General features: G+C 38.7%; 1 protein-coding gene and 1 pseudogene across 6 annotated transcripts; both read right to left on the bottom strand.

The window, feature by feature from the left end:
* Positions 1-9,804: 9,804 nt before the first annotated feature.
* LOC103115467 (flavin-containing monooxygenase 3-like) lies at positions 9,805-39,929 on the bottom strand (annotated as a pseudogene).
* Positions 39,930-44,139: 4,210 nt separating this feature from the next.
* MROH9 (maestro heat like repeat family member 9) lies at positions 44,140-101,963 on the bottom strand. 6 transcript variants are annotated; one of them, XM_060196970.1, is made up of 21 exons: positions 101,886-101,963; positions 97,779-97,825; positions 94,725-94,804; positions 88,909-89,044; positions 87,677-87,763; positions 80,091-80,195; positions 75,926-76,061; positions 72,821-72,945; positions 65,912-66,061; positions 64,000-64,154; positions 61,069-61,234; positions 59,958-60,100; positions 58,072-58,209; positions 54,716-54,836; positions 53,301-53,438; positions 50,891-51,067; positions 49,259-49,411; positions 49,069-49,185; positions 48,365-48,467; positions 46,496-46,558; positions 44,140-44,509 (listed from the first exon to the last, which is right to left on the bottom strand). In XM_060196970.1, exons 1-21 carry the CDS (start codon positions 101,938-101,940, stop codon positions 44,238-44,240), a joined length of 2,667 nt encoding a protein of 888 aa, XP_060052953.1. In that variant the 5' UTR covers positions 101,941-101,963; the 3' UTR covers positions 44,140-44,237. The 6 variants fall into 6 exon arrangements, with proteins under 6 accessions (XP_060052953.1, XP_060052954.1, XP_060052955.1 ...); XM_060196971.1 differs by having other exon boundaries at positions 72,821-72,942; XM_060196975.1 differs by having other exon boundaries at positions 44,418-44,542.
* Positions 101,964-126,765: the final 24,802 nt, after the last annotated feature.

Below are 126,765 nucleotides of genomic sequence, written 5' to 3'. Positions count from 1 at the left end.
CATTTCCCAATGTATCCTCATTTTTTTGAGTCATCTTCATGAGGGACATGTATATGAAGTCACCACCTACATCTCAGAGAATGGATGAGACAGAAAATAGAAGTCCATGTACCCCTAAATGTATCTGATTTCTAAATTTCTTAGGTCTCTTTCTGTGACATAGGGAGAAGTATTGGGCAGCTACACCTGACTGTATCATGGGGATTCTCAGTTCTTCTCTGTACACGGTCTGGTCTTAAATATAACAAGACCCAGTACTATCACATGTGAAGTAGATACTTAATAAATAGCTGTTGAATGGGCAATAGCTCACAGCTGCCACTTTAATGACCCTAGGACCATTTCAGACTAAATTAGTAAGTACCAAGTATTCACAAATTCTTGTTTGTCCATGGAAATCTGAGATCTCCCTTTACCATGTATGATCTTTCTCTCTTTTATCATAGATGCTCTTATCATTTAAGTTTTCCCCATTTTCTCATCAGTATTATTCACCATGTTTTCCACAGATTGCAAAGTGCAAATTCCTAAAGGTAAATACATGATCATAGTTAAAGAAGGCTGATTGGTATAGGGCCAGCCTGAAATGTTTATCTTTTAATAGTAAACTATGAGTCACATAAACATGTCCATCTTTTTTTTGTTACTTTTAAGCAAAATAAATCTTGAGCAAATGAATTAGTGATCATTTTGAGACAGAAAATTCATTCCCAGTCTTCTTAGAAATTATACTTGTCATAACAATTAAAAACACTACCAAAATAGTTTTGTAACTTTATATCTTTACTCTTAAATAAGTTACCATATGTTTCAAATCAGTTTCTATGATTATACTATAATCTTCCATCTGTATGTGTGTGTGTGTGTGTGTGTGTGTGTGAGAGAGAGAGAGAGAGAGAGAAAGAGAGAGAATGACCAAAACCCGAGTGACTCTTCATATACTACTTGTTTCTGTCTTTCTCACAAGAGATCAAGCCCAGACCTTATGTAGATAAGGCATGAACTTATGTACATAAGGAATGCTGAACCGCATTCCTACCATCCAGATGTTGAATAAATTATTGTAAAAAAATAAAATGGCATCACTTTCTCAAGATTTAAGAAAGATAACTTCATAGAAAATTTTCCTTTTAAGAAGAGAGAGAAATTTCATATAAGACATAAAATTTAGTGGAGTCCCAAGTTTCTCTCTGAAGGTCTTGAATGAGACTGAGGATTTAGACTGTTAAGAAGACATAAAGGATAAGGGGAGACCAGATCTAAATTGGTGGTGTTCCAGGACTTTGAACTCACTGAATTTATAGTCTTCTGAATTTATAGTCTTCTGAAGCCTAGATTCAAATGTGCTTTTGTGCTCAGAAATACTTCAAGTTCAAGGTGGCCTTTTAGACTTGGGGATTACCTTGAACCAGACTACAGCTCCCAGCACAGATCTGACTAAGACTGACTCATCTAACTCCTTGTTCCTGCGACCCTTCTGGGGAGGGTCACTTGGGCAGTTTCTAAAGATGTGGCCTTCATCCAAACCTTGCCTGTTTTTGGACATCAGAAGATGTGGAGAAGAGGGGAATTGTGGTATGTTTAGGCTCTAGGGAGCTTTGCAGCTGGTAGAGTGCAGTGCTTGTAAGCATAAAGTTTGATCTCCAGCATTGCATATGCCAGAGTAGTGCTATAGTTCTCTTGAAAACAAACAAACAAATCACACAAAAACAAATCTTAAGAGAAAGGTGCAGTGTTCACAGCCAGAGATGCAGTTCAGTGGTAGAGCACAATCTTCTTATATATGAGGCCCCAAGTTCAATTTTGGTCTCACTCTTGCCTCCCCCCAAAATGAAGAGCTGTTTTCCTTGAAATATGGCAAGTCAACTGAAAAACAACTGAGTGTAAACATAATAGACATAAAGGATGTAAAATATCTCATGGATAATTTAAAAACATATCTTATTTATTTTAATGAGTGAGACATGGAGGGTAGAGGGATGGAGGGAGGGAGAGAGACAGAGACACCAGAGCACTGCTGCTCTGCTCTGGCTTATGGTGGTGCTGAGGACTGTACCTGGGATCTTGGAGCTTCAGGCATGAAAGTCTTTTTGTATAACCATTATGCTGTTTTCCCAGCTCTCTCATGGATAATTCTTAAGTTCTTAATTATATGTTAAAAGAATATTTGAAATATATTACATATATAATTTTTTTTTTTTTGAAAAAAGGGCTATGTTTTGCGACCCGCTAACTTCTATCTATGGGTTGTCTGATACTGGCCCCTAGGTCCTAGGAGTCTGGATCCTCAAATTGGGTTGTTTGTCTCTTCACTGATTTCTTCCCAATACAGCCTTTCCCTGGCAAAGCAGCTTTCTGTTGGCTGAGACTCTGCCTGGTCCCCTTCCTCCAGAGCTCAGTTTATGTTGAGAGAGAGAGAGAGAGAGAGAGAGAGAGAGAGAGATGGCGAGAATGGCGAGAATGGCGAGAATGGCGAGAATGGCGAGAGTAGAGCTTTGCTCTGGCATATGGTGGTGTCAGGGATTGTACCTGGGACATTTCTCTTAATTCTGTATGCCCTCTTGGGTTTTATGAGCACTAAATCTAGGATGTGACCGATTCTAGGAACTGCTGTCAGAGCCTGCCTCCTGCCTTCCTGGCTGATTCTGTGGAGCTTGTTGTTTCCTTTTCCTTTTTTTCCAAAATACAGGAACTATGTGTTCCTAAAGCTCAGCTGTGTCTAGTACTCTCACTGATAACGATCCACTCTTTATCCTTATTTGTCATGTGATAGGAAAAAGGCGGAAAAGTCTTTGTCGTTCCAGAATCATTTCTTTCTCGTGATAGTAGCTATTTGGAAACATCTCTCATAATGAATCCTTTAAAAAATTTTTTATTAAAAATTTTATTTTTTTATTTTCATAAGATAGATGAGAGACAGAGAGAGAGAGAGAGAGAGAGAGAGAGAGAGAGAAAGGGAGAAATCAGCTCAGCTCTGGCATAAGGTGGAGCTGTGATTGAACCTGGGACCTGTGGGGCGTCAGGCATGCAAGTCTGATGTGCTACCACTGTGTATCTCCCTTGCTATCTCTTACTAATCTTTTATGTATCATTTGATTGGGGTTTGAATCACCATAAACTCATTACAAATTTGTCATGCACTTAACATCAGGTGCTCTGATGTTCTCCAGTTTAATGAAAGATCTTGGGGAATTAACAGCCCTAAGGAGTTATAAATTACATGAAGATTCTCAACTAGTATCTGGCACTAAGAATATTATAATTCAAAGTGATATATTTTAAGAATTAATTTTTTATTATTTATTGGATAGAGACAGCCAGAAATTGAGAGAAGTAGGAAGTTAGAGAGGGAAAGAGACAGAGAGACATCTACTGCAACCCTACTTCACCACTTGTGAAGCCTTCCCTTTGCAGGTGGGGACCAGGAGCTTGAACCCAGGTCCTTGCGAATTGTAACATGTGCACTCAACCAGGTGTGCCACCACCCGGCCCTCTGATATATTTTATATGCTTAATTTAAAAAATTCACTGGATTAAAATATTGTAAAATTTCAAGAGCGCAGTTTTATACCATTATATGTGTATAAGAGTCACAGAACTACTCACTGTGATATTTTAAATTGCATATAAAATACAGGGGCCAGGGAGATATCTCACCTGGTAGGTAGAGTGCATGCTTTGTTGAGCATGAGGCCCTGCATCTGAACCCACATTAGACCTTGTTAAGGTTCTGGCAATTCATCATCTCAGAGGACTTTATTATTGAAGTTTCATGTAGTTAACAACTTTACCAAAACTTGACAACATTGTTCTAAACAAACTCAGACCTACTAGAGCCTCTTATTCTTTTTTTTTATTATTATTTATTTAGGAAAGGAGACATTAATAAAACCATAGAATAAGAGGGGTACAATTACGCACAATTCCCATAACCCAATCTCCACATCCCACCCCCTCCCCTGATAGCCTTCCCATTCTCTATCTCTCTGGGAGTATGGATCCAGGGTCGTTGTGGGTTGCAGAGGGTGGAAGGTCTGGCTTCTGTAATTGCTTCCCCGCTGAACATGGGGGTTGACTGGTCGATCCATACTCCCAGTCTGCCTCTCTCTTTCCCTAGTTAGAGCCTCTTATTCTTAACCACCTTGCTTTCGTGCCTCTCACTCACAGGAAAGCCAAGTCCAGCAGAAGAGTTCTCCCTGCTCTGCTCTGCTCTCATCACCCACACCTACTGAGGAGGGCCACAATGTGGGCATTGAAACATCAGTTTCTTTTCCTTCTCTTTCTCTGGTAATAACCCCCAAGTCATTCACCTGATAAGAAATTATTTGGGGGCTGGAAAAATAACTCACTTGGGTAGAGTGCTGCTTTGTCATTTGTGCAATTCAGGGTTAAACCAGGAAGCTTCAGTGCTGTAATCTCTTTCACTTTCTCTCTCTCTCTCTCCCTCTCTACCTGAAAATAAATCACTTTGACAATGGTGTGAAATATCCAAGAAATATACTGTTCATAATTCACAAATAATTCATAATTCACTAGTGTTTACTAATGTGAGGTCTTGTTTTAAGTCTTCATCTTCATGGAACTTAAACTCTAGTGCTCAGAAACAGACAGTAAACCCATGACTTAGGGCCAAGAAAATAGTTCACTTGGATTGTGTGGTGCCTTGCTATGTGTGTAAACCACGTTCAAGTCTAGCCCTCCTCCACTAAAGGAAGCTTTGATGCTGTGATTTCTTTCTTTCTCTCTGTCTCTATTGGGAAAAAAAGTTTTAAGTTAAAGAAGTAGCACATCGTGTGGTGATATGTACTATGGAGAAAGAGCAACCAGAACTCTTTAAAACATTTCCCAGAGGGCATCTCACTGGAAATAAGACTGTTAAGCAAATCTCTAACAGAGAGGAAAAAATGAGCTATGACGATTGCTGAGGAAGAATATTCTAGAGAGGAAGGTACTAGGGCATCATCTCTTCAGGGCAATGACTAATGTGTTCAATAATCAACTTCTCTTCCTGCAGAAAAAAAGTGGGAGGTATGTGGGTAACAACAGAAGGTAAAAGTGGAGACATCAAAATGACCAGATGATGTTGAATCTCCTAGACCGTCGCAAGGACTCAGGCTTTAACCTCAGATGCACTGGAAAGTCATGGTGGACATTTAAGCATATTGGGGGCAAAAAATAAGCTAACCCACTTCATCTCTGATATTAGCATTAGTGTGGAGAGGGTGTCAAGGAAGAAAAGGGTTCATTAAAAGACCATTGTAAAAAACCCAAATGAGAGGACATAATTGTGGCTTTGACTTGGATGGTGAGCAGTGAGTGTTCAGAAATGTCAGATTTGGGACACTTATTAAAGCTAGTGTCAAATAAGTTTTCTGTCAGATTGAATAAAGGATGCAGGAGCAAGAAAGGGGTCAAGGAGGTCTTCTAGATTATTGATCTGAGCAATCATCAAGAATAGGGCTGGCACACACTAAGAAGAGGAGCTAAAGCTCTCAGCCTTAGATATATTCAGGTTGAAATGTTTGTTGCTTTTCTTTTCTTTCCACTTTATTTTATTTGATAGGACAGAGAGAAATTGAGGAATTGGGAAGGGGAAGATAAAGAAAGACACACACACACACACACACACACACATACACACACACACACACACACACAGATAGAGAGAGAGAAACCTTTATATCTGCTTCATCACTTGTCAAACTTCTCATCTGTAGGTGAGGAATGGAGGCTTGAATCCTGCTTATTACTTTTTTAAAGGTTTACTTCTTTTTGGTGGTTATAGAACTCTGTCCTGTAGTCATATAATCTTATAAGCCACTATTAATTGCAAGTAAGATAATGGCTGAAAAAATTTGAAATATTTACTTATTTATAAGAGAGACAGGAGAAGAGGAGGTTAGCCCAGAGCATCACTTTGGCATATGCAGTGCTGAGGATCAAAATTAGGACCTCATGCTTTAAAATCCGATGCTCTAGCCACTGCAACACCTCTCAGGTCACTGAAATGCGTATTAGATGTTTGAATAAAATACTGTGAGTGGAAGTGGGAGACGCAGGTTAAGAGAAAGATTTTAACTATTAGTTTAAGATATGGACTCATAATAATATAGCTAGTACTTAAAGAAATGAAATGAAGGTATCTCTAAAAGAATAAACTTATCAATAGATAGGGTATACAGGAAGGTTGAGGAGTGGGGCATTGTTTAGAGGTCAGGAAGAGAATAAGACTTTCAGGAGACAACGAGAAAGGATAGGAGGCAGATAGGAAAGGAGTCTAGAGTGTTATGCCTAGAAGCAAAATGAAAACATTGTTTTTAGAAAAAGGAAATCATCAGTTGTGTCAAATGCAGCTTGTTGTATAAAATGAATACAGAGATATACACAATGGACTACTAGTCATCTATTAAAAAAAATGGTGATTTTATCTTTTTCACCCCACCTTAGATAGAGCTTGAAGGAATCATGTTAAGTGAGATAAGTCAGAAACATGAAGATGAATATGGGGTGATCTCACTCATAGGCAGAAGTTGAAAAACAAGATCAGAAGGGAAAACGCTAAGCAAAGCTTAGACTGGAGTTCATGTATTGCACCAAAGGAAATGATTCTGGGGTGAGTGGGTGATGTTAGGTCCTGGAACATGATGACAGAGCACCTAATAGGGGTTGTATTGTTATGTAGAAAACTGGGAAATATTATGTATGTACAAACTATTTTATTTTACTGTTGACTATAAGCTATTAATACCCCCAATAAAGAAATTTTTAAAAAATGAAGCTAGAGCATAGAACATTACACCTAGCAGCTTGAAAGTCCTGTTGATCTTGACTGAACAGTTCTACTTTGGCACTGAGATGAAAGTCTGATGGCAGTAGAATGAAGACAAATGACATAGATTCAGATGGTTGAGTACATTCTCTTTCCAGCTAATCTCCTGGTCTGGGTCCACATCTTCCCCAGAGGAAACTTCCTATGGCTCTCTCTCACAGTTTCTACAATCACCCAACAGCAAAGCTCTTCTTTCACCATTATTCACTAGACATATCCCTGAATTGAAAAATAATCAAAAGTTCTCTCTTGGGTCAAGGAGATAGTGAAATATGCTACAGCATAAGAATTGCATGCTTTAGGCCCTGTAGGTCCCAGGTTCAAGTCTCAGCATCACCATAATGCAGAGCTAAGTAGCCTTTGTCTCCCTCCCTACCCCCACTTCTTTTCTCTGTCTCTACTCTTTCCCTCCGTTCCCCCACGTCTTTACTCTGTCTCCACTCACCCTCATAAAAATAAATCTTTTTAAAAAGTTGTCTCAAATAAAACTTTCAACTGGCTTCTTCTTCATCCAGGCACCACCCATCTCATCTGACTTGTGTCTTTATCTGCTTGGGATTCACATTTCACCTCTCTAAGAAAAAACTCTATTTATTCTCCTATATTGACTTTCTTCTTCCTACTTGATCTTGCATACATCTCAGTGACTACCTTGGGGTCTACTTTATGGAGAACCATGAAACCACTTCTGAGTACTATTTGTGTGTTACAAACAATTTTTTTCTCCTGTCTAGATGTCCCAGAGTGTGACTGTTGTTGCCAGTCCAGATAAGGAAGACGAGGTCCTGGGGAAGTACAAAACCTTAACCTGGCCAAGTTTTACAATTAATAACAAACAAAAAAAATCATATACTTAAGTAGTCTGATGTTAGTATTCTTCTTGCTCTAGCCATTAGTAAAGAACTGCCATGATTGCTTACCCAGAGATCCGGAGAGAGCTCTGTAGGAAAAAAGCATCACAAGAAATAGAAGAGGGACCACAAAGGATACCTTCTATTTCACAGCATTCTATTTTGCTTCTATTTTGTTCTTCAAAACCATTGGTGGTATTCAGTGGTGCAAATATGGGCCAGTAAGATAAAGAGGGACTATTACAGTTGTTTTTTAGTTTCTCCACAGAACACAGCAGAAAGAGCCTGTGTTCACTGATAAGCTCCCTTCCTGCATTCTGTGTGGTGTCTTGTCCATCAAGCCTAGCGAGAAGATTTTCACAGAGATTTCAGCCATTTTTGAGAATGGCACCGTGTTTGAGGCCACTGACCATGTCATTTTTGCAACAGGTTATGGTTATGCCTATCCCTTCTTGGATGACACCACCATCAAAAGCAGAGACAACAAGGTCACCTTGTTTGAAGGCATCTTCCTTCCTCTCCTGGAGAAGCCCACCATGGTGGTAATTGACCTGTTCTAGTCCCTGGAGATGATTATCCCCACAGCAGACATGCAAGCTTGCTGGGTAGCATGTGTTGTAAAGGGTAAGTAAACACAGAGATCAGAGCTGGAGAAAATGGGCACTATAGAAAATGCCTGTTGAGTGGTGTGGTTGTGCAGTGGATAAAGCAATGGACTCCCAAGAATGAGATACTGAGTTCAATCCCCGGCGCACATGTGCCAGAGTGATGTCTGGTTCTTTCTCCTATTACCTTTCTCATTAATAAGTAAATAAAATTTTTAATTTTTAAATTTATTTATTTTCCCTTTTGTTGCCCTTGTTGGTTTTTTACCGTTCTTGTAGTTATTATTGTTATTGATGTTGTTGTTGTTAGATAGAACAGAGAGAAATGGAGAGAGGAGGGGATGACAGAGAGGGAGAGAGAAAGATAGACACCTGCAGATGCTTCACTGCCTGTGAAGTGACTCCCCTGCAGGTGGGGAGCCAGGGATGCGAACCAGGATCCTTACACCTGTCTTTGTGCTTCGCACCACCTGTGCTTAACCTGCTGCACTACCACCTGACTCCCTGTAAATAAAATATTTTTAATTTAATTTAAAAATTTTTATATTTATTTATTTATTCCCTTTTGTTGCCCTTGTTGTTTTATTGTTGTAGTTATTATTGTTGTTATTGATGTCGTCGTTGTTGGATAGGATAGAGAAAAATGGAGAGAGGAGGGGAAGACAGAGAGGGGGAGAGAAAGATAAGACACCTGCAGACCTGCTTCACCGCTTGTGAAGCGACTCGCCTGCAGGTGGAGAGCTGGGGGCTTGAACCGGGATCTTTATGCCGGTCCTTGTGTTTTGCGCCAAGTGCGCTTAACCCGCTGCGCTACCACCCAACTCCCCATAAAATATTTTTTAAAAGAGAGGAAGAGAGAATGACTGCTGGTCTTGGTGAAAACAGTAATCTGAAATGTATGGGGCAAATCCTACATTCCACCCAGTTTTGAAAATCTATAATTCTACATTTTTGTTACAGCTTTTTTTTTTTTTTTAATTTCTACTTTTGTATATAGTGCCAACCAGGGGAAAAAATGATGGCCTCACAGTTATATAATACCACTGAGCAGCCTCCCTCAACAAATTTTTTTTTTTTGAGTGTATGTGTGAAGGCTTATTGCTATCATTTTACAAATAGATTCCTGAGAAATCAGATAACTTTCCAGCCGTGAAATCTGGTAAGGATTGCAAAATGTGAAACCACTCTTAATTTATGAAACTGTTTATCCTCAGAAATATGAGCTGTGATTATTCCATGAATGTTGTTTTGACTTCTTTAGGGATGGGGTGAGAACACACATTAAGTTTGTGGAGATTCAGGTCAAGGTTAGCAAGCATATTATTTTGAACTTTTTCAGTTACTCCTTTTTTTTTTTATTTAAGAAAGGAGACATTAACAAAACCATAGAATAAGAGGGGTACAGTTCCGCACAATTCCCACAACCTGATCTCCATATCCCATCCCCTCCCCTGATAGCCTTCCCATTCTCTATCTCTTTGGGAGTATGGATCCAGGGTCATTGTGGGTTGCAGAGCAGTTACTCCTTTAAAGGCATGAAGCCATAGTTCTCATGCTTGAATCTTGAATTCTTTTGCTTCAGGTATCACCAGTCTGAGATGGCTGCCTGTAAATTACTCTTGAGTATTTCAAACTCAAGTGATGAACAACATGTCCCATGGGTAGACCTGACTCATAATCCAGGAGCCACTTCTGGAGCTGATAGTGACCTTAAAAAACACCAGTGTAATCAAGAAAACATGGTAGAATTTGTGATCAGGCCCCAGTTTCTATCAAGAAGGGACTTATACCATCTGCTGGGGGTATTATTAGAAGGCATCCTTTAGCTTTCTGGATTAGTTTTTCTAGTTGCTTTGGTTGAAGACAGAGGCACTACCCAAGTCTTAGACATTTTCTGTATTCTTTGTATCTAGTGCCTAGTTGAAGTAGGGCTATAAAGGATCAGCCTCCCACCCTAACTTGGAACCATCCCAACTTCCAAGTAAGATGAATTGAATCTTCCTTTCTTTCCCATAAAGGTGTTTGCCCAAAGAACACTCCCAGGTCAACTTCTTCTCTGCTAATTTACATTTTAGGGCCAAGCACCCTATACTATTGATCCATGCAACATTTCCAATGTATTTATTAAAAAAAGAAGAGACACCACAACATTGAAGCTTCTTTCAATGCTGAGAGTGCACCTGCATGGTGTGCTGTGAATTTTTAACCTGGGTTGCAAACATGGAAAAGCAAATATCTTCCCTGGTGAGCTATTTCAGTGACCCCAAATTTTCCTTTAGTAACCAGATTTTCCTTTATGCAGGGTGCCAACCACAAAATCTAATCACATTTCCTCTGGGGCTTTTTTGATGATCTTTGTATAAAAATAAGCAATTATAGATTTGGTTGATTTTATTATGCTTCTTTAAATTTTTTAATTTTTATTGAGGGATTAGTGGTTTCCAGTTGAGAGTAAAATACAATAGTTTGTACATGCATAACATTTCCCAGTTTTCCATGTAACAATTCAACCACCACTAGGTCCTCCCTCCTCTGCCATCATGTTCTAGGACCTGAACCCTCCGCCTAAACCCAGAGTCTTTTACTTTGATGCAATACAACAACTCCAGTCCAAGTTAAATTTAGTTTAGATTTTAATCAACACAATAAATATCTGGTTATGAAATATCCATGCCCTGAGCTGTTGTAGGGAGGGGTAAAGTGAAGTGATATCTCATCATAGATGGTATTATTATTATTATGTAAACAAGAACCATGTTGAGCCCAGTATGACATCCATAGGTACAATATTTGGAGATCAGATATTTTAAAAAGTATTTATAAAAAGGAAGCATTGACAAAACCACAGGATAAGAGGGGTACAACTCCACACAATTCCCACCACCAGATCTCTGTATCCCATCCCTTCCCCTGATAGCTTTCCTATTCTTTAACCCTCTGGGAGTATGGGATGCAGAAGGTGGAAGGTCTGGCTGTAATTGCTTCCCAGGTGAACATGGGCTTTGATAGGTTGACCCATGTTCCCAGCCTGCCTTTCTCTTTCCCTAGTAGGGAGGTTCTTCAAGCAGTCAGTCCTTAAAGAATCCAGCAGCCAGGGAGATAACTCAGCTAGTAAAGCATAGGACTTACATGCTTAAAGCTCTCAGTTCCATCCCTGGCACCAGATTTACTGGACCTGAGCAGTATTCTGCACTCTCTGTTTCTCACTCTCTTTGACATGAGATTCTCTCATATGGTTTAAATAATAAAACTAAAAATTTATACAAACAGGATAAATAAAAAAATTATTCAAAGTTGACAAGCAGTATTTGTCTAATTCCCTTAACATGTCTTAGGAGACCTTGTATCACCTCTACTCCATATTGTGTTGTCAGGCATTAAGCCAGCCCCCCCTGCCATTGATCTATCTTCTTTCTATCTCTAGACCCACCCTGCCTGCAAGGTAACATTAATCCCACCGGCTTAAACCAGGGCAACAGTTGCTAAGGAAGTTCTACCTTCCCAGCTTTTCCTTTTCCCACCCATTTTCCTAGCCATTTCCATTTCTGACTTCCCACTTCCGGTTTTATCCTATAAAAGCCACTTCTGTTTCTGGTTTCTCTCTTTTCTGCTTCACGACCCAGAGGAGGTGAGGGGTGCAGACTGGGAGGCAGACACGGCCATTGCGGTTTTTGGCTCCACGTGGCTTAACCCGCTGCACTCGCCTGACTCTGGGGTTCTAGAATGAATAAAGGTTTGTATTGCTACCACCACAAACTTGGTCTCCCACCCTCAAAGCTAGCCCGGCATTGTGTCACAATTTTCCTCATGGAATTCTTTCCCAAACTCACTGAGTTGCAAAGAGAGTGTCCCCTCTCTCTGCTGTGTGACTTTAAGCTTCTGTCTCAGGACTGTCTTCCTGGGGTTCTCTTCTGAAAGTGTGCCTTTTTTCAACTTTTGGCTTTCAGTTTAGATATCCTGCCCTAATCCAGTATTGAAGATGTGGTATCTGTTTGGCTAAGTTCCCTGGCAATATCACAGCCTGAATTCCCCAGGCAGACCACCAGCACATGCTTCCCCTTGAGTATTCTAGGTTCCTTATATTCCCAGCTATGAAAAACTTTGCCTTTAAAAATAGCTCTAGTCCTGAGTGAAATGTGGGAAACAAATAATTTTTAAAAAATTTATCAAAAGGAGACTTTGGGGAGTCAGGCCGTAGAGCATCAGGTTAAGCATACGTGGCAGAAAGAGCAAGGACCCGGAATAAGAATCCCAGTTTTAACCCCAGCTCCCCACCTGCAGGGGAGTCGCTTCACAGGTGGTGAAGCAGGTCTGCGAGTGTCTATCTTTCTCTCTCCCTGTCTTCCCCTCCTTTATTTTTCTCTGTCCTATCCAACAATGATGACATCAATAACAACAACAATAATAACTACAACCATAAAACAACAAGAGCAACAAAAGGGAATAAGTAAATATTAAAAAAAGGGAGACATTGACAAAACCATAGGATAAGAGGGTTACAACTCCACACAATTCCCACCACCAGCTCTCCATATTCCATTCCCTCCCTTGATAGCTTTCCTATTCTTTATCCCTCTCGGAGTATGGACCCAAGGTCATTGTGGGATACAGAAGGTGAAAGGTCTGGCTTCTATAATTGCTTCCTTGCTGAACATGGGCATTGACAGATAGATCCATACTCCCAGTCTGCCTCTCTCTTTCCCTAGTAGGGTGGGGCTCTGGGGAAGCGGAGCTTCAGGACACATTGATGGGGTCATCTGCCCAGGGAAGTCTAGTTGGCATCATGCTAGCATCTGGAACCTGGTGGCTGAAAAGAGAGTTAGCATACAAAGTCAAACAAATTGTTGACCAATCATGAACCTAAAGGCTGGAATAGTGCAGATGAAGAGTTGGGGGGTGGGATCCTCCATTTTGTAGATAGCTAGTAGGCATATTTTAGTTATATTCCAAAGGGCCTGTGGCTATATTAGTTTTTTTTTTCCCTGAGCCTGAAATATGATATGCAGGTGGATCCAAGTTATTGTCTGGGGAGATGATGTCATGGCTGGAAAAGGGATTTAGAAAGGCGTCATGACCTTCCACCTCTGCACCCCATAATGACCCTGGGTCCATACTCCCAGGAGGTTAAAGGATAGGAAAGCTATCAAGGGAGGAGATGGGGATATGGAGCTCTGATGGTGGGAATTGTACCCCTCTTATCCTATGGTCTTGTCAGTGTTTCCATTTTATAAACAAATACATTAAAAAAAAAGGTGTCATGACAGATTTTGTGAGTGAATAAAGCCAAAGTAATGCAGAATGTTTACCATTCTAGGTATATTGACTATAGCCAAAGGTTATTTTAATTTATATATATAAAAAAGACATTATTGTTGTGTATATCATGCCTAGTGAGTAGATGCCAGTTAAGATTTTATACTTACCTGGAAAAGACTACTTTGGCAGGTTGGAGTCTACATGATGGCTAGAATAAATCACAGCAACAAAAGTAGTCAAATATATATATCATCAGAGGTAATATCCCACTGGCCACTGGTGGCAAAATCAGGATGCTTCTTTACACTGGATACAAGTATCTCAATGAAATACAGGTAAGATAGTTTTATTTTTATGGTAATACATAGGTTGGACATCAGCCTGACTAAATAATATGAAAAAAATTAATAGCTTAGGGAAATACTTAGTTCAAAATTTCTCTAAACTAAAACATGAACTGGCATATATATATATATATATATTAATATATATTTATATGTTTACTGTTTGTATATAATACTAACATGATTTTTGTGAATTATTAGTAATCTCTGCAGTAAATGGATGTCCTTAAGAAGGACAGTAGTGAATGCAGAGCTGACAGGAAATATGAACTACATATATTGAATAATTTGGTATATGTACACAATTTACTGTGGATACTTTAATAAGTTACTCCTAATGTATCTCCTTAGTTGTCTTACTTTTCAACATTTATCTTTCTTAAAGCTGTACTCTATATTCAGTATACAAGTTTTTCTCCAGTTTTAGTGTGTAGAAGAATTATCTGCAAAACTTGTTACAGATTCTATGGCTACATTGCCAGATGTTCTGGGTCGGTAGCTCTAGGTTAGGGGATGGGAACTTGAATTCCTTTTAAAATTATTAATGGGACCCCACCAATGTGTCCTGGAGCTCCGCTTCCCCAGAGACCCACCCTACTAGGGAAAGAGAGAGGCAGACTGGGAGTATGGACCGACCAGTCAACGCCCATGTTCAGCTGGGAAGCAATTACAGAAGCCAGACCTTCCACCTTCTACAACCCACAATGACCCTGGGTCCATGCTCCCAGAGGGATAGAGAATGGGAAAGCTATCAGGGGAGGGGGTGGGATATGGAGATTGGGTGGTGGGAATTGTGTGGAGTTGTACCCCTCCTACCCTATGTTTTGTTAATTAATCCTTTCTTAAATAAAAGAAAAAAAAATTATTAATGGGAGAAAGAAAGACAAACAGACATATAGCAGGGTAACACTTTGGCATATGCTATGCTGGGAATCAAACCCAGGACTTTACAAATGCTAGTTTTGTCTTTTACCACTGAACCACCTTCCTCCTATAAGAAAGATACTAGAAGGAACAATTGTGAATATAGTAGTAAACACAGAATTTCTCTAGCTATACCAAAAACTAATTTGTTAATATGTTTCTACCTTAAACTGTATGTATTTTAAGAGACTGTTTTCTTTGGCAAATGCAGTGGTATATTCCTGGAGTTTATTGTGCATGAAATTGAGGAAGTCATCAGGATAGGGGAGTTCTGGAAAGCACATCATCTTGGAAGAGTTGGTAAATGCTTGCCCTGCCTTCCTCTGCGTGGTCCTGTTAATGCACAATTTAAAAGGGAAGAGAGTTTGCAAATAAGTATACTTATGATGGTCCAAGTAATTATCACTCACTTTGAGTTGGCTTTTACCTGTGAGTCAATTTGGGAAGAATGTTTAAATTTATAGATGTTAAACAAGGGAACTTAGAGTAGGGGTGAATAAATCTTAAGATTTTTCAAAAAGAAAAAAATTATTTCATTATATGCTTTAAGAAAAATGTAACTAGAATTATTCTGTTCCTTTGAGTCACTAAAGATGTGATATTGTCTAAACTTCAACTTTGATATTTTTTTTCTTTAATTTCTTTATTGGGGAATTAATAGTTTTTTAAAAAATTGTTTAAATGGGGAATTAATATTTTACATTTGACAGTAAATACAATAGTTTGTACATGCATAACATTTCCCAGTTTTTCATATAACAATACAACCCTCACTAGGTCCTCTGTCATCCTTTTTGGACCTGTATTCTCCCCTCCACCCACCCCAGAGTCTTTTACTTTGGTGCAATATACCAATTCCAGTTCAGGTTCTACTTGTGTTTTCTCTCTGATCTTGTTTTTCAACTTCTGCCTGAGAGTGAGATCATCCCATATTCATCCTTCTGTTTCTGACTTATTTCACTTAACATGAATTTTTCAAGGTCCATCCAAGATGGGCTGAAAATGGTGTAGTCACCATTTTTAATAGCTGAGTAGTATTCCATTGTGTATATATACCACACTTGCTCAGCCACTCATCTGTTGTTAGACACCTGGTTGCTTCCAGGTTTGGGCTATGACAAATTGTGCTGCCAAGAACATATGTGTACACAGATCTTTTTCGATGGGTGTGTTGGGTTCCTTAGGATATATCCCCAGGAGAGGAATTGTAGGATCATAGGGTAAGTCCATTTCTAGATTTGTGAGAATTCTCCAGACTGTTCTTCACAGAGGTTGGACCAATTGACATTCTCACCAGCAGTGCAGGAGGGTTCCTTTGACCCCACACCCTCTCCAGCATTTGCTGCTGTTACCTTTTCTGATAATATTACATTATCACAGGAATTAAGTGGTATCTCATTGTTGTCTTGATGTGCATTTCTCTGACAATCAAAAACTTAGAGCATTTTTTCATGTGTTTCTTGGCCTCTTGGATCTCTTCTGTGGTGAATATTATGTCCATGTCCTCTCCCCATTTTTGGATGGGGCCATTTGTTTTCCTGTTGTTGAGTTTGGCAAACTCTTTTTTTTATTTTTATTTTTTATTTTTTTAAATAATTTATTTCTTTATTGGGGAATTAATGCTTTACATTCAAAAGTAAATACAATAGTTTGTACATGCATAACATTCCCCAGATTCCCATTTAACAATACAACCCCCACTATTTCATTTATCATCCTTCATGGACCTGTATTCTCCCCACCCACCCACCCACCCCAGAGTCTTTTACTTTGGTGTAATACTCCAATTCCATTTCAGTTTCGACTTGTGTTTTCTTTTCTAATCTTGTTTTTCAAATTCGGCCTGAGAGTGAGATCATCCCATATTCATCCTTCTGTTTCTGACTTATTTCACTCAACATGATTTTTTCAAGGTCCATCCAAGATCGGCTGAAAACGGTGAAGTCACCATTTTTTACAGCTGAGTAGTATTCCATTGTGTATATATACCACAACTTGCTCAGCCACTCATCTGTTGTTGGACACCTGGGTTGCTTCCAGGTTTTGGCTATTACAAATTGTGCTGCCAAGAACATATGTGTACACAGATTTTTTTGGATGGATGTGTTGGGTTCCTTAGGATATATCCCCAGGAGGGGAATTGCAGGGTCATAGGGTAGGTCCATTTCTAGCCTTCTGAGAGTTCTCCAGACTGTTCTCCACAGAGGTTGGACCAATTGACATTCCCACCAGCAGTGCATGAGGGTTCCTTTGACCCCACACCCTCTCCAGCATTTGCTGCTGTTACCTTTTCTGATGTATGACATTCTCATAGGAGTGAAGTGATATCTCATTGTTGTCTTGATTTGCATTTCTCTGACAATCAGAGACTTGGAGCATTTTTTCATGTGTTTCTCGGCCTTTTGGATCTCTTCTGTGGTGAATATTCTGTCCAAGTCCTCCCCCCATTTTTGGATGGGGTTATTTGTTGTCTTGTTGTTGAGTCTGGCAAGCTCTTTATATATATTGGTTATTAAACTCTTATCTGATGTATGGCATGTAAAGATCTTCTCCCATTCTGTGAGGGGTCTCTTGGTTTGGGTAGTGGTTTCTTTTGCTGTGAAGAAGCTTTTTAATTTGATGTAGTCCCATAGGTTTATACTTGCCTTAGTCTTCCTTGTAATTGGATTCGTTTCACTGAAGATGTCTTTAAAATTTATGCGGAAAAAAGTTCTGCCAATATTTTCCTCTAAGTATCTGATAGTTTGTGGTCTAACATCCAAGTCCTTGATCCACTTGGAATTTACTTTTGTATTTGGTGAAATACAGTGATTCAGTTTCATTCTTCTGCATGTTTCAACCCATTATTTCCAACACCATTTGTTGAAGAGACTCTGCTTTCCCCATGTAATAGTCTGGGCCCCTTTGTCAAAGATTTGATGTCCATACATGTGGGGGCTCATTTCTGGACTCTCAATTCTATTCCACTGGTCAGTGTGTCTGTTCATGTTCCAGTACCAAGCAGTTTTGGTGACAATGGCCCTATAATACAGTTTGAGATCTGGGAGTGTGATGCCTCCAGTTCTGTTCTTTTTTCTCAAGATTGTTTTGGCAATTCTAGGTCTTTTCTGGTTCCAGATAAACATTTGTAGCATTTGTTCTATTCTCCTAAAAAATGTGCTTGGGATCTTGATGGGGATAGCATTAAATCTGTAGATGGCTCTGGGTAATATATTCATTTTGATGATGTTAATTCTTCCAACCCATGAACATGGAATATCTTTCCACTTCTTTGTGTCTTTTTCAGTTTCTTTGAGTAGTGACTCATAATTTTCAGTATACAAGCCTTTCACTTCTTTGGTTAGGTTTACTCCTAGATATTTTATTTTTTTTGTTGCTATAGAAAAAGGAACTGATTTTTGGATTTCAATTTCTTCTAACTTAGTGTTTGCATAGAGGAATGCCACTGACTTTTGAATGTTAATTTTATAGCCTGACACATTACTGTATTGCCTGAAGATTTCCAAAAGCTTCTTGCTGGATTCCTTAGGTTTTTCCGTGTATACTATCATGTCATCTGCAAATAAGGAGAGTTTGACTTCTTCTCTTCCAATCTGTATGCCTTTAATTCCTTGCTCCTGCCTGATTGCTATGGCAAGAACTTCCAATACTATGTTGAATAGTAATGGTGATAGTGGGCAGCCCTGTCTAGTACCTGATCTGAGGGGAAATGCTTCCAGTTTTTCACCATTGAGTATGATGTTGGCTGTAGGTTTGCTATATATAGACTCCACTATCTTCAGGAATTTTCCATCTATTCCCATTTTTGTAGTGTTTTGATCATAAAGGGATGTTGTATTTTGTCAAAGGCTTTCTCTGCATCTATTGATATGACCATGTGGTTTTTGGTCTTGCTTTTGTTGATGTGGTGGATCACATTGATTGATTTACGTATATTAAGCCAACTTTGCATGCCTGGGATAAACCCCACTTGGTCATGATGAACAATCTTTTTGATATACTGCTGTATTCGGTTGGTTAGAATTTTGTTCAATATTTTCGCATCTATGTTCATCAGAGATATTGGTCTGTAGTTTTCTTTTTTGGTTGTGTCCCTATCTGCTTTTGGTATCAGGGAGCTGTTTGCTTCATAGAAGCTGGCAGGGAGTATTCCAGTGTCTTCAATCTTCTGGAAGACTTTTAAAAGTAGAGGTATTAGTTCTTCTTTGAAAGTTTTGTAGAATTCATTTGTAAAACCATCTGGTCCAGGACTTTTATTTTTGGGAAGATTTTTGATAACTGTTTCAATTTCATTAGCTGTGATGGGCCTGTTCATGTTATCCACTTCCTCTTTACTTAGTTTTGGAAGTTGGTAGGTATCTAGGAAATCATTCATTTCTTCTAGGTTCTCTAGCTTGGTGGCATATAGTTGTTCATAGAAGCCTTGCATGATATGTTGAATTTCTGCAGTGTCTGTTGTGATATCTCCTCTTTCATTTACTATCTGATTTATTTGGGTCTTCTCCCTTTTTTGTTTTGTGAGTCTGGCTAAAGGTTTGTCGATTTTGTTTACTCTTTCGAAGAACCAACATTTACTTTCATTGATCTTTTGTATGGTTTTCCTGTTCTCAATGTTATTCATTTCTGCACTAACTTTAGTGATTTCTGTCCTTCTGGTTGCTTTAGGATTCCTTTGTTGTTCTTCTTCTAGGTCTTTAAGATGTGCAATCAGGCTGTTTATTTGTGCCTTTTCTTGTTTCCTAATGTGTGCTTGTATGGCTATGAACTTCCCTCTTAGGACTGCTTTAGCTGTGTCCCAAATATTTTGATAGCTTGTGTCTTCATTTTCATTGAACTCTCGAAACATTTTGATTTCTTCCTTGATTTCCTCTTTGACCCAGAAGTTGTTAAGAAGTGTACTGTTGAGCTTCTACATTTTGGCACTGTTACTAATCTTTTGTTGATTGTTAAGTGTTAGTTTAATTCCACTGTGGCCTGAGAAGATGCTTGGGATGATTTCAGTGCTCTTGAATTGGCTGATGCTGTCTTTGTGGCCTAACATATGGTCTATCCTTGAGAATGATCCATGTGGATTTGAGTAAAATGTGTATTCCAGTTTCTTGGGATGAATGACTCTGAAAATGTCCAATAGTTCTAGTTTATCTATCTCTTCATTTAGCTCCCTTATGTCTTTACTGATTTTCTTCCTGGATGATCTGTCAAGTTGAGATAGTGGGGTGTTGAAGTCCCCTACTATGATTGTGTTACTGTTAATATATTGCTGTAGCTCTTTCAGTAGATGTTTGATGTATTTAGATGGCTTCTCATTGGGTGCATAGATATTAATAATTGTTAACTGGTCCTCTGAGCATTAAGTAGTGTCCATTCCTATCTTTTTTAATCTTATCTATTTTAAAGTCTATCATGTCAGATATGAGAATAGCTGTTCCTGCCCTTTTTTGTGGGCTATTGGCTTGTATGATAGTTTTCCATCCTTTCACTTTAAGTCTGTGTTTGTCTTGTTGAGTTAGGTGAGTTTCCTGTAGACAACATATTGTTGGGTTGTGTTTTCTGATCCATCTTCCTACTCTGTGTCTTTTAATAGGTGAATTCAGGCCATTGACATTTATTGATGTCAAAGATTGAAGATATTTTAACGCCATTCTTGAAGAGTTTTAGAGTGTTCTGATATATGTCCTATTTGTGGTGGTCTGGTTGTTTATAGGAGACCTTTCAGAAATTCTTTCAGGGCAGGCTTGGTGATGGTTGCTTCCTTCAACTGTTGCTTGTCTGAGAAGGTTTTGATGCTTCCATCTAGTCTGAATGACAGTCTGGCAGGATATAGTATTCTTGGCTGAAAGCCTTTCTCATTGAGCACTCGATAGATATCTTGCCATTCTCTTCTGGCCTGTAGTGTTTGGAGAAGTTTGCTGCTAATCTTATGGGTTTTCCTTTGTAGGTGACTCTTTGTTTTTCTCTTGCAGCCTTGAGGATCCTTTCTTTATCCTTATCCTTTCCAATCTAAGTATGACATGTCTTGGTGTCTTTAGGTCTGGGTTAATTCTGTTTGGGACCCTCTGGGCTTCTTGAATCTTTATGTCTTTGGTGTTGTCTAGACTAGAGAAATTTTCAGCTATTATGGCCTGGAGAATGCTTTCTTCCTCCCCTTCTCTTTCTTCCTCTGGTAAGCCAATAATGCATATCTTGTTTCTTTTGAAGTCATCCCATAGGACTCTGTTGTTGTTTTCAGCATCTCTTAATCTCTTTTTGAGATCTCTTACTTCTTTTTTAGTTGTCTCTAATTCATCCTCAATCTTGCTAATTCTGTTTTCAGCCTTATAGATTCTATTCTCTCTTCCCTCTACTGCTTTCTGGAGTTCATCTATTTTGTTGCCCTGCTCTGATACTGTTTTAGCTTGTTCAGCTAGTTGCCTTCTTAGCTCAGCAATTTCAGCTTTCAGCTCTCTAATAACCATGAGATAATTAGAATTTTCTTCCATTTTCTCATTTGTTGTTCCTGCATTTCTGATTACAATTTTTTCAAATTCTTTACTCACTCCTATTATTATTTCCTTAGCTAATGTTTGGATGTTGAACTCATTGTTTTGTGCTTCACCCTCTGGAGGAGTTTTAGCTGGACTCTTGTCCTGGTTTGAGTCTCCAATATTTTTTATTGTTGTTTTAACCATTTTATATATGTTAACAGTTTTTTCAATCCCTGAGTTGGAGCTCAGTGGTGTAAAAGCCTCTTTTTTTTTCTTCCCTGTAGGCTATGGGAGCCTGAGGGCTTTTAAACTTTCAATAGGCTTCTTAGCTTAATCACTGACTCCTGACCAAGAGATAAGGCAGGGTGTGGCAGAGATAATCTAGTGGTTATGCAAAGAGACTTTCACAGCCCCTCAGCTATGCCACAGAGTTATAGGTCTTCTCCTGAGTTTCCCGGTTAGATCTCTGTCCCCTGGTGTCCCTCCCTGTTGCTGCTCCAGATTCTGAGGGTAGTAGCAATGGAGACTCAGAGTTGCACTTGGTGAGTCTCTGGGGAGTCCTTTTCTCCCTTCAGCTGTCCCCTTGTTGTGGAGCAGACTGGAGGTGGTGTCTCCACTGATAAACTGTTGAACAGTTAGCAGCCACTTAATCTCTCCTTAGGTCCCTCTCTCCTCTCTGTCACCAGCCACGCGTGTTTGTACTCACGGGTGATTTACTGGGTTCCTGTGGTCATTCTAGTCCTGTCTTGTTTTGGTCCGGGTGGTCCCCTTTGGTATTCCTAGTTGATCCGGGAGAGGAGAGGAGAGGAGAAGAGAGGAGAGGAGAGGAGAGGAGAGAAAGCAATCTGCTGCTCGTAGCTCCGCCTCCGGAAGTCGAATCCCAAATCAATTGTTTTGTGATATAGACACTTTAAAGTCTTCTGAAGTTTGATTTTGCTTTAGTCAGCCATGAGTGTCCTTTTGATTCTTTAGTGTATAAAGTCTTTCAAGTTTTCTTAGCTGTGTCCTGTGAAGATCTGCTCAGGTGCAGCCTGAGCTGGGACTCCTCCTTCCTGCAAAGCAGCCTGAAGTCTGGATCTAGGAAAGAAGCTTCAATGCCTCTCAGGGTCTCTGTGACTTCCCTCTGGCAAACTCTTTATATATTCTGGTTATTGGCCTCTTGTCTGATGTATGGCATGTAAAGATCTTCTCCCATTCTATGAGAGGTCTCTTTGTTTGGGTATAGGTTTCTTTTGCTGTGAAGAAGTTTTTTAATTTGATGTAGTCCCATAGGTTTATACTTGCATTGGTCTTCTTTGTAATTGGATTTGTTTCATTGAAGATGTCTTTAAAGTTTATGTGGAAAAGAGTTCTGCCAATATTTTCCTCTAAGTATCTGATAGTTTGTGGTCTAACATCCAAGTCCTTGATCCACTTGGAATTTACTTTTGTATTTTGTGAATGTAATGGTTCAATTTCATTGTTATGCATGTTTCAACCCATTTTTTCCAACACCACTTGTTGAAGAGACTCTGCTTTCCCCATTTAATAGTCTGGGCCTAATACCATCTCAGCATGGCTCACCTCAGACTGTATACAGAGACGTTAGGCTTGGAATGCCAACCTTTCACCCTCATCACTCGGCTGAGACTTTTCCTTTCATGGTATTCTCTAATTTCATTCCAGAAGGTTCACTTCCTAACAAAGTCCCAAAACCTAGATATAAGCCAGGTCCAGTAAGATAGAGCATATGTTCACATGTATCCATAAATTAGGACAAAATATATACCTGAAAGCAAAAATGCACATTAGTCTTTAGTGAGTCAGTATCAAGTTCATAATGAAATAGCTTCTGGTTAGACTTAGATACCCTCCTCACCTATCTCCTGTTACAATTCTTTCACTCACTCCAAATCTAACCTTATCAAAGCAAAGACTGCAAAAGCTGAATAAGGGCAAGAGACTGGCATACTTTAACAATGACTCTTTAGTCACTGTCAGGCCATTCCACCAGCTTGGGCTGTAATCGGGGAATACTGAGGTTCCCAAACAGACTTGATGGGCCTAGGACTTGAATAAATCCCTCTCTCCATTGATACCAGTCATTTCTATCAGGAACAACAAAACAGACCTCTTTGTGGGCACCCATAGCACCTTGCCCTCAACTTGGATCAATAATGTTAGAGAATGTTCCATCCTCTGAAGGGAGGATGGACAATATACTCTATGCTACAGCTGAGGAAGATGGCTCCTGAAATTGGGGCAGTTTGGAACATTACTACTCATGACCACAGGATGTGAGCTCAGATCTACAGGGATGCAGAGGTCACACAGGCTCCTAAGCTAATTATGGGACCCAGATCACATCAAATCAACGGGGTTTACAGTCAACAATATTTATACCCCTTTCCCATATTAGGGAGCTACTCTCTTCCCCTGATCCAGCTTTCTTGTCCTTTTCCCAGCTATTACATCATCTCCCCAGACAGTAACTTGGATCCACCTATGTATTAGATTTCAGGCTCAGGCAAAAAACAAACAAACAAACAACAACAACAACAAAACAGTAGTATACCCACAGGCCCTTTTAAATATAACTAAAACATGCCTACTAGCAATTGACAAAATGGAGGACCCCCAACACTTCATCTGCACTATTCCAGCCTTTAGGTCCATGATTGTTCAACAATTTGTTTGGCTTTGTAAGTTAACTCTTTTTTCAGCCACCAGGTTCCTAGCATGATATCAACTAGACTTCCCTGGACAGACAACCCCACCAATGTGCCTTGGAGCTCCGCTTTCCCAGAGCCCTTTCCCACTAGGGAAAGAGAGAGACTGTTTGGGAGTATGGATCGACCTGTCAACGCCCATGTTCAGCAGGGAAGCAATTACAGAAGCCAGACCTTCCATCTTCTGCATCCCACAATGACCTTGCGTCCATACTCCCAGAGGGGTAAAGAATAGGAAAGCTATCAGGGGACGTGATGAGATACAGAGGTCTGGTGGTGAGAATTATGCAAAGTTCTAACCCTCTCATCCTATGGTTTTGCCAATGTTCCTTTTTTAGAAAAAAAAAAATCAAATAAAAATAAAAAAATAGTCTAGACACCTTTGTCAAAAATTAGATGTCCATAGGTGTGGAGGTTTACTTCTGGGCTCTCAATCTATTCCACTGGTCAATGTATCTATTCATGTTCCAGTAATAAGAAGTTTTGATGACAAAGGCCCTATAATACAGTTTGAGATCTGGGAGTGTGATGCCTCCAGCTCTGTTCTTTCTTCTCAAGACTGTTTTGGCAATTCTAGGTCTTTTCTCTTTCCAGATAAACATTTGTAGCATTTGTTCTATTCTCCTAAAAAATGTGTGTGGGATCTTAATGGGGACAGCATTAAATTTGTAGATGGCTCTGGGCAGTATATTCATTTTGATGATGTTAATTCTTCCAACCCATGAACATGAAATATCTTTCAACTTCTTTTTGTCTTTTTCAATTTCCTTGAGTAGTGACCAATAATTTTCAGTATACAAGTCTTTAAATTCTTTAGTTAGCTTTATTCCTAGATATTTTATTGTTTTTGTTGCTATAGTAAGAGGAAGTGATTTCTGGATTTCAACTTCTTCTAACTTAGTGTTTGCCTAGAGGAATGCCACTGACTTTTCAATGTTAATTTTGTAGCCTGACACTTTATTATATTGCCTGATGATTTCCAAACCCTTCTTTCTGGATTCCTTAGGTTTTTGTATGTATACTATCACGTCATCTGCAAATAGGGAGAGTTTGACTTCTCTTCCAATCTGTATGCCTTGAATTCCTTGCTCCTGCTTGATTGTTATGGCAAGAACTTCCAACACTATGTTGAATAGTAATGGTGATTGTGGTCATCCCTCTCTAGTACCTGATTTGAGGAGAAATGCTTCCAGTTTTTCACCATTGAGTATGATGTTGGCTGTAGGCTTGCTATATATACACTCCACTCTCTTGAGGAATTTTCCACTTATTCCCATTTTTTGTAGTGTTTTGATAATAAAGGGGTGTTGTATTTGGTTAAAGGCTTTCTCTGCATCTATTAATATGACTATGTGGTTTTAGGTCTTGCTTTTATTGATGTGGTGGATCACATTAACTGATTTGCTTATATTAAACCAACCTTGCATCCCTGCGATAAATCCCACTTGGCATGATGAACAATCTTCTTAATATACTGCTGTATCCAGTTGGATGGAATTTTGTTCAGTATTTTAGCATCTATGTTCATCAGAGATATAGGTCTGTAGTTTTCTTTTTTGGTTGTGTCCCTGTATTCTTTTGATATCAAAGTTATGTTGGCTTCATAAAAGCTGGAAGGGAGTATTCCAGTATCTTCAATGTTCTGGAAGACTTTTAAAAGTAGAGGTATTAACTCTTCCTTGAAGGTTTTGTAGAATTCATTTGTAAAACCATCTGGTCCAGAACTTGTATTTGTGGGAAGATTTTTGATAACTGTTTCAATTTCATTAGCTGTGATGGGCCTTTTCATGTTATCTAGTAACTATTTACTTAATTTAGGAAGTTTGTAGGTATCTAGGAAATCTACCATTTGTTCCAGGTTCTCTAGCTTGGTGGTATAGAATTGTTCATAGAAGTCTTGGATGATATGCTGAATTTCTGTGGTGTCTGTTGTGGTATCTCCTCTTTCATATATGATCTGATTTATTTGTGTTTTCTCCTCTTTTTTGTTTTGTGAGTCTGGCTAAAGGTTTGTTGATTTTGTTCACTCTTTTGAAGAACCAACATTTACTTTTGTTGATCTTTTGTATGGTTTTCTTTTCTTTTTTTTTTCTTTCCTTCTTTAATTTCATTATTGGGAAATTAATGATTTATAGGTTTTCTTATTTTCAATGTTACTTATTTCTGCCCTAACTTTAGTGATTTCTGTCCTTCTGGTTGCTTTAGGGTTCCTTTGTTCTTCTTCTAGGTCTTTAAGATGTGCATTTAGGCTGTTTATTTGTGCTTTTTATTGTTTCCTAGTATGTGCTTGTATGGCTATGAATTTCCCTCTTGGTATTCCTTAGCTGTGTCCCAAATATTTTGATAGCTTGTGTCTTCATTTTCATTGAACTCTCGAAACATTTTGATTTCTTCCTTTATTTCCTCTTTGACCCAGTAGTTTTTAAGTAATGTACTGTTGAGCTTCCACATTTGGAACTATTACTAGTATTTTGTTGATTGTTCAATGTTAGTTTAACTCCATGGTAGTCTGAAAAGATGCTTAGGAAGATTTCAATGCTCTTGAATTTGCCGTTGCTGTCTTTGTGGCATAACTTATGGTCTATCCTTGAGAATGACCCATGTGGACTTGAGTAAAATGTATATTCCATTTTCTTGTGGTGAATGACTCTGAAAATGTCCAATAGTTCTAGTTTACTATCTATTCATTTAGCTCCTTCATATCTTTATTGATTTTCTGCCTGGATGATCTGTCAAGTTGAGAGAGTAGGGTGTTGGAGTCCCCTACTATGACTGTATTGCTGTTAATATTTTGCTGTAGCTCTTTCAGTAGATGTTTGATGTATTTAGATGGCTTCTCATTGGATGCATAGATGTTAATAATTCTTAAATCCTCTTGATTGACCGATTCTCTGAGCTTTAAATTGTGTCCATCCCTATCTTTTAAAATTTTATTATTTTAAAGTTTATCCTGTCAGATATGAGAATAGTTTTCCATCCTTTCACTTTGAGTCTGTGTTTGTCTTGTCGAGTTAGGTGGGTTTCCTATAGACAGCATGTTGTTGGGTTGTGTTTTCTTATCCATCTTCCTACTCTGTGCCTTTTAATAGGTGAATTCAGGCCATTGACACTTATTGATATATCAAAGATTGAAGATATCTTAATGCCATTCTTGTAGAGTTTTAGAGTGCTCTGATATATGGCCTATTTATGGTGGTCTGACTGTTTATAGGAGACCTTTCAGAAATTCTTTCTGGGCAGGCTGGATGATAGTTGATTCTTTCAACTGTTGCTTGTCTGAGAAGGTTTTGATGCCTCCATCTAGTCTGAATAACAGTCTAGCAGGATACAATAGTCTTGGTTGAAAGCCTTTCTCATTGAGCACTCGATAAATATCTTCTGGCCTTTAGTGTTTATGTGGAGAAGTCTGCTGTTAATCTTATGGGTTTTCCTCTGTAGGTGACTTTTTGTTTTTCTCTTGTAGCCTTCAGGATCCTTTATTTATCTTTATTCCTTTCCATTCTCAATAGGATGTGTCTTGGTGTCTTTAAGTCTGAGTTAATTCTGTTTAGGACCCTCTGGGCTTCTTGAATTTTTATGTCTTTGATGTTGTCTAGACTAGAGAAGCTTTCAGCTATTATGTCCTGAAGAATGCCTTCTTCCCCTCCTTCTCTTTCTTCCTCTGGTAAGCCAATAATGCATATTTTATTTCTTTGGAAGTGATCCTATATGTCTCTGTTGTTGTTTTCAGTATCTCTTAATCTCTTTTTGAGATTTATTACTTCTTTCTTAGTTTTCTCTAATTCATTCTCGATCTTGCTAATTCTATCTCCACCTCATTTATTCTATTCTTTCTCCCCTCTACTGTTTTCAGGAGGTCATCTATTTTTTTACCCTGTTCTGATAATGTTTTAGCTTGTTCATCTAGCTGTGTTCTTAGCTCAGCTATTTAACCTTTCAGCTCTATAATAAACTTGAGATAATTAGTGTTTTCTTCCAGAGTCTCATTGGTTGTTTCTGCATTTCTTATGACAATTCTTTCAAACTTTTTACTCACTCCTGTGATTATTTCCTTAACTAGTGTTTGGAAGTTGACCTCATTTTGTGCTTCAACCTTTGGGGGGCTTTTAATTGGACTTTTGTCCTAGTTCATTTCTACAATATTTCTTCTTGTTGGTTTAACTATTTTATATTATGTTATAAGGTCCCTCTATCAGTACTTTTCAAGTTACTGATCACTATTGCCTGGATTGACTTGTGTCTTTGTAAGGTAATTAAAGAGTTCACAGTTGTAGGAACTGAGTTGTTTCAATATTATTTTAATCCCTGAGTTGGAACTTAGTGGCTTTAAAAGCCTCTTTTGTTCTTTTTCTTCCCTGTAGGCTATGGGAGTTTGAGGGCTTTAAACTATAAGTAGGCTTCTTAGCTTAATCACTGACTCCTGACCAAGAGATAAAGCAAGGTGGGGTAGAGATAATCCAGTGGTTATGCAAAGAGACTCTCACAGCCCCACCACTAGGCCACAGTGGTATAGATCTTCTCCTCCTGAGTTTCCTGGGTAGTTCTCTGTCCCCTGGTGTCAGCACAGGGCCTCCACCCCACCCCGCTGCTACAGTTTTTGAGGTCAGTAGCAATGGAGACTCACAATTGCATTTGGTGAGTCTTAGGGGAGTCCTTTCCTCCTTTAATCAGTCTTTTTGTTGGTGAAACAGACTTTAGGTGGTGTCTTAACTGTTAAACCGCTGGACTGCTACCAGCCACTCAGTCTCTCCCTAGGCTCCTCTCTGTCTATAAGCCACACGTGTTTGCACTTACCAGTGTTTTGGTGGGTTCCTGAAGTCGTTCTAATTCTGTCTTGTTGTGGTCCCAGATGGTCTCCTTTGGTATTCCTAGTTGAGTTGGGAAAGGAAAGGAGAGAAACACAGCTGTTGCTGCTCGGTAGCCCTGCCTCTGGAAGTCTCCCAGCTTTGATGTTTGTATGATAATCAAAAGCATGGATAAACAAAATGTGCTCTAAGGAGACAGTAGACTACTCTTCAATCTTAAACTCTGGCAAATGTTTTTAAATGGACTAATTTGAGTACATTATAGTAAGTGAAACGATTCAGTCACAAAAGGTCAAATACTGTAGGTTTCTACTTACTGTAAGATTCCTAGAGCAATCAAATTGATAGCAACAGAGATTATGGTGTGTGTTTTTTTTTTTTAATCAGAGCACTGCTCAGCTTGGCTTATGGTGGTGCTAGTGATCTAGTCTGGGGCCTCAGGGTCTCAATCATGAATGTCTTCTGCATTTTCATCGCCCAAGAACCTGCACTTGAAAATGACTGATCAGTTCATCTTTCTTGTGGTAATTCTTCTTAATATCATGAGGTAGATCTTGCAGGGGAGGTCATAATTTTTTTTCCTGTGCTTAGAGAATGGTGATTTTTCTACATCTTAGAACTTCTATTATTCACTACTCACAAATGTCATTTGCACTTATGTGTTTCATAACCCCTCTATTCCTTATCTCCAGGGTGGGGGGCACATATGATTGTGTGCAAATGACACTTGTGACTAGTGCACAGCAGGCCACCTTTAGAATAGTATTTTTCAAACTTTTCTTTTCATCACAGCTTATAGTTAGTCCTTAGTTTTGCGTTGCAACCCAGTGCACATGAACGAACACACATGCAAGCACATACGGCCACACTGCAAGGCATTTATATTCAATCATTGGAGTCTGACTCCTTATTTCCCTAACTCCGTACCGCATGACCTGTGACCTTAGCCAAGTCATTGAGCTTTGTTTCACTTTCTTTGTCTTTTGAAATAGACATGACACTAATTTCAACCTGCTGTACACATGTTTTTTTTTTTTTTAAATATTTATTTTATTTATTTATTCCCTTTTGTTGCCCTTGTTTTTTATTGTTGTAGTTATTATTGTTGTTGTCGTTGTTGGATAGGACAGAGAGAAATGGAGAGAGGAGGGGAAGACAGAGAGGAGGAGAGAAAGATAGATACCTGCAGACCTGCTTCACCGCCTGTGAAGCGACTCCCCTACAGTTGGGGAGCCGGGGTTCGAACCGGTATCCTTATGCCAGTCCTTGTGCTTTGCGCCACCTGCGCTTAACCCGCTGCGCTACAGCCCGACTCCCAGTACACATGTTTTTCTGTGAGTAGAAATTAAGTAGCTATGACACACCCACATGAGGTCGACATTGGATATTTATCTGGAACAGTTGGTCATACAGTTTACTGAGCACTACTATGTGTTCAATGCTGTTCTACTACCAATCCTACCTACTCATTATAATCCTTGGGCTAAGCCAGATCCAGGTGTAATAACTTATCCAAGTCTAGAGCTGATAAGTAGAGCCAGAGCTGATATGTAGAGCCCAAGTGAATGCCAGGTCACATCCTCAGTAATTATTACCACTCTGCTGTGAAGCAATTTCCACACAAAGGATCAGAGAAATTTTTTTGTTGTTGTTGTTGCCACTGTGGTTATTATTGGGGCTTAGTGCCAGCATTGTGAATCCACCGCTCCCAGAGGGCATTTCCCCCTCACTCCTTTTTTATTATACTTGGTAGTACAGAGAGAAATTGAGAGGGGATGGGAGGGGAGGTAGAGGTAGACAGATAGATAAGTAGATGGACAGATAGATAGAATCACCTGCAGACATGCTTCACTACTCTTTGTAGGGGGGGAACATGGGGTTTGAACTACCCCCTCCCCAAAGTTATCAACAGTGGCTACTTGAGGTCAGCTCCTGTTCAACCTGAAGTCAGACCCCAGAAATCCTAGGTCCAGTATCAACAAAAACTTTTTAAAATTTAATTTTATTATCTTTATTTATTGGCTAGAGACAGCCAGAAATTGAGAGGGAAGGGGGTGATAGAGAGGGAGAGAGACAGACACACATCTGCAGCCCTACTTCACCACTTGTAAAGCTTTCCCCATGCAGGTGGGGACCAGGGACTCAAACCTGGGTCCTTGTGCATTGAAACATGTGTGCTCAACCAGGTGCACCAACACCCCGCCCCTGAACAAAAACCTTACGAGTTTACCTTCATCAAATTTAACTCAGAACTGGTTCTTCTGGACAAACTTGACACCATGCCCACTTTTCAAGTAAGATCAACATTCTTCATGCATATTCCCATTTTGACAGGTTGAGCCACCTCAGAGGAAATTGCTTAGGTCAATGGAAAGTTCCAGGACCACCAGTTTTCTTTTGGGAGGGGCTCCAGTCACAGAACTGTCTTAGAAAGAATTATGAGTGACTCAGTTATCAGGTGTGCAAGGTATAAACTTTTTTTATTGCAAAGATGTGAGGTAGAAATCATGAAAAAGTAATTTTAACATGTAAAGAAAACATGTGGGGATAGAGTCCATGAAAACTATGGAGAGAAATGGCCTGGCCATGAGTTTTTCCATTTTTTAAAATCCCCGGTCCTTATCACACCTGGGATAGCTTCTTTCTTTCTTATTGGGTTACAGTGTCTCAGATATAGTTACCTTTCTAAAGTTCTTTCCCAAGTGAAAAGGATGTTTCCTGTGTGCTCTCCAAAAACTGTCCTACCACTTTCCCAGTGCTACCTTTAAGTTCTTCCACACTAGTATGGGAAAATATGTGATAACATAAAGTGACCATGCTCAAGCTACTTGAGGCTCCAGGCCTCCTTTCCCTCAGAACTACCTCTAACAATATAATTATATTAGAAAAAGCTTTGAGAACTTCATCTCTTAGAGCCTCGTTTATTAAAAATTCACCAGGGATTTTTTTTTTTACCCTAAAAGTCAAGTAAAGGCCCCTTGCCCAATGCAGCATAAAATCAAACTCTGTCACAATAACATTTTTTAAAAAATTTTTCTATTCTTTATTTGATAGGACAGGGAAAATTTGAGAGGGAAGAGGGAGACAGAGAAGGAGAGAGATGGAGAGACACCTGTGGTAATAACTTCACAGCTCATGAAACTTCCTTCCTGCAGGTGGGATGCGGGGAGGGGGTCTTGAACCCAGGTCCTTGCATATGGTAATGTGTGTGCTCAACTGTGTGTGCTACCTCCCAGTCCCCCACAATATATTTTTCATAGTGTGAAATTTCCTTTATTGCTGCAATCAGAGACTAGAAAAAAAAAATAACTCAGATCAATTTCTCTCTCACAAAGCACTTTTTGCCCTTTTATACAGGTGCAAGAGAGGGAGGGCAGCAAAATCAAGAGTTGGATTTGGTGGGGGGGAGTCAGAGAGTTATAGAAGGCCCCTGAATTTTCCTACTTCTGGGACCATGACTCCTCAAACCTCCACCTAGAATAAAAATAAAATTCTGTTTTAACTTTTCTTTATTAATTCAGGTGGCCATGACCAGCAGAATTTGAGTTCCTGGGGCTATCCCTTTGTTTCCAGATTCAGCTTTATTATTTTAGGTGTTAGAGTTAAATTTAACCCAATTGATCAATCTCAAATTACCTACTCCCTTCCAATTTAATTCCAGTTTTTTAGGGGTCCATTTTCACACAGAGTCTTTTAAAACTTTCCCACTGTCTGACTTCCAAAGAAAGAAAGAGACTTGCTTTTCAATCTTTTGTACATTCTAAACTTTAGAGGAAGTTTAACTGCCATGTAGCAAGTTTGGAAGTCTGTGCTCACACCATGAGTTCTCTCATGCAGAGATGCCATACTCACTGAGAATTTCCACAGACTCTCTTACTCCAGCTCCTGAAAAAGGCTAAGCTGCTGTTGCTGGCACCTAAGATGACCACTCTCTTCCCCGTGGCCCCTTGTGCAAAAGTGTGAATGTCCAGAAAATATTTTATTTATCAGTACTGCCCATTTTTTTGTAGTATTCTTTGGCTGAATATGACCTAAAAAATAGTTTAGAAGTACTTTTAATCACATAACTACAGTTTACACTTCTTTCTGATTTTTTTTTTTCATTACTAGATAGAGACAGAAATTGAGGAGGGAAGGGGAAATAGAGAGGGAGAGAGACAGAGAGACACTTGCAGCCCTCTTTCACTTGTTAATCTTTCCCCTTGCAGGTGGGGACCAGGGATTTGAACATGGGTCCTTGCACACTATAATATGAGCGCTTATCCCGGTGTTCCACCATCTGGCCTCCTTATACTGATTTCTATCATTTTTTTTTTTTTTTAGTAACTGTGTGTATATACGTCACATGTATGAGTGAAGAAAAAGTATGTGTGTGTGTGTGCATTTGTACACACATTTCTTTTTTTTTTTTTTTTGACAGAAGACTTGATAAAGAACAAGGTCTAGGTATGCCTACATTTCAGTATACCAAATAGTTCCACTTTCCACTCTTAATAATGTTTGTCAAGTCTCTCTTTCTTTAGTTCTTTCTTTAATTCTTTCATTCATTCATTCATTCTTTCTTTCTTTCATTCTTTTCTTTCTTTCTTTCTTTCTTTCTTTCTCTCTCTTTCATTCTTTCTTTCTTTTTATTGCCACCCAGGTTATCACCTGGGCTCAGTACCATTCCTACGAATCTACTGCTCCCCCGCGACTTTTTGAAAAAAAAATTAACTAATTAACTTATTGGGTAGAGACAGAGAGAAATTGAGAGGGGAGGAGAAGATAGAGAGGGAAGGGGGGGTAGATAGCATAATGGTTATGCAGAGACTCTCATGCCTCAGGCTCTGAAGTTCCCCACATCACCACAAACCAAAGCTTACCAGTGTTCTGGTAAAACAACAACAAAACCCACAAAACTTCTGAGAGAGATAGAGAGATTTGCAGCTTTACTTCAACTCTCATGGAGCTTTCTCACTGCAGGTAGGGACCAGGAGCTTGAACCGGGGTCCCTGTACACTGTAGTGTGTGCCTTTAACCAGGTGAGTCACCATCTGCCACCCCCTTTTTTCTTTTTCTTTTTCTCCCCTTTCTATTTTGTTTGATAAGACAGAGAGAAATTGAGGAGGGCCAGTTGAGAGGGAGAGATAAAGATAGACATCTGTAGACCTGCTTCATCACAAGCCTCTCTCCCTGCAAGTGGGGAGTGGGTCCTTGCTCAACTGGATGCGCTACTGCCCAGCCAGCCTCCTCATCTTCATGTGTCATCTAGAAACTTCCTAAGCTGTTCCCCCCAAACTCCATTGTCTTCTAGGACAACTTCAGTTCCATTTTCTAATCTGGTCCTGTTCCTGACACATCTTTAAACTCTATTTTTAGATTTTCTCCTTTTATATAAGTATATGCAGACTATAGACCTGGATGAGAAGGATCATGATCCCTAATTCACAGATTTTTTTAATACCTGAATTATTCATTATTCTTACTCCAGTTGTATTTGTAAAAACAAACAACAACAAAACACCAAAAAAACAATAGTAAAGTTATTTGCATTTACCAGTCCCACTCTTCATCCTTTATATCATTTCCCACCCTTTTTCTACCTTGTACCTTTCCCTCCTCTCAGTGAGAGAGGAGTTGTCTAGGAGGAAGTTTTTCCAGATCTTCGGAACAATACCCTGAGCTGGGTGTGACCCTGGGCCACAGTCCAGGGCCATCTGTTCCCTTTAAGGACTGCAAACATGATTAACTAGTTACACTCTTACACATTTGACCTGGGAGCAAGGCAGCTATTCCCAAATGACTCTGCAGTTTTCAGCTCCATTACATTCTGGAATTTGTCAAACTTTATCCAGAGACTTCAAGCCTGAGATGCCAACCTTCCAACTTCAATATTCTGGTGAGACCTTTCCTAACACATGAGACTGACTACCTAGTTCCATTTCAGATGGTGCATTCTCTAAGCAAGTTACAGACCCTAGATATAGACCAGGGCCTAAGGGACAAGGTACATGTGCACATGTATCCATAAGTTAGGGAAAAATATATACCTCAGAGTAAAAGTGCTCAGTAATCTGCTGTGACTACAATTAGACTTAATAAGCTCAGCAAACAAGTAGAAGGACCTAAAGAAGAGACCATGAAGTGTCTAATCAAATATTTACTGCTTGCCTTACTTTTTATTCCATTATTGTGTAAGCATTCCATAGTAGTACTGGATACTATTTTTTTTATTTTGTCATTTTAATTTTACAAAATTATATGTCAACAGGGGTTTAAATCTACACCATTCCAATCACCAGAGTTCTGAATCTTCACTCTCCCCACTGCAATACACACAGTTGCAAAGGTTGCAGACATGGGCCAAGCATTATCTCTACAACTATCTGTCCGCATTTATACATAATTGCCCCCCCTTCTGATTCAATCCTCTCTTCCCCTCTAAACCACTCACGACAACATAACTACCTCCATATGTCCCTCTCCTTTTCCTTTTCTCTCTCTGGGTGCTGATGGAGCTGGAGTGCAGAGTCCTCTTATCTTCATCCTATCACTTCTCCCCCACTGGGAGCATGGATCAAGGTTGTTGTGGGGGTGCAGAAGGTAGGAGTTCTGGCTTCTGTAATTACTTCTCTGCTGAACATGGGCACTGACAAACTGATTCATACCCCCCAGCCTGTTTCTATTTTTCCCTAGTGGGCCAGAGCTCTGGAGGTGTGAGGTCCAGGACACATTGGTGACATTGTCTGACCAGAGAAGTCGGGATGGAGTCATGGTAGCATTTGGAACTTGGTGTCTGGAAGGTGGCATGACCTAAATTGAGATAAAATGGTTAATGAACAGGAACCAAAAGGTAGGACTAGAGCAGATGATATTAGGGACTTTAGGGTAGAAGAAAGCTAGAAAAATCCATTTTAGGCATGTTTCTGGGGGCACACAACTATGATAGTTTTGCTTGAGTCTGATAGATAGCATGAAATTGGATAGGAACATTGTCTGAGAGAATGGTGTCAAAGTAGACATGAACTTGGATAGGAATATTGTCTGAGAGAATGGTGTCAGAATAGAAAATGGTTAGAAAGTTGGATTAGGGCAGGGAGTAGCTCCCATTCTTGAAAAAAAAATTCTGTGGTGGTGGTCTGGGAGGTGGTGCAGTGGATAAAGAATTACACTCTCAAATATGAGGTCCTGAGTTTGATCCACGGCAGCACATGTACCAGAGTGATGTCTGGTTCTTTTCCTCACTCTCCTCCTAGCTTTCTCGTAAATAAATAATATCTTTTTAAAAATTCTGTGGCTAAAATTAACTATTTACCTTCATTTACCTAACCCAGGGCCCACATATATTTTATATTTATGTTTATTTATATTTAGTGCCAGAGTCTGTGTAACCTCTAAGACCTTATTGGTCTGAGCTCCCAGCTCATGGTCACAGCTGGGAACATTGCACTTATTTCAGGTCCAGTCTTTCTCAAGTGGCAGGGCAGGATAACCCAGCTAAGTCTCTTACTATAAAAGATAAAAATAATACAACGTCCATGATATGATAGGTGATGATTTTGAACTCTTCTGTGAAGAGTGTCTGACCAGTTATATACTTTTGCTAATGTGGGAATAATAATTATAGTGGATGATTTAAAATATACCCATGGCAATCTGTGTCTACTAAATGATTGGTGAGCTCACACACTAAATCCTGGAAAGTCAATAGATAATATGACTCATATGACCTCTATATACTCTAGAGACATTTTTATCCCCATTTCTGGATGATATGTAGTAACTTGAAATAAAAATCTGGGTGAAATAAAAAAATTCATTCTTTCCTCACCTGCAGCAGGGAAGCTTCATGAGCAGTGAAGCAGTGCTATAATGTCTTTTTTCCCCGCTCTCTCCCTCCTACCTTCCCTTTCAATTTCTTTCTCTCTTTTAAAAAATATTTTATTTTATTTATTATTGGGTAGAGATATAGATAAATTGATAATGGAGGGGGAGATAAAGAAGGACAGAGACAGAGAGATACCAGTAGCTCTACTTTACCACTAGTGAAGCTTGCCACCTGCAATGGGGACCAGGGGCCTGAACCTGGGTCCTTCCACACTGTAATGTGAGCACTTAACCAAGTACATCACCACCTGGCCCCCATTTCTTTCTGTCACTATCAAAAAGAAAAAAATTAAGGGAAAAATAGCCTGTGGGAGAGGTGGATTCATTGTGCACCCATGGATCCTCAGTGATAACCCCAGTGACAACAACCACAACCACAACAAAAAAGAGCATAAAAAACACAGTCTTCCAGGTGTCTAAAGAACTGAATAGATGTTGGTATAGTTGGGTCACCTCCTCCTTTGGATAAGAAAAAGTGGTGGGGCCCTATTCAGGGAGTCCTGAGATTCTCAAACAGATATGATGGGCCTAGACCTCGAATAAATCCCTCTCTCCATTGTTACCAGTCATCTCTATCAGGAACAACACGATAGACCCCTTTGTGGGCTCCTATAGGACCTTGCCCTCATCTTGGATCAACAATGGTAGAGAATGTTCCATCCTCCGAAGGGAGGCTGGACAACATACTCTATGCTATACCTGAGGAAGATGGGTCCTGAAATTGGGGCAGCTTGGAACATTCCTACTGATGACCACAGAATGTGAGCTCAGATCTACAGGGATGCAGAGGTCACATAATCTCCTAAGCTGAATATGGGCCCCAGATCACATTAAATCAATGAGGTTTACAGTCAACAATATTTATACCCCTTCCCCATATTAGGGAGCTACTCTCTTCCCTGATCCAGCTTTCTGGTCTTTTTATTTTTTAAATTTTTTTTTTATGCAGCCATGACATCATCTCCCCAGATAATAACTTAGATCCACCTACATATCAGATTTCAGGCTCAGGGAAAAAAAAACTAGTATAGTCACAGGCCCTTTGGAAATTAACTAAAATATGTCTACTAGCTATCTGAACAGCGGAGACTCCCCAACTATTCATCTGATCTGCACTATTCCAGCCTTTAGGCTCATGATTAATCAACAATTTGTTTGGCTTTGTAAATTAACTCTCTTTTCAGCCACAGGTTCCAGATGTTAGCATGATGCCGACCAGACTTCCCTGGACAGACGACCCCACCAATGTGTCCTGAAGCTCCAATTCCCCAGAACCCTGCCCCATTAGGGAAAGAGAGAGGCAGGCTCATGTTCATCAGGGAAGCAATTACAGAAGCCAGACCTTCCACCTTCTGCATCCTACAATGACCTTGGGTCCATACTCCCAGAGGGTTAAAGAATACGAAAGCTATCAAGGGAGGGGATGGGATACGGAATTCTGGTGGTGGGAATTGTGTGGAGTTGTACCCCTCTTATCCTATGGTTTTGTCAGTGTTTCCTTTTTATAAATCTGTGAACAATAAAGGAATATTAGATTTCACTTCTGGGAGTGAAAGTAATAGTAGTTTGTAATTAAAATGGAGTAAACACATAATACTGTTTGCTATTGAGATATGACTAGTAGTTTAATATTGATAACTGTAGGAATAAAATTAATTGTACCTAAAATCAATGAGACACCTGCCAGATATTATGGAAAGGTAGTCACATCTACAGAAGCTCCTATATGGGCTAAGTTACCAGTTTTGGGTCAATATACCATTCATCCTATTTCAACACCTTCTTAAATTATTGATGGTGGAAGAAGTCAAAAGCTCATATTATTTATCTGAGGAAATTCTATATGAAGAGTTCTAATCACTACTGGCCAAAGTCCTTAGTTATGATCAATAGTGCAATAAGAAAGGTTATTATACATATGTGCATAGTAACATCTATGTTATAGATTTGATCATTTAATAAAGCTCAAAGTTGACTTAATTTAGTGCAGATAAGAAGGCTTATTATGGAGGGCTCTAGGAAATGGTGTACCTAGCTGATAAAAATATTACAAGGACCCAGATTCAAATCCTGAGTTCCACCTGGAGGGGGGAAACTTCACTGTCAATGAAGCAGTGCTGCAAGTGTTTCTCTCTCCCCTATCTTCCCATTCCTTCTCAAGTTCTCCGTCTCCACATAATGTAATGTAATACAATGTAATATATACACACACATGCACATACACTTAGGAAGGTTCATCATCTCCTGTTTAATCACTAAAGAATGGGATGTTACGTGTCTGTATTTTTAATGACCGTAAACCATGTGTTGGTAACACAGGGATTATGAAAATAAGTAAAACAGATGGGGGAAGCACTAGACTGCAACTTTAAAGACCACACCTGAGTCTTCTTTTTACCAAGCTCTGTGGTGGGCAACATAATAAGCTGCCTATTTGAAGAAGTAGTTCCAATTCACTGGGCTTTTCTCACCTTTCTCAAGTAAAGGGCTGGAGAAAAGTGAAACCATTTGTCTGGAGTGTTTTGCTGTTAACTAAAATTTCATGAAGAAAGCTCAACATTTAAGGAGTATTAATAAAAGTGTGTGACTTACATTAGACTAATGCAAGATTAATTAAAGATTTAGTCTTAGAAATCTTACATCAGGAACTTGGGTATTAGTATTTAATATTTCAAGTTTTGAGGGAGCTTCATCTATGTTAACCTAAATGCTTAGTCCACTGCTGATAATATTGGTATTAGGAGGGGTTGTGCCGATATAATAATGAGTGAAGATGAAAATATTGCTTGATATTTTCAAGTTATTTTACTTTGATGCTTTGTACTGATGGAAATAATGCTAGTGGTGTATAATAAGTTAAGTATATGTAGAAGTACAGAATAAATAATGTTAAGAGCAATAGTGTCAGTGTCTCAAAGTCTCACTGGAGGCATGGCTATGGAGTAGTAGCAGCTGTGTTTTGCTCTCCCTAATCAATTTGGAAAATCAATGAAAATCACTCCAAAATTCAACAAATTATGATCAAGACCTTTTCAAAAACTCACCAAGCCACAGGTCATTACAAAAGTGTGCAGCTTGTGGACAGAAAAGGGGGTGAGGGAGAGATTACTAGGACTAAAAGACCAAACTCAGTAATGGCTAGTGCTAGTCCAGGAGTTTGTCATTTGAAACACACCACTTTTGGGTTTGAGTTTTAGTAACCAAAAGACTGTTAGAAAGGGGGGGAAAATCACCTAAAAACTTACCAGTTCACTTCTATGGGTTTTCTGGTCTCCATTGCTGTTGCCTCTCAGAGGCTGGAATAACAGCAGGTAACTCCTTTATTGACATCAAAGACACAGAACAAACCTGGTGACTCAGGACAAAATCTACCTTCCTAGTGTTACGGAGGTGTGGCTATGGAGTAGGAACCTTTTCATATTGTCTTCCTGATAAACTAGGAGAAATAAACAAACAAAAATCACCTGACAACTCAACAAAATACAACTAAGATTTCTTCAGAAACTCACTAAGCCTTAGGTGAGTACAGACTGTAGTCAGTGGATGGAAAAGGGGTGAGATGAATAGATTCTTGGAACTCAAGAATGTTTAGCAGAATCTAGATTTAATGACTGTGTAATGGAGAGTTTTGGGGGGGCAACGCCAATCTGTGTAACCAAAATAAATCCCGTCTCTTTTTTAAATTAATTAATTTATTTAAAAAAGGAGACATTAACAAAACTGTAGGATAGGAGGGGTACAACTCCACACAATTCCCACTACCAGATCTCTGTATCCCATCCCCTCCCCTGATAGCTTTCCTATTCTTTATCCCTCTGGGAGTATGGACCCAAGGTCATTGTGGGTTGCAAAAGGTGGAAGGTCTGGCTTCTGTAATTGCTTCCCCGCTGAACATGGGCGTTGACTATAAATCCCCTTTCTTAGCCTATGTTTTATAATTTTTTTATGTTATCACTCTAATCTCTTTTCTTATCTCTGTTATCTCTCTCTCTCTTTCTGGAACACTGCTCAACTCTGGCTGGAAGTGCAGAGGGGGATTCGTCCTGGGACTTTGGAGCTTCCTTTTTTTGGTATGAACATTGTTATTTTCTGTCTTTTGAAATTTGTGTCTTGGGTGTTGCTGTTTATATATGGTGTGAAGTAGTTACTGGTCTGTTGATTCCTGGATCCCTGAAGCTGGTTGTCTTTGGTGTGTTTCAGGAATGGGTGGAGCCAATGGTGTGTTTCAAGAATGGCTAGGAGTCTTTGCATAACCATTGTGCTATATATATATATATATATATATATATATATATATATATATCCACTGTCCTGCTTTAAAATAAAAATCTTCTCAGATAAGCAACAGTTGAAGGAATCAACTATCATAAAGCCTGTCCTGCAAGAAGTTCTAAAGGGTCTCCTATAAACAATAACATCACTAAAAACTTGCTGTATATCAGAAGTTTCTGTACAACTAAAGAAACCATCACCCAAACAAAGAGACCCCTTATAGACTGGGAGAAAATCTTTACATGCTACATCAGACAAGAGGCTAATAACTAAAATATATAAAGAGCTCACTAAACTCAGCAACAACAAAAAATGACCTCACCCAAAAATGGGGAGGGGATATTCACCAAACAACTCTTGACAGGAAAATACAGTAGTTTGTACATGTGTAACATTTCTCAGTTTTCCACATAACAATCTAAATACCACCTCCCACATGCACCCAGATCCTCCTCTGCCATCATGTTCCAGGAACTGACCCCTCCCCACTACCCCAGAGTCTTTTACTTTGGTGCAATACACCAACTCCAGTCCGAGTTCTGCTTGGACTGTGTTTTCCTTTCTGTTCTTATTTTTCACCTTCTGTCTATAAATGAGATAATCCTTTTCTTTCTGGCTTATCTCACTTAATATGATCCCTTCAACCTCCATCCAAGATGATGTGAAGAAGGTGAATTCACCTCTTTTAATTTTATTCTTTCTTTATTGATTTTATAATGATCTACAAGTCCATAGGATAAGAAGGGTGTAATTCCACACAATTCTCACCACCAGAGTTCTGCATCTCATCCCATCCATTGGTATCTTTTATTTTCTTTGTCTCTCTGGGAGTATGAACCCAGAATCATTATGGGGTGCAGAAGGCAATTGCTTCTCCACTGGACATGGGCATTGGCAGGTGGATCCATACTCCCAGCTTGTTTCTATGTTTCCCTAGTGGGGCAGGAGTCTGGAGAGGTGGGGGTTCCAGGACACATTGGTTAAATAAATTACTGAGAAAATAACCTGAAAATATTGATTTGTGGCCTTTAAATAATTTTTAAAAAATATTTTATTTATTAATGAGAGGGATAGGAAGAGAGAGAAAGAACCAGACATCACTCCAGTACATGTGCTGCCAGGGATTAAACTCAGGACCTCAGCTTGAGAGTCCTATGTTTTATTCACTGTGCCACCTCCTGGACCACAATGGCCTTTAAATACTAAGAAGTCTCTATCTGTATTGATTTCACTTGCCATTAATAAAGATACGTTAATCACTACATTGACATTATATAGATAATATAAATTGGTTTCAAGATAATTACAATTGCTCTTCCAATACAATAAAAAATTTAGCCAATCAGATGACTTCCCCAATGAGTCCTAGAACCCCACCTCTCCAGACTTTCATTTCACTACAACCTTAACCCCCAGATGCCATCACGAACCCTGAGTGCCATCATTTATTGATCCCTGAGGAACAGAGATGACTCTGAGAAGTTAAAAATACTTAAAAAAAAGTTTTGAAGTTAGTTTAAAAAGCCTAGAGCTTTTACATAAAATGTTATGATTGATGTTTATTTTATCTATAAATCAAGTTGTTTTGAAGATCAGAATGTATTTGTTTCTGTGAGATCTAGCATGCTTGTGAACCACTTTCACTGGCTTGACTTCTGAAGGTACTGGAACAGATTCAAATGTTCTTTCATCTTTTTTACCAAAAAGCAACAAAACCAACCCTCATTAAAGCACATAACAGTGTTTTCTGGTGTGATAAAAATTAAATTTATTATATAACCTGTTTTATCATAAAATTAGGCTTTTCTTTCATTCAAAGGAATTACTTAGGTTCAAAGAAGTACACACTAATTTTCGCATCTACTTCAGCCCACTACCTACAATCAAAAGAAAATTCCAGGCTGGCAAATTAGCTCACTTGGGTAGTGCAGTGCTTTGTCATGTTCATGACCCAGGTTTGAGCCTAGGTCCCATTGCATTGAAAGAAGCCTTGCTGATGTGGGTTATAAATATCTTTTCCCTTTCTGTCTTACTCATTCTATCTGAAAAAGTGAAAAGAAAGAAAAGGAAGGAATGAGGGAAGGAAAGAAGGAACGGAGGACATTTAGATACGGGAACAAACTGTTCTTGAACAGAGAGTCATTCCTTAAAATGGGATGAAACCTGGACACGACTGACATAGGATGATGCAAAAATGAAAAAAGTTGTTTACCTTCTGCAATGATGATGATGATGATGGTAGTGATGATGATGATAATGGTGGTGGCAATGGTGACAGTGATAATGATATTTCTAATTATCATTACAATAGGTGTACCAGATGGCAGGATATTGTTGAAAGTCTTAAGTTTCATTTGTGGTTTAAAGAGGCAACTTCAGACAATAATAATAATAATAATAATAATGTAAGTTTCTCTAACATTTATGTAATAAACTAGATTGTTTTGCCTTACTGGTTTTAATGTTCAAGGTATCTTTAAGCCTTATGTCCATCTATCTTTTTTTTTTCATTTTTCATTTGAGGTTAATGATGAATTACAAGACTGCAAGATTACAGGGTGTAATTTCACACCACACCCACCACCAAAGTCCCGTGCCCCCACCCTCCCACCATCTGAAGATAACCACTATAGTCCTCAAAAAGTCTCAGAAACACTGTTTGCTTCTTTTTTAATTCTTTTTTTCTGCAACTTCATATATATTAGTTCTCTAGATTTTACATGACTGAAACCATCAAGTAGTTGCCTTTCATCTCTACCTATTTTGTAAGTGTCATCACCTCAATGCTACCTAGAAACCCTTTTCCTGCTCCTTTCCTCTTCTTTTGCAAGTATGATTTTCCCCTTTGGGAGCTCTGTCCTAAGATTATATATGTGTGTGTGTGTGTGTGTGTGTGTGTGTGTGTGTGTGTGTGTGTGTTTCAAGCAGGATGGAAATAACTGCACTGTGTGTTACTAGACTTCTCTAGGATGGGAACACGTTTTTGTCATCTAAATGTTTGTACTGCCCAGCATAGGGTCTGATACCAAGAAACCATTCAATAGATACTAATTGACTGAGTCAAGTTCTAAAAATATCTTCACCACTTTGTATATATGATTGTTTCATTTTATTAGTGGATTGATGAAGTTAAGATTTCTGTTTACTATCAAACAAATAGAAGAAACAGATTTCTTAGTAGATGAGAGAATAAAGAAGGGACAAGACTTCCAGTATCTTTCAGAAACACATCTATGACTAAACTCAAGTAGTTGAAAAGAAGATGATATTCTTTCCTCTTGGGAGTAGTGCTCCAACATGCTGAGAGTATACCTCACTCTGAAATATCTTCATTTTCCACCTCTTCATCCGCCTTCTTACTGTTGAATTCACTATCCTTCATAGAACTAATATTTAGATCACAGGTCAAGTTGTAATAATAAAGAGGCTTCAACCTTTTGATGTAGAAGGTGTTAAATATTCTTTGGAAGCATTGCTTTATATTTGAAGAGGTCATTCTATTCGTTATGTCTTGTAAGATAGCTTGAGTTTTTTTTGCCAACCCAACAATCACAGGATCTTCATCTTGAAGCTCTCTGTCAATAGCTGTGATGGCAGAAGGTCCTCAGTTCAAGATCTCTTGAAGGGTCCAAAAGCTCAGTTAGTAGCCCCAGTGCCCTTCATGGTGACCAAGGTCCTGCCCCCTGTAATTCTCTGACTAAGCAACCAGGAAGTTTCATTCAAGCATCATTAAAAGAAAACAGTGATATTCACTAAACAGCTATTAAGTTTATCACTATATGCCAAACATTCTGCCAGCATAATATTGATTCATGAAGAGGTTAAAATTGCTTATGATAGTGAAAAAAATACTGGAGTTGATCTAAATCTCCAGCAATAGGGGAACATTTAAAATGCCATATGGTAACGATGCATATCTCTTGGCATATAAAGATGTTTTTGATATATAAGTGAAAAGTTATAAAATAGTTATGATAATTGAATGAATACATTGAAACTTGTGTTCTTCAAAAATATCTGGAATTGTGAACTCTTAGCCCTCCCAATAAAATTATAAAGGGAAAAACCTGGGATACTATACATAATCAAAATGTTAATATCATTATACCAAGATAGTGAACTTTTAATAATTTATTTCTTTCTAGTAAAAAGAAATAGGGAGAGCTATATATAAAAACAGATTTAGATGGTGGAAACAAGGAGCAGAAGGAAGAAGAGAAGGAGAGGCTTGAGATACATCAAGGGAGAATAACAGTGCTTAGCACTGAGCAGGCAAACATTAAGTATGTGTTAAATAGACAGGTGAGTGATGGCAGGAAGGAAGATAGAAATGATTGTAACAAATACAGCTTTCTATTGGGCGTTGTTGACAATGGGAGAGGCTCTGCTGGTGGGGACCATGAGGCAGGTGGTATTTTTTACACTTTCCACTCAATTTTGTTGTAAATGTAAAGCTGTTCTTTAAAAAAGAAAGCATGTACTTAAAGAGGAATGGAGTCTATCATCCATTTTTCTACCTCCCTTATTTGTGAGGGGAAAGAGGGAGAGAGAGTGACTGGGGTGACAACATAACGGTTATGCAAAAAAGCCTTTCATACCTGAGGAACCAAAAGTTCCAGATTCAAACCCCAGCACCACCATAAGCCAGAGCTAAGCAGTACTCTGGTAAACAAACAAACAAACAAACAAATGAATAAATAAATAAGCAAGCAAACAAATAAATAAAGGCTTAAGATCCAAACATTTTGATAATATAAACATTTCCCTTCGTAATAAATCCTTCTCGGGAGTCGGGGGGTAGCTCAGCGGGTTAAGCGCAGGTGGCGCTAAGCACAAGGACCAACTAAGGATCCTGGTTCAATCCCCCAGGTCCCCGCCTGCAAGGGAGTCGCTTCATAGGCAGTGAAGCAGGTCTGCAGGTGTCTATCTTTCTCTCCCCCTCTTTATCTTCCCCTCCTCTCTCCATTTCTGTCTGTCCTATCCAACAGTGATGACATCAATTACAACAATAATAAAAACAACCAGGGCAACAAAAGGGAAAATAAATAAATATATAGAAATAAATGAATAAATCCTTCTCATGCAAATGTACTCTGCTGTGCCCTCAGTGGAGATTCACTAAGTGAAGGAACTTGGATTTGTTTACTGCTGTGCCCCCAGCAGCTAGTATAGTGTGGTCACTTAGCTGACGCCAGAAAAAAAAATTGTGAATGAATTATTTGTAGCTCCTAAGGATACTAAGATGATAATTAGGTCTCTAATAATGAGGGAAGGAGAGGTAGACAGACATTCACACACACAGACAGACATGAATAAAAAGGGGAGTAGGAGGGAATAAACAAGAGGCAGAAGAAGGAAAAGGAATCCTTTAACCTGGTTCTTCTGCAGATTCCTTTCTAACTCTCCACCCATAAATACCAGCCTTGATGCCATTAGATATAAATACCAACCATGATGCCACTAGATTTAAATAGAATATAAAAATTTAAGTATAAAATACAAATAAATAGAATCACAAATACTAAATTTTAGATCTATGTATAAATATTTCATTATAATCATAACACTCACCCTCAGATATTACTTCTATTTCATCTTTGAGCAGTAAATGGCCACTCAGTTTTGTGAAGTACCCTATATATGAAATAAAATTAAAATGATCTCAATAATACATTGTGAAAATACATTTTATAAAATTTTCTGGTTACTCTGTTTTTTTTCCAAGAAAGGCCTTCTGGGTTATCCTCAAGTCATCTTTTAATAATTTTCAATTAATTATCATTTACAAAAGCTCTTTTGCTAATTTTCAAAATTTTTTTGGTAAACTTTATTTATTGAATACAGACAGCCAGAAATCAAGAGGGAGAAAGAGTAATAGAGACGGAGAGAGACAGAGAGATACCTGTAGCACTGCTTCACCACTCGCAAAGCTTTCCCCTGCAGGAAAGCTTATTTTACCTATCCAAAAAAATAAAGATAAAAAAAAAAAGAGATTGCTAAACTTTGCTCTATTCTTTCTTATGAATGTAGCATTTCTATTTCATTCTACTGATGATGGACAGTGTGAGATTTCAGTTTGGGGCTATTATGAATAATCACCTTATAGGTGGGTTTGTTTATTTATTTATTTCAGTCTTCACTGGAGCTTCACCAATTCAGGCTAACTTTTTCAGATAGAAAGATAGAAGATTGAGAGGTAGAGAGAAAGAAACAACACTGAAGCTTCCCTTAGTGCAGTGGGGACTTTGTGCCTGTGACAAGGCAAATGCACTATCCAAGTGAACTATCTTAGCAGCTCTAGGCATTTTTGCATATGAATTTTAGTAAGATTTATAGTCACTGCTGTTTGGTTGATTGCTAGTCTCTTTCTTCCTTCCTCCTTTCCTTCCTTCTCTCTTTCATGTTTTTATTTATTTATTTATCCCCTAAACAACAATAACTAACTACAACAATAAAAAACAATAATGACAGCAAAAGGGAAAACAAATAAATAAAATATAAAAAAAGGTTTTTTTTAAAAAAAAGATTACTAGTTTTGCTTTTCATTGCAGAAATCTAGTGGGAAATTTTTCTGCTCAGATTTGTCCAATATCTAAAGTTTTAGTTGCTTTCTCTTAGAATCTTCCCATGCCCACTTCTTTTAGAACTTTTTAAAAACATTACTGCATTTGGTGTCTCTGATCTGTTATAATCTATATCTCATGATTACAGAAGTACATGGTTTGGTAAAGATAGTGTTTGTATTTTCCAAAAGGATTTATTTTATTTTAAAATATTATTTACATTATTCTTTGAGGAATATCTTTTAAACAACAAAGGAAATTCCACAGTTGCTTCTCTATCTCTGGATATATATATATATATATATATATATATATATATATAGAGAGAGAGAGAGAGAGAGAGAGAGAGGGAGAGAGAGAGAAGTGGGGGGGTATAGCACTAAAGTTTCTTTCAATGCAGTGTGGGCTGGGCTCAATTCTGGTCTGTGCACAGTTTGCTATCATCTTAAATTTTGAATTTTAAATTTCATTCTGTTGAATCTCTTTTATACAATAATTTAACTACACAGTTATTTGTACCATGTATTATAAAGTAAAGTCCTATCCTTTTCACTTGTATTAACTTTGGCTCATCACAGATATCCTCTCATGGGGCACTATCTATTACAAACAAAGTACATTTGTGATTCTTTTTTTGGTTGTTGTTTATTGTTCATAGCCTCAGGGCCTAGTGCATGCATCATTTTGCCATTCCTGGACCAATCTGTTCATTCAGGCAGACAGAGAAAGAGGGAGAGAACACAGCAAAGCCATGTGGTGCCAGCGTCATATGCAAGGCGAAGTGCACCAACAAAGTATATTCATAATTTTTTTTTAAGGAAGATCTCTTCTGTACTCTTTAAGACAGATGAGGAAAAGAAAATAGAATTTTATTTACCTACTAAAATAATGGAGGCTCTCCTCAGATATGCTCTGGAGCTCCTCAGGTATCCCAAGGCATCAGATAACAATTCAGTAATGTACTGCTTGTGAGAAACAAGCTGAGAATAAAAAGGAAAAAAAAAAAAGTCTCTCAAGTGTAAAAACACATCTACTCCTCTCAGAGACGCTTCCCTAGAAAATACCCCGTTGCTTATACTCAATCAGGACCAGTTTGACACTTGGAGGTTTCTGTGTATGAATTTTGCTCTTCTGTTTGCAGATATTACTCAGTCTGTCACTGGGTTCCCAAGCCTAGCTATGGGCTTCGGCCTTTGCCTAGGGTTCTACCATGCTCTCTTGCCTATTATGGTACCTGCTGGTTTTCAGAGAACCCACTCATCAGGCTGTAGCAAAATAAATTCACTTTTTTCTTTTGATATTTTAAAATCTGTCCCTAACTTGCCACCTACCACAGCTCAATGGGAGTGGGTTGGAAGAAGAAGAAATTCTAGACAGTCAATATTGATGAAGAGGAAATGGAAAATATTAATTTTCTCTAGTCTTAAGTCCTAGCTGTGATCACTTTTTTTTAAATCTTTTTTTCATCACTTGCAAACCTTCATCAAGACCCAACCCAGTCTTCACCACACTATTTAGCATTCTACCTAGCCTTTTAAGTTCTGTTGCAAACTCCTATAGTATAAAACACGAGTCACTTACGATATTGTTACAGATGTCAAGCACCACCAGCTCATAACTATAATATTCATCACTGAGTAAATGTGTTGTGAACCAATGTAATGAAGAGGCACAGACTTCTAATGTATACATACACGCCTGGGAAATAGAAAAAGTTCAGTGCTACTGTGATTCTCTGCATGTCTGAGCAAAGTGAAATCACAGGACTTACTTGAAATACTCTTTTCTCTGTATCCTCCAAGAATAAGATCAGAGGCACTAAGCTATCAATAACCAGATCATTCAGCACCCGTGTATGATGACTCATATCCTGGAGCAGTTCCCCAAAGTGTCGAATGGCCATGCTCCTAATGCCAGCATTGCTCTAGAAAAGACACACAGACAAAGCCCCAGTAAAAGATATAATTGAAGGGAGTCGGGCAGTAGCGTAGCAGGTTAAGCGCAGGTGGCACAAAGTGCAAGGACCGTTGGAAAGATCCTGGTTAGAGCCCCTGGCTCCCCACCTGCAGGGGAGTCTCTACACAGGCAGTGAAGCAGGTCTGCAGGTGTCTGTCTTTCTCTCCCCCTCTCTGTTTCCCCTCCTCTCCATTTCTCTCTGTCCTAACGACGACGACATCAATAACAACAACAGTAACTACAACAACAATAAAAAACAACAAGGGCAACAAAAGGGAAAATAAATATTAAAAAAAATTTTTAAAAAAGAGGTATAATTGAGGCTTCTTTCTTTAAGGAGAGGGCATTTATCTGTATGTCTATATCTATGTATATATCTATTTATCTATCATCTATTCATCAGTTATCTATATATTCATCCATCATCTATCTTCTGAATCTACTAAAAATTACATACTACATATGTATATATACATATGAGCTTACTTATTTTTTTTAAGATTCTACTTGTGTCTGTCTAAATATTGGACCGTTGGAAAAATCATGATGTATTTTTACATAGAAAAACACAGGAAAATATGTCATGACTTTTCCAACAACCCAGGAGTGAGATTTTGATTTTTTTTTTCCACCAGAATTTTTGCTGGGGCTCAAGCTTGTACAGTTCCACTGCTCCCTATGGATTCTTTTTATTCCGATGTGGAGGGAGAGAGACAAAAAGAGGAGAGACATTACAGTATTTCTTCATCACGTATGATGCTTCCCCTTTGCATCCCAGGTAGTGGCCAGGGCTTTAAGCCCAGGTCCTCATGCAGGATATAGCTATGTTTTACTGGGTGAGCCATCTCCCACCCTCAGATCTTTTCATGTGAAAATAAGATTTGCTTACCAAAATTCAGATAATGTAAAAAAAAAGTGAAAAATTTAGACAGATAGTATTTAATGATGTCCTTAAAATAGTAGTTGGGACTGTCTGTATTATTAAGCCTGTTTAGTATAAGCATGCTTAGAGCAATGTTACCATGCTGGTTTCAAATATAGGGAGCACCTACTGGGTTGGTTTTTTTTTTTTTTTTTTTGCATCCTGACAAGACTAGGACTCCAGAACCTGTCCTAACAAATAAGAAGGTGATCAGATGAGAGAGATTCTAGAAGAAAAAAGACAGCAAGTCAGAGTAAGAGTCTAACTTAAAAAGCACTATTTCACCCAAAAATAGAAACTTTTTATGAATTCTTTTTTATGAGCTGATCATTCCAGGTTTTTATAGTATAGTCAGAGAAAAAGATAGCCTTGCCTTGAATAATACTGTTATATCCTGGGGAAAAATGGGGATTTGCCTAAAATGCCTTCTACTGAGATTATTTTGGGGTGTCCTACTGGGGTGTCAGCTGGGACTTCAGCTCAACCATAAAATCTGATGATCCTTTGCATCTAGCTGTAACTTACATGATCCATCAGAGGGTAGTAGCTAGATGCAATTCGGCTACACAAAGAGGAGTAAGTTGTTTTGTCCAGTTTGATTAAAAGTCTCCGAAGGGTCAGCAAGGCTCGAATCACAACATTATTGTCTTTGGAAAAAAAGGCATCTATGATGGAGAATAATAAATTGCAGACATTTTCTGTCTATAAAAAAAGAGAGAGAGAGAAAGAATAGATATAGGATATGGGTATGGTGAGACTTGAAGTAGCATTTGGTATGTATACCTGTCAGTTTGGGTAGCATGTAATATTGTTTCTGAGTTGACTCATAAGATGCTACTTATTCATCATTTACTTATATACATTTTAAAATAAAGAAAAACAATGGTAACCAATACTCAAAACTTATCATTTCCTAATTCTTTGAATGAATTTTACTATTAAATGTTCTTGGGGCTATTTACATATATTTTGTCTCCAAGGTGGGAAGGTTAAGTAAAGTTCTTTTCTCAACTCTATGCTTAATGATGTCCTTTGAATAATGAATCTTTGCATGAGAATGAATAGCTTGAGTGATGAATCTTTGCATGAGAAACTGGTCTTACTTCCAGAGAGTTGATGGCTAAACATTTATCAACACTCCATTGGCAGTATGACCTGTAACATAGATGACAGGGACCTGTTTGACATAAGAAACATTAAGTAACTGGATCAGGTCATGGCAGCCAAGAGTCTATCTGAGCCAAACAGAACATAAGGCAAAGAAAGCAAAACCAAAACACACATACACACACACACACACACACACAGAGAGAGAGAGAGAGATAGAGAGAGAGAGAGAGATAGAGAGAGAAAGAGAGAGAGAGACACGGCTATTCCAGCAAAGGGAAAGGCTGGAAGGGATTAAGTAAAAGAAGTAAACAAATATGATTTGCCAAAGTAATAGAATCCCCCTGTGTTTTCTTTCCTGAAAAATACAAGTTGCTTCTCATTATTTTTCCCTAACTTGTCTAAATAATCCAGACACAGAATATCCCTTTAAAAAGTTAATAACATTGTAAAGAGTAGTAGTCAAGGCCATACATGATTTTCTGTTTGTGAAAAGAATGCACTTTTTTTTTTTTCATGTCTCCAGGGTTATTGCTGGGGCCTGGTGCCTGGTGCCTGCGCTAAAAATCCACTCCTCCTGGCAGCATCTTTTTTCCATTGTTGTTGCTGTTGGATAGGACAGAGAAAAATTGAGAGAGGAGGGGAAGGCAGAGAGGAGTAGACAAGAGAGAAGGTAGACACCTGCAGACCTGCTTCACTGCTTGCGAAGTACCCCCCACCCATCTGCAGGTGAGGAGCCAGGGGCTCAAACCAGGATCCTTGAGCTGGTCCTTGCACTTCACATTCTCTGCGCTCAACCGGTGTGTTACCTCCCGTCCCCTAAGAATGCACATTTATTTATCTGATTTAGTTAAAGCAAGTAAGTCGTGGTTTATTTCATTCTAAATGTAGAATGAGTGTCCATCAATAGACTCAAAACTTTCAGAGACTATGCTTAATAGAAGAAGCAAGATTTTATTATCAAAGCTCTTGTTCATCAGATGATTTATGGACCATCTACACTCTCAGCACTGGGCCAGATACTGTGGTTCTTACAAGAGAATTATAAAACACAGGGGTATGCTTAGATTCAATCTTCCTGGAAGACATAAATACTCAGGTAACTCATTGGGAACTATATTAGACCATACTTCTCAAGTTTAGTTTCTATTAGAATCACCTGAGTGAGCTTGAGAACCATAGGTTGGTGGGCCCTGCTCCCAGAATGCCCAGTTCCACTGATCTGAGGTGGGGTACATTCCTAACAACTTTACAGGAGATGCTGCTATATAAATCAGAGAAACACTGATAGAAAACATTGTATAAGGAAGTATTCATAGTTGTAGCTCCTTGAGATGGGGCTTCAGAAGATCAGAATATTCAGTGAAATTAGACTTATGCAGATCATTGAAAAAGCATAAAAACGCATGTGGAAGGAAGTGCTATGAGCAAGTGTTCTGAGATAGGAATTAATGTGCATGGGTATATGTTACAGGGGAAATGAATCTAGGTTTGTGTGATTTAGATTGTTAGAAGAATGCTTGAATATGGCAGTGCTGATAAATTCTCATGTAATAAGTAGTTTTCTGGGGGAGAGGGAGTCGAAATAAGGTGTTAGGAAACACTACACTGTTTTAGCAAATCCTTTCCACTCAATCCAGTATTCTTTTTGCTGTTATATCAGGCTTTGGTATTATTTTAGCTTCACATAAATTGAAAGAGAAAAGGTGGCAGCAATAAATTGATCAGGATGGATACTAGTAACAGTGACTCTCAGATTATGAGTTGGATGATGTTGGGAGACAGAAATTACACACACGCACACGCACACGCACACACACACACACACCTCATTGATAACTGGTGCCATAGTGGCAATTTTCTGCAGGCTTAGTTTGCAAACTGCAGGATTGGGGTCATTGACCCAGTTTCTGAAGAGAGACAAAAATTCTTCTGGGAATGGGTCCTTGAAGAAGTTATTCAGGAGCTGAAAGAAAATAGTTAAGTTCATAAGTAGAGGAGAGACTAACACATGACTTTTTTTTTACATTTTTATTAGTGATTTAATATTGATTTAATAAAATTGTGAGATAATTGTGGTGCACATACAGTTCCCACCACCAGAGTTCTGTGTCCTATCCCCGTCACTGGAAACTATAGTAGTTCTCCTAATGTCACCAATATGTGCTGATTCTATAACTGTGTATCTGTATCTATCTGTCTGCCTGTCTATCTATCTATCTATCTATCTATCTATTTATCTATTTTTTCCATATTCCTTCTTTCACTTCCTTTGTAGGTCACTTCTATACCTACTATTTTTTCCAAGTGTCTTTCCTTTTTTCCTCTTCTCTCTCAAATAAGCAAAATCATGCCTGGCTTTCTCTGGTGTTTTCCAGATTCACTTTCCTTTCATTGGTGGTATAAAAATAAGATTCCTGGTGACCAACACTTTGGGCCTAGGTGGGATGGGGGTACAGAGCCCTAAGGCTTATTTCTCCCCCACTGGAAGTATGGGCCAAAATTCTGTTTGGGGTGCAGAATATGGGAGTTCTAGCTTCTGTAATTGCTTCTCCACTGGACATGGGTATTAGCAGGTTGATCCATACCCCTAGAGTAATACATGACTTCTGATTAATAAAAATCAAGATGTTATCAGTAATATTGGCACATAAGTCCTAGTAAAGCTCCAGATGTAAAAGCTTTGACATATTATTATATGTTCATTTGATTTTAATCAGATGATTTCAATTTTTAGAATGTAGCTACATGCCTTTGCAAATAAAATAACTCAATTTTCTCAATTTTCATGACTCTTGGTCATATGTTGTAATCTTCATCTACAAAGTATTAAAGATCTTTATCTTCATTTTATATACCTTTTTGACCAATTTTTTTCTGTAGAGTCTGAAGTATTCTTTAGATTCCCAGATATAAACTATTATCTTTAGTAAATTTACATATAACAATATATTTTAGCAAACTTGTAGGATTAATGAACTGGTACTCCAAATTTGTGTAGTAGCATCTATACAAATCTCCACACCCTAAGAAATGTTAAAAAAAACAAACCTGGAGTGGGAAAAAAAGACAACTTTCTCATAATACAGATTTATTTCCACCTCCTCTCCTCAAATATCTGTCATTTTCTTAATTTTTAGAAAGACTTATTTTTCAGAGATAAGTGGTTGGAGCACTGATTCAAATTTGGATAAATAAAAAGAATAGGAAGTAGATTACTAGTAGTTTCCTAATGAAACTCACTTCAGTGAGGAATATTATTGTGATGACCATGTCTTCTGACCTTCTTGGATCTTCCACTGACAGCTTGTAGAGATAGCGTAAGGTCTCTGGAAACTGTGGGAATTTATGTTCACTGAGAGTTCTGTAAAGAAGAATTAAGATAATGAATTGGTAAATAAGAAGACATTCTAAGTCATCAAATGATAATGCTAGAAGAGAAAATTTTTTCCTTGTAATTTTTACCATTCTGGGAAGAAGCAATGTTCTTTTCGGGCATCTCCTAATCAAAGATACACTGAAGACTGGTGGAATTAGAAATCATCTCTCTTTCCTTATTGTCATTACTCTTTCCTGTCTCCCCTTTCTGTTCCACAAAACAGAACACTCTGTAGCAACCTTAGTCCCTATCAAATAATTTAATCAAGGAAAACAGACTAAGTAATATGCAATAAATAATGTTTCATCATACATAGACACACAAATTGCCTTGATTTTAGTTTAAGCCTTCCTTTAAGTGACATAAAGGAAAAGGGAGTTTAGGATTGTCCCTGGGTTATGCTGGAGACAGGAGGTAAGTTCTGACTTGCTGATCCTTTCCCTATTACTTGAGCTTATAGCTGTGCTCCAGGACTGGAGATTAGCTATGGGTCAGCTGATTCTACTTGAAGACCCCAGGTTGGCTTTTCAAATATTATTGTGCATACAAATCACCAGGTATCTCACTCAACTGCAAATTCAGTAGGTCTGGAGTAGGCCTTGAGATTCTATATTTTTCACTCCTAAATTAGTATATGGACTGTTGGGCAGCCCCCTGCTCCATGCTGCATTGCTGATAGTATGGTCTATTTACATAATCATTGTTTTGCCTGAGACCCACCCTGCCTGCAGGGTATTGGTTAATCCCACTGGTTAGAACCTTCCCAACAGCTGCTATGGAAGCTTTCTACCTTCGAGCTCTTTTCTCCACCCCCTCTCCTAGCCATTTCCTTTTCCGATTTGCCACTTCCGGTTTCTAAGATATAAAAAGCATTGTCTCTGATCAATAAAGGCATTGCATTGCATTTCTGCTCTGCCACAAGTTCCTGGTCTCTTCTCTCTCTGGCAATGCTAGCTCTGCAATGAACCACACCTTGAATCAGAAGACCAAAAGGAGGAGCTGGGTGGTGGTGCATCTTGTTGTGTGCACACATTATCATGCACAAGAACCTGGGTTCAAATCCTCGGTCCCTATTTGCAGGAGGAAAGCTTTATGAACAGTGAAGCAGAACAAAAAGTATATCTCTTTTTCTCTTCTTCTCTATCTCCCCTTCCCCTCTCAATTTCTCTCTGTCCTGTCAAATATATACATAGAAAAAAATTTAAAAAATATTCAGGGGTACAGTCATGCCACACAAATGATGAGGGTACACTCTGATGCATACATCTTAATTTCATTATGGTGCCAGCATCATAGTATAACTACATGTACCTGATAGTAAAACATAGTACAAATCTTGGCTCCATGGTTTGCCTGTTGAACCACTGTCATATATATGGCCCATAAATAACAGAAATGCCTTTAAGGTACCATGACTAAGGATAAAGGGACCTTTAACAGTACCCCAAGAAGGTTGTGAAGTACTACACTATTTAATTTTTTTAAATTTATTTAATTTATTTATTTATTCCCTTTTGTTGCCCTTGTTGTTTTATTGTTGTAGTTATTATTGTTGTCGTCGTTGTTGGATAGGACAGAGAGAAATGGAGAGAGGAGGGGAAGACAGAGAGGGGGAGAGAAAGACAGACACCTGCAGACCTGCTTCACCACTTGTGAAGCGACGCCCCTGCAGGTGGGCAGCCGGGGTTCGAACCGGGATCCCTATGCCGGTCCTTGTGCTTTGCGCCACCTGCTCTTAAACCGCTGCGCTACAGCCCGACTCCCAGTACTACACTTTTTAAAAGTTAAATGTGTTCCTGAGTTCTCTGTGCAATTAAGATGACTTTAAAAATACAAGAGCTGGGAGTCGGGCTGTAGCGCAGCGGGTTAAGCGCAGGTGGCGCAAAGCACAAGGACTGGCATAAGGATCCCGGTTCCACCTGCAGGGGAGTCGCTTCACAGTCAGTGAAGCAGGTCTGCAGGTGTCTATCTTTCTCTCTTCCTCTCTGTCTTCCCCTCCTCTCTCCATTTCTCTCTGTCCTATCCAACAACGACAACAACAATAATAACTACAACAATAAAACAACAAGGGCAACAAAAGGGAATAGAATAAATAAATAAAATAAAATATTTTTTTTAAAAAAAAAGAAGATAAAAATACAAGAGCCCAGAGACTGTATTTTCTGTGTCTGTCATATCTTCCAGTGGTTCAAGATGTGGTCAAGGCCAATATGTATTTCTATTATTATTTTTTAAAAAATATTTATTTATTTCCTTTTTGTTGCCCTTATTTTTTAAAAATAGTATTTCTATTATTTTTTAAGGTTTATTTTAGTTTGCATAAAATAGAATTTCATGAGAGAAAGACAGAAACACCCATGGACCATTCTAGTGCTGGGAACTTCGGTTATACAAGTCTCGAACTCTACAAACTCGAGACATCTCTCTAATTTTTGGGCAGAAAATCTGGTTTCTAAAATCAGAAGCTTGTGGGCTAGGGAGAGAGCTTGGCATAGAGAACAGGACTTCATGCCTAAGACCCAGGATTTGATCCCTGGCATTGCTATATTCCCAAGATAAGCAATGCTCTGGCCTCACAGACACTCTCATAAAAATAAAGAACTTTTATATATAAATAAAAAATAAAATAAATGTCTTTTTTTCTTTAAAGAAAACTTGATATTCACTGACAACCTAACAAGGAAAAAGAACATTTCTTTTGCAAGAGATATAATTCCACTTCTGTTATACTTTTTTAATTTGCAAAATAAAAAAAACATCGACAAGACCATAAGCTAAGAGGGGTACAATTCCACGCATTTCCCGCCACCATATCCTATCCCCTCCCTTGAAAGCTTTCCTATTATTTATCTCTCTGGGAACTGTTATACTTTTTATAATGTATTTGCTCACTGTAAGTGTCTTAAGGGTCCTCTCTTGCTCACAGGACATGACTCAGCAACAGAGGAAGAGCAAATCAGGCTCCTCTCTAGTTCACTTTCTTTGGAAGAGGAACTTCTTCTATGGAGGAAGGTTAATTGAATATCTGTGCCAGAGGATAAGGGGGTAAGGCAGGTAAAACTTTGCTAGAGGAGGGGAAACCTCCCAAAAGAAGTGAAGAAGGTACAGTCAGATGACAGTTGAGTTCACTAGGAGAGATGGGGACATTGGGATCCTTGAGACTTGTTTGAAGGAAGCTGAAGAGGGGAGAGAAACCCTTTTACAGAGACCCTGCTCTTACTTGGCAATGAGGTAGACAGAGTGGTGGTGAAACAGCGTTTGTGAAAACTGGCTCCAGCAGTTCTTTTTCTTCAGAGCAGAGTCTACTTCCTGCAGTCCGGAGCAGGTGAGCAGTGTTCGCAGAGCCTCTTGGGCATAGCTAGAACCCCAGAGAAGAGCAGAGTCATTATGTAGCAGTGACCTTCTCAAAATGAAGTATAGGACCTGACCAGCTTATTTTACTCCCTCTGGACAGGATGCAGCTATACAGCTTTGGGACAAGGGTGAGGGGTGAGGAGTGGGTGCTGTTTAAGAGGAAGGTTACTGCTAGATGCTCTTCATTCCCCCAGATGAGATATAGGGTAAAAATGAAACCATAGCACATGCACACACACATGTACACAAGCAGATATACCACATGACTGGTGAGCTCTACGCAGGAGCCAGATGATGACTCACCCAGGTGAGCTAACATTACCATACACAAAGACCTGGGTTCAAGGCACCAATGCCCTCTTCCCTCCTCTCCCCATCTGCATACATATGGGAAGCTTCATGAGTAGTGAGTGAAGCACTGCTGCAAGTGTCTCTCTTTCTCTTTTCCTCTCTATCTCCCTCATAATCTCTCACTCCTATCAAATAAAAATTTTAAAAAATAGATAAATAAAGGAAAATGGTCACTAGGATTGATGGATTTGTTGTGCAGGCACCTAACACTAGTGATAACGGTGGTGGCAATAATAAAACAAAATAAAAAGCTCTGCCTGGTTGAGAAGGCCACACCAGCCAAGGGACTATAGAGGGCTATTGGGCCCAGATTTCCCCAAAGAGCAGCAATGCCCATTGTCCTCTCTTGGGAGGAAAGAGCTGAATCCTATGTGAACACACAACCACATGCCATCCCAAGCACCCTGCTTTCCAATTCCAAGCTGACAATCCAGAACCCACTAGCACCTGCAGATTGATTGCACACAGTTACCCCAGGCATCACTCTCTGGGTGAGTAAGAGAGCTGGAATGGGTGTGGCTCTGAGTCCAATGCAGTCTCTGTTGTTCCTCCTATTCTTTTAGGGGTAGTCCTTGCTTTGGTGTGTGTATGCATGTGTGTGTGTGTGTGTGTGTGTGTGTGTGTGTGTGTGTGTGTGTGTATGTGTGTGTGTGTGTGTGTGTGTGATTTTTTCTATTTCTCCTCTCCTTCTTTCTTTCTTTCTTTTTTTCTTTCTTTCTTTCTTTCTCTCAAGTGTTGCAGGAGGATGAACCCAGAGCTTCACACATGGACAAGACTGCCAAGTCTTTTTTCTATATTTTTTGAGAAGGGGAAACAAAGACTGAATGAAAGAGAGATGCCACAGCACTACTTCATCTATGGAATTTTCTTGGTGCTTCTATGTGGTGCTGGGGTTTGCACTCAGAACATGTGTACCAGAACATGATTTTTTGATTGTGTTCTGGGGGGATGATACCTTTTAAAATTTTTAATTAATTATTATTATTATTTTAGATAGAGAAGGAGAGGCAGTGTGTGTGTGTGTGTGTGTGTGTGTGTATGTCTGTGTGTGTGTGAAAGAGACCACAATAGCAAAGCTTTCTTCAATGTGCAAGGGCCAGACTCAAACTTGGATTATGCACACAGCAAAGCAGCACACTACCCAAGTTTTGCCAGCCCTATGCAGAATCATTTCTCTTCTCCCTCTCCCTACCCCTCTGACCACCCCCTGCCCCCCACACACACCCTAGCTCACTCCCAGAAACTCAGGAAATTGCTTAAGATGCTTCAGAGGCAGGAAAGCTGTAAAATGAAAACACCCCATATAGGGAGATTAATGGCTCCACAAGATCCCAGGGAGCAGAAAGTGCTGACAGCTGGAAGCCGATTTCTGATTATGTCAAATAACCATGACTGTCTCACCAAACAGTGTTCTTTGTCAACAGTTTCACTTCACTACTGTAAAACTGTTGCAGTAAGAGGGCCATCAGGAGCTGTGGGAAGAACTGGGCTACAGCTTTCTTGTAAGACTTCAGTGGCAGCAAGGTGCTCAGGGCCTGGGAAGCCTGCAGGGAAAGAAGGGTAGAGGATGTAAGGCTCTCCCTCTGAACATAGCCAGTCTCAGAGAAGAGGAGTGGGGACTCTCAAGCCCTCCTCCCCAAGCGCTTTGCAGGATTCCCAAAGCATCCACACATTCATTCATTCATTCATTCATTCATTCATTCATTTACCATCGAGATATGGAGTTAGTCTGGAACCAGGAAGTGTGGCAAATATTCTATCATAAGGATTCCCCAAATCATTATCAGAATACATAGGTGTTAATTTACTATGTCACAGTAAGACTTCTGTTAGTAGCTTTTAGGAATAAGTTTGGGGGAGTCAAAACTTAGATGTGGATTTTCATTATGAAAAAAATCAGGAATCCATCTCCCAAGTTACCATGTTGTCCAAGGGTCAACTGAATAATTATGGCACAAGTGAGACTAGATTTTCCTCTGCCCATAAATACTTGTATGGTATAGGTGATAGTGGCTCTAGGATAAAAAAAGTCTACTTTTTCACTCTTGCTCACGTCTCCTTATTTATTTATTTATTGCTTCTGTGCATTCTCATACAAGATAAGCTTTCAACTCAGTATTTTTGCCTTCTTTTCCATCTAGAACATTCTTCCTCAGAGACCTGTAGAAGTTACTCTGTTACTTCATTTGGGTTTCTGCTTAAATGTCATCATAACAGAGGGCCTCCCTGATAAACTCAACTGTGTCCTCCTGTCACTCCCTCCCTCATGCAAACCTTTGTTTTTATTCTAAGCATTGTACCATCTGACATACCATATGTCTTCCCATTCCTTGTCAACCTCAGAATGTCACCTTCATGGTTAGAATAAACACTTAATGTTGAGTGAGTGAATAAATGAACGGCAGCAGGACTGTGCTGAGGAAGTGTGAGAAGTCTGATGCAGAAAGGGGTTTTCATGCCTAGAAAAAGACACTGAGAAGAAAATAAACCAAAAAACTCATAGTGTCATTACCGCCACAGGCATCATGTTGACTGAGTCGACAGATAAGCGTCTTCGCTGCACCATGATCTTATGCTTCTCCCCTGGCTTCCCCTTCAGGATCAGCAGGATGGTCTTCAGCACCTGTGGGGCCACTTGTGATTCCAGACCAGCTGCCTGCCACATGAGTATCAGTGTGCTGCAGATATAATCCTGATGAGAAGCATGTACCTCTCCTTTCATACTTAAACAGTGACATGAATCAGGAAAAGAGACTTGGGTTTACATCTCTATAGAGCAGAGACACTGTAGACCAGTCCAACACAAACTAGGTTCTCATTTCTGTATGATTCCTGTTAAGTCTCCTTGAAAAAAGAGGAAGGATCTCAGTGTGTTGTGGAAAACAGAGGCTGTAATTTACTTCCCTTTTTTATGTTTTATTATCATCTTTATTGGACAGAGACAGTCAGAAATTGAGAGGGTAGGGGGTGATAGAGAGAGAAAGAGACAGAGAGACACCTGCAGGCCTGCTTCATCACTCTCAAAGCTTTCCTCTTGCAGGTTCAGGGACCGGGGACTTGAACCCGGGTTCTTGTGAACTATAACCTGTACGCTCAACCAGATGTGCCACCACCTGGTTCCAGCAATTTCATTTTCTGTTGCTACTTAAATAGTTCTCTGCAAAGACTCATAGAAGGAAAAGATGAAGAAATTCAGAGAATCATCACAGTAAACCATCCACACAAAATGACAGCTAGAAGTAAAAAGGAATAAGAACAATTTAATAATAAAAAATGTAGTAAATAAGTCATATATATCAGAAATCATCCTAAACATGTATAGTCTGAACTCTCCAATCAAAAGATGGAGTGGCTGAATTGGTTGTTTATAAGAAACTCACATTAAATATAAAGACAAGCATAGACTTAAGAGTGAAAAGCTGAAGAAAGGTGCTGATAATACAGAGAAAAGTACATGGACATCCAATTGTCTAGAACTCATTTTCAATTGCCTCTGCTCATAGGACTCCTCTTGGGTCCATGAGGAAAACCTTATGGGCATCAAATTTCACATGTCCTGACCATTCCCTTACCCCTTGATCAAACTGTTCTTTTGGTAAATCTATAGTTTTCCTTGGTTTAGCTTAATTCCAAATTCTAGTCTTTTCTACCTCACTCATCACCTACTGTTGTACAAAACCTGTTGCTGATTATCTTGATTACATTCATCCAACTTTAACTGTATTTATTTCCTCAGCATATCTCATTTGCCTTGGAGTCGGGCAGCTTTTATTATCTCTATGTGAGTTTATTCTCTTTAATCAACACAGTGCTTGAAGCCTGGAGATATTTTATACATAGAATACTTTAATCATGAAGGGAAGAAATAACATAAAATCTTATGAGGACTTTTGGTTTCCAGAAAATTTCTAAATAGTAAAAAATGTTGTGAACTCAAATAAATACTTCCTAAATACAGTCTTTTAGTTTGACAAATAAAATTGCATGAATCATTGGTTTAGCATTTTTTTAAAGTTTTTTTTAAATTTTATTTTTATTTTATTTATTCCCTTTTGTTGCCCTTGTTGTTTTATTGTTGTAGTTATTATTGTTGTTGTCGTTGTTGGATAGGACAGAGAGAAATGGAGAGAGGAGGGGAGAAAGACACCTGCAGACCTGCTTCACCGCCTGTGAAGCGACTCCCCTGCAGGTGGGGAGCCGGGGTTCGAACCGGGATCCTTATGCCCATCCTTGTGCTTTGCGCCACCTGCGCTTAACCCGCTGCGCTACAACCCGACTCCCCGGTTTAGCATTTTAATACCCTTTCACAGTCATTAATTGAGCACACATAGCAGCTTTACAGGTAGAAAGTAACTTTTGGGGGGGACTGGGCGGTAGCGCAGCGGGTTAAGCACCACGTGGTGCAAAGCACAAGGGCCAGCTCAAGGACCCGGTTCAAGCCCCTGGCTCCCCTCCTCCAGGGGAGTGACTTCACTGGCGGTGAAGCAGGTCTTCAGGTGTCTTTCTCTCCCTCTTTCAGTCTTTCCATTGTCTCTTAATTTCTCTCTGTCCTATCCAATGACAGCAAAAATAACAAGGGCAACCAAAGGGAAAAAATAGCTTCCAGGAGCAGTGGATTCTTAGAGCCTCAGCAATAACCGTAGAGGCAAAAAAAAAAAAAACATAACTTTTTCATTTCACAGATGAAGAAACTGAAGTTCAGGAATCTGTGACATTTGCATGGCATCATAGAAAGTGGTTAAGGTTAGGACAGAGTTCAGATTCTTTTTTTTACAATGGCTGAAGCCTTTTATAGTGTTCATATCGGAGAAATGATGCCTTCATTGCCCAGGCACAAACTATGGAAATGGAGCAATGTAATTTACTAAGCTCTTCTCATGTATCTTTTAAATTCACACTGTTCTGTTCTACAAACTCATCTTAGAATTATTCTTAAAATATTCCTTATGATCTTAACTGTGAATTTCAGATGAACACTTACAAGACAAGGGACTCCCAGTTGTACCTGACAGTTTTTAATATTTCATTATTTTACTGGTAGGTGAAAATAGTTTATGTCTGTCTTTCACAAATGAATAAACCACTAAATGAATTTTGTCACATGTGAGAAAAACAATCCATTGTCATTTTAAAGTCTTGTCTTATGGACTTTGCAGCAGAACACAATTTAAAGCCTTAGATATATGGCAGTGATAGGGGTCATATCTTGATGATCTGCTATATGCCAGGGTTTCATATGGATCTTACTTGAGCCTTATTGTCATCCTATGTGAAATAACATGCAGAATCTTATTTAAGTTTTATTGCTATTCTATATGATGCAAAAAAATATAACTCTCTCAGAACAACAACAACAAAATCCAAATCTGACCATGTAAGATCAAGACCCAAGCCCAGGTCTGTGTGAGTTACACACTTTGTGGGAGGGCTCAGGAGGCTTTACCTGTTTGCTGGAACTGAGTAATCCATTAGGTGAAAGATGACCTTCTTTGGTGAAGTGCGAGTTAACAAGGTGATGAGCCATAGCAAAACCTGCTTCATAGAGGGAGAAGAGTTTTCCTGCAGCTGCTTATAAATCTCATCCATAATCTTAGACACCTGGAAAAGTCATGCACCAGGTCAGAAGGATTCAGTCCTCTTCTGAATGACTGGCAGCAGTCAACATACAGGATGAATTAGCAGAAGGGGCACACATGTCTGCAACTGCACAGTGCAAGCCATGCATTTGGATAGTGAATAATTGAGTATTTACAAGTGAAAGGAAATGACTGTTTAAAAAATTTTCTTCTTAGGCTGGGGGTATGGATCGACCTGCCGATGCTCATGTCTAGTGGAGAAGTAGTTAAAGAAGCCAGAACCCCTACTTTCTACACCTCAAAACTATTTTTGGTTCATACTCCCAGTGGGGGAGAAATGATAGGGGGAAGATGACCTTAGGGCTCTAAACTCCAACTCCATCAGGACCCAGAGAGAGAAGAGGAAAAGGGAGGGATGTTTGGATGTAGTAATAGGTTTATGTGTGACTTGGAAAGGAAGGGAAGATGGGATCATAGGAAAAAACAAAAGGGTAAATATATGCAAATATAGACAGATAGTTGTAGAGATAATAGTTAAGCTATATCTGCAACCTTAAGAGAACTGCTGTAACCGACAATGGAGGGATTGAGGATTCAGAACTCTGGTGGTGGGAACAGTGCAGAATTGTACCCCTATTATCTTGTAATTTTGTAAATCATTATTAAATCGCTAATAAAATTTAAAAATAAAACTAAGATAATATTTGTTTTCTTTGAGGGTGGGTAGATTTCATTATGTGAAATAAATTCAAAATAGCAAACATGTCACTCAAGTCCTTTAAGAAAGTCAAAACAATATAACTGAATGTCAGTAGAACTATATATTTCATTCCTCCCCCTCCAAAATCAAAGATTTGAATTTGTCATTGTGAAGGGGTCAATCATATATTGGAGAAATGGCCCAGAACAGTGAATACCAAGTCATGATCCTGCCAACTCTATTCAAAGTGCCTGCGTTTTCTTTATTCTCCACTCTTTTATTTTTAGACCTAGAACAGGTCTCAAATCTGCAGGTGTGTACTCAACATCTAATCAAATCCACCCAGGTTACCTCACTTCTTTTGAAAGTACTCCTCAGAGGTTTTAAGCTAAAAAGTGCAAATGTATATTCCATTGCAATTGTAATTTCGGTAATTCAGTGGTCCATGTACAACCTTCTCCTCTAAACAAAAGGACAAATAAAGAAGGTACTCAGCAGTGAAGGACATAACTTCTACCAACCATGCTTGAAGGTGAAGAGGAATGGGAGGCAGTAAATCATTGTTCTCCAGAGACTTCTTAGTTGGTTGCTCAGAGACTTTTTTTCTCTTTCCCTTTTAAATAAGGCATGTCTTTAAGACAAGCCAACAGTGTTTCTGGATGTTCAATTATAGAAATGATGAACTGCTTTACGGAATAAAGAAAGACTTGCTCTAATAGATTCATTTAGAGATTTTAAGTCCACATAGTGTATGTGAAATTTAGGGTGTTTTAAGTGATAATTTTAACCATTCATTGTGGCTGACTTTAGAGCCAAACCCTGTTTAAGATAAGAATCTACAATCAGGAGGCAGTATTTAGTAGTTTATTGGAAATTAAGGTACAGTGAAAAGTTGATGAAGCCCAATTTTTTTGATATTTTTGGTTAATGATTTTACTATAGTTGAGGCTGACTTTCCATGTTTAGTTTGACCTAGGGATCTTACCAAGTGAGACATTATATATCTAGTCACTGTGACCTGTGCATATTAACATGAATACCTGTTTATGTTACCATAGTGACTAATGTATCTTACTTACCATGGTGATCTTTTGGGCATAGTATTCCAGAGTCAATGTCAGCAGAATTGCTGCTTCATATGCAGTTGTTACGTTAGGCAATGGAATTTTTATCAGGAGACTCCATACAAAGTCAGTCAGCAAACCTGGCAGTAAGGCTTGTCCTATATTCTGAAATCGAAAAGAAGAGTCATGACTTGAGGGCTTTTCTGCATCAACATAAGAAAGATCATTTGGCCAGGGTGGAGCTTTAGAGTCAGGTAGGACCCTAGTCCCTGTTGCTGTCCTGAGCTTCTCCTCCATGTTCATAGCTGCATTATTCACAATAGCCAAAATATGTAACCAATCTAATTGTTCATAGACAGATGACTGGATAAAGAACTTTTGGGACAGGGGGCAGGCAGTGGTACATGCAATTAAGCACACATGCTACCATATATAAGGATCTGGGTTCGAATCCCCACTCCCCACTTGCAGGAGGGAGCTTCTTGAGTGGTGAGGAAAGTACTGCAAATTTCTCTCTGTCCCTCTCCCTCTTTATCTTCCCCACCCCTCTCAATTTCTATTTGTCATACCAAATGAAATAGAAAGAAAAAAAAAAGGAAAAGAAAATAAAGCCACCAGGAACAGTAAGTATATTCATCCTACAGGCACTGAGCCCCAGTGATAATCCTGGTGTCAATAAGGAAGGAAGAGGAGGAAGAGGAGGAAGAGGAGGAGGAGGAGGACTTGTTATGGGACATATACTCAATGCAGTACTACTCAGCAATTTAAAAAGGTGATATTGTGTCATTTTGGACAAAATAGATGAAACAGAAGTATATTAAGTGAAGTAAGTAAGGGAGTGAAAGACAGCTAACAGATGGTTTCACTCATATGTGGAATGTAGAGAGTTGAAACACATGAACTTTGGGAAACACAAAACAACAAAAAAAACCAAAAAAACTGTGGCTAACCCATTTCTACATATTATGCCATGTGCATTTAACCTGCTGTGCCACCGCCCAGCCCCAAACCCATTTCTTTTCACCATTTTGCAGATGCCCCAACTCTTCATCCGTAGTATTCCAGCCTTTAGGTTCATGATTAGTCAACAACTTGTTTGGCTTTGTATGTTAACTCTCTTTTCAGCCACCAAGTTCCAGAGGCTAGCATGATGCCAACCAGACTTCTCTGGACAGATAACCCCACCAATGTGTCCTGGAGCCCTGCTTCCTCAGAACCCCGCCCCACTAGGGAAACAGAGAGGCAGGTTGGGAGTATGGATAGACCTGTCAGTGCCTATGTTCAGTGGGGAAGCAATTACAGAAGTCAGACCTTCCACCTTCTGCATCCCACAATGATCTTGGGTCCATACTCTCAGGGTTAAAGTAATAGGAAAGCTATCAAGGGAGGGGGTAGGATACAGAGTTCTGTTGGTGGAAATTGTGTGGAGGTGTACTCCTCTTATCCTATGGTTTTGTCAGTGTTTCTTTTATATATATCTAGAAAGCTGCATCAGGGAAGAGAGTAGGTCCCAAATATGGGAAAAGTATATAAATATTGTTAACTATAAACCCCATTGATTTGATCTGGGACCCATATTTAACACAGGAGTCTATGTAACCTCTACATCCCTGTAGGTCTGAGCTCATATTCTGTAGTCACAGCTCAGACCATTCTAGGCTGTGTTCATTGCAGGACTCATCTTTATTGAGTGGCAGAGTATGTTGCCCCAACCACCCTTTGGAGAATGGGGCAGTCCCTCAACCTATTTTTTATTTGTGATTAATAATAGTTTACAAAATTGTAAGATCACAGGGTATAATGCTACACCACAGTCATCACCAAAGTTTTGGGGCTCCATTCTCTCGTGAAAGCCACTATAGTTTTCACAAAGTCTGAGAGAGAGCTCCTCTTCTTTTCTTCCTCCTCTTGCTCCTCCTCTTCTTTTCCCTTCTTCTCTTCTACTTTCCTCTCCCCCCCTTTTCTCCTCTTTCTCTTTCTTCTTCCTCTTATTTCATGTGTGTCAGTTCTCAAGATTCTACATATGGGTGAAAACATCCAGTAGTTTGGACATACATACCTCTTATTAATAGAGATGAAAACTGGAAACCACATTATATTGCTCTTTGCCTCATTTTTAATTGGAAAATTATAATATTAAAAACACAACCTTGAGTACTTTTATGTATAATAATTCACACACACTCCTCTAAGTCTTTTTAAATGATATAATTTTCTCTCTAGTACTTTTTAATCTTTCTTATCTTTTTTCTTTTCTTACCCTTATTATTAAATTCAATTTATAATATCTTAAGGTTCTTTAAATTGGTGTTTATGTTCAAAGATTATTGCTATAGTTTATATTTGTCACCAAGCAAACTGCCTTTCTCTGAAAGAAAACTATTGAGTGGTTTTACATATATGTGCAATATGAAGAACTAAAGCCAGTTCAGGGAAGATAGCACAATGGCTATGCAAACAGATTCTAATGCTTTAGGCTTCAAGGTTCCAGGTTCAATCCCTAGTACCACTACCAGCCAGAGCTGAGCAGTGCTCTGATAACAAACAGAAAACAGGAGGGTGGGGGCAGAGCCAAGATGGCAGGAGACATTATCTCCTGACTTTCTCTCTGCAAAGCAGCTGCTTAAATCCTGGGAATATAGAGTGAGGACAGGATTTCCAGGCCAGTGGTTGAGTAAGCACACACAGGAGAGGTCAAAGCACAGCCAAGGAGTAAAGTCGCAGATCACATATAAGCTGGAATAGGCTACAGAAAGGACATAGCACATATGAGATTCTGAGCCACAGAGCCCTGTGAGTTACCATTCCTCCTTTGTACCCCCACCACCCCTCACTCCAGAGGGGTTAGGGAACAAGTCACAGACAAGGGGACCTCCTTCAGAGAGATTCCTGCTCAAGATTCTAAGATCAGTAGGGAGTCATTAGAAAGAGGTTTTGTTTTGTTTTTTCTTTTCTGCTGGAACTCTCTCTTATTGGTCAACTTCCTTGACCAGTCTTCTGCCTCTTCTGGGGCTATGGGCATCTAAGACTCTAGCTTTCTTTTTTCCCTCCCTCTAGCTCTTTAGTTTATGTTGCTTTTTGTAACTGTGTAGGAAGGGGGAGGGTTCTGTATCCAGAAGGATATCCACCTCTTCTTATTACTTTGACTCAAATTAGCCTTTGTTGGTGATGCATTGCATTTACTGGTGATTGATTGTCCTCTCTATTGTGGTAGTACTGGGTGTTTGTTTATTTGTATTTTTTTGTTTTGTTTTTTTCTCCTTTCCTCTCTCTTTTTCTTACCTTCTCTCTGATTTGAAAAATCTTAGCTTTTGCTCCTGTATTTACTTATGCTTATTTATGATTTATCTTGTGTAAGAAGTCTGACGTAGAAAGCCTTTTCTTTCTTTAACTCTCTCTCTCTCTTCCTTTATTTTCTCTCCCTTTCCACAATCTCTTAAATTTATGCTTGATAGTGGAGTTTTGTAATTTCTTTTCTTGCTTTGTATTTTTTTTTCCTGTTTTTGTTTTTGTTTTCTTTTTTCTTTTTGTTTGTTTTGTGTTTGGTGGGGAGAGTTTCTGTAGCTAACAGGCTTTGGTTGAACTGCATCAATCATCGCTTTTATTGTTACTGTTGTATTTGCTGAGGTTTGTGACCTCAGTTGTAAGAGGCCTTTGGTTTACTGGGGCTTTTCCTCATTCAGCACAAAAACTGAACATAAATAGACAAGGCACAAAAATATAAAACATACCAATAAAAAAGTCTGGTCAAATCAAAAATAATTAAATCAACTATGGCAATGAATCAGAACAGGAGCCCAGGAAGAAATTCCAACTAAGCCAGGAGCAACTAAAAAGGACATTAAGACTCTCTCCCAGAGAGTCTCAAACAGAATAAACCCAGACCTGAAAACATCAAGGCACATAGTTACAATGAAAATAAGTAAGGATAAATGAAGGATCCTAAAGGCTGCAAGAGAAAAACAAAAATTCACATACAGGGGAAAACCCCTAAGATTATCAGCAGACTTCTCCACTCAAACTCTAAAAGCCACAAGAGAATGGTAAGGTATCTATTGAGCTCTCAGCGAAAAAGGATTTCAACCAAGGATAGTATATGCTGCTAGACTTTCATTCAGACTAGATGGAAGAATAAAAACCTTCTCAGACAACATTAAAGGAGGCATCTATCACCAAGCCTGCCAGGTGATAAAAAAAAAAAAGGTTCTAAAAAGGCTCCTGTAAACAAGAACATCACCAAAGTATTGCCATATAACAAAGCAAATAAAAAATTGTTGAGTAATTGCCCTGCAAAACCTTAAATTCATAATATCAATAAATGTCAGTGGCTTAAATTCACTCATTAAAAGGCACAGAATGGGAGGATGGATCAGAAAACACAACCCAACCATATGCTGCTTGCAAGAATTCCACCTGACCCAACAAGACAAACACAGACTTAAAGTGAAAGGATGAATGGAAAACTATCATACAGGCTAATGGACCACAAAAAAAAAAAAAAAAAAAAAGCAGGACCATTCTCATCGCTGACATAATAGACTTTAAATTAAATAAAGTAATAAAAGATAGGAAAGGTCCTTACATAATGATCAGAGGATTAATCAATCAAGAAGAATTAATAATTATTAACATCTATGTTCCCAATGAGGGCCCATACTGAAAGAGCTACAAAATTGCATCAGTAGTAATATAGTAATAATAGGAGACTTCAACACCTCACTCTCATACTTAAGACAGATTAGTAAAGGAGAGAATAAACAAAGAAACAAGAGAATTAATCTAAGAGATGTATAGACTAGAACTCCTGGACATTTTCAGAGTTCTTTACCTTAAGAAATAGGAATACACATTCTTTCAAACTCCACACAGCACATCCTCAAGGATAAACCACATGTTAGGTCACAAAGACAGTATCAACAAGTTCAAGAGCATTGAAATCATCCCAAGCATCTTCTCAGACCAAAGTGGAGTAAAGCTAACACTCAACAACAAATAGAAAATTACTAAAAGTCACAAAATTTGGAAACTCAACAACATACTGCTTAATAACTGCTGTATCAGAGAGAAACTCAAGCAGGAAATTCAAATGTGCCTAGAAACAAATGAAAATGAAGACATGAGCTATCAAAATATTTGGGACACAGCTAAAGCAGTATTTAGAGGGAAACTCATAGCCATACAAGCACACCTTAGAAAGCAAGAAAAAGCTCAAGTAAACCACTTTACTGTATGCCTTAAAGACTTAGAAGTAGAGGAGCAAAGGAATCCTAAAACAACCAGAAGGACTAAAATCACTAAAATTAGAGTGGAAATAAACAACATTAAAAATAAGAGAATCATGCAAAAGATCAATGAAGCCAAATGTTGGTTCTTTGGAAAATTAAACAAAATTGACAAATCCTTAGCCAGACTCACTAGAAAACAAAAAAAAGGGGGGGGGGAAGAAGATTCAAATAAATAGAATTGCAAATGATAGAGGTATCACAACAGACACCACTGAAATCCAATAAATTATGCGAAGCTTTCACAAACAACTATATGCCACCAAGCTAGAGAATCTGGAAGAAATGGAAGAATTCCTAGAAACATATACCCTTCCAAAACTGAACCAGGAAGAACTACAGAACCTCCAAATGGATCAAGGACCTGGATGCTAGACCAGAAACTATAAAATACTTAGAGGAAAACATTGATGGAACACTTTATCACCTAAACCTCAAGGACATCTTTGATGATATAAACCCAATTGCAGGGAAGACTAAAACAAAAACAAATCAATGGGACTACATCAAATTGAAGAGCTTCTGCACATCAAAAGAAACCACCACCCAAATAAAAAGACCTGTCACAGAATGGGAGAAAATCTTTACATGCTATACATCAGACAAGAGGCTAATAGCCAATATATAAAGATCTCACCAAACTTAGCAACAAAAAAAGCAAATTATCCCATCTAAACATGGGCAGAGGATATGAACAGAACATTCACTACAGAAGAGATCCAAAAGGCTAACAAACATACAAAAATTGCTCCAGGTCACTGATTGTCAGAGAAATGCAAATAAAGACAACATTGAGATACCACCTCACCCCTGTGAGAATGGCATACATCAAAAAGGACAGCAGCAACAAATGCTGGAGAGATTGTGGGGACAAAGGAACCCTTCTGTACTGCTGGTAGGAATGTAAGTTGGTCTAACCTTTGTGGAGAACAGTCTGGAAAACACTCACAAGGCTAGAAATAGAGCTCCAATATGGCCCAGTAATTTCTCTCCTGGGGATACACCCTAAGGATTCCATAATACTCAACCAAACATATATGTGTACATATATGTTCATAGCAGCACAATTTATAATAGCTAAAAATTAGAAGCAAACCAGGTACCCAAAAACAGATGAATGGCTGAGGATGCTGTGGTATATTTATAAAATGGAATAGTATGCAGCTATTAATAACAATGAACTCATATTCTCTGAGCCATCTTGGATGGAGCTAGAAGGAATTCTGTTAAGTGAGCTAAGTCAGAAAGACAAAGATGAGTATGGGATGATCCCACTCATAAACAGAAGTTGAGAAAGAAGAACAGAAAGGGGAATTTAAAGCAGAATCTGACTGAGTTTGGAAATCCTAACAATTGAATTTTCAAAATTAACCTAATTGACAAATAATCTGATTATTAAATCAATAACCACCCCCAATAGTCAAACTATTGCTAAAACTTTGTGGAAACTATGGTGATTATCCTTGGGGGAGACAGCAGAGAGAACTGGGATAGTAGTGTGGACCTATACCCCTATAATTATGTTCTTGTAAACTATTATTAAATCATGAATAAACAGTTACAAACCAAACCTGAAGTAATAGATCACTAATTATGATAATACACATGAAACAAAAGTCATAGAAAACAGAGGTTCTATTACCTGGGCAATTTTAGTTTTGTCTTGTTGTAAAATCTTGGGCAGGTATTCTATTCCAGCAGGTGGTATTGGGAGGCTATTCTCCATATACCTCTCATTCTTTGCATTTGCAGTTTTCACAGTGTCTGCTGTATCCAGGGGGAAAAAAAGCTGCAAGTTTTAATTTGATCATTCCCTCTATGACATTGCTATTTCCAATGTCCTCTTCCTGCCTAATTCTAGAGATCTAGAGTTTTCTAAGTTTAACTTTCTGCTAATATCACATAGATGCTAGTCAGACTTTATTGTGTTTATGAGAAAGATCTGCAAGTATGAATGAAGGAAATACACATTTGTAACAAGTTGACTGGATATCATGTATTGTAAGATTCAGTCCACTGGAAAAGCTGTTGCTAAATTGAGACACCCGAGGAACAAGTAAGAGTGGGAGATGTTTTGTAAGGAGCTGAGGAAATAATACAGCAGAAAAAAGAAAGCTCTAAATGGAAGTTTCAGTTGCAGGTCTGTGTAATTACAGAAAAGATGGACTTTTCCATGATTTTGTTTATAACAGTTTGATAAAGGTATAACTGATGTACAACACCGGGAATATATGGAGGGATTATATATACTTTCACAGCACACTCTCCAATAAGATGTCAATGTTATTTTATTATAGTATTGAAAAGAAAAAAAGTAAGTTGGTCTAAATTGAACACAATTACTTTATTGGAAGAATTGGTTTTGTTATACATTGCTTCACTTAAAGCTGCAGTTTCCAAGAGTCTATAAATGATTTTTAAGTGAGGACTTATTATAGACCCTTGAAAACATTGCCACAGAAAAATAAACAAGACACTTAATAACTTCCAAAGCTTTCTTCCTTCCCCCTTCTCTCTCTCTCTCTCTCTCTCTCTCTCTCTCTCTCTCTCTCTCTCTCCCTCTCCCTCTCCCTCTCCCTCTCCCTCTCCCTCTCCCTCTCCCTCTCCCTCTCCCTCTCCCTCTCCCTCTCCCTCTTTCTTATTTTATTGCCACCAGGGTTATCACTAGTGCTCTGTGTCCGAGGGGAAGGGATGGGATACAGAGTTCTGGTGGTGGGAATTGTGTGGAGTTGTACCCCTCTTATCCTATGGTTTAGTCAGTTCCCTTTTTATAAATAAAAAAATTAAAAAAAAAAAGAACCCACCACACCTGTCTGGTGGTCTCTTCTCCCCTTCCCTTCCCTTCCCTTCCCTTCCCTTCCCTTCCCTTCCCTTCCCTTCCCTTCCCTTCCCTTCCCTTCCCTTCCCTTCCCTTCCCTTCCCTTCCCTTCCCTTCCCTCCTTCCCTTCTCTTTCTCTCCCCCTCTCTTCTTCCCTTCCCTTCCCTTCCCTTCCCTTCCCTTCCCTTCCCTTCCCTTCCCTTCCCTTCCCTTCCCTTCCCTTCCCTTCCCTTCCCTTCCCTTCCCTTCCCTTCCCTTCCCTTCCCTTCCCTTCCCTTCCCTTCCCTTCCCTTCCCTTCCCTTCCCTTCCCTTCCCTTCCCTTCCCTTCCCTTCCCTTCCCTTCCCTTCTCTTCTCTTCTCTTCTCTTCTCTTCTCTTCTCTTCTCTTTCCCTTTGCCCTTCCTCTCTTTCTCCCTCCCTCTCTCTCTTTCTCTCTTTCTTTCTCTCATTTGAGAGGAAAGAGAAAAATTGAGAATTATAGGGGAGATAGGGAGAGAGAAAGAGAGAGAGAGCCTACACTACTGCTTCACCACTTGTGACGTGTGCCCCCTGTAGGTAGAGACTGGGAACTTGTGCATGGTAACATGTGCACTCAATGAGATGACCCCTGACCTATTATTTAAACTCAACCCCTTATTCAAAAACAATCATTAACCTATATAGATTTTTTTTTTTTTTTACCTCCAGAGTTATTGCTAGGGTTTGGTGCTAGCACTATGAATCCAGTGCTTCTAATGGATGGCCATTTTTTTTCCTTTCCCTTTTTCTTTTACTCCTATTTTATTCGCTAGGACAGAGAGAATTGAAAGGGGGGGTGTAGAGAGGGAGAGAAAGATAGACACCTGCAGACCTGCTTCACTGCTCATGAAGTGTCTCCAAGTCCTTTGGCATAGTACTATGTACACTGAATTGGGTACACTACCTAACCTCTTGGCTCCCTTAATCTTTTTTTTTTAAATATTTATTTATTTTCCCTTTTGTTGCCCTTGTTGTTTTTTCATTGTTGTTGTGGTTATTGTTGTTATTGATGTCGTTGTTAGGAGAGAGAGAAATGGAGAGAGGAGGGGAAGACAGAGAGGGGGAGAGAAAGATAGACACCTGCAGACCTGCTTCACTGATTGTGAAGCGACTCCCCTGCAGGTGGTGGGGCTCGGGGGCTCAAACCCGGATCCTTATGCCAGTCCTTGTGCTTTGTGGCACGTGCACTTAATCCGCTGCGCTACCGCCGGACTCCCTCCCTTAATCTTTTTACCAAGTTTGTGCACTCTAGGTGGTAAGCTTAGGCAACTATAAACAATTTGTGCTTTCAGGAATCTTTGTTAATTGATGCTCAATGCCTACTTGCTTGCTTGTCTATGTTTCATCTACCTATATGTAATCTATCACTAGATGGGTGCATATAGATAGGATTTCAATATATATAGTACAGCATATATGTGATTAAGCTAGCTGTGTGATAGGATAAATCCTTTCTCTGTTAAAGTTATTTAGAAATAGCTTGATACTTTCACGTCATATTTTTTAAGGCAAACTTAAGCTGTACTATTTTTTTTTTGGGGGGGATTCTGATTTTTCCCATGAATGAAATAAGACTGAATATTTTATTTGATGCCTCTTTCATGGGAAATCTATGCCTCTTTTTCAAGTACCATTGGTAAATTTTTTTCCTTTTTTCTTTCTCCATGCTCCCAGCTGGCATTAAAATTCAGCATTGATCTGGGTATAGTACTTTAAAGAGCCTGAAGAACCAATTTTATGTATACAAACATTTTTTTATAATTATAAAAAGAATTAAAATACATTTTAGAAGGTAGAACAATAGATCCTGAGGCAGTATGCAGAAATTCCTGGGAAAAGGAATCTTTACTGGGACACATGTGTAGAATAACTTGAACAATTTCCTGAGAAAAGAAGAGGAACCAGTCTCACCATTCTGACACTTGGCAATGCAGAGGAGGTGATACATCCCCAAGGATGCTTGCTGTGTGATTGAGGGATCTGAATGGGTACACAAAAGAGACAGTTCTGCTGCCAGGACACCCAAACACGGAGCATCAACGCTTGTCTAATGGAAGAAAACAAAGGATGAAAATCATTAACATTGAATGTCTGCATTTGATTCTCAAATAGATTAGACCAGGATTAGCTTGAAGAGATGTAGCTGGCATCTTGCTGAAGTTTATCTAAACGGTAGATACAGGACCATTTTTTCCCCCCAGGGAATTTATGTTGTTTTAGGAAGAAAAGTTCACAAATTTATCCTGCTAATAGATGCCTGTCCCTGTGAAGTATAGTGTGTGTGTGTGTGTGTGTGTGTGTGTAGTGGATTGGGTGTGATATTTTGATCCACCCGTATAAACTTTTTAAAAAAATTTCTTTATTGGGGAATTAATGTTTTACATTCGACAGTAAATACAATAGTTTGTGCATGCATAACATTTCCCAGTTTTCCATAAAACAATACAACCCCCACTAGGGCCTCTGTCATCCTTTTTGGACCTGTATTCTCCCCCCCCCCCCCATCCCAGAGCCTTTTCCTTTGGTGCAATATGCCAATTTCAGTTCAGGTTCTACTTGTGTTTTCTCTTCTGATCTTGTTTTTCAGCTTCTGCCTGAGAGTGAGATCATCCCATATTCATCCTTCTGTTTCTGACTTATTTCACTTAACATGAATTTTTCAAGGTCTATCCAAGATCAGCTGAAAATGGTGAAGTCACCATTTTTAATAGCTGAGTGGTATTCCACTGTGTATATAGACCACAGCTTCCTCAGCTACTCATCTGTTGTTGGACACCTGGGTTGCTTCCAGGTTTTGGCTATTACAAATTATGATGCTAAGAAAATATGTGTACACAGATCTTTTGGATGGGTGTGTTGGGTTCCTTAGGATATATCCCCAGGAGAGAAATTGCAGGATCATAGGGTAGGTCCATTTCTAGCTTTGTGAGAGTTCTCCAGACTGTTCTCCACAGAGGCTGGACCTATTTACATTCCCACCAGCAGTGCAGGAGGGTTCCTTTGACCCCACAACCTCTCCAGCATTTGCTGTTGCTACCTTTTCTGATGTACCTGTATAAAATTACAGTGACTCCTTTCACTGAGTGGAAATTACGCCTTCACCTCCCCTCCTCTGAGTAGTGCTGCTGTAGTTCTGGCCTCTGGCTCCACAAAGCAAACTGTCTTTCTTTTCAGTATCCCCTAGCCTTTAATTTTTTGTATATATTTATTTGTTTACTTATTTATTCATTATTTATAGAGCAAGCAATGTGTAAGCCACTCAGATCTGGCATATGCAGTGCTGGGGACTGAACCTGGGTCCTCAGGTATACAAGTCATGCACTTTGAGGGTAAGCTCAGGCCTCCTGTACTAACATACTGAGGTACCAAAGGAACAGACAGAAGGGAGAAATGCCTTGCTGTGAGAATCACGAGATGATATATAGCTCACATTTTTTTGCATGCTTAAAAATGTAATAATTAGTGGAAGGGATATATCTTCTCTGAATGTAGGAGTTTCTCCACCTTAATGGGTATACAACGGGATGTGTAAGAGGAATTGCCTCTTTAAAAACTCTTTCTGGTAAGATAGAAGTAATAGGCTTGTTGGATAGGGCAAAGGTCTCTGAAACTTAGAAGACATGGGTTATAGTCATATATGAAGAAAAAAATCATTTGGCAGTGCACACACAGTACCTGACAGAGTCAGTAGCTACTTTTAGAGAAGGGCAGAGCAAATCTTCACTGGTTTTCTGCACTGGGTCAGAGGACAAGTACTAAGGATACTCAGCTTTGAATCAATATGTTTCTTGTTTTTGTTTTTATATTTTTGGCCCTTATTATCATTAATTTAATTGACTTGATTATCTTTATAAGGCATCATTTTTAAAAAGAAATGTAGGGGCCCAGGTGGTGGTCCACCTGGTTAAGTGCACATATTACAATGTGCAAGGACCCAGGTTCAAGACTCCGGTCCCCACCTGCAGAGGGACAGCTTCACGAGCAGTGAAGCAGGGCTTCAGGTGCCTCTCTGTCTCTCTCCCTCTCTATCTCCCCCTTCCTCTTGATTTCTGGCTGTGTCTAACCAATAAGTAAAGATAATTTAAAATAAAAGAAAAAGAAATTTAGTACTATTTTATTTATCCCTGCATTGTTCTGTTCTGGAAAATGCTGGTGTGCTTCCACCTGGTGGTTGTCAGTGAACATTGCAGAACAAACTGGCAAGCTGCCCCGCTGGGCTTCCCAAGGTCATTATAGCTAGGATTGCTCAGCAGCTTATGAGAGCCTTCTGCTGCACATATGAATTTACACATTTGTTATTTCACACTTGGATGAGTTGTGTGCAGTGGAAAATGAATTTTATAACTATGATCAAAAGAGACAATAAGATATTGTGTGGAAGATAAACCCCCAAATGTCTTACCGACTACTTGAATGGAAATCTTTATCTTTATATATATAAATCCTTCCCCCTGCCCCCTGTCATTTCTGTGGCTTTATTGATCCAGACTGACTTTTTCATTTAAGAATAAAGGAAAAGAGAAAGACATCATGACACTAGAATTTCCCCCAGTGCTGTGGGAGTCAGGGACTTGAACCTAGGTTGCCAGCATAGCTAAGCAGGTGCCTTTCCAGATGAGCTAAGTCACTATCCCTCTGCCTAAATGCAAAGGGAATCTGTGATAGACCCTAGTCAGATAGTAACCATCAAATACTTTTTGGGTGTGTAAAATGTGCTAGGAGGTCTGCAGAGAACAAACCAGATGGGGAACTACATATAACCTAAAGCTTCACTTCTAGAATGTTCTACAGTGATCCTTTTATGCATTTGAATGTTACACCCAAAGGAATCCTCATGCAACAGAGCACACCATAGACTGTATTTCCTTACGCAAAACATATTCCAGAACTGACTTTAAGCAAAATATAAAAATGCCAGGTATAAAGCTGGTGTAGGCTTTTTGTAGCAATATTTTTGGAGACTCTGCCATTAGTAGAAAATGACTGTGTGAGTACTGTATCAAGATGCATGTTTCAGAAACTGTCCCATTTTAATAATTTTCATGTCATGGAAGCATCATATATAAGCAGCATTATAATTCAATAACTGTGTTTCCTACATCATGATTGCTCCCTTTGTTCTCAACTCCTGAAATGCTGAACACTTATTCCCATACGTTTAAAAAGTTCAGTGAAGGAAGTAAAGTGGTATTTCATATTTTACAATTAAATGAATGAAAATTTCTTGTGCAAATTTAAACTAAATCTTAATTTAAAATATTTTAAGACAAGGAGAAATCGGAAGGAAAGTAAGGGGGAAGCATATATAAGGTTTCAAGTTACCCAGTGAGTCATGGAGGGAAATCTAGAGTCAGCCCAACCTGGTGTCAACATGCTTAGATTGTTTGTGGAAGAACATGAGGTGTCTTAAACAACTGTTGGAGAAGCTCTTCTTTGATTGGCATAATATCACAGAAGATGTTGCCTCCCTTACCAGTCTCCCAATCTACCAGTTCAACAATAGAAGTAACTATCTTACACTCTCAAGACCCAAGACTTAGACAATAGAACCAGAGATCTATTACTATTTGTATGAGAGAAGGGGAGATACCAGGTCACTGCTTAGCTTCAGCATATGCTGTGCCTGGGATTGATCCAGGGATCTCAGGTGTGCAAGTCCTTTGTTCTCTTTTGAGATATCTCCCCAGCTCAGAAGTGGCAGGCTAGAAATATTGATAGATATTAGAGTTTGGACTGGCAAAATATCTCACTTGGCTAATACACTACTTTGCCGTATGTGCAACCCAAGTTCAAGCTCACCCCCCACAACATTGGGGGAAGTTTCAGTGCTATGGTTCCGCATTCTCTCTCTCTCTCTCTCTCTCTCTCTCTCTCTCTCGTTTCCTCTCTTTCTCTGCCTCTCCTATTGGAAAGTGAATCCCTGGTGATGGCTGAGAGAGAAGGAGGGAAGGAGAGGAGAGGAGAGGAAAGGAGAAGAGAGAGAGAGAGAGAGAGAGAGAGAGAGAGAGAGAGAACTAGAGTTTATAGAAATGCAGATAGAGATGTCATGCATGCTCCCATGCTCCCTGAGACTTACATATCCTTTGACCTTCCGGGATGCGAAGCTAAGCACCCTGCTGATGATTGTCATGGCTCTTTCCTGTAAGAAGGAAGATTCTTGGTTCATCCATGTGATCATTTCCTGTCAAGAACACAAGAATTATCCTAGAATCAAACTGTGCATATTTCCATAGGTCTCTAACACCATTGAGTGCAGGGATCCCTGTGCCTCTGATTATTTCACACCTAACATTCATTTATCTCAAAAATATAACAAGCATCTAGTACACTACTTGAGCTATTATAGGAAGCACTTGCTTTGTTTTTTTTTAAATTAATTTATTATTATTATTTTATAGAAAGGAAACATTGACAAAATAGGATAAGATAAAATAGGATAAGAGGGGTACAGCTCCACACAATCCCCATCACCAGATCTTCATATCCCAACCCCTCCCCTGATAGCTTTCCTATTCTTTAACCCTCTGAAAGTATAGGCCCAAGGTCACTGTGGGATGCAGAAGGTGAAAGGTCTGGCTTCTGTAATTGCTTCTCTGTTGAACAAGGGCATTGACAGGTCCACCCATCCTGCCTCTCTCTTTCCCCAGTAGGGTGGGGCTCTGGGGAAGCGGAGCTCCAGGACACATTGGTGGGATTATCTGTCCAGAGAAGTCTGGTTGGTATCATGCTAGCATCTGGAACCTGGTGGCTGAAAAGAGAGTTAACATACAAAGCCAAACAAATTGTTGAACAATCATGGACCTAAAGGCTGGAATAGTGCAGATGAAGAGTTGGGAGGGGTCCTCCATTTTGTAGATAGCTAGTAGGCATATTTTAGTTAAATTTCAAAGGGCCTGTGGCTATACTAGTTTTTTTTTTTCCCTGAGCCTGAAATGTGATATACAGGTGGATCCAAGTTATTTTCTGGGGAGATGATGTCATGGCTGGAAAAGGAACAGAAAGCTGGATCAGGGAAGATAGTAGCTCCCTAATATGGGGAAGGGGTATAAATATTGTTGACTGTAAACCCCATAGATTTGATTTGGTCTGGGGCCCATATTCAGCTTAGGAGTCTATGTGACCTCTGCATCCCTGTAGATCTGAGCTCACATTCTGTGGTCGTGGGTAGGAACATTCCAAGCTGTCCCAATATCAACCCATCTTCCTCAGGTATAACATAGAGTATGTTGTCCAGCCTCCCTTTATAGGATGGAACATTCTCTACCATTTTTTATTCAAGTTGAGGGCAAGGTTCTATGGGGGGCCCACAGAGGGGTCTATTTTGTTGTTTCTGATAGAGATGACTGATAACAATGGAGAGAGAGATTTATTCGAGATCTAGGCCCATCATGTCTGTTTGGGAATCTCAGGACTCCCCAAATAGGGCCCCAGCTGATGGGGTGGCCTGATGGTGACCAAAGAGTCATCATTAAAGTATGCCAGTCTCTTGCCTTTATTCAGCTTTTGCAGTCCTTGCTTTGATAAGGTTAGCTTTGGAGTGAGTGAGAGAACTCTAACAGGAAGTAGGTGAGGAGGGTATCTAAGTCTAATTAGATACTATTTCATTAGGAACCTATACTGACTCACTGCAGACTATTGTGTACTTTTGCTTTCAGGTATATATTTTGCCCTAATTTATGGATACATGTGAACATATGTTCTATCTTATGGGACCTGGTCTACATCTACGTTTTGGGACTTTGTTAGGAAGTGAACCACCTGGAATGGAATTAGAGAATATTATGAAAGGAAAGGTCTCAGCTGAGTAATGAGGGTGAAGGGTTGACATTCCCCGCTTGATGTCTCTGGACACAGTCTGAAGTGAAGCATGCTGAGGTGGTACTCGTTGCGTTGATTGAAGCATGCTGAGGTGGTACTCGTTGCGTTGATTAGGTTGGGATCAGCGGATGCAATATCATTTGATATGAATTGAGAGAAGCATGCAGGAAAGGGAGCCCCATCCTGGAGGTTCTAGGACTGGGGGAAATATAGGCTCTATAGTAGAAATGTGAGGTTCCTGCTGTCTTAGGGTTAAGAAGACAATAGATAGTTACTGCTATAATCACATTATTTGGCAATAGGGTTAACTTTAAAATATTCCTTTGTTAGAATTTGCTGTATCATACACAACATCATCATAATTTATGTCCTTTGATATTTTTTGTATATAACTGTGCCAGTGGTTGCTTCTCTTCTCCCTGGGTCTAGACTTTTGAGAAAGACAACATATCAAAGACTCAGACTATGTATTAAAAAGACTCACTCCGTGCTTTAAAGTTTGAGACATACAATTTTCTACCTCTCATATTAATTAAATAGTGATTTATATGACTACAAATTTATAGGAGTATACATAAACACCATTCCCACCACCAAAAGACTGTGTCCCTCTGCACCCTCCCACCTCCATCCACCCTGGGAATCTGAACATTCACCCTCACCCTCACCTCAGGGTTTTTACTTTGGTGCCCTACTTTAGATTCAGGATACTAAAATCCTGCTTTTAGTTTCCCTTTCTGTTCTTTCTCAACTTCTGTTTATGAGTGGGATCATCCCATACTCATCTTTATCTTTCTAACTTAGTTCACTTAACATAATTCCTTCTAGCTCCATCCAAGATGGGTCAGAGAAGGTGGGTTCATTGTTCTTAATAGCTGTGTAGTATTCCATTGTGTATATATACCACAGCTTTCTCAGCCACTCATCTGTTGTTGGCACCTGGGTTGCTTCCAGGTTTTAGCTATTATGAATTGTGCTGCTATGAACATAGGTGTACACATATCTTTTTGGTTGGGTGTTATGGAGTCCTTGGAGTATATCTTCAGGAGAGAAATTACTGGGGTGATATGGAAGGTCCATGTCTAGACTTGTGCGAGTTCTCCAGACTGCTCTCCACAGAGATTGGACCAATTTACATTCCCAACAGTAGTGCAGAAGGGTTCCTCTGTCCCCACAACCTCTTCAGCATTTGTTGCTGCTGTCCTTTTTGATGTATGCCATTCTCACAGGAGTGAGGTGGTATGTCAATTTTGTCTTTATTTGCATTTCTCTGACAATCAGCGACCTGGAGCGATTTTTGTATGTTTGTTAGCCTTTTGGATCTCTTCTGTAGTGAATATTCTGTTCATATCCTCTGCCCATTTTTGGATGGGGTCATTTGCTTTTTTGTTGCTAAGTTTGCTGAACTCTTTATATATTTTGGTTATTAGTCTTTTGTCTGATGTATGGCATGTGAAGATCTCCCATTCTGTGAGTGGTCTCCTTGTTTGTGTGATAGTTTCTTTGGCTGTGCAGAAGCTTTTTAATTTGATGTAGTCCCATTTTTTTTTTCTTTTTGCTTCAGTCTTCCTTGCAATTGGGTTTATATCATCAAAGATGTCCTTGAGGTTTGGGTGGGAATGTGTTCCACCAATATTTTCCTCTAAGTATTTGATAGGTTCTGGTTTAACATCCAGGTCCTTGTTCCATTTGGAGTTGATTTTTGTTTCTGGTGAGATAAGGTGGTTCAGTTTCATTCTTCTACATGTTTCAACCCAGTTTTCCCAGCACTATTTATTGAAGAGAGCTTTCTTTCTCCATTTAATACTTTTGGCCCCCTTATCAAAGATTAGATGTTCACAGGTGTGGGGGTTGGCTTTGGTTTTATTTAACTCTATATAACACACACATAGCACCAAAGCTTCCTTTGATGTGGTGATGTGGTAGGTGCTGGGTTCAAACTTGGGTCATGTGCATGACAAAGGAGCACACTATTCAACTGAGCTATTTCCAGGCCTGCTGTCTGATATATATTAACTAACATCTACTGTAACACTGTCAGGTATCATGAAAAGCTTAACATGAGATTGTAATAAGAGAAAGGATTAAAACTGTCAGGGCTAGGTGGTGGTAGCACACTTGGCTGAACTCACATAAGACAATCCACAAGGACCCTGATTCAATCCTCAGGTCCCCCCTTGCAGGGGGGATGCTTCATGAGGTTGAAGCAATGTTGCAGGTCTCTCTCTTTCTCTTCCTTTCTTATCTTCCCTTCCCCTCTTAATTTTTCTATCTCTATCCAATCAGTAAATAAAATATAAAATTTTAATAAATTGCCTCTCTTTGTCTTTTAAAATAAATGTCCTCTCTCTTGATCACAGAATCTGATATTCAATTTGAAATAAGAATTAAAATGATATCTGATTTCAAGATATCATCTTATGGAATATCCTCTGGAAAATCACCACCCAGAAATTTGCTAGCTCATGGTTGCTGAGTACATTCCTCAAGGCAGATTGTTTAGAAAGTTCTTGATAATTTTGATTTCCATATGTCTTTCTGTCACTTCTGTTCTAAATTCTCAGATTCCAGGACATATTTTCAGTCTTGGGAAGAGCAGCAGGCTACATAGCTTTCAAGTTCAATCATTAATAAACCTCTTGATGTAGCTTAAAGGCGCTCACCTTAGGTATGTCAGTGGTTGGCCAATCTCTTCCCTTCCACTTGTTCCCTGTGTATGAAACTCATCTAAGTCTTTTTCTAGAGCAAAACATTCTGAAGCCCTCTGCCCCACCACCACCGCCACCACCGCCACCACCACCGCCATCAACACCACCACCACCACCACCACACACACACATACACACACACACACACACACACACACACACACACACACACACACCCTCTGTCTTTACTAAATCTAGGTTTTTGGCTCTTTTTGAGGATTAGGAGAGTTTCTAGACATTGTGTAACAAAGTAGTTAAGTAACAGGCTCTCAAGTTAGAGGAGCTCCCCCCATTCTTTAACATTGCATTTAGTATCACTCCTCCCTCTGCTTCCAGTTCTTTATCCACAAAAATGGGAGAAGTAACAGCTACTTTCTCATAAATTTACTTTAGGGGATAAAGGAAATAATTTATGAAGTATCCTACTTTGTGTCTGATATAAAGTAAATTCGCAAATAGCTTAGGCTAGTTAAAAGTGGGGAGAGAGAGAGAGAGAAATGAGAAAGAGAAGTAATATTGTAGCAATGACTTTAAAGTGTTATGAGGTCAAAAATTTTTTTTAACTGCACCAAAAATATTTGGCTCAGATTGGACACAGGTTAGCTCATCGTATTTTATTTTCCCAGACAGTCTTGCTTTAAGTCTATATAGATACCAATTATGCTTGTTTACTAGAATATGTTCTATGCTTTGCACAAGTCATAATATTACAGTTTCCTGGTATTTTCAGTCAGTTGTTTCTGATACTATCATGTTAGGAGTACAAAATTTAAGACTGTAAGATGCTCTGAACAATCCTCTTTCTCTGGCTGGGACTTTAAAAATATTGTGAGGTGTTGTATGTGGAAAGTGGAGGTTTTGGTCAAACAAATTCCCAAATAACTTGTTCATAACAATAACTATCTATTGCTTTCTTAAACTCTAAGATGGCAGGAACCTTCTCCATTCTCTATTAAAACCCATATTTCTCTCAGTCTTGGAAATTCCAGGGCATGGCTTGTCTTACTGCAAGTGTCACTTGATCTATACCATTTCGTACTGCATCTGCTAACCGCAACCAAATCAATAGAACAAGTACCACCTCGACACGTTTCACTTTAGATTGTGTCCAGAGATGCCAGGTATGGAATGTCAACCCTTCAGCTCCATTACTCTGGTGAGACCTTTCCTAGCTCATCGGACTCCTTAATTCTACTTTGGGTGGTGCACAACTTAACAAAGTCACAGAACCTGAATATAGACCAGGGCCCATAAGACAGAGCACATGTGCACATGTATCCATAAGTTAGGGGGAAATATAGACCTTAAAGTAAAAGGGCACAATAGTTTGCAGTGACTCAGTAAGTGCAGTAAGCAAGTAGAAAGACCTGAAAAAGACATCATGAAGTACTTAATCAAATACTTTCTGCTTAGACCTAGAGACCCTCATCACCCACTTCCCATTTTAGTCCCCTCCATCACTCTAAGGCTAACCTTGTCAGACAAAACAGGGACTACAAAATCTGGATAAGGAAAAGAGATTGACATACTTTAATGATGGTTCTGTTGGTCACTACCAAGCCACTCCATCATCTGGGGGCCCTAGTCAGGGAATCCTGGGATTCCCACATAAACATGATGGACCTAGACTTCTAACAGATCCCTCTCTTGACTGTCACTGATCATCTCCATCAGGAACAACACAGTGGCCCTCTAATGGGTCTCTACAAGACTTTGCCCTCAATGTGCATCAACAATGGTAGGGACTGTCCCACTCTCCGAAGGGAGGCTGGGTTAACATACTCTTCCACTCGAATAATACTGGTCCTACACTGATTACAGCCTAGAATGTTCCTAGCTAAAGACTACTGAATGTAACCTACAGGGATGCAGAGATTACACAGGCTTCTGTGCTGAATATGAGCCCTAGATCAAATCGATGGGGTTTATAGTTAACAGTATTTGTATACTGTTCCCATATTTGGGAGCTACTCTCTTCATTGATCTAGCTCTCTAGTTCTATTTCCAACTCTGACAATAGCCCATCTACATGTTAGCTATCAGGCCCAGGCAAAAATAAGTAAAGTCATGGGCCTCTTGGAACATACCTAAAATAGACCTGATAGCTTTTTCCAGAATGGAGACCCCAAATCTCAACTGCTATATTCTTACCTTTAGGTTCTTTATTATTAAACAATTTGTTCTGTTTTATATCTTAATGCTTTTTCAGTCACCAAGTTTCAGATGCTACTATGATTCCAACCTGACTTCCCTGGGCAGATGACTTCACCAGTGTGTCCTGGGATCCCACCTCTCCAGACCCCTGCCCCATTAGGGAAAGAGACTGGCTGGGAGTATGGATCGACCTGGTAATACTCATGTCCAGCAGAGGATCAATTACAAAAGACAGACCTTCCACCTCCTGCATCCCATAATGATGATAGGTCCATGTTCTCGAAGGGATAAAGAATAGGGAAGCTCTCAATGGAGGGGATGGGATACAGAACTCTGGTGGCAGGGATTGTGTCTAATTACACCCCTCTCATCATATGGTTTTGTTGATAATTATTAAATCAATAATAATAATAATATAAAAGAATGTGGAGGTTTTGAACTTAGCTCTGATACTATGGTATCTGTAAATATAAGATTTCAATGGTTTTTCCATTCTCAGAGTTGTTGGAGGGAGAAGTGAGCATATAAACAACAATTAAAGAAGGGTCCTCTTGGGTCCATACTCCCAGAGGGTTAAAGAATAGGGGAGGGGATGGGATATGGAGTTCTGGTGATGGGAATTGTGTGGAGCTGTACCCCTCTTATCCTATGGTTTTGTTAGTGTTTTCTTTTTATAAATAAAAATTAAAAAAAATAAAGAAGGGTCCATTGTCACCTAAGGATAGTTTGGATTAATCACCCTGCTTTTCTCTGGTGTTCATCCTGTGTTTACTTTCACACTATTTAAAAATGTCTCTGTAATTCAAATCGAGAAAAGAGACCTCATCTGGGCCACAGTCACATGCCTTGGGAGAGAGATTTGTCAGAGATTTACCAAAGATTTGTATGCAAGATGTAAATATCTCCAATGGGAAATGATCAGTGAAATCTAATGAATTCTTGACTTATGACAAGAAAATAAAACTGCCAATTTCTCCTTTACCTTCAGAATCTGGAGTTTGTAGAGGTCTTTATACACTAACATCAGAAGAGTATCCTCAAATAAGTTGAAAATTGTTCGATATAAAAGCTAAAAGACACAAAGTTGCAAAACCATTTGTTCAGGCAAACTCAAAAGTTTTACTCAATTACTATAGTTTTGCATCTGGTTGTTCTGAGTTCTGCCCAGAGACTAGAGGTAAGAAAAGAGAAAGGGAGCCCTGGAAAATCTCACCACTATGTACCCTGTGGATTGCTACTCCTCTTTCTAGGGTGTGTTCACTGAGTAGCCACAACAGGGAAGAGAGATCACAGATACTGCTAGTTTTACTGCATCACTCTTCCTCAACTTCTGTCTTTCTTTGGCCCTATTTCTTTCATTGCAGAATTTGTTAGGAAGCTCCCTGTTTGGCTGGGGTTATGGATCAACCTGATGACATTTGTGTCCAGTGGAGAAGGAATTACAGAAACCAGGATTCCCACCTTCTGCAACCCCCAAAAGTTTTTGTCCATACATCCAATGGGAGAGAAATGAAAGGGAGAAGATGACCAGAGGGCTCTGAACTCCAACTCCATCAGGACTTGGAGAGAGAGGAAAGAAAGGGGAGAAACACTTAGATGTAATAATAGGTTTATGTGTGACTTGGAAAGGAAGAGAAGATAGGACTGGGGGGGAGGGCAAATATATACTAATATAGGTAGATAGTTGTAGAAATTATAGTTAACACATATCTGCAACCTTACAAGAACTGCTGTAGCTTCCAATGGAGGCAATGGGGACTCAGAACTCTGGTGGTGGGAACAGTGCAGAGTTGGACCCCTGTTATCTTATAATTTTGTAAATCAATATTAAGCCACTAATAAAATTTAAAAAAAATGTACAGACAGGCCAATACTGTACTGTAAACCATTAACCCCTTCCAGTAAAATGACTGGGAAAAAAAAGAAAAAGAAAATAAGGAAGCTCCCTGTTCTAACTGAAGCTTCTTCATCCATATGCTGCTATAAATCTTACAGTCTGTTGAGTTCATGGTTGTAGAATTCACAAGGGCTATAAGGAGGTGCTGGGAATTGTGTGTGTGTGTGTGTGTGTGTGTGTGTGTGTGTGTGTGTGTGTGATGTATCTTAGAAGAGTGCAGGTGAAAGCAGCAAAGAGGATGACCTGCCTGTTCATCCTGCAGGACTGCTGTGGTGACTAGCACTATCTTCTCATGATTCAAAGAAGAAAAAGCCTACCTCCAGGTCCTCTTTGTCATCTTCATTCTTTCCCATGTCTTTCACTGTGTCCAGGGTTGGTATAGAACATAACATTTTAAAGGTTGACTCTATTATACTCAGTTGAGATTCGAACTGTATTAAGGGATCCACAAAGCTAAGAGGAAGGTAGTTATTAAATTGAGGAGAGAATCAATCTATGTTCTTCTTTATATATATTTTTAATGATGAAAGAATGCCTTTGACAATAACTTCCCTCTTCATTGCATTTGCTTTTTATGTTATGTTTTTGTAAAATGTAGCAGTGGAACTCTACACATAAAGAAACGGATTTCTTTGTAAAAAAAATGTGTAATTAGTTGTTTTATAAATGGGGTCATATTTCCCCATAGATAAACTCATGAAGGGTAGAATTACATTATTGGCCAAAGATACCAAACTAGGCTGAGTTTGAGGCAGTTGAACTGTATCATTGCAGTGTTTTTTCTAATCCATGTTTTTGTTAGAAGCAAAATTGATTTAAATTATTAAATTATACTGATGTAAATGATGACAGTATAATACACCAATGATACTTGGAAATATAAAATAGCAAAATCTCTAAATAAAATAAATAAAAGAATAAAAGAAACTATTATGAGGGAGATTCACACTGGATACAAGACATTAAATAATTAATTAAATACACAGAACACTAGATCTTAATTTAGCATCTGCCTTTCCATGTACCCTATATAAAACAATATGCCAAATTTGTTTGTGGAGGGGGAGATGAGTCCAAAATTCTTATAAGATTAACACTATGGGGCTGGGTGGTGGCACACCTGATTGAACACACATGTTATAATGCGCAAGGACCTGGGTTCAAGCCCCCGGTCCCCACCTGCAGGGGGAAAGCTTCACAAGTGGTGAAGCAGAGCTGCAGGTGCCTCTCTGTCTCTCTCCCTCCCTATTATCCCCTTCTCTCTCAATTTCTACCTGTCTCTATCCAATAAATAAATAAAGATAATTTTAAAATAACTAGAAAACTTAAAAAAAAAGATTAACACTAGACACTAGTCTTACCTGCCCTGCATGCATTATCTCTATACAACTTCACAGCAACACTAGAAAGTATATACTATCATTATCTTTAATTTAAAGACCAGAATCTAAGACTCTGACAAGTTAAATCAAGTCGTCAGCAATGCAAAATTGTAAGGCAGATACAGAAACTTGGTCTGTCTAAATACAAAGTCTTCATAGTTAACTACTAATTCTTTTGGTGTATAATTATTTTTTTAAGTCCAAGTTGTTCATTCCACTAAGGAAGACTCACAAACATATCCATACTTAAAATCAAGACATAAAATTTTAAATCCAGAGAACTAGGAATCAGTATCAAATGAAGTTCATAAAATATCAACTAATTTCATATTTAAGTATAAAATTGAACTAACTTTTAGGAAGAAATTTTAAATAGTAAAGTAATAACATCACATCACAGTTAAGTTTGAAATGTGTTTCCTGAAAGAACACATGAAAAGTTACATTTCAATAGAAAATCTAAATCCAAAGGCAGTCCAAACCTTTGGTCCCCACCTTCAGAGGGGAAAAATTCATGAGCTGTGGAGCAGTGTTGCAGGTGTTTCTCCTTCCCTGCTTCTCTATCTTTATCTTTCCTCTCTCTCTCTATCTCTGCCTTTCACCTTTAATTAAAAAGAAAGTAAAAAGAGAGGCTGCAGGGAATTGTTAAGTTATGCAGACACTGAGCTACAGAAAACTTTGTTGGAAAAAAAAATTAAAAAGATCTAGCCCAAATGAACATGATCTACTAAACATAACTAGATAAACACAGTTCAGCAGTGGACCACAATAAGACTCTAAACAATGAAATAGAATAGAAATTCTAGAAAATACCTAATATGGTATTTTCAAATAAGTATTTACAAATAAGTAGTATATAATCCTAAGCAGGCCAAATGTGGTACCAATGTACTTATTTAAACACTAGAATATTTTATGTTGAGTTAAAATGTAGCCTCTTAACCTTTTTTAAATTAAAAGCTTTAGATAATTCTATATTCAACTGGATGTTATAATAATGCCAGAGAAAGCTCTTGCCCAGTAATGAATGCTCTTCAATAATGGAGGTAGAATATTAACAGCAGTGTATAGCCTTTGTATCAATTCACAGATCTTGTTCAGGCTTTGCTAGCTCTCTCTCTCTCTGTCTCTGTCTCTCTGTTTCTCTCTCTCTTTCTTCTCTCTATGTATGTATGTTTAGAGCAATAGAACTTTTCACAAGTGAAGACTCATGTCTCCATTGCTACCAAGAAGATACTGAACAACAAGCTCAGTGGTAGAGCTCCTACTCTGCAGGTATGGGGCCCTGGGTTTGATCTCCAGCACCTACCTCATCCCTCAAAAAGATACTGATCAACTCTAAACACTAAGTGTTTACACAGATGAATATTGAAAGAGTTAAAGAAGTCATTGGAAATGAAGAATTCTAAGTCAGTGTTATTTATATCTTGGGTCAGAAAACTGTGTTGGTGATGGACCAAAAACCAAATATATTAGGCTTTTCTATCCAAATAGTCTTTGTCTACTCTACTCTTCAATTGTAACACAAAAGTAGCCGCAGACAACACAGGAATGAATGGCATGCTTATTTTCCAGCAAAGCTTTGATTATGGACCCTGAAATTTGAATTTCAAATAATATTTATGTATTATAAAACATCCTTTTGATCTTTATCCTCCAACTGCCTCAAAATATAAGAGAAAAGTACTTTTCAGGATGCACAAAAACCACGAAGCTGCAAAAAACATCAGTATTTAGTCCATTCAACTTCTGATATGTATTACAGAATTGTAAAGCATAAATTAATTTTTAATAAAAGTAACTATCATAAAGGACAAAAGCCAAGTAGCATAAAACTGGGAGAGTCAGTATAGTACTCTATATTAAAAGTACAATGTATAGTTATATTTATACCACAAGTAGAAACAAAGAAAAAATATTTATAATTCAGAATTCAATTCTAAAGATATAAAAATAAAACTTTAAAGAAATATGAAAGAATGACAAGAAGTTTCCTAAATTTATATACCACTAATTCTAACAAAGGGACAACACAAAATTCCCCCACAATAAAATGGGTGTGAGGGAGAGCTAGGCTGTGTTGCATCTCGTTAAATGCACACATTAACATGAGCAAAGACCAGGATTGAAGCCTGCCCACCTCCCCACCACACACACTTGTAGGGGAGGAACTTCATGACCAGTGAAGTAGGTCTACAGGTCTCTCTCTTTCTCTTTCCCTCTATCTTACCCCTCCTCTTTCACTTTCTTTTTATTTAGTTGTTAGGGACTGAAGGTAGCTGAGAGGGAAGGGCAAGATAGAGGGGGGAGAGAGAAGAAGACACACCTGCAGCCCTCCTTCACTGATTGTGAAGCTTTCTCCCTGCAGATAGGGAGTGGCTCGCCACCCCCACTCCCCACTCCAGTCCTTGAGCATTGTGACATGTGCATTCAACCAGGTGCATCACTGCCTCCCTTTTCTATCAAATACAAATAGGGAAGAGGAGGGGAGAGGAGAGAGGAGAGGAGGAAGAGAAGAGAGGACAGGAGAGGGGAGAAGCAGAGCAGAGAGGAGGAGAGAGGAGAGATGATTAACCATTTTGCCCCACTGTATATCTTGCCACCAAGTTGCAGATGCTACCATGATTCCATCTTGGCTTCTCTGGGCAGACGACCTCACCAATGTGTCCTGGAGCCTCTCCTCTCTAGAGCTCTACCCTACTAGGGAAAAATAGAAAGAGGCTGTGAATATGGAATGACCTGCCAACACCATGTCCAGTGGAGAAGCAATTATAGAAGCCAGAACTCCCACCTTCTGCACCCCAAAAATAATTTTGATCCATACTCCCAGTAGGGGATAAGTGATAGGAGGAAGAGAATAAGTGTGTTCTGAACTCCAACTCCATCAAGACCAGGAAAGAGAAGAGGAAAAAGAGAGGGACATTTGGATGTAGTAATAAGGTTATATGTAGCCTGGAACGGAAGAGAAGATGGGACCTTAAAAAAAAGGGTGGGCAATGTGTCCTGGAGCTCAGCTTCCCCAGAGACCCACCTTACTAGGGAAAGAGAGAGACAGACTGGGAGTATGGACCGACCAGTCAACGTCCATGTTCAGCGGGGAAGCAATTACAGAAGCCAGACCTTCTACCTTCTGCAACCCTCAACGACCCTGGGTCCATGCTCCCAGAGGGCTAAAGAATGGGAAAGCTATCAGGGGAGGGGTGGGTTATGGAGATTGGGTGGTGGGAATTGTGTGGAGTTGTACCCCTCCTACCTTATGTTTTTGTTCATTAATCCTTTCTTAAATAAAAAATTTAAAAAAAAAGGGTGGGGGAAACTCTATACAAATATAGACAGATAGCTGTAGAAATAATAGTTAACCTGTATCTGCAACCTTAGGAGAACTGCTGTAGCATACAATAGAGGACTGGGGATTTAGAATTCTGCTGGTGGGAATGGTCCTGTTGAAATATGATTTTGTAAATCAATATTAAATCACTAATTAAAAAAAAGAGAGAGAAAAGGAAGGAAGGATGGATAGAATGAATGAAGGAAGGAAGGAAGGAAGGAATGAAGGAAGGAAGGGGAAAATGGCCAGCAGAAACAGTGGATTCATAGTGCAGGCATCGAGCCCCAGAGAGAAACTTGGTGGCAATAAAATAAAAACTAAAACATAAAAACATTAGATATAATTTAAAATCCATTAAATTAGTAAGAGGGAGGAAAGTATATAGGTAGATCTTCCAGATGACTAGATTTTAAAGAAATGTTTATTAGTATATTTCTTCTAGACCACAGGTTGTAATTTATTAAAAGCTATAAAATGGCCCATCTTTTCTGTATTAATGCATATTTGTGGAAGGCAGATGCAGAGACACAATTAGAGGTACAAATCATTTCAAAGAGGAGGCCAGGAAAGGAAGATTAGAGTAGGAAGTGTCTTAAATGAAAGACAGCATGTTCTGAAAAAGGGTTCATTCTCTCGGCATGTGGAAATTCCTACAGTGGAAGTCACCCATTGGTGTTTGTCCTGTACCTTGTTGGGTCATGGGTGGGAACAGCCTGCAGGAAGAAAGATTTAGGAATTACTGCTGGTGCTGGACAGGGGCAGCAGTAACTGGAACTGGTAACCAGTTAGGACTCATAGAACCAGGATATCTCCATAGTGTTTATTGTCTAAATCAGAAATCTCAGCCTCAGAAGGGTCTTCCAAAGAAGCATTTCAGAGAATATACAACCTTTGGTGCACAAAGATGATTATCATAGTATCACTAACATCTAATTTAGAAAAATTTAACATTTGGCAATAGTATACTGCCATGAAAATCAGTTTATACAGGACAATAAGAGCCTAATGCCAAAATGAAGAATAGTCTAGAAAATTGAATGTGGAACCTGTTTCAGAATCTACAATGACTGGGTTATCTGCAGATAGTTTGGCAAAGAAAATGACAGTGTATGAAAGAATTAATTGCTGAAACAAATTGTTTCTAAGACTTTGTGAGAACTATGATGGTTATATCTTTGAGATGTGTGAGCATGAATATACAGAACTTTGGTGGTGGGTGTGGTATGGTACTATATACATTGTAATCTTACAGTACTGTAACCCACTGTTAATCACACACAAAAAAAAAAGAAAAAAGAATTGATGAATTAGGATGGTAGAATTTGGCATCTTTTAAAAATGTTTTCCTTTTTGTGATTTTTTTATTTACTACCTTTAAAAGACATTCTGTCAGTGAAAATCAAGAATATTATAGTTTTTATACCTGGAGTTCATAGCCAGAATCATAGCTTGATGGCTTAGCAGGGCTGAGTAGGTATCCCATAGTTTAGCAGCTATTTGCTCCTATAAAGTACCAGGAACAAGAAAAGAGCCAACAATTACAGAACTGTGAAGTTCATTATATCACAGCTATTTCTAACAGAGGCCAAATCAGACAGAAATACATGTCCCAGAGTTCATAGAAATGTTTTGAACAAAGATTAATTTAATCCCATGATAGCAGATTCACACACACACACACACACACACACACACACACACACACACACACACACGTCTGATGATGACAAATTGCTTTCTCCTCTTACAATTTAAACCATAACCCAGATGTTCTTCTGACTACCTTGGTCACTTTGGTTTAACAAGATGCTATAAACAGGTAGCTTCAACAACAAATATCTACATCTCATAATTCTCAGGGCTAGAATGTCTAAGACAAGCATGCAGCAGATTTAATGTCTGGAGAGCTTCCTCTTCCTGCCTTTCTTTTCCTAGCCATCTCTACATGGTTCAGGGTACAGGAGAGTGAAAAAGCAAACTCTCCCAAATGCCTTGTGGGTACATTATGATTTCTCCCATAAAATTAATTTTTTTGTAACTCGATTTCCAGGTAATTGTTCTGCTCTATTGAAATAAAATGCTTCTTTTTTTAACTTTTTATTTTATTTTATTTTATTTTATTTATTTATTCCCTTTTGTTGCCCTTGTTGTTTTATTGTTGTAGTTATTATTGTTGTTGTCGTCGTTGTTGGATAGGACAGAGAGAAATGGAGAGAGGAGGGGAAGACAGAGAGGAGGAGAGAAAGATAGACACCTGCAGACCTGCTTCACCACCTGTGAAGCGACTCCCCTGCAGGTGGGGAGCTGGGGTTCGAACCGGGAAATGTTTCTTAATTCCACAATGGACAGACTGGTGGTCTGAGGTACTGCATTTAAGCAAACCTAGGAAACCAATCAGGCTGAATCTTTCATTTTATATTCACTTTCACGTTGGCGGCCCGGATTGGGTGTAGAATGTCACCAATCCACCTCATTGTTCGTTTTACATGTACCTTGATGACTCACAATGTGACCAATCTGTTAGCACATTACCCTTGTACTTGAGCAAACCTTCTGCACCCTAGAACTGAAACACCTTGGTGCTTCCACTGATATTTCTATAACACTGTGACTTTAGTATCACTCCTTTTGTTGGTTCATGGATTTTTGCACACCCAGGACTTTATAAGGGGCAGGCTCCTATCTTTGCCACTGAAGTTTGCTGAATGTTAGAAGCCAGTTTACATACTGATAAGCAGTAAAACCTGTCTAAACTGTTCGTCCACCATGTTAGTGTAAACAGTCACAGGAATGAACCTGGAATTTCAACTGCTTTTCTCCACTTTGGCTTTGTGTTATTGTTCTGAGTATTTAACAAATTCCCAGATTTTCCCAGAAATGCTTCACTACCTCCACTGGAGGAATATAAGAGTCATTCTGATTTTAAGCTCTATTATATGGCTCAATTCTCTTTTCTCTGTTTCAATTATTCCTCAATCATTATGGGTCTTCATTGAAAAAAAAACAATAAATGATAAAGTGGTCCTAATTCTGGAAATCTGTACTGAGCTATGTTAGATAGCACTAGGTTCTAGGACAAGGCTGGAAGGCTCTCATCGTCCATGTTTATTACTTTGGCTTTCTTCTCTTCACTGACCATCTGTTTTTTATATAGATCTTATATCGTTGACATTTTTGCTCAGTATCTGTTGTCATTCTTGGCCAGAAAAGTTGGAGTCAGGCCAGAGAGAGCAGTAAATCTCTTACATCTCAGATGTTTCAAATCGCATACATATAGTGTTTCTTTTGGATGTCACCTGAGGGGATTATCATAATTGGTACTCTGAGGGAATTTGAACTTCCCTTTAGTAATTCTCAAACAACCCTGAGAGTGTTTACACAGATTTAGCCCTTTGGGCTACTAGGGGTGCTTTCCTTCAACTCCAGCCTACAGGAACTCCTTTTTTTTTTTTCTTCCCCCAGTAGCAAACATCCACTTAGAGAGTCATCTGAAATGAGGGTGACCTTACCTCTTAGACTTCCTCTGTGCTGGTGCCTTACTGAAGCCAGTGATATGTTGTGGGTATTACTCCCAGAATAACTTCACCCACTCCTCCCCAAGGCTAGTGAAGTTGTACCTTCTCTTTGGGTTATGCAAGCAGCTGCACCATTATAATTAATACTGAATCCTGCTTATTTAAAATTGTTAATCTCTCATTTATTCAGGGGTCTGCCCTGATTTCTCCAAGACAGGCTAATTCTTGGTGTTAGGGTTGATATTTAGACAATAGACTCTGGAAAAAGACTGCATTGGTTTGCAACCTGACTCTTACCACTTGGCAACTTTGTGACTAGGAGCAGATTAGTTCCTCTCTCAGTTTCTCCATTTACCAAGTGGAGCTAAAAACCAGCCTACTTTGCAGGCTATTGTGAAACTTTGAGATACCAACTGAAAGCATTCTACATATACCAACTTACAGAAATGTGATGTAAGTACTAGTTACCATTATTCTTCTTCACTAGGGAAGGGCTTACTTCTCTCACAACCCCTCCTCACTGTCTTTATTTCTCTGTGGTTATACTATGAAGTGGGACAAAAAAATTTTTTTTTTCCTTTCTGTCTTCCCATGGTATGATCTCTCATCTTTTCTGGTTGGTCATGATAGCTGACCCAGTTTAGTGAGAAGAATTTCTGCAGAGATGGTGGAAGGAGGATACAAGCTGTTGTTGGTGGAAGGAAGGGTATAGACTGTTCAGCAGAGCACTCAGAGGTTGGGGGCAGAGGTGACAAAAGCATGGAGTGGTCTAAACTTTTCACTTAGAGTGCAAGGTCATTTCTAGAGGCATGTGAAGGTTAACAAGAACATGATTCTGCAGGGAGGAACAAGCTAACAACAGCTAAACATTAATTGTGGCAGACTTATATTAGGCACAGTGAAGTTTTTTTTTTTCACAGGAGATCTTAGCTACATGGATGTCTGTGCAGAATGTTACTTACGATGTGGAGCCATTTCATAGTGGAGTGCAAAATCTGGAGACTGGTTCCTAATTATGAGAAGAGGGAGAGTAATTTTTTGGTATGTTAGTGAAACGTATCCTGAGATCTGAAGCAAGCATGGTTTTAGTGGCACAATCCAACATGTGCACACAAACCACAGACTCAAAGTCACAAAAACTTCAGATTAAGTAAATAAAATAATTTATTTACTGTGTGTTATTTACTGTGTAGTTATTGAACCACACAATAAAACTGCTAACAAGCAGAATATAAGGCCATGTTCAAAGAAGAATAAATTGTAGTCTAGTGGTATCAATTTCAAACATATACGAATGATTTAATCAATAATCATAATTATAGTATAATGTAGTAGAATCATTAAAGTAGATAATTTAGTGACTTCAGAGTTAATGCGTACTTAGTCTCTAATTCAGTGCCTGGAAGACTGTATTCAGTAAACTATTACAAATTCCTCAAACACAGATGGAGTTAATGAGAGATGAAAGTTCCAGGATTAATTCTTTTTTTCTGTCCTGGATTAATTCTTAACCTCTGATATGAGAAAGGAGAATCAATAACTTGCTCATGTACAACAGTCATTTAGATGCTGGATTTAGATCTATAATCTTTAGACTCAATTACCACTCTTCATATCAAACAGCTGTTTACTCACATACCCCTTGTTTATTTTGTTTCCTGTTTGAATCAACTTCTTTGAAATTTGGAATTCTTGATGTATTGTAAAACTTGTTAATAAGGGAGTTGGGTTGTAGCGGAGCGGGTTAAGCATACGTGGTGCAAAGCGCAAAAGGACTAGCATGAGGATCCCGGTTCCACCCCCCACCCCCCCACCTACAGGGGAGTCACTAAACAGGCAGTAAAGCAGGTCTGCAGGTGTCTATCTTTCTCTCCCCGCTCTGTCTTCCCCTCCTCTCTCCATTTCTCTCTGTCCTATCTAACAACGACATTGGTAACTACAACAATAACAACAACAACAATAAAAACAAGGGCAACAAGAAGGAAATAAATAAATAAATATTTTTTTAAAAAGCCTTGTTAATAAAAAGTCTCTGATGCTAAAAGAGGATGTTTCTCTGACTGCTTTATGTCTGCCTAGGGAGGACACTTCCTGGCTCTCAGTCAGACAGATTACACATCTCTCTGAGTGGCATTTTGGGATCCTGTATCATTGACCCATGGACAGTGCGATGGCATAATGATTACAACAATAATTCTGGACATTACTTGTTTTTTTAAAAAGAACATTTAGGAACCCATTTCAGCGGCTTAGTAGAGGGAATGTCTTGCATACATGAGACCTTGTGGTTCAGTGTCAGCACCCGAGAAACAATTGAAAATAAAGGAAGAAAATTTACACAATAATTTCAACCTAAGCAAAACTTTTTAAAAAAAATGTAAAGCTTATTCTTTCTTTTTTTTAGGTTTATTTATTTATTTATTCCCTATTGTAGCCCTTTTTTTATTGTTGTTGTAGTTCTTATTGCTGTCATTGTTGTTGGATAGGACAGAGAGAAATTGGAGAGAGGAGAGGAAGACAGAGAGCGGGAGAGAAAGACACCTGCAGACCTGCTTCACCTCCCGTGAAGCGACTCCTCTGCAGGTGGGGAGCCGGGGGCTCGAACCGGGATCCTTACGCCGGTCCTTGCGCTTTGTGCTACGTGCGCTTAACCCGCTGCGCTGCCTCCTGACTCCCGTAGATCCTATTCTTAATACAAATATACATATATATATGCATGCAATTAATTTCTTTCTTTTTCCTTTTTTTTTTTTTTGCCTAATAACTGCACAACTCTGCTATTCTTGGTGATCATTTTGGTTTTGGATAAAGGCTGAAAGATAGAAAAAGAAAGACAGACAGAAAGAAAGAAAGACATCTGCTGCTTTGCTTCATTCTTTTTTTTTTTTTTTTTTTTTTACCAGAGCACTATTCAGCTCTGGCTTATGGTGGTGCAGAACTGAAGCTGGGATTTGGAGCCTCAAGCGTGAGAGACTGTTTGCATAACCAGTATGCTTCACTTCTTGTGAAGCTTCTCTTTTGCAGGTGAGGTCTGTGGCTTACCTCCTGCAGCACATATGGTAATTTGTGTGCTCTATTAGGTGCACCACCACCTGACCTGCTGGAGTTAATTTCCCAATGTGACATATATAAACACAAAAATCAGAAGCAGGTCTAATAAGGAAATAATTAGAAGCGTTTTCATTTGCTATTTATTGACATTCCACCCATCCTTAGAAAATGGGAATAAATACTTTAATATTATAAAGAAAATATTATATTATTTTCATTATTTTACTTAATAGGAAAATATGAATACCTTATAATTTTCTTTATTTCATCAGAACAATATAGTTAGAATTGAAGTTATCAGTCATTGAAATATTTGGTAAAATATTCCTGTAAAATACTTAGAACTTAACATGGTTTTCATTTGTTTGAAAAGGAAGCTCTTTGATAATTACGTTTATTTGGTTGTTGGAAAAGTCATGACTATTTTTCTATATTTTTCTATGCAAAAATGCATCATGACTTTCTTGACAACCCCATATCGAATGTTTTAATTGTTCAGTTGAGATTTTCTAGTTTTCTGTAATTCTTCTAAGTACTTTTTGCTTTGGACTAATTTTAGATTTATAGAAAAGTCTCAAAGATAGTACAGAGTTTTCATATCCTCCTCACTCAATTTTCCCTAATGACATCTTATATAGCCATGAATATTAATTAGTGTTGGTATAGTTTTATCAGCAATACTGTAGACTTTACTTGGGTTTCACCTGTTTTTCCGTTAACTCCTCTTATTCTAGAGCTGGTCCAGGAGCCCACATTACATGGTATCTCCCTTTCTCTTGCTTTCCTCTGATCTGCAAAATTTCTTTGTAGTTTTTTGCTTGTTCATGACCTTGAAGAGGTCAGATATTTAGTAGAATATCATTCAATTTGCATTTACCTGATGATATTTCCATGATATTTTCTCATGATTTGACTAGAAATAAGCATGTTGGGTGGAAAATTCACAAAAGTGAACTGTCCTTTTTATCATGAGTAAATAAGTATCAGATTATGAATTTACTCATTAATCCTAATATATTTCTCACATCAAATTCAGGAATCCAGCTTCCCTTTTTTTTAAAAAAATTATCTTTGTTTATTGGATAGAAACAGCCAGAAATCAAGAAGGAAAGAGGAGATAAAGAGGGAGAGAGAAAGAGATACTTACAGCACTGCTTCACTGTTTACAAAGCTTTCCCCATGCAGGTGGGGGATAGGGGTTTGAACCTGGGTCCTTGCACATTGTAATATGGCCACTCAACCAAGTGCGCCACCACCTAACCCCTCAGTTTCCTTGTGTTTGTCTTTTACGCCTTCTTCCTTTCTTGAATTTTTTTTCTAGCTTCTCATTTTAGATTGTTATTCAATTATTTTCATTCTTTCTAGTTTATTATTCTAAGCTTTTAAGACTATGGATCTTTATCTGTATACCCCTCTAACTAGTATATGTTCTAATATGTAATATTTTCAATATTCTGTGAAGTTTTTTTTTTTTTTTTTTATCAATATCCACTTTATTCCAAAAATTATTTAAAGTAGAATAATTTCTCTGGTGAGTGATAGGTTGTTTGACTGTTTATTTCCTAAGCACATTACTACTTTCTACTTTTGGGACATTGTGATAAGAGAATATTTCTGCTACTTCTACATTTTGCAACTTATACAGAGACAGTCTGGGTGTATGGATCCACCTGTCAATGCCCATGTTCAGTGGGGAAGCAATTACAGAAACCAGACCTTCCATCTTCTGCACTCCATAATGACCCTGGGTCCATGCTCCCAGAGGGTTAAATAATAGGAAAGCTATCAGGGGATGGGATGGGATATGGAATTCTGGTGGTGGGAATTGTGTGGAGTTGAACCCCTCTTATCCTGTGGTTTTGTCAGTGTTTGCTTTTTATAAATAAAAATTAAAAAAATGTATTTGGTGAGCCATTATTTTCTGGGCATGTGAAAAGAAGATAAAGCTTTTCATAGATAGAGGAAAACATGTTAGTATCTTTCTTTTTAAGCACATACATATAGGCAAATCCACTTACCTCTCTCGCCAGAATATCTTGAAGACTTTCTTGACTTATGAGTTTTTGGTATCATTATGACAGTCTTCTACTACTAACACTGTAAGAACATTTTGTATTAGTACATAAAGCAATAACTTTTGCTTTATTGGTTTAATGCTGATATATTATATGATTTGTAGACTATATTAATTTTTCTGTCATTGTGAGCAAATTACCACAAGCATAATGGCTTCAACAACCACACAGTTGTATCGTTTCTGTGATCCTGGGAGGTCAGATTCTGCTTAGGGTCTTATGTCTGGAGTCAAGGTGCTGGCAGGGATTGCACTGTCATTTGAGATCCAGATCCTATTTAAAATCATTTTGCTTCTTGGCAAAATGTGGTTTGTTGAGGCCAGAAGAGAGTCTTTTCTCTTGCTGGCTGTACCTGAAGCTTCTCTCATATTCTGAGGAGTCATCTTCAGTTTTCTCCCATAAAACCTTAAACCACCAAGGTCTGACTTCTGCCTCTGTCTACATTCAAACTTAAAAGACCTCAGGCCCATTTTCACAGCATCCTTTTGATTAGTCAAAGTCAATGGACTAGTGACATTCATTACATCCCCAAAATACCTTTTGCTGTGTTATATAGCATAATCATAGCCTACTTGATTTAAAACTTCAGAAAAGTTAAGTGGCTTAACTTTTCCATTTCAATGGGAGGGATGTGTATAAGGTATGGTCACGTTGAAACAGGTGTAATGGATACCACCATAAAATTCTTCTAACCATGCAGGATTTATGCTTATTTTATCTTCATTATGGGCAGCAAAACTTTTCATTATGAGATGCTTGAAAAATCACACGCAGTACTTAAAAGCTTAATTCTACCACCTCTTCCTCTTGTTTTCTGTCTCCCTTTCTCTCTCTCTCTCTCATATACACACAATGAAAAAGAAGGAAACATAAAAATAATAAAATATGTTAAGTCACAACAATAAAAGTAAAACAAAATATAATGACAGTATTAAAACAAAATTCTGTTGTGTAGATAAATCAAAATGGATTAGATGAACTCACTTATAAAGAAAAATGAATTTGGTTAAATTACAAATAAAACTCAGGAGTATGCTACATCCTACAGACATCAAAAAAAGTAAAATATCTTCAAAAATTCTTTTGAAATAAGGTGAAATATCAGGAAAAAACATAAACCAAATAAAACCAGCAAATTAGGAGTTGGAACCTTAACTCAGACATCTTATAGTACCAGACTTTGAGGAGTGAAGAAACAAATTTCTAATATAGCTGTAATTCTTTCTTTTACTAGGACAAAAAGAAACAAACAAAAACACTAAGGAAGTTAGTTTCAGTTAGAAAGAAAACAGGTTTTTGATCAACTTCAGTATGTAAGTGACAAATTACTTATTATGTGTAACTTCTCTGTCATTATTAGCAAGGTATGGTAATGAAGAGAAAATAAGTATTTTATTTTACCTTTTAACCAAAGGTAAAATTTCCCAGGTAGTTGTCAGCCAAATGAACCCTTTGAGATGCAGTCATTTGTCATAGCAACTGTGTATTTCACCATTCCATTCTGGAATGAATTCTAGAAAGAACTGACATACCCAGCTGGCAGCTAACACTCACCTGTCCCTGCTCAGGAGGGGTGCTTTGGCTCTTTTGTTGTCAGCACTAAAAAGTGGTTCTGCAAACCATCAGACCAATAAAAACTAGGCAAAACATATGAGTAGGAAATTCACAGGAAAGGATAACCACATAGACAACAGATACTTGAGATGCTTAGTCTCTCTCCCTTCAAGTAATTGAATTGCAAACCAATGAAATATTTTACAACAAAAAAGTGAAGATAAAAAGAAACTAATGAGTAATGACTTCTAAATTAATATTGGCAAAAAAAAGAGACTGAAATTTTCTTGTACCACTAAAGTGTTATACATGAATATAGGTACTTCGTAGAGCAATTTACCAGGTTCTAGCTAAGCTGAAGATCTACAATCCCAGAATTTCCAGTTACAGATTGATATATTATAAAAATATTTGTACAACTAGTTCACTCAGATATATGTGGAAGGATGTTCACACAGCATTTTTTTTTTTTTAGAAAGACTTGGGACCAACAAAAATAGCTCATTTGGATACTATGCTGTTTTACCTTGGTGCTTACATCACTTATTTGTTTATTTGGATAGAGACAAGAGAGAAATCAAGACGGAGGTGTGGAGGTAGACACCAGCAGCCCTGTTTCACCACTTGTGAAGCTTCCCCACTGCAGGTGGAGTTTTTTTTTTAAGTTTTTATCTATAAAAAAGGAAACACTGACATAAAACACAGGATAAGAGGGGTACAACTCCACACAATTCCCACCACCAGAACTCTGTATCCCATCCCCTCTGCTGATAGCTTTCCTATTCTTTATCCCTCTGGGAATATGGACCCAAGATCATTATTGCGGTGCAGAAGGTGGAAGGTCTGGTTTCTGTAATTGCTTCCCCGTTGAACATGGGAGTTGGCAGGTCGATCCATACTCCCGGTCTGTCTCTTTCTTTCCCTGGTGGGTTAGGGTTCTGGGGAAGCGGGGCTTCAGGACACATTGGAGGGGTCGTCTGCCTAGGGAAGTCCAGTTGGTATCTTAGCATCTGGAACCTGGTGACTGAAAAGACAGTTAACATATAAAGCCAAACAAATTGTTGACTAATCATGAACCTAAAGACTGGAATAACGCATGAAGAGTTGGGGGGGGTCTCCATTTTGTAGATAGCTAGTAGGCCTATTTTAGTTGTATTCCAAAGGGCCTGTGGCTATACTAGCTTTTCTTCTTCTACTTCTTCTTCTTCCTTCTCCTTCTCCTTCTCCTCCTCCTCCTCCTCCTCCTCCTTCTCCTTCTCCTTCTCCTTCTCCTTGTCTTTCCCCTTCCCCTTCCCTTCCACTTTCCCTTCCCTTCCCTTCCCCTTCCCCTTCCCCTTCCCCTCCTCTTCCTCCTCCTCCCTCCTCCTCCTTCTTTTTTTTTTTTTTTTTTTTTTTTACTATGGTGTAGTACACCAAGCCCGGTCCAAGTTCAGCTTTGTTTTCCCTTCTATTCTTATTTTTCAGCTTCTGCCTATGAGTGAGATCATTGCACATTCATCTTTCTTTCTCTGGATTATTTTACTAAATATGATTCCTTCAAGCTCCATCCAAGATGAGATGAAGAAGGTGAAGTCACCATTTTTAATAGCTGAGTAGTATTCCATTATGTATGTATACTACAACTTTCTCAGCCTCTCATCTGTTTTTAGACATCTGGGTTGCTTCCAAGCTTAGTCTGTTACAGATTGTGCTGTTATAAACACAGGTATACACAGATCTTTTTGGATGGGTGTGTTTGGTTCTTAGGATATATCCCAGGAAAGGAATTGTGGGGTCATAGAGTAGGTCCACTTCTAGTCTTCTGAGAGTTCTCCAGACTGCTCTTCACAGGCATTGAACCCATCAGCAGTGCATGAGGGATCCCTTGTCCTCACAGCCTCACCAGAATTTGTTGTTGCTACCATTTCTGATGTGTGATATTCTCACAGGTATGAAGTGGTATCTCATTGTTGTCTTTATTTGCATTTCTCTGACAATCAATGACTTGCAGCATTTTTTCATATGTTTGTTGCCCTTTTGGATCTCTTCTTTGGTGAATATTATGTTCATATCCTCTCCCCATTTTTTGATGGTGTCATTTATTTTTGTTGTTGTTGTTGCTTAGTTTGGTGAGATATTTATATATTTTGATTATTAGCCTCTTATCTGATATATGGCATGTAAAGATATTCTCCCATTCTGTAAGGGGTCTCTTTGTATGGTGGTGGTTTCTTTTTCTGTGCAGAAGCTTTTTAATTTGATGTAGTCCCATTGGTTTGTTTTTATTTAGTCTTCTTTGTAATTGGATTCATATCATGGAGATGCCTTTAAAATTTAGATGGTAAGGAGTTCTGCCAATATTCTCTTCTAAGTATTTGACAGTTTCTGGTCTAATATCCAAATGCTTGATTCACTTGGAATTTACTTTTTTGTTTGATGAAATATAGTGGTTCAGTTTCATTCTGCATGTTTCAACCCACTTTTTCCCCACATCATTTGTTGAAGAGACTTTCCTTTCCCCATTTAATAATCTGGGAACATTTGTCAAAGCTTAGATGTCCATAGGTGTAGGGGCTTATTGCTGAGCTTTCAATTCTATTGGCCAGTATGCATATTTTTGTTCCAGTACCAAGTAGTTTTTATTACAATGAGCCTATAACACATTTTGAGAGACTCGGGAGTGTGCTATTTCCAGTTCTATTATTTTCTTAGGATTGTTTTGGCAATTCTAGGTCTTTTCTGGTTCCAGATAAACATTTTCAACTTTTGTTTTATTCTCTTAAAAAATTAGGTGGGATCATGATGGGGATTGCACTAAATTTGTATATGGCTCTAGGAAGTATTTTCATTTTAATGATGTTAATTCTTCCAACCCATGAACATGGAATATATTTCCACTTCTTTGTGTCTTTTCTTATTTCCTTGACTAGTGGCTGACAATTTTCAGTATACGAGTCTTTCACTTCTTTGGATAGGTTTATTGCTAGACATTTTATTGCTTTTTTGTTGCTATAGTATAAGGAATTGATTTCTGAATTTCTTCTAACTTAGTGTTTGCCTAGAGGAATACCATTGACTTTTGTATATTAATTTTGTAGCCTGACTGTTGTTAAAATTCGGAGGTTCCAGCTGGCCGGGCTAGCTTCACGGGCGGGTAACAGAGACATGGAGACAACGGCTGGACAGGGAAGCTGTATTTCTTTATTCACGAACAACGATTCAAAACTAAACCAAACTAGTCACCAAGCAGAACTCTGCTGTCTCTTTGCGGCGGCGCAAGCACTCTCTCTTACTCTCGAACTCAGGAACCCTCCCCCTTACTCTGGAACTCAGGAACCCTCTCTTGGGGTTCCTAGGGACGGGGCCAAGCATGCCCTCGAAACTAACAGGACTGATCCAATTCTCTTGGCGGGGGAGAACTAGAACCCAATGTAAAGCATACAACACCTGACACCTTAATATATTGCCTTATAATTTCCAAGAGCTTCTGCTGGATTCTTTAGGTTTTTCTATGTATACTATCACACAATATGCAAATAGGGCGAGTTTTACTTCTTCTCTTCCAATCTGTATCCCTTTAATTCCTTGCTCTTGCCTGGTTGCTACGGCAAGAACTTCCAACACTATGTTGAATAGTAATGGTGATAGTGGGCAGCCCTGTCTAGCACCTGATCTGGGGGAGAATGCTTCCTGTTTTTCACCATTGAGTATGATGTTGATTGTAGGTTTGTTATATATGAACTTCACTCTTGAGGGACTTTCCATCTATTCCAATTTTTGTAGTGTTTGGTCACGAAGGGATGTTGGATTTTGTCAAAGGGTTTCTCTGCATCTATTGATATAATCATGTGGTTTTTGGTCTTGCATCTTTGATGTAGTGGGTTACATTAATTGATGTATGTATATTAAACCATCCTTGCATCTTTGGGAAAATCCCATTTAGTCATGATAAAAAATCTTTTTAATATACTGCTTTGTCTGGTTAGCTAGAATTTTGTTCAATATTTTATCATCTATGTTCATCAGAGATATTGGTATGTAGTTCCCTCTCTCTCTCCCTCTCTCTCTCTCTGTCTCTTTCTCTCTCTTTCCTTATTTTTCTTTTCTTTTCTTTTTTTTTTTGCTGTATACTTGTCTGCTTTTGGTATCGGGGTGGTGTTGGCTTCATAGAAGCTGGAAGGCAGCATTCCTGTGTCTTTAATCTTTTGAAAGAGCTTTAAAAGGTATTAAGAGATATTAGAGGTATTAACTCTTCCTTGAAGTTTTTGTAGAATTCATTTGTAAAATTTATTGTTGGGAAGGTTTTTTGATAACTTTCAATTTTTTTTGCCTATGGTTGGCCTGTTCATATTTTCTAATTCCTCTTTGTTTAATTTTGGGAGTTTGTATGTATCTAGAAATTCATCCATTTCTCCAGGTTCTCTAGCTTGGTGGCATATAGTTGTTCATAGAAGCCTCGCATGATACTTTGGATTTTTGTGGTGTCTGTTGTGATATCTCCTCTATCATTTACAATTCTATTTATTTCGTCTTCTCCCTCTTTTTTTTAGGTGGTCTGGCTAAGGGCTTGTCAATTTTGTTTACTCTTTTTAAGAACCAACATTGAGCTTTATTGATTTTTTTGTATGGTTCTCTTATTTTTGATGTTATTTATTTCTGCCCTAATTTTAATTATTTAGTCCTTCTGGTTGCTTTAGGGCTTCTTTGTTCCTCTTCTTCTAAATGTTTAAGGTGTACAGTCAGGCTGTTAATCTTTTTCTTGTTTCCTAATGTGTGCTTATACGGCTATGAATGTCCCTCTCAGTACTGCCTTAGCTGTGTTCAAAATATTTTGATAGCTTATATCTTCATTTTCATTGGTTTCTCAAAACATTTTAAATTATTCCTTAGTTTTCTTTTTGACCCAGTAGTTATTAAGAAGTGTACTATTAATTTTCCATACTTTGGGGCTTTTACTAACTTTTTTGTTTGTTGTTAAGAGTTATTTTAATTCCATTGTGGTCTGAGATGATGCTTGGATGATTTTAATGCTCTTGAATTTGTTTACACTGTCTTTGTGACCTAAAATATGATTTATCCTTGAGAATGTACCATGTAGACATGAACAGAATGTGTATTTCAGTTTCTTGGTGTGGACGACTCTGAAATGTTCAATAGTTTTAGTTTATATATTTCTTCATTTAATTCCTTTGTTTCTTTATTAATTTCCTACCTAGATCTGTCAAGTTGAGAGAATGGGGTGTTGAACTCTCCTATTACTATGTTACTGTCAATATATTGCTATAGCTCTTTCAGTAGATGTTTGATGTATTTAGATGGTATCTCATTGGGTGCACAGATATTAATAATTGCTAAGTCCTTTTCCTTGACTGATCCTCTGAGCATTATGTAATGTCTATCAGTATAATTTTTTTATTTTACTTGCTTTAAAGTCTATTGTGGCAGGTATAAGAATAGCTATTTCTGCCCTTTTTTGTGGTCTACTAGCTTGTATGGTAGTTTTCCATCCTTTCATTCTGAGTCTGTGTTTGTCTTTTTGAGTTAGGTAGAATTCCTGAAGACAAAATATGGTTTAGTAGTGTTTCATTTTTTTTTTTTTTTTTAGTATTTTATTTATTTATTAATGAGAGGGATAGGAGGAGAGACAAAAAAGGACCAGACATCACTCTGGTACACATGCTGCTGGGGATTGAACTCGGGATCTCATAGCTTGAGAGTTCAACACTTTACCTACTGTGTCACCTCCATGACCATGAATTGTGTTTTCTGATCCATCTTTGTACTCTGTGCCTTTTAATGGGTGAATCCAGGCCACTGACATTTTTTTAGTGAAATTATTATTTTTTTAGTATTTTTTGAGGGACGTATAGGACACAGAGAAATTAAGAGAGGAGGGGAAAAGAGAGAAGGAGAGAAAAACTGACACCTGCAGACCTGCTTCACCACTTGTGAAGTGACTCCCCCCCATCCTTGCATGGGTTCTTGTGCTTCATACTATATGAGCTTAACCCAGTGTGCCACCGCCCAGCTCCCTTGACATTCATTGATATTATAGATTTAATATATTTAATGCCATTATTCTAAACTTTGAGAGTGTTGGGATAAATGACATGTTTATGTTGTTGTTGTGATTTGTTTATAGGAGACCTTTTAGAACTTCTTTCAGGGAAAGCTTGGTGATATTTGATTATTTCAACTGTTGCTTGTCTGAGAAGGTTTTTATGCCTCCATCTCGACTGAAATGACAGTCTAGCAGGATACAATAATTTTGGCTGAAAACCCTTCTCATTGAGAGTTCTGTCTCTCTCTCTCTCCTTCTCCTCCTCCTCTCTCTCTCTCTCTCCTCCTCTTCCTCTCTCTCTCCTCTCTCTCCTCCTCCTCTTCCTCTCTCTCTCCTCTCTCTCTCCTCCTCCTCTCTCTCTCTCCTCTCTCTCTCTCTCCTCTCTCTCTCCCCCTCCTCTCTCTCTCTCTCTCTCTCTCTCTCCATATATGTATATTTCTTGCCGTTACAGTTTGTGTGGTGAAATCTGATAGTCTTATGGCTTTTCCTCTGTATGTGTCTCCTTGTTTTTTCTCTCATATCTTTCAGAATACTTTCTTTATCTTTATTCTTTTTCATCCTAAATATGATGTGTCTTGGTGTCTTTAGCTCTGAATCAGTTTGGTTTGGGACTCTCTGTACCTCTTGAGCCTTTATGTTCTTTATATTGTTTGGAATAGAGAAGTTCTCTGTTATTACTCCCTGTAGAATGCTTTCATCCCCTTCCTCTCTTTCTTCCTCTGGCAAGTCAATAATATGGTATTACTCCTTTTGAGGTCATCCCATGTGTCTCTGTTACTGTTTTCAATGTCTTAATCTCTTTTTCAGTTCTCCTTCTTCTTTCTTAGTTTTCTCTAATTCATCTTCGATCTTGCTAATTTTGTTTTCTGTCTCAGTTATTCTGTTCACTGTTAAGGAGTGCAGTCAGGCTGTTGATCTTTTTCTTGTTTCCTAATGTGTGCTTACATGGCTGTTCTCACTCCCCTCAGTTGTCTTCTGTAGCTCAACAATTTTGTTACCCTGTTCAGATACTGTATTAGCTTGTTCAGCTAGTTGTGCTCTTAGCTCAGCTATTTCAGCTTTCAGCTCTCTAATTACTGGAATGGAATTAGAGGATACTATGAATGGAAAGGTCTCACCTGAGTAATGAAGCTGAAGGGTTGCCATTCCACACCTGAAGTCTCTGGACACAGTCTGAAGTGAAGCATGCTGAAGTGAAGACTCAGCCTATGTATCAAAAAGATTCAGTCTGTGCTTTAAAAAGTTTGAGGTATACAATCAATTTTTCCCCTCTCATATTAATTAAATAGTGATTTATATGACTACAAATTTATAGGAGTGTACATAAACACCATTCCCACCACCAAAATACTGTGTCCCATCCCACCCACCCCCACTGCCCCTGGAAGCCTAATGTCCACCCTTATCCTCAACCCCAGGGTTTTCACTTTGGTGCCCTACTCCAGATTTAGTCAAATACTGCTTTTTCCCTTTCTGTTCTTCTTTCTCAATCTCTGTTGATGAGTGAGATCATTCCATACTCATCTTTATCTTTCTGACTTAGCTCAATTAACAAAATTCCTTCAAGCTCCATCCAAGATGAATCAGAGAAGGTGGGTTCATTGTTCTTAATATCTGCATAGTATTCCATTGTGTAAATATACCACAGCTTTCTCAGCCACTCATCTTTTGTTGGGCACCTGGGTTGCTTCCGGGTTTTAGCTATTATGAATTGTGCTGCTATGAACATAGGTGTACACATATCTTTTTGGTTGGGTGTTATGGAGTCCTTGGGGTATATCCCCAGGAGAGGAATTACTGGGTCATATGGAAGGTCCATGTCTAGCCTTGTGAGAGTTCTCCAGACTGCTCTCCAGAGAGGCTGGACCAATTTATATTCCCACCAGCAGTGCAGAAGGGTTCCTCTGTCTCCACAGCCTCTCTAGCATTTGTTACTGCTGTCCTTTTTGATATATACCATTCTCACAGAGGTGAGGTGGTATGTCAATCTTGTCTTTATTTGCATTTCTCTGACAATCAGTGACCTGGAGCAATTTTTCATATGTTTATTAGCTCTTTGGATCTCTTCTGAAGTGAATATTCTGTTCATATCCACTGCCCATTTTTTGGATGGGGTCATTTGCTTTTTTGGTGCTAAGTTTGCTGAGCTCTTTGTATATTTTGGTGATTAGTCTCTTGTATGATGTATGGCATGTGAAGATCTTCTCCCATTCTGTGAGTGGTCTTCTTGTTTGTGTCATAGTTTCTTTGGCTGTGCAGAAGCTTTTCAATTTGATGTAGTCCTATTGGTTTTTTTTTTTTTTTTTTTTTTTTTTTTTTTTTGCTTTAGTCTTCCTTGCATTTGGATTTGCTTCCTCAAAGATGTTCTTGAGGTTTAGGTGGGAAAGTGTTCCACCAATGTTTTCCTCTAAGTATTTGGTAGTTTCCGGTCTAACATCCAGGTCCTTGATCCATTTGGAGTTGATTTTTGTTTCTGGTGAGATAAGGTGGCTCAGTTTCATTCTTCTGCATGTTTCAACCCAGTTTCCCAGCACCATTTATTGAAGAGAGCCTCCCTCCTCCATTTAATACTTTTGGCCCCCTTATCAAAGATTAGATGTCCATAGGCGTGGGGGTTTAGTTCTGGGCTTTCAATTCTGTCCCACTGGTCTGTGTGCCTATTTATGTATCAGTATCAGGCTGTTTTGATGATGATGGCCTTATAGTATAGTTTGAGATCTGGGAGTGTGATTCCTACATTTCTGTTTCTTTACTTCAAGATTGTTTTGACAATTCTAGGTGTTTTCTGGTTCCAGGTAAATGATTGTAGTTTTTGTTCTATTCTCTTAAAGAAACTTGGTGGAACTTTGATGGGTATTGCGTTAAATTTGTATATGGCTCTGGGGAGAATATTCATTTTGATGATATTTATTCTTCCAATCCATGAGCATGGGATATTTTTCCATTTCTTGGTGTCATTTTCTATTTCCTTGAACAATAACTCATAGTTTTCAGTATACAAGTCTTTCACTTCTTTGGTCAGCTTTATTCCTAGTTATTTTATTGATTCTGCTGCAACAGTGAATGGGAATGATTTCTGGATGTACTCTTCTTCAGATTTGGTGTTTGCATAAAGAAATGCCACTGATTTTTATATATTGATTTTGTAACCTGACACCTTGCTATATTGCCTAATAACTTCCAGTAGTTTTTTGCTGGACCGCTTAGGTTTTTCTTTGTATACTATCATTTCATCTGCAGTTAGAGCTTGACTTCTTCCCTTCCAATCTGTATTCCTTTTATTTCTTTCTCTTGCCAGATTGCTATGGCAAGAACTTCCAATACTATGTTGAAGAGTAATGGTGATAGTGGACAGCCCTGTTTAGTCCCCAATTGGAGGGGGAATGCATTCAGCTTCTGTCCATTGAATATGATGTTGGTTGTAGGTTTTCTATATATGGACTCCACTTTTTTGAGGAATTTCCCATCTATTCCCATTTTTTGTAGAGTTTTGAGCATGAATGGGTGTTGTATTTTATCAAAGGCTTTCTCTGCATCTATTGAGGTAATCATGTAGTTTTTGGCTTGGCTTTTATTGATGTGGTAAATGATGTTGACTGAGTTGCATATGTTGAACCAGCCTTGCATTCCTGGGATGAATCCCACTTGGTCATGATGAACAGTCTTTTTGATATACTGTTGTATCTGGTTGGACAGGATCTTGTTTAATATTATAGCATCTATGTTCATCAGAGATATTGGTCTGCAGTTTTCCTTTTTTGTTGTGTCCCTACCAGCTTTTGGTATCAGGGTGATGCTGGCTTCATAGAAGATGGAAGGGGAAGCAATTACAGAAGCTAGACCTTCCATCTTCTGCAACCCACAACCCTGGGTCCATGCTCCTAGAGGGAGAGAGAATGGGAAAGCTATCAGGGGAGGGGATGGGATATGGAGATTGGGTGGTGGGAATTGTTGGAGTTGTACCCCTTCTACCCTATGGTTTTGTTAATTTATCCTTTCTTAAATAAAAAATAAATTAAAAAAAAGAAGGTGGAAGGGAGTGTTCCTGTTTCTTCGATCTTGTGGAAAAGCTCTAGAAGTATGGGTATTAACTGTTTTCTGAAGGTTTTGTAGAATTTGTGAAGACATCTGGTCCAGGACTTTTGTTGTTGGGGAAATTCTTAATAACTGTTTAAATTTCTTTGTCTGTGATTGGTGCATTTAGGTTTTGTAGTTCTTCTTGGTTCAGTTTTGGAAGGGCATATGTTTCTAAGAATTGTTCCATTTCTTCCAGATTCTCTAGCTGGGTGGCATTAAGTTCTTCATAGAAGTTTCACATGAATTTCTGTGGTGTCAGTTGTGATATCTCCTCTGTCGTTTACAATTCTATTAATTTGAGTGCTCTCCTTTTTTTTTTTTTTTTTTAGTGAGTCTGGCTAGGGGGTTGTCAATCTTGTTTAATTTTTCAAAGAACCAACATTTGGCTTCATTGATCTTTTGTATAGTTCTCTTATTTTTAATGTTGTTTATTTCTGTTCTAATTTTAGTGATTTCTGTCCTTCTGGTTGCCTTAGGGTTCCTTTGTTCCTCTTCCTCTAAGTCCTTAAGGTGTGCAGTAAGGTCGTTTATTTGAGCTTTTTCTTGTTCTTTAATATGTGATTGTATGCCTATGAGTTTCCCTCTCAATACTGCTTTGGCTGTGAACCAAATATTTTAATAGGTTGTGTCTTCATTTTCATTTGTTTCCAGGAACATTTGAATTTCTTGCTTGAGTGTCTCTCTGACCCAGTGGGTCTTAAGTGGTATGTTGTTTAGTTTCCAAATTCTGTGTCTTTAAGTAATTTTCTGTTTGTTGTTTAATGTTAGCTTTACTCCACTGTGGTCTGAGAAGATACTTGGGGTGATTTTAATGCTCTTGAATTTGTTGATGCTGTCTTTGTTGCCTAACATGTGGTCTATCCTTGAGTATGTATTGTGTGGATTTGAAAAGAATGTGTATTCCAGCTTTTTGTGGTGAAGAACTCTGAAAATGTCCAGGAGGTCTAGTCTGTCCATCTCTTCATTTAATTCTCTTGTATCTTTGTTGATTCTCTGCTTTGTTGATCTGTCTAAGTGTGAGAGTGGGGTGTCAAAATCTCCCACTGTTATTGTATTACTATTGATGTATTTTTGTAGTTCTTTGAGTAGGTGTTTGATGTATTTAGAATCCTTTCTTTATCCTTACTTCTTTTCATTGTAACTATGATGTGTCTTGATGTCTTCAGGTCTGGGTTGATTCTGTTTGGGATTCTCTGGGCCTCTTGAATTTTAATGTCCTTTTTGTTGTTCAGGTCTGCAAAGTTTTCTTTTATTATTTCCTCTAGAATGTTTACTTCCCCTGCCTTTCTTTCTTCCTCTGGAAGGCCAATTATACGAATGTTACTTCTTTTGAGATCATCCCATATGTCTCTGTTGTTGTTTTTAGTGTCTCTCAATCTCTTTTTGAGCTCTTTTACCTCTGTCTTAGTTTTCTCTAGCTCATCCTCTGTCTGGCTAATTCTGTTTTCTGCTTCTGTTAGTCTGCTTTCCTTTCCTTAAGCTTCTTTCTTCAGTTCAGTTATAGTATTAGCTTGTTCTGCTAATTGACATTTTAGTTTAGCTATTTTAGCTTTCAGTTCTCTAATTACCTCAAAGTAGCTAGTATTTTCCTTGAGGGTCTCATATGTTGTTTTCCTAATTCTGCTAGCCCTTTCCTCCATAGTTGTCTTCAATTCTGTGATTATTAGGTTTACTATTACTTGCATACTTTTATTATCTATGGTTACTTCTGACTGATTTGGAGTTTCTTCTGGGCTCCTGTCTTCATTCATTGTAGTAGAAATTTTATTTGCTCTTGGTTTAACCACTTATTTTTTATTGATGTGTTTTTTTATTTTTCTGTTCTGTTGCTCTTCAGTTGTTGTGTTTTGAGTACAAGCCATGCTATACTAAATACCTTTATGACAAGTGCAGTCAAAAACTCAGAAATTACAATAGTAACTGAAGCAAGGATTGATGCAGTTTAACCAGTACCAGTTAGCCAAACAACGCCTCCAGTCTAAGAAAAGGTAGTGACCAAATCCAAATGAAAAAGAAAGGGAAAAGAAAAAAGAGAAAGAATAGACAATTATGCAAATCTACTGTCCACTGTAAATTCTAGGGTTAACAAGAGCAGAAAGGGAAGTAGAGAAGAGACACACACACACACACACACACACATAGCCCACTCTGAGTCAATTTTTCCCCCCAAAATAATTCACAAATGAGTATCAGTGAATTCAGAAAGCAGGAGGAAAAGGGAAGAAGAAAAGAAGACAAGAACTAGAAAAAAAGAAAAAAAAAAGAGCAGTGAAAGGAAAGAGTTTTTTTTTTTTTTTAAATTAGCTAGGAGGAGGGAGAAAGGGGAGAGTGGATAGAGGAGGTGGAGTGAAACAAGTTCCTCTCACAATGGATAGGACACCCAGTCACCTAGCAATGGAAAAGCAATAACAGTTAATTTTGGTCAACTTGAGGGAGGTGGGGAAAGGTACACACATATATATAATAGTAATAATAAAATAAAACAGAGTAAAAAACCCTAACAGTCAGTCTGCAGCTTGGATGGCTCCCGAGTGACTCAGGCAGCCTGAGCAAAGACAGCCAATTGTTAAAACAAACAAACAAACAAACAAGCCTCCAGGTAGTCTTTCCCAGGGGTGAGGCTTTGATTGGTCAGATTTTTTGTCACTCAAATAGAGCTCAAGCCACTTAGAAAGAAAAAAAAAGGGAAGGAAATCAAAAAGGGAAAGTATAGGAATCACACCCTTGGTGAGCCAGGAATCTTGGTAAAGAAAAAAGCTCAGCAGGGAGCCTGCTAGTAGCATCTCTCTTGCCCCTGGGGGTCTGGTTATGGGGTGTGGGGGAGGGGTGCATTTCAGAAATAATCAGAAGATTTCCTTTCTTTTTTCTCTGTTTTCTAACCCAAGTTGAGCTATAGTCACCTCCTTGGTGTCACACTTAGGACCCCTTACTCACCATCCTGCTGAAGGCTCAGTATCCTACCCTTTCCAACAATTGTTATCAGAGCTCATGCCAGCAGCTGCCTCCAAGTCATCATCTTGGCTTCTCCCCCATTGTCCTCATTCTTATTTGCTTCTAGTTTTTTGGAATTTTTTTTTCCTGGGCTATTGTCCTGGTTAATTTCTCCAATGTTTCTTTTCAGTTTGACCATAATACTTGCTGTGTTATGAAACTTACACAAATTTCCTGAGTGTTGCATTTTATATATGGTGTGAGGTGGTTTATGGTGGGCTGGTTACTGGATCTTTATAGCTGGTTGCCTTTGGCCTTTGGAGTGTTTTAGGAATAGGTGAAGTTGTTAGTCTAATGTTAACACAGTTGCTTTTTGAAGATGGAAAGTAGGGTTTCTAGAGTTCTAACTGAAGAAAGAAGTGGGTGATTAGAACAGAAATCTGGCACCTTCTTATGCTGAGTACAGCTTCTTTTTTTTAATTTTTATTTAAGAAAGGATTAATTAACAAAACCATAGCGTAGGAGGGGTACAACTCCACACAATTTCCACCACCCAATCTCCATATCCCACCCCCTCCCCTGATAGCTTTCCCATTCTCCATCCCTCTGGGAGCATGGACCCAGGGTCATTGAGGGTTGCAGAAGGTAGAAGGTCTGACTTCTGTAATTGCTTCCCCGCTGAACATGGGCATTGACTGGTCGGTCCATATTCCCAGTCTGCCTCTCTGTTTCCCTAGTAGGATGGGTCTCTGGGGAAGCTGAGCTCCAGGACACATTGGTGGGGTCTTCAATCCAGGGAAGCCTGGCCAGCATCCTGATGGCATCTGGAACCTGGTGACTGAAAAGAGAGTTAACATACAAAACCAAACAAATTGTTGAGCAATCATGGACCCAAAGCTTGGAATAGTGGAGAGGAAGTGTTAGGGGGATACTCACTGCAAACTCTAGTGTACTTCTGCGTTCAGGTATATATTTTGCAGTAGTTTATAGATACGTGTGAACATATGCTCTCTCTCACAGAAACTGGTGTATATCTAGGTTTTGGGACTTTGTTAGAAAGTGAACCACCTGAGATGAAATTAGAGTATACTATGAAAGGAAAGGTCTCACCTGAGTAATGAAGCTGAAGGTTTGTCATTCCACATGTGAAGTCTCTGGACACAGTCTGAAGTGAAGCATGTTGAAGTGGCAATCGTTGTGTTGGTTAGGTTATGATCGGCAGATGCAATATTATTTGATATGGATTGGGAGAGGCATACGGGAAAGTGGGCCCTATCCAATGGTTCCAGGACTGGGGGAAGTAGAGGCTCTATAGTGGAGATGTGAGGTTCCTGCTGTCTTAGGGTTCAAAAAGACAATGGATAGTTAATGTTATCATCACATTATTTGGTAATTGGGTTAACTTTGAAAAGTCCTTTTGTTATGGTTTGCTGTACAATACCCAGTATCTTTTTTTTTTTAATTTAAAAATTTACTTTAAAAAAAATTTTTTTTTATTTAAGAAAGGATTAATTAACAAAACCATAGGGTAGGAGGGGTACAACTCCACACAATTCCCACCACCAAATATCCATATCCCACCCCCTCCCCTGATAGCTTTCCCATTCTCTATCCCTCTGGGAGCATGGACCCAGGGTCACTGAGGGTTGCAGAAGGTAGAAGGTCTGGCTTCTGTAATTGTTTCCCTGCTGAAATGGGCATTGACTGGTCGGTCCATGCTCCCAGTCTGCCTCTCTCTTTTCCTAGTAGGGTGTGTCTCTGGGGAAGCTGAGCTCCAGGACACATTGGTGGGGTCTTCAATCCAGGGAAGCCTGGCCAGCATCCTGATGGCATCTGGAACCTGGTGATTGAAAAGAGAGTTAACATACGAAGCCAAACAAATTGTTGAGCAATCATGGACCCAAAGCTTGGAATAGTGGAGAGGAAGTGTTGGGGGGGTACTCACTGCAAACTCTAGTGTACTTTTGCTTTCAGGTATACATTTTGCAGTTTATGGATACCTGTGAACATAAGCTCTCTCTCACAGAAACTGATGTATATCTAGGTTTTGGGACTTTGTTAGAAAGTGAACCACCTGAGATGAAATTAGAGTATACTATGAAAGGAAAGGTCTCACCCGAGTAATGAAGCTGAAGGGTTGTCATTCCACATGTGAAGTCTCTGGACACAGTCTGAGGTGAAGCATGTTGAGGTGGAAATCATTGCATTGGTTAGGTTGTGGTCGGCAGATGCAATATTATTTGATATGGATTGGGAGAGGCATACGGGAAAGTGAGCCCTATCCAATGGTTCCAGGACTGGGGGAAGTAGGGGCTCTATAGTGGAGATGTGAGGTTCCTGCAGTCTTAGGGTTCAAAAAGACAATCGATAGTTAATGTTATCATCACATTATTTGGTAATTGGGTTAACTTTGAAAAGTCCTTTTGTTAGCGTTTGCTGTACAGTACCCAGTATCTTGTATATAGCTGTGCTATTAGATGCTTCTGATCTGCTTGGTCTAGGCTTTTGAGAGAGTCCATATATCAAATACACAGCCTATATATTAAAAAGATTCAGTTTGTGTTTTGAAAAACTTTGAGACATACAATAAATTTTCCCCCTCTTGTATTAATTAACTAGCGATTTATATGACTACATTTTACTAGGAGTGTACATAAACACCATTCCCACCACCAAAAGACTGTGACCCATCCCTCCCACCCACTCCCACCCCCCACTGGCCCAGGAAGCTGCATGTCTACCCCTCACCACAGGGTTTTTACTTTGGTGCCCTACTTACAATTTGGTCAGGTCCTGCTTTTAGTTTCCCTTTCAGATCTTCTTAGTCAACTTCTGTTGATGAGTGGGATCATCCCATACTCATCTTTATCTTTCTGACTTAGCTCACTTAACATAATTACTTCTAGCTCTGTCCAAGATGGGTCAGAGAAGGTGGGTTCATTGTTCTTGATAGCTGCATAGTATTCCATTGTGTATATATACCACAGCTTTCTCAGCCACTCATCTGTTGTCAAACCCAATTGCAAGGAAGACTAAAGCAGAAACAAACCAATGGGACTACATCAAATTGAAAAGCTTCTGCACATCCAAAGAAACTATCACACAAACAAAGAGACCCCTCACAGAATGGGAGAAGATCTTCACATGCCATACATCAGACAAGAAACTAGTCACCAAAATATATAAAGAGCTCAGCAAACTTAGCACCAAAAAAGCAAATGACCCCATCCAAAAATGGGCAGAGGATATGAACAAAACATTCACTACAGAGGAGATCCAAAAGGCTAACAAACATATGAAAAACTGCTCTAGGTCATTGATTGTCAGAGAAATGCAAATTAAGGCAACACTAAGATACCACCTCACTCCTGTAAGAATGGCATACATCAAAAAGGACAGCAGCAACAAATGCTGGAGAAGTTGTGGGGACAGAGGAACCCTTTTACATTGCTGGTGGGAATGTAAATTGGTACAGCCTCTGTGGAGAGCAGTCTGGAACACTCTCAGAAGGCTAGACATGGACCTTCCATATGATCCAGTAATTCCTCTCCTGGGGTTATACTGCAAGGACTCCATAACACCCAACCAAAAAGAGGTGTGTACTCCTATGTTCATAGCATCACAATTCATAAAAGCTAAAACCTGGAAGCAACCCAGGTGCCCAACACCAGATTAGTGGCTGAGAAAGCTGTGGTATATATACACAATGGAATACTATGCAGCAATCAAGAACAATGAACCCACCTTCTCTGACCCATCTTGGACAGAGCTGAGTACAGCTTCTATAGTCTTGAAGCATCCCTCTCTTACTACATTTCAATCCACTGATCACACTTGCCTCGATCGACTCATGTCTAATAATGTACTTAAGAGTTCACAGTTGCAAATCTTAACAGTTGTTTTTGTTTTATCTTAATCTCTGAGGTGAAGCACAATGGCTGTTAAACCCTTGTTATATTGTTGGTATAATAATTTGTATGTTATTTATTTTCCTTGAAGGCTTTGGGAGCTTGAGGCCTTTTTAACTATAAGTAGATTTGTTAGCTTAATCACTCACTTGTGGAGCTGGGTGGTGGCATGCCTGGTTGAGCGCACATGTTACAATGCTCAAGGACCCGGGTTCGAGCCCCCAGTCCCCACCTGCAGGGGAATAGCTTTGCTAGTGGTGAAGCAGTGTTTCAGGTGTCTCTCTATCTCTCACCCTCTCCATCCCTCCCTTCCCTCTCAATTTCTGACTGTCTCTATCCAATAAATAAATAAGTAAATAAAATTTTTTAAAAATCACTCACCTGTGACCAAGAGGTGGATGATAAATAGCACAATGGTCATGCAAAGAGACTCCCACACTTGAGGGTCCAAAGTCAAATCCCCAGCTTCATCACTAACTACAGCCAAGCAACTCTCCTTAGCCCAGGGAGTTTCTAAATAAATTTCTGAGGCAGTTTGTATCAGGAGAATGATGTGAAAAGACTCCTACTGTATAACCATACCTCTGGACCACCAGGAGGGCAAATTCTATCCTGAGTGACCTGGCCATTTCTATGCCTCCAACAACAATATAGTGTTTCCCTGCTGTTGTTCCAGCCTCTGAGGGACCACAGCAATGGAGACTCACAGTTGCAAATTAGTAAGTTTTAGGTGATTTTCTCATCATTTCAACAGTCTTTTTTGTTGCTAAGACTCAGACTGGAAGTGGTGCATCAGATGACAAACTCTTGGACTGGCACTAGCCACTCCTGAGTATGTCCTTTTATCCCCAGCAATCTCTCCCTCAGCCTCTCTCTGTACATGAGCCACACGATTTGCATTTACTCATGACTTGGTGGGTTTTTGAAGAGATCCTGGTCTTACCTTGTTGAGTTCTCAGGTGATCCTTGTTGCTTTTCCTAGTCCTATAATAATTTATTTATTGGAAATATTTGTCTAGTAAATCCAGCATCTGATTTCCTCACAAATTTTTTTATTAATAGTTAAATTTCCTGTGTGTGTGTTTGTGTGTGTGTGTTATAAATTTCAATGAAATTTGAGTTTTTGAATAATATCATATGACACCTTTGGGATTTACATTGCCCCCTTCCTCAGAGTTTATAATACTTGATGTTGTTATTATTTTTTATTTATAGAGTAGGGCTTTTATGGCAAAATTCTGTTACATATGTATTCTTTGTGATACTTGGCCACTGAATCCTCTGCTCAGTTAGTTAGGAGACAGCTAATTATTAGAGAGAAATTTCCATCAAGTTGTGGACTAATAGACTCTCAGTATTTGCTCAGGAACTCTGAATTTATGGTATTTCATTGTCTCCACCTTCCAGAAACTTAAATGGCTACTGTAATCTCTGCTTTCTGTCTGTAAAAAGTCTCAAGTTAACCCAGAGGTTAGAGATCAGAAAGTTCGATGCTTGTCTTCAGTGTTTTTAAAGTTGTGCAAATGTACATGCTTTCTAGGCTTCCTCGAATGTCAGAGTACTTAAATCCCTGACGTGGTTTTCCCCTCATAAGTTTTTTAGTCAGTCTCTCCTTTACTCAAACTGGTCTTGCCACCTCAGTCAATTGTATTATTAAACACTTATGAACTTGACAATGCTCTGAGAACAGAATGAGTTTTCACTGAAGGAGGTCTGTGCCAAGTAAAATCAAGATCACTTTGTGACTGGTACATTTCCAAGAGATAAGAAACAGGTTATATAGTGATGTTTCCCTAGGATATTTTGGGGGAGTTGTAAACTTATTTTGTTGTCTCTAGCAGTTTCTAGGCTTCATAGCTATTGCAGTGTTGAAATTCTTGCTTTTCAGTAATTTTTTGAATAAACACTTTTTAAACATAGATCTTTGATTAGTTCCAAATTTTGAAAAATTTGACTGACAATTTTTCCAGTGTTCTCATTTTTTGTGGAGGAAGAAAGTTTTAGAGATCTTTATTTCACTTTAAAAAATAGTACAGGCAATATTTTTAATTGAACAATTCTCATAGTAAGAAAATGGGAAAATAAACTGTGATTCCCCTACAATAGAACTCTGCGGCAAAAATAATGAACTAAGATTATATGTCTATATATGAATAACTATAAAGCTCAAATTTTAAAATGAAACCTACAGTAAAATGATACATTATAATTCACACACTAAATAATATTTTTGATTGGTGCATATATAGGAAGGCTTTTTTATGAAATATCATCTGAGAGAATTAGTGTCATACAGGACAGAGGAAAGAATTAGAATAAAAGAAAGAATGAGACCAACTCTTCCCATAATAGTTTATTTTATTAAAGAAAATTTGTATGTGCACGTGTCTGGTAAATTGTTTCCTGAGCATGTTTTTCCTTTAAAATTTGGGAAGACATAAGAGAAAAAATATAGGGGTTTGTTTCTTCTGTTTTCTGGGAATTTGATTGACTGTTCAATTTTTTAAATGTCTTTTTTATCTTTATTTACTTGATAGAGACAGCCAGAAATCGAGAGGGAAGGGGAAGACCAAGAGCGAGAGAGACAGAGACACCTATTTGCAAAGCTTTCTCCTTGCGGGTGGGGACCAGGACTTGAACCTGGCTCCTTGTGCATTGTAATGTGTGTTCAACCAGGCGCACCACCACCTGTCCCCTCTTTTAAATTTTTTAATAACCTATGGGTAGGCAGAAAACAAAAGACAAGAGTGATATAAGTAGTTGCTGAACTACAACTGAGTCTGTTATAAAATGATTTTAAATGGTTTTCAAATCTAGAATGCTAGATTCTGACTTTTCCTTTACTTTCAAATAATCACAAGTTCAAGTCAAACCACATAGAAAAATAACGTCTAAACTCATATCTGTAAACTTTAGTAAAACTGCTGTAGCTAACAATAGAGGGACTGGGGATTCAGAACGCTGGTGGTGGGAATAGTGTGGAATTACAACTAGTTGACTAGTAACTTTGTAAATCAATATTAAATTACTAATAAAAAACAAAAATAAAAAGAAAAATAATGTGGATGACTGCCTTCTTCCTTTGGCTTTTGTTCTCTCCAAGAAAAAAGAAACTTTCAGTATTGCCCACTCCTTCAACCCCCACAGTAACACTGGTTTGTGGCACTTTCATAATTTCTATTCAATAGAGGAAAACATCTCTCTTCTAGAGATTTTTCCCATCCCGTCCAGGAAGTGGGAGCACACATTTCAGTTATGTCTTATGAGTAGAAGATGGGAGAATCTGCACTATAGTGATGCAAAGGCTATTTGACCAGGGCAAAGATGGAAAACAAATCAAAGCCAATCCACAGAAGGCATACCATTCCAACATACAACCACCAGGTGTCACTAAAGGTAAGACTTGCAGGCATTTCAGTAAAACCTGGGAAGGAAACAAGTAGACTTCACCATGTTCATGGAGAAAACAAATTTCCATCTTTAGCTGACACAGTGGAAAGTTCCTTATTCCCACCCCAGTACTTCAGATCCTATTTCACATCTGTGTATATTCATTTGAGGTTGCATCCACTTTGAATAGACAAATAACAAAATAAGTTTGCAAAGCTCACAAATATATTAGAATGCCTGTTAATAAAATAGGATTAAAAATGTCAAGATTCAAATGTTATTATCTCTACAGGGGATTGTGTTTCAGACATCAATAGCTGTCTCCAGGTAGTAAAGAATCAGATAAATTAAATTTGAGATAAGGTTTTCTTTCAAATCCTTTTTTTAAAAAACTTTTTTCTATGAGTCTTTCTCCTTCATTATTTTTATTCAGGAAACAAAAACTGACAATAGTATGAATTAGATACATATTTCTTGGGTGGATAGTATGACTCAAAGGGAGAAAATTGACATTTACATTAGGATTTATAGCTCCCCCAGAACTATCTATGAAACGTTTATTTGCACTCTATTATCTTCTTATGTTCATTATTCTAAATAGAAATTCTAACAAAGAAACAAACTACTGTGAGGTAGCTCTTGTTACCATGGCTTTGTAGAAGCACTGCTTATAGGATAGAATTGCAAAAGTCTTTACTTTTGTTTCTTATCATCTTTAATAATTAAAAAGATTTTTATATGCCTTATTATTGGATAGAGACAGAGAGAAAATGAGGGGAGAGGGAGAGAAAAAGAGAGACAGGAGACACCTGAAGCCCTGCTTCACCATTTGTGAAGCTTTCCCCCTGCAGGTGGGGACCAGGGGCTTGAAACTGCGTCCTTGCACACTGTAGTTTGTGCGCTTAACTAAGTGCACCACTGCCTGGCCCCTCTCACCAGCCTTTCAAACTTTGTACAGGAAAGTTCTTCTTCTGTTTTTGGATAAAGAACCTCAAGTACACTTAATGGCATTTCTAATTTCTTGCTACTATTAAATAGTCCTATAATCATTTTAAATATAAGAGCCATCATAATTTCGTGATGGAAACTATTCAATTTAATGTAATAATATGATTTAAGTCATTCAAAATCATAGCTATCCTCCTCCACTGTCACTACCCCCAAGCTATGGCTGGTCTTGCAACCTCCTAAAAGGGTTAAGATAAGTTTCTTCCATTTTTCTTTTCTTTCTTTTTAATTCTTTTTTAAAATATTTATTCCCTTTTGTTGCCCTTGTTGTTTTATTGTTGTAGTTATTATTGATGCCTTTGTTATTGGATAGGGCAGAGAGAAATGGAGAGAGGCGGGGAAGACAGAGAGTGGGAGAGAAAGATGGATGCCTGCAGACTTTCTTCACTGCCTGTGAAGCGCCTCCCCTGCAAGTGGGGAGTAGGGGCTAGAACCGGGATCCTTAAGCCGGTCCTTGCTTTGCGCCACGTGCACTTAACCCTCTGCGCTACCGCCCGATACCCATTCTTCCATTTTTCTTACTCAATATCCCCTACTCTCCCTAACTTGGGTCAAAGAGAGTGACATAGAAGAGACAGGGGTGAGAGGAGGGGGACTAAGTATTTTTTTTTCTTTGAGTTGTGTTTTTAAGATATCCAGATGTTCCCTCTAAAAATATTTGATTTGGGGCCACGTGGTGGTGCATATGGTTGAGCACACGTTATAATGCACAAGGACCTGGGTTCAAGGCCCCAGTCCCCACCTGCAGAAGGAAAGTTTCACAAGTGTTGAAGCAGTGCTGCAGGTGTCTCTATATCTCTCTCCCTCTCTATCTCCCCCTTCCTCCAATTTCTGGCTATCTCTATCCCATAAAAAAAGATAATAAAAAAATTTAAAATATATTTGATTTGATTTCCCAACATACAAGCTGAGTTTTTGTTTTGTTTTGTTAGCCACTCTTCCTCAGTTTTCCATATATTGTTATTTTCTTTCATCTTCTTTTTCTCTAATTCAATACCATAGATTTTTTTTTCTCCTTCTATGCTGATGGAATTCCTAATTGTTAACTGAGCATGAGGCCCCCCTGGGCTAAGGAAGACAGCTCAGCCTCTCTTGTCATCAAGAGAACCTCAGGGAAAGAATAGCATTAATAACCTTTGCTATTTTATAGCACACATACGTGTGTTGAACAGTGCTACACACTTTTATCAGATGACTTATCTAATCCTTACAGTAACTGAAGAGGAAAATGTTACTTTCGGTTTCATATATTAGAAATCAGAGGCACATCAAGGCTAGGTTACTTCTCCAAATTTATTCACCTAGTAACTTGCAGTCCTCCCTCTTTCCTGTGAACTGCAGCAAAGTCAGGATCATTGCAGATGGAATAATGAGGCAAAAACCCTGTGCCGAGGACCTTTAAGATGGAACTGACTTAGTACTTTGCATAGACACCTCTGGACTTGGTTTGTGAACACATAAGATTTCTAGTCTAATAAACAATGTGTTTCTCATTTGCAGAAAAACATAATCCCAGCTTACTACAAATCAACAACCAACTGAGTTTTTGTTTTAGGAAAGCTTTGTTATAGATACATACAAAGTCAAGAATAGTAAAAAGTGTTTTCTCAAGCACTTGATTTTTGTCACCTTACCTATGGGATACTGTATGATGTTCTGGAAAGAGTGTCTAAGGTGAAGTAAGGAAGACCCTACACACAAGAGGTGGCTTTCAGTCCACTTTCCCTCTTCTCCATGGGGTACACAGTATGTACAGCCTGTCTGAGTGCTCCTCTAAATGTACCTGCCTCAATTTCATTAATAATGTGTGCACTTAACTGCCTAGGTTGCCTTTTCCAATTTGTCATAGCTGCTGTGTCTGTTATTCACTTGATTTTCTTCTTCTTAAATTCTATTGTCATGAGAGTAAATCAGT

The sequence above is a fragment of the Erinaceus europaeus genome, chromosome 9 (genome assembly GCF_950295315.1).
Source record: "Erinaceus europaeus chromosome 9, mEriEur2.1, whole genome shotgun sequence".
Lineage (NCBI taxonomy): Eukaryota > Metazoa > Chordata > Mammalia > Eulipotyphla > Erinaceidae > Erinaceus > Erinaceus europaeus.
Note: the sequence above shows the minus strand (reverse complement) of the source record. Positions and strands in the feature narration are given on the sequence as shown.

Bases quoted from the DNA above. Each gene is read 5' to 3' on its own strand.
- MROH9 (XM_060196970.1), bottom strand. From the start codon at position 101,940: ATGATACCAAAAACTCATAAGTCAAGAAAGTCTTCAAGATATTCTGGC. The intron at 97,826-101,885 runs GTAAGTGGATTT...TCTCATAATTAG, and splicing joins AAGATATTCTGGCGAGAGAG to GAACCAGTCTCCAGATTTTG. The intron at 61,235-63,999 runs GTAAAGCCTCCT...TTATATCTGCAG, and splicing joins TACTCAGTTCCAGCAAACAG to CACACTGATACTCATGTGGC.